Genomic DNA, 144,179 nt, shown 5'->3' on the forward strand with positions numbered 1-144,179 from the left:
ACATAATTTCTTCTATACTATTTACAAATATCATATAGTATACGCAAAGACAAACAAACAAACACAAATCCATATACCCTATACCCAAAACCCAAACCGTAGAACTTAAACCCAAACCCTAAACTCTCTTAAACCCAAACCGTAAACCCTTAACCCAAACCCTAAACCCAAATTGTAAAACCAAACCATCGCCCATAACAGAGCTACCTAGACCCTAAACTTGAAGGTCTAAACCTTAAACCCAAACCGTATACCCTAAACCCGAACCCTAAACCCAAATTCATAATCCAAATTGTAGATCCTAACGGAGTTACCTAAACCTTAAACTCTAAACCCTAAATCCAAATCCTAAACCCTAAACTCAAATCCTAAACCATAAACCCAAACCATATACCCTAAACCCAAACTCTAAACCCAAATCTTAAACCCTAAACCCATACTATAGTTTGTTCTATACTATTTACAAATGTTATATAGTATAGGTAAAGACAAACAAACAAACAAAAATCCATATACCCTAAACCCAAAATTGAAACCCTAAACTCAAATCCTAAACCCTAAACCCAAACCATATATTCTAAACCCAACCTCTAAACCCAAATTCTAGACCATAAACCCTAAATCCAAACATTACTGAAAATGAAAATGTATGAGACCACGTAGGCATTAGTTATCTAAACTAAAATTCCGCCAACATCTCTTGTTGAGAATCTGAGAGTTGTACTTTTACAATCTCAATCACATGGAACATTAGACTAAACAAAAATAAGTCGTTCATTTTGTACTGAACCATACATAACTTTAGAAATAGTACACAAATTGATGAAATAGGGTTGACGAGTGTGTTATCTGCTGGTAGAAAAACCACATGAAACTACATCGAACCATAAGGGGATCCAAATTGGCACACCTGTATATAGCACAAGCATTGCCACGAAAGATAACTCTGCATATAAATCATTTATCATTTTATCCCCTTCTTATACTATATACATTTTATTATATAGTATATAAACCTCAGTTACATCATACATCAATTTATCCTCTTTCTTCCCACACGGACTCAGAAAATTGTGTAGTGAAATAAACGCCTAAAACGTAGACACATACACTGGCATTGACAGAATATATAACAAACATGCAAGTCTAAAGGTAAACAGATCCAAGGAAGGGAGGGGAAGGGGAAGGAGGAGGAAACTCTAAAAAATTATTTCTATTCTATGTTATCAAATAGAATAGTACAACAAAACGTGTACTGTTTATCTTCTCCGATGGTTCTGTGTATTCTCTGTTTCTTAATCTACATGGAGGGATGACTTAGAAAATGATGGGATAAACTACTGCTCTTCATCTAACATGACTTAATTTGATTCCTTAGTTTTGATAGGAAATTGGGATGGAAGCATTTGCAAAGTTCGTCGTGAAACTAACGATTACGTGATTAAAAGAAAAAAAATAATAGAAAAAAGAAGCGCGTGTGTAAGTTGGTGATATATGAGGGTACTTCTGTATATACTGTAGAAAATATATGGTATATCATAGCATATGCCTTGTAATGGTTATAGTTAATTTTTTTTCAATAATGGTTATGTCTCCAAATTTCCCGTAAAAGATCCTAAAGGGATTAATACACGTGTGTGTTACATTTACTAATAAATCAACATATGGTAGTAACGGTAAATGCATTGTTTGTTTCTTTAGAAAGTTCCATTCATCAAGGTATAATATTTTCTAGGGCTGGGTAAAAAATCCGAACCCGAAAAACCAAACCGAATCCGATCCGAAAAAGTAACACCGAACCCGAACCAAAATTGATTAAATATCCGAACGGGTTTAAAATTTTGGTATTTAAAGAACCGAAACCGAACCCGATCCGAACCGAAATATTTTGGATACCCGAATGTATCCGAAATAAATTTATATACTTAAATATATATATTATTTTTATATATATGTATATTAAAAATATTAAAAATATATAAGATACCTTTAAGTTTTCCAAAATATTCGGAAAATATATGCAAATAGTCAAAACTAAATGTTTAAAATAGCTAAAGTATACTGAAAACACCAAAATAGTTAAATATCTATTGATTCTTTATCCAAATATTCAAAGAAAACCAATTTATAAGTTAAATTAAGGTATTTTGACATATATGTTATGAAAATTTATATGTAATATATTATCTTTCTTATAGATTTTAAAAATTTAAAGTATATAATGAATTTTGAAAATTTAAAAACATTTTAAATGGGTTATCCGAACCCGAACCGAATCCGTAAAGATCCAAACCGAACATGAACCGAAATTTAGAAATATCCGAATGGGGCTGAAATCTTTGACCCCGAATACCCGAAACCCGAATGGACTGAACCGAAACCCGAATGGGTACCCGAACGCCCAGCCCTAATATTTTCATTTAAACAATAGTATTATATAACGATAGCATATTGTTTTATTCCACTTTACCAATGAATAAATATAATGTAATCAAATACAAAATCCACTTCACCAAAATAATCTATACTATTAAAAGAGAATCATTCTGGAAAAATCTACTTATAAAAGTTGTTGCACCTATTCATTTTATATCTAACTCATTATATACAACCAAATATTAATAATTTAAGCCTATTATTTTAACCAAAATTTATATCCGATTAGAATTGGTCAACACATCCACTTAAATATACGTGTTATACTGTTATGTTATGATTATTATTTTCTACATTACCTAAGACTAAGATATTCCTCTAATAAAAACATGAGTCTGTTGGTATATATTTTTAGACTTTTTCTTGGGTTCACCTCCTAGGGTGAACCTTTAGGTTCACCAACCAATAGAAAATTGTTATTTTAAATCTAGTATCTTTTAATTAAAGAAACAAAAATAACTTGCCAAATTATATTATGCTTTTAAAATAAATAAAAATGATTAAATAAATAAAAATAACAATAGTTCTCAATAAAGATTATTTTTAAAAAATATTTATTTATAAGATTTGAAGTTTAGTGTTTAAAATTTATAGTTTAGAATTTATCCAAATGTTTAGTGTTTTTCCAAGGGTTAGGGTTTACCCAAGGGTTTAGGGTTTACCCAAGGGTTTAGGATTAGAGTTTAGGGTTTAGTGTTTTGTTGACAATATGTTTAGTGTTTTTCCAAGGGTTTATGGTTTACCCAAGGGTTTAGGGTTTAGGATTAGAGTTTAGGGTTTAGTATTAGAGTTTAGTGTTTAGTGTTTTGTTGACAACATTAATTTTTTTAGTTAGTTTTTATATACTATTTTTTATTTATTTTTAAATTTTATTTTGAAAAAATAATATAATTTGACAAATTATTTGTTTCCTTAATTAAAAGATACTGAATCTAAAATGACAAGTTTCTATTGGTTGATGAACCTAAAGGTTCACCCTAGGAGGTGAACCCAAGAATAACTCATATTTTTAAGAGAAATACTTGGGTTTATCCCTAGACTGAACCTTTAGGTTCACCCAACCAATAGGATTTCGTTATTTCATATTCGGTATCTTTTAAAAAAGGAAACAAAATATTGTCAACTTTTATTATGGTTTTAAAATAAAAATAAATAGAAAATAATAGTAGTTGCAAAAAAAAATTATATTTAAAATACCGTCAGCAAAACAATAAACCCTAAATTCTAAATCATAAACCCTAAATCCATAGTAAACTTTTGGATAAATACTTAATTTTTAGATTTTTTTTAAAATATATATTTTTAACACAGTCACCAAAACACTAAACCCTAAACTCTAAATACTAACCTTTATTCCGGTTTATCAGCTTAACCTTACAAAAGCTTTGATTTAATGTAAAATCTTCAGAAATCAAAAAGCTTTTACGAATCATATGGTCAAAATAAAAAACCCATTTTCAAAAATAATAATCATATATACTCAATAATAGACCTACAATATTTAGATCAACTATTTACGAAACCAAGATTCATAAAAACACTTTAGAAAAGTATATGTTACAAAATTTATATATATATATATATATATTACATTAACTTAAATTTTATTATTTAATATGTTTAAAAATTATTAAAAATCATATAAATTTATATTATTAAATTAACCAAAAATCTGTTAAGGAAATCCTAAATTTCACAACCTCAACAAAAGTAACTCTTATAAAATGCAGAAAAATCAGGCTTAGACATTCGGGTTTTCGGATCAAGTACAAATCGGTTCTTTTTTGGTTTGGATGTTACAAGTCCATGCATTTGGACATAACTAGGTCTAATAATTTTAGATTTGGATTCTGATAGGTTTCTTTCAGGTATGGGTGGGTCCGGGTCCATAATCCATATACATGTAAATCTTTGGTACATAAGGAATCTGGATCATTCAAGATATTTAAGACCGAAAAAGATTCGAAGTACCCGAAAAATATTAGAAACGCGAAAAATATCTGAAAACAAAAAAAAAGTTAAAGTATTCAAATACCCAAAAATCCAAGAATTTACCGCAGTCCGAAAAACTGAAAAATACCTAAAACTTTATCCACATACCCAAAATACATTTTAAAGTTTGAAATTTATTCGAAACTCAAAACTATAACCGAAAATCTGAACCCGGAATTTATAAATATGTGTGATACCAAAAATATCAAATATACCTAATAACACAAAATATTTCGCATACTTTGGTTACCCAATCGAGTCTTGGATAGGACATGTACTCGAATAGAGACTCACATATCCAAAAATACACTATAGGTACTTTTTCTTCGATCCAGACCCGAACTTGGATTTCGGGTTGGGTTCAAATTGTTTTTGGATCTGGATAAAAGTACTAAAGGTTTAAGAGAGAATTAGGTTAGAGTCTACATACTAAATCTTAAATAAACTAATTCATAAATTATAATTTGCCTAAATATTTAAACACTAATTGTTAATAATGAAACATATGTCTCAAAATGTAAATTTTGTTCTTTTATCTCCATGAAATTTGTGTGTAGATTTATAATATATTTATTTATAAAACATTTTAGTTTTATAATAAAAACATATTAAAATATATTTGTGTAGCTTGATAGTTAATATTATATATATCAATGTGACAAGAATCATTTCTAATAGTATTAGATTTATCTCATTTCACATTTCTATTCTACTAAACATACGAATTTCATCTTTAAATGGATATGAAAAATTCCGAAAAAGCAAATTCTTGATCAAATCCGCATAAAGCAATAGATTTTATGCAAGCAAAATATCTTTTTATGTATTGCAAATACATATATCTATTGAATCAAAACAACCCGCGCTTTCGAAGCGCGGATCAAAATCTAGTCTAATCTATTAAAACAAAAGTAAAAATTTAGAATAACCTATAAATTGACTTATTCTTAGGTTCACCCCTAGAGTGAACCTAAAGGTTCACCCAACCAATAGGAATCATCCATTTCACAATCGATATCTTTTAAAAAAGGAAACAAAATATTATCAAGTTATATTATATTTTTAAAATAAAAAATGTTAAAATAAATAAAAATAGTAATATATGCAACAAAAAAATTCAAAATATTTTAATTCCGTCGTCAAAACACTAAACATTAAACTCTAAACTCTAAACTAAAAACATTAAACACTAAATCTTAAAAATACCAAACCCTTAATCCTAAAAAGAGTTTAGGGATTAAGATTAAGGTTTTAGTATTTTTAAGATTTATTGTTTTAGTGTTTAGTTTTTTTAGTTAAAATTTAGGATTATCCAAGTATTTATGATTTACCTAAGGGTTTAAGGTTTAGAGTTTAGGGTTTAGTATTTCGATGATGGCATTAAAATATCTAATTTTTTTGCATATACTAGAGTTTAGGGTTTAGAGTTTAAGATTATACACGAGTTTAGCGTATACCCAAGGGTTTAGCGTATACCCAAGGGTTTAGGGTATACTTAACGGTTTAGGGTTTATGATTTAGGGTTTAGGGTTTATGATTTAGGGTTTAGATTTTATTTTTTTCTAAGATGTTAAAAATATATTTTTAAATCATTTTCTTAACTACTATTATTTTTATTTGTTATCATTTTATTTATTTTAAAAACATAATATAACTTGACAATACTTTGTTTCCTTTTTTAAAAGATATCAATTGTGAAATGAGTGATTCCTATTGGTTGGGTGAATCTCTAGGTTCACTCTAGGGGTGAACCCAAGAATAACTCCTATAAATTTGCACAATATTTACAATAGAATGACACTGAAGTAATTAATAAACTTACCTTTTATTATTTTTGTTTTTTTTTCTGTTTATTAAGGAAATTTTCTAAATCTAATTTTACCCTATGAAAACTAACCAAATATCACCATAACTTTGAAATAAAGTTGTTTCCCTCCTAAAATCACGTCATACAAATTGTGTTTCCTAAATCACAAAGATACTAATTATTTTTTGAGAAAAAATCTAGGCACCCAAAATATTTTATAGGCAAAGGAAAAAAAAATTAGTAACACAAGAATCATGTTAGTTAAACGTTACATCTCATGTAATTTGACATGCCACTACCTATTAATGAAATACAATGTGTGAAAAAGATTAAGTTTACACATATATAAACATGTTCTAACAGAAAACAATTTATCCGCACGGATGCGCGAATCAAAGTCTAGTTATCATGTTTACAAACGGTTCCTCTGTTCAAAATGGAATGTTCAAAATGATATAGTAACATTCATATTCACATATTGGATTCTAGATATTTTGTCTATCTTATTAAAACAGAAACATTATGACTTTTTCTAGGTGGATTTTTAAATTGGACCTACTATTAGATATGATATATTTTCTGATCCTATTAACTAACAATTAATGTTAGTAAATTATTTCCTTATTCTATGCTACCTTATATACATTCATTTTATCAGTTGGCCCATTTTCTTTCTATTCAAAAAAAATATTTTCTTTCCCAATTGATTTCATAACCAACATGCAGTAATGTTAAATTTGAGATTTCATAATCACCATCCAATAAGTCCATGCGATGATCACCATGCAATACATTACTCCTTAACCAATTAATTTTATATAATAGTCGTATTATATGATATATTCAAAGTGTATTCAAATCAAACTTATTAACCCATTACTTTTTAACCAATTCAAACATGATTATATATCGGATTACCGGGTTTACTGGCTCGACGATCTAAATTAGATTTAAAAATATTGACTCAAACGCAGTTTTTTAAATAGACAAAATTCTTACATATTAAATATTTGTAACATTGTTAACAAAATTTTGAATCATAAAATATTCCGCGCTTCCGAAGCGCGGATCATGATCTAGTATTTATTATAAATCTTAGTTATGTAAATTTTAAAAGGATTTGCGTCAAAAAAAGGGATTTGCGTCACAGATCTTGTTTAATAGTAAACCGAATAGTATAACTATAAGATTTGGGGTTCTTGGTTTAATTGTTAAATTACGGAGGATAGACAATAGGGTGAATCTATATTTAGTTCTTGGTTTTATAGGTTCACCCACCAATAGGATTTCACTATTTCATATTTAGTATTTTTAAAAAAGAAAATAAAATATTGTCAATTTAAATTATGTTTTTAAAATTAAAAGATAAAAAAAAATAAAAAAATAATACTAGATGCAAACAAAAAAATTTTAAAAAATAATTTTAATATCGTCAACAAAATATTAAACCCTAAACCCTTGGTAAATCCTAAACCCTTGTTGACGGTATTAAAATTTATCCAAAGGTTTAGGATTTACGGATTTAACCAAGGGTTTAAGGTTTAGTATTTAGGGTTTAGGGTTTAGTATTTAGGGTTTAATGATTTGTTGACAGTATTAAAATTATTTTTTAAAGTTTTTTGTTGCAACTAATATTATTTTTTATTTATTTTTATCTTTTAATTCTAAAAACATAATTTAATTTGACAATATTTTATTTCTTTTCTTAAAACATATTGAATATGAAATAGTGAAATCCTATTGCTGGGTTCACCCTACAGGTTCACCCTAAGGAGTGAACCCAAGAATTACTCTTCTTGGTTTAATTGTGAAATTACGGAGGAGAAACCTCTAGGTTCACCAACCAATAGGATTTCGTTATTTTATATTCAGTATCTTAAGAAAAAAGAAATAAAATATTGTCAGTTATACTATATTTTTAAACTAAAAAAAATATTAATTGCAAACAAAACACGTTATGAATTAGGGTTTAGTGTTTAAAAACATAATTTAATTTGACAATATTTTATTTTCTTTTTTAAAAGATACTGAATATGAAATAACAAAATCCTATTGGTTGGTGATCCTAAAAGTTCACTCTATGTATGAACCCAAGTATTTCTCATTACGGAGGATAGACAATAGTTACATTTCCCCATTTTGTGAATATGCTCCATAAAGAAACATGTTAATGCACTAGTAAATACTACGATAAGATCTGCGATTTACACATGACGAACTTATATAAAAAAAATTAAAAATATATAGTATTGACAAATTAAATATATATAAATGTATTTGAATCTTTTTATGTAGATACAATTATGTTTTCTTTATATAATCATCTATATGTTTGGCTGAGCATTTATGATGAGCCTCATCGATTTGGAATTAAATTTTTTTATCATCCTGTTTATACCTATAAAAACCGTAATGTGGTAATCAACTGATTTTTTTTTTTAAAAAACAGGTTCTACAATTTTTTTAATACTTTACTTTAACATCATGAGAACCATTTTAATAGTTTTAGAATCAGCAGCTTAGTATTGTTTCCAAAATCAAATTATTTTGACCTTAGTCTTCCACATAGTTTTAAAAGGTTTCAACTCGAAGACTAAATTGATGTGACATATTTTCTTATTTTAAGTTGTTAGCTGAATATATATATATATATATATATATATATATTATTTAATTTGAATTTTTTAAATAAAAATCTAAATTAATACAAATTTTTGTTCATTTGTATCTTGTTAAACAAAACAAATTAAGCCATTGATCACAAAATTTTTAAAGTGGAATTTTCAAAATTTCTAATAATTTATAGTCGTTTTAAAAGTATAACACATTAAGAAAAAATCTAAACTTTTTATTATATGATTAATGTGATTGTTTAATATTTTTAATAATATAAAATTAAACAAAAGGAGCTAAGATACAAACTTGTTATCAAATATTTATTATTCATAATCATTAATTGTCATATATATGTTAATCATATTAGGTAATTCCGTAACTTTTATTTAAGAAAAATGTTAGAATATTATTTTGTACAATATTTATCAATTTGATAGTTAGTTTAATAAAAATATAATATAACTTTAGATGGACCGACCTATTTTCTAAAAATTCTGAATTTCATTCTCATAGTGACAGTAACTACAAAAAACTGATGTAATATTTCTCAATTAATATTTAAGGGATTACTGATCTCAAGTAATATACATGTTCTTGACAATAATAATTTACTTGTTCTTTCAATAAAATATATTTAACAAAACAATTTAAAAAGCCGCTATGTGCAAGTCGTTCTAGCAACAATTATAAATCGATCTAGAAACACATCTTACTGTACGGTTGGGGCTTCGAAATATATTCAAAATGAACATATGATAAAAAAAAATTAAATGTTAAACGTTTGAACTTGATAGATATATAAGGCTTTACAGTTGAATAATAGCAAAACTATGAGAACATAGTTTGACAATGGTCGTTGTAATGTTAGATAATTGTTGGCATTTAAAGCCAACCTATATTGTTAGAGAGAAATCATTTGGTGTTTAGAAAATATAGTTTTTGATATCAGTTTTAATATACTTTTTGTCATTTTATGTTTTATGCGGAGTGTACATTAAAGAAAATAGTTAGATTTAATACATTAATAGAGAAAAACATCAAAGAGGAATCCTAATTATGAAGATGATGTTGTGAAATGGAAATTGAAAAGAGGAGATGTGGAGTATAAGACGGAATTAATTCTCTGCGTACAGCACTTGAGACATGATACACACCCGCAACAATAAGGTACCCTGGTTTAAGTTGATTTGGTTTCAACAAGGAGTGCTTCGATATGCATTTGTAGTTTAGCTAGCCGTCAAGGATAGGCTCTCGACCAGAATGAGAGCATGGGGGATAGTGCAGGGATGTCCGTTCTGTGGAGAACCAGAGGAATCAAGAGACCATTTGTTCTTTGCTTGCCTATACACTTATGGTTTATGGATGGATATCATTGTCTCCATACTCCGTCCAGCGCCTTCACCTGGCTGGGCTAAGATTCTGGCTCGTATTCTTCACACAGAACATGATAGGCTTGCTTCTGTTCTCCTGAGGTTAGGTCTTCAAGTCACTGTCTATTATATCTTGCATGAGCGGAATGAAAGATGACATACACAACGAAGTCGACCAGCAAATCAGCTAGCAAAAGTGATAGAGAAGACAATTAAGCAAAGGATTATATCTATTCGATACCATGAAAAGAAGGGGTTTGCAGGGCTGTTGCAGCGTTGGTTTGGTACCCATATTTGGTAAGGATAGTAGTTAAGGAAAAAAATTGTTTGGATTTCTATATTTATTATGTAAATAACTATTCTTTTCCATGATGATCAATAAATTTAACATTTCATCAAAAAAAAGAAAAGAGTTAAATAGTTATTTCTTTCCATTTTCGGATTTGGTGATATATAAGAAAGTATTGAATTCTAATGTTAAACGTCACTCTTCTACGATCCTAATAAGGTCCATCGAATTTAAAAAAGACTGAGAAGCGCTCTCAGCTTGACACGTCAGCATGCTCCTCAGGGTTGTCATTTAATCAATGCTTCAAGATAATATATAGGGACTAGAAACTAAGAGGAATGTTGCATGTCTGAGGAGCTAGTTCTTCAAATATATATCTTTCTTGTTTTATCATTAAATTCGTGTATATTTTCAATCCCTTTGATTTTGTAACGTTTATAGTGACAAAAAATATTTATAATCTATAATTAAACTACGATACCAAGATAACAATTTTATATAGGGAAATTGCCAAAAATAACATTTTCCTTATACCACTTTTCAATAATACCTTAACCAACTTTACCACTAAAATTTTAATAGACAAAATACGATTATACCCCTCATTTTATTAATTTAACCTAGATCTATTTCTCTTCCAAATATGTATCTATTACGAAATTAAACTGAAACAAGATATCAGGCGGCGATCTCCGGCGAACTCTGTAATCTACAGTGAACTCGACGATTCCCGGCGAATCGGTTATCTCCGGCGAACTCGGCGACAACCATCACTATTGTACTTCTTTTGATACACTGTCTAACGAGAAAGACTGAGAGAACGACAGTCATGGAGATTAACGAGGGAGAAGACGACTTCACATCTATTGAAACCATAGTCTTTTGCATAACTTTTATTTCGCACCCTCCATGATTCTATAAATTACAAAATCTCCCCTTTCACAAGAATTTAAGAATGGACTCGTCCGAGAAAAGTTCAGGTATTGTAGTAATGGTGCATATTACGATTTGTCTCAGCTTATTGTAAGATTCTTCTGACTGCTGGATACTCTGTTCTTGTGTCTAGTTTCAGCTCAGAGGATCGTGATTCCGAACAGACACAGAGAAGCTCGTTGGTCTGCTTCACGAAACTGGGCTAGGTCAAGAGAAGTTCTTGTGTCATGGGTTTCAACCCAACAAGGTCAGTCTGCTCTGAAACTTGGTCAATGAGTGAATCATGATAGACTCATCAATATGAATGTTCATATCTTGATGATATGCAGGATAACCAAACAATGAACAATATAGCTGCTACTATAGAGAAAGAAGGCATCAGTGCTTTCCGTTTGATTTCTCTGGGAATGGGTATATGTTTCTCTCTTTCTTGCTTATTAATGAATGAGAGTTTATGGATCTTGATTTGATGTTTTGGGGATGTGGCTGCGCCTTCACGGTTGTTGTTGCTGCAGAGAGAGTGAAGGCAGTTTCTATTACGGCAACTATAACCATGAAGCTGATGATCTACGTTCTGTTATCCAACACTTCTCTAACATGGACTGTGTGGTTCCTATTGTTCTCGGCCACAGTAAAGGTAACTAGAAGCCTTTTCCATCTTTTGCCTCGACCAACATGGATACTCTTTCAACTTATTTTGAATGCATAGGAGGTGATGTGGTCCTCCTCTATGCGCCCAAGTATCACGATATCCGCAGTGTTATCAATCTCTCTGGACGTTATAATTTGAAGAATGGCATTAGAGAGTGTCTTGGGGGAAGACTTTTTGGAAAGAATTAAGCAACAAGGGTTCATTGATGTTAAAGATGGTATTGTTATTCAGCTTTTGGTTTTACTGCACTGTTTCTGATCAAAACACTCTAGTGTCTCTATCAATGTGTTGGTGCTTTACAGGAAAATCAGGGAACCGTGTTACTGAGGAGAGCTTAATGGAGAGGTTGTACACTGAAATGCATGAAGCTTGCCTCAAGATTGACAAAGAATGCAGGTTCACTACTCTTACTCGTATTGGACAATGTTGGTATATAACTACAAACCATCATTGTTTGGTTGCAATGGCAGGGTTGATGATGAGGTAATACCTGTGGAAGATGCCAGGGAGTTTGCCAAGATCATACCGAACCACAAGCTGGAGATTGTGGAGGGAGCTGATCATTGTTATACCAAACATCAAAGCCAGTTCGTTGCAACAGTAACTGAGTTCAAAAAGACGGTCATTGTGAAGAACAACTAGTCCTTTTTACATACTCAATATTCTACACTCGGTTGGCTGTTTGGTTTGGGTTTAAGAAATAATAGTAATCAGAATACATTTCTTAACTGATACGGTAAAACAATAAAAGTCATCTATAATATTTCTGAAAGTTACTTTTTAGAGTTGGAACAATAGCATAAGCCAAGTAGTAACCGTTGCTTTTTTATATCAAACCCTGTTAAATTGTTATTAGAATCCCACATTCAACCGGTAAGGTGAGAGTTAAAATCTCATTAGTATCAGAAGATCAAAGAAACATGACTTGAAAGATCAGCAATAGAAACTCTTACAGGTTTCACTGCTCACTACTAGTCTCTTATATGCAAAGTTACACAAAAAGATCCAAAATGTTCAGCCAAGAAAAGACGATGCTTCTTATGTCCAAAGCTACTATTTCTTTGGACACAACAACTATGGACGCACACCAATCAAGTTCAGAAACCCTAAGTATCTCTCAATGCTAATCACTTCAATGCTCAACTATAAATTTTTATAAGGCCTTATAAAAGAAACGGAAAGAGAATGATGTTCTTTAATAAGCAAAGAAATGGTGGAAAATTGGTTAATTTGGTGATTTATAAACTCTTATAAATAAATTTATAAACCTTGTAAATTAATTTATAAATAATTATAAATAAATGTATAAACTCTTATAAATAGCTTATAAGTTCTTGTAAATAGTTTTATAAAACCCTTTTAAATAGTTTTATAAACCTTTATAAATAGTTATATAAATATTTATATGGTTTTATAAACCTTTATAAATATTTTATAAACCCTATATAAACTCTTCAAAACCCATTAAAACCTTTTATAAACCCTTACAAATCTTGTATAAAGGTTTTATAAACTTATTTAAACCCTTTATAAACTTTATAAACCATTATAAATTCTATATAATTTCTTTATAAACACCTGTAAGTGATTTTGAACCCTTTATAAATTCTTATAAACAATTATAAACATTATAAACATTTTGTGATGACTTAAAAACAAAACTTATGGGAGTTACAAAGCAATTTCAAGATATTCTTACTGTGAGATCAGATGTCAGATTTGTACCTGAGCTTGTTCTTTGGAGATGAAGTGTTTAAATCCTTATCGGAGTTATAATAGTTAGAGGTGATCTTGCAGTAGAATATGGATGGGGGAGATTAGCTAATATACAAGAAGAGATTATAGCTGTTTGCAAAGTTGCTAGTGTTCGTGATTTAGGCAACTCAGGTTATTTGAATTGCTTGTCAATGGCCTTCCAGCTCGAGCTGAGTTCACAAATGGCAGAAGGTCAAAAAAATTTCACCAAAAGTAAACATGATCATGCTAAACATTTCTTTAAACCATTTATAAACCTTCTGATATTTTTTCTATCAGAATAGATATTTTTCTAACAGCTCAAGAAGAGCCTCTAAACCGTTTATAAACCTTTAATAAATTTTATAAAGCCTTTATAATTTTTTATAGAACTTTATAAACCCTTTGTAAACCCTATATAAACTCTTCAAAATCCCTTATAAACCTTTTATATATAAACCATTACAAATCTTATATAAACTTTTTAGAAACCTTTATAAACCTATATTAACCCTTATAAATAATTTATAACCCTTATAAATTCTGTATAAAATCTTCATAAACACCTATAACTTGTTTGTAAACCATTTATAAATTATTATAAACCCTTAGTAAACATTTTTAAACTTTTGTGATTGAGATTTGTTTCGATAGACTAGATGCTGACAGTATCTTTGAATGCTTAGCATGATGCATCCTGCTCCATGAGGTGGATGTTCCTTTCATTTTATATCTGCTTGTAATCTTAGTACCAATATTTGAGGCCACGATTATATTCCTGTCAGATCTTAAACTTCTTAAATCTTTCATCCACTTTCTACATTTGTTTCTCAAATAATAGATTGTTGGCCGTGATGATTAATCACCCATAGGCTCACTCCTCCAACTCTCCACTGGCCTAAACATGAAAATGGAACAAACCAAAAGTGATTAACTATCAAAATGACTCACTTATGATTCTCATAATCCACTAAAACAAGTTATATGTGAAAGAAGTTCTTATAGATTCTTCCGTTTTGACACAAAGGTGATTGTTCCATCCTGGAAAAAAATCATTTTACAACACCACATAAAGCAATCGCTAATCATAAATTTGGACATCAAGATCGATGCATACACATGTCCAACCAATACCCAGAGTCTCAATTCACTAACTCAAAAACCCAATTCCTAAATCTCAAAACACAAATCACATTGCATACTCATCTCTTATCAATTGTTTACCCTCTCTAGATTGATACATACTTTGCATCTCAAAGTTGCAACGAATCGTAATCCCTAAACTAAAATAGATTCAAATGAAAAAAACTGATATTACAATCTCCTCAAACCTGTGAAATGACCAAAACCCCAGATCCGATACCATAGAAAGAGAATCAATAGCTTCTTATGATAATTGATTCTTCGTAATTCCGCAGATAAGCCCCACCACAAATCAATTTTTTACAGTAGAAGAAAATCATCGTCATCGAAATAAGTTCGAAATTGACAAAGTTTAATACAAAATTGAGCAGATTAACTCGAATCTCTAGCTTCTTCAAGACAAGATCAAATTTTCATCTGAGAGCTCTATGATAGTTCAATGTTTTCTCAGCCGCCGACGAAGTCATCGTCGTTATCTTTGATGTCATGTTCTTTATTCAAAATATGCAGTAAGGCTATTTTGGTCTTTTAGTTAGCAGAAAAAAGGTAAAGTTAAAAATGAACAATGTTTAGTGGTATTATTGAATAGTGGTACGTGAAATGTGGTATTGTTAAAATTTCCCCTTTTATATATCATTTATTTAATTTGAATTGCTAAATTGCTAATCAATCAAACCAGAATATAATTTTGTTTTACTAACATTATTATTTCATGAGCTACACAGGTTGATGAATACAATTTTTTCGTCGCCAAAGATGCATATTACTCAGTTGTATAAGCAGTATATATATGAGATATATTTTAATCGATTTATACTGCAATACAAGTACATTCTCCATGAAGACAAGAGTAATAGAAGTCTTTAGGGCATTTACTAGAACTAGGACAGTCACGGTCCTTCTTGCAAAGCATCGTCTTGGTCAGCTCAGTCTTGAGATTTGGGGACAGACAAGAACATTTTCCACCCTGACATATACCAGGTCCTCTCCTTGTTCCTCTATAACACACCGAATCACAATCTTTCGATGTCCTGCATGATCCAATGGCCTGTGATCCAGAGACGCTCACCAACAATGTGCCTATTAAGTGAAAATATATATTAAGGCAAAGTAGTTTTAGTTAATCTGTTCAATCAATGTATAAGAAAATTTAAATAAGAGAGTAATTAACATAAGAGACAAATAACAAAAACGATGAAGATTGTTTTTGATTCCGCCATTTTTTTGCGTTTAAAGTTTCGTGATATTAGGATTGGTTTATGGCTTGTAAATATATTTTGAGAAAATTTGAATAATTTATACATGGCTGCTCAAATTCTTATATAATGAATTTCTGGAGTACGCTTGAAATTGGCAATTTAGTTCTTGCATAATATCATTTAAATATTTTTACTAAAAAGGTAATATATCTTAAGTTGATAAAAATATATTTTGATAAAAGTGACATATGTTAAAGTCATAAAAATATATTTCACACAAAAAATTCATGAGTTTGATTTCTTTCTTTTCATAATGAACTTAGCATTTACAATTATATTCATTTACCATTATAATATACATTCATTAAAACTAAGATATTCTTCCGTTTTGTCAACAAAATGTAAATATTATTAAATTTTATTATTATAACTTCTCGTGTACAATGAAGATATAATTTATGTCCATTTTCAAAATAATGTATTTTATTAATATTTTTGTATATAAAAATTAATTATAAGTATCATTGTGGAGTTTTCGTATACAATTGCCTCGGCTACTAAGGACATCAAATCTAGTGGCAGAGGCGAGAAACGCAGAGCCAAAAAAACTTTCATTATATCGGGTTTCTTTGAAATGCCCGTAGCTTTGATAAATCCATTAAGCATTTCTTAGTCGACATAATGAAAGTTTTTTTGATATGAATGCTCCAAAACATGGTGAGGCCCCGTCAACGCAGGAAATCATCATCAAGCTAATCGACAACACTGTTAAGAACAGGCTGATGTCATTACAAAGGAACCAAACCAGGGATTTAGGTGCCACTTACAAATCAGGGATTGGTGATGTCCAATACCAAAGTACCCTTTCTATGCGATATGCATGTGATATGTGATCTGTTTCTATTTCTGAAAAAGCTATTGAACAGGTAGAAAAATGCTGTTAAAAGTGTATTTTCTTCTGAATTAAAATTTAACATTTTATTCAAAGACAAGTTATGGATAATGTGATAGTAATCATGATAAATTATTTGGTCTAAGATATGAATAATACTTCGGTGTGGATAGATTAATTGAAGGTATCTATGCAAATCCCATATACATTATTTGAGAAGTGATTTTTTCACATGTCCTCTGTATAATCATTTTCACAAAAATAATATGACATGACTACTAAAATTGATGACATATCTTATAATTTAATATGACATCTCTACAAGAAAACATAAATTTAACAAGGACAGATTTTGACCCTTTACGAGGAAATAACGAGGAAAGTCAAAACGTCGTGTGACGTTCTTCGTACCGTTTAGTTTCTTTCTAATTCCTTGTAAGTTTACGAGGAAATTATTTGTCGTAAAAAATCTGCTTAGCATCTCGTAAAAAACACGCAAGAGTTTCCTCACACTGTAACATTTTGTTGTTCAAGTCACGTAAACGTTTCCTCGTAAAAGACACGCTCCACTTAGTCGTAAAAGACACGTAAATGTTTCCTTGTAAATTCCACGCTACTTTTCGTCGTGAAAGACATGTTATATTTACGAGGAAACTGTATGTCTTTCGGAGTAAATTCCAAGTAAACTTAACAAGGAATTTACGTCGATTTCCTCGTTACATCGACGTAATATAGCTTGTTTTACTTTGATTCTTTTTTGTACATTAAAAATTAATAATCAAAAAATCTAAGTTAATTATTTTTAAGAAGTTAAAAATTTAAATAATTGACGAAAACAAAAATATTTTATAAATATTAATTAAGTTTCAAATTTATAATACAAAAAAGTAGCTAGCTACTGGGGTTGTTCTGCAATTCCTGGAAGAAGTCTTGACTCCTTCTCTCCATCTCTTCATCCTACTCCTGTGCGGAGCATGGCTGTGGAATGCCTAATTGTTCCCGTTTCAACTGCAACATCTTCTCCAAGTGTGGATTTCTAGCCACTACATTTTCCAGAAAACTCTCGAGTGAACCCAGATGAGTTTGCGTCGCATTCAACTCCGAACGCAGGTGGGCAGTCTCATCTTCCCGTTGCTGAGCATAAGACAATATCGCTCTTGGGACATTATTAACGGAACCAATCCCCAACGTAAGTCCCTTTTTCTAAGGGACAACCTTTAAATACTACAAGAAAACATAGCTATAACGACTAAGCATTACAACAAATTTATTTTGTCGTAAGTTTACGTCACCGTTACGTCGTTTTTACGACTAAAACTTCAATCGTCGTAATGTCGACGTAAATTTTCAACAAAATTAATTTTTCATAAAATAGATGTTATATTACGATAACTGTGACGTTTGGTCGTAATGTCGTTGTTATATTATGACGAAATAACTTCCAAGATTTAGCATCTAATTAACGACTAAATTGCGATTATTATAGAAGGTATGTGAAAAAACGTGTTTAATGTTTGAATAATGATCGTTTAATTAGTAGTAAATTTCTGGAGTACAAATGCGTTTTACCTACCAGATTTTAAAAGTTCCTTTAAATATGGTTTTTCTCTCTCATTCTAAAGGTGCAGAAAAAAACCAGTAAAAAAATGTCTCATGATAGCAATATCTACGAGGTCCGAAATTGGATGTATGCTCAAAAAAAAACTGCGGGAGCAAGTGACAAACGATTTTCTCAATGAAGCAGAGATATTCATGTATCAGGCCGAAAAACACCTCTCACGCAGGAAACGGGTAAAATATTATGTCCATGTCGTAAATACAAAAATACCCAGTTTGCTTATAGTGAAACGGTTTGGGAACATATAGTAAATAGAGGATTTACCCTACATTACTAAATTTGGTTCCACCATTGAAAGGGTTCTAGTAGGAATGATGAAGCTAGTAATAGTACTCAGTTTGAAGATGGTGGTAATAGGGAAGAATCAAGTCATCCGCATCTTGAAAGTAGTTACCCTCAGGAAGATTAGGTGGTAGATTATGATAGGATGCATGATATGGTTACAGATGCATTTCGTGAAACAATCTCAATAGTTGCTGTAGAAGTAGAAAATATAGAGGAACCTAACTTGGATGCGAAAAAATTTTATGAAATGCTAGATGCAGATAATCAGCCAATTTATGAAGGTTGTAGAGAAGGTTTTTTTTAATTGTCGTTGACAACTAGGATGATGAATATCAAAATTGATCATACCTTACCTGATGTTTGTATAAATGCATGGGCTGAGTTGTTTAAAGAGTATTTGCCTAAAGATAATCAGTCTGCTGAATCATACCTTACCTGATAATGAGTTGTTTAAAAATTATGGAGGCTTGATCAGAGACCTGGAAATACAGATTGGTAATGCACTTGTCCCTGTGGATTTCATGTCTTAGACATCAAGTTAAATTGGAACTCTTTCCTCTTACTTGGAAGAGCATTTATAGCTACAGTAGGAGCTATATGTGACATGAACACCAACATGATGTGCTTGTCTATGATTGATCCAGATATCCACTACGACTCTGTCAAACTACCAGCCAAAACCGTGGTAAAAGAAGATGATCTTGGTATCATTGCAGTTTGTCATTGTGAAGTCAAGTATGAGACAGAGTACTCGGGATCAATTGACAGCACCTCAACATCATCGATCGACACCAGCAAATCAGAAGAGATCGACACCAACCATGGATTATCAATCGACAGAAGCACACCAGATGATGAACTCAATCTACCAGATCATTGCTACCCAAATTTCGCCATCCCACCCAACAGAAAAGAAGATGATTACTCAGTAAGAAGTTGGGTAGATAGCGGATTTCATGAAAGTTTTACAGTAGATATAGCCAGATCTTCCCACAGAAGAAACCACATTGAGGAACATGATGAAGATTATTGGGAAGAAAGAGCTTGGGAAAACTACATGGAGAATGATAGATTTGCAAATCGTTTCCCCGAATCGATCGACATCCAGCGTCCACCATCGTTCGATTATCTACTTCATCTAGCAAAACGACATCGTCCATCGATCGACATCGCCAGCATAACATCGATCGATATTGACCCAAACGACTTAAAGGACAAAATCGGAATTTCACCGACTAGGACAACACATGGGTATATAAGGTTGTCAACACCAGCCACGAAATTTCAAACTTCAACAACTTATACCCAACAGCTTCCAGCAACTAGCAACTTAACCATGGAGGATTGCAACACCAAGAACAATCGATCCAACCCTGCAGCTAGACGATCACCATCGATCGCCACCACCACTGCACCATCGATCAATGCCCTAACCAGAGCTCAATCTCGATTTCATGATCCATATGATATCAGGAATGTTTCACTAACACCTGATGAATTTGGTATTTTCAGGGACACAGATGGCTTTGCAAGAGCAATAGATGGAAGAGTTCTGCACATAACCAGAGAAGACATAGCAGACATCCTTCAAGTTGCCAATGGACCAGAGAACATGTTCACACAGCAACGTGGCCATCCAGACATCCTAGATCACGTCCAAGACAACCAGCACGTCACCATGAGAGAGGATACAGTTCCTCAAAGTTTCGGTCAATCTAGGAGTTCACCATCGATCGATATCATTTCATCACCATCGATCGACGACGAGTTACCCAGATCGATCGACAGAGCAAGAGTCAGATCGCCCGACAGACGTTTGGAGTTTGGACGACGTGCCTTTAATACCGACGGATCCAGAAGATTCAAATGGAATCAAAGGATGAATATGGTGTCCACAGAGATGAGTTTGGACATGCTAGAGGAGTTGATGGTGAAATCATCTCTGTTACCAAGGAGCACATAAGGAGAATCCTGGAGAGAGCATCTCTTTTTGACAGAGGTTGTTTACGCCTTCCAGAACACACACGCCCTTACCATGCATACAGACCACCACCAGTACCCTACAATAGAGAGGAGATAGATGATATGGTGACTGATGTATGGAGAGCTCAGGCACACCTTTAGGCAGACTTTCGCACATTGGTGGAAGATACTTTCCTGCTTTTGGATATCAGCTATAAAGATTTCCAAAGTGACATGGCAGTGCTAAGAATGGAGATTGGGAACATTATAACCATGCTTGAGAAGGAAGCTACGCCACCTGTATCGATCGACACAGCACCAGCATCATCGATCGACATCGGCAAGACTACATCCAAGGACCGACCAGAATGTTTATCACCTAAGAGAGATGAATGAGAGATTGCTTACATCAATACACGGATTGGAGACGTCTACAGCCCTCTCAACAACAATGTCGAATGGTTAAGCAAGAGGATCGATCTTCTACAAAAAGAGTTGGAATCAATTCACGAGAAAGATCAGGCTCAGAATGCTACTTTCCCGTCGATCAACACACGGTCTTCACCATCGATCGACACAAGGTTCGCAGCAATGGAGGATAGGATGAAATCTTACAAGGAAAAGTACGATCACTTCAGTTCACCTATCATGCGATACCTGGATACACTGTCACAACAGTTGAACGAGTTGCAACGAGACATTGGCATAGTTCAAGATCATATTGGTCTTCGTGACAGAAACACGACATCGATCGACATGCCTAGACCTACATCAATCGACATCGAGCCACCACCAGCGAAGAGAGCATGCACAGCAGCAGAAGTTGATCAGATCAAACATGAGCTATATGAAGCTATGAATGATATGGAAAGGAGATTCAACGGGAGCTGTGATGACATTGACGACACTGTCAACGAACGAGTAAACAGCCTATGCAGAACTACTCGCCAAATGAAGAGCGATACACGTGCTCTGCAGTACCAAGGACAACCCTCAGAATCGATCGACACAGTTAACACTGGATCGACCGACATAATTCCCAGTGAAACGACCGATGCACATGTTGTAGCATCGATCGACACCGAGTCCTTGGCTGACCGAGATCAGCTGATTCATGACAAGATCGATGCAATACAGAATGAGCTGAGGGAGTTGTCAGAATACACCTACAACACCATCGATAGTAAGGTTGGCAGCATCGAATATATTGAGAATACTGTGAGGAAGCTCACAGATACAGTCCTCAAGATAGATAAGAAACAGCTACGAAGTGTTTGATACTAGGAGACACGAAATTGATGCTTGTTGTCCGATAAGCAGCAGTCTCTGCACCCCCTGAGTCACACAACCACCAAAGTCAAGCTAAATGACTATAACAAAGCGCTGAGTGGGAGGCAACCCACTATTAGGTTTTCTTTTATTTTCTTTTAAAGTTATTTTTACATTTTTTACTTTTATTTTTTGCATTGATTTTTGCAGTTTTTAAGGATCCAAGTAGAATGATGATTCCGTCGACACATTCCATTCACATCGCTCGACGCCACACAACCATCACTAATGATCGACGTACATCCCTACGAATCGATCGACACCATGTCGGTCAGGTTTAGTCGTTCTATCTTGTTATATTCAGTTTTTATTATTTATTTATTTACCTCACTCCGGCTGTGTTACACTGGGACAGTGTAATTTAAGTCTGGGGGGGAGTTTACTAATATGTGTTTTTATTTTGGTTTTTATTTAAAATGTTTTTCAAATTTATTTTTCACAGTAGTATTAAATATGGACATTGATATAGATTTATATTTGATTGTCTAACCACTCTTTAGCACCATTCTAGATTTACTGATTGCAGATAATACTAAAGATGCTAAAGTGGATCAACCTGTCACCTATATACACTAGCTGAGATTGTTTGAAGGAACCAAAGATGACCTCCAACACTAATACTGACTTTATTTGCTGGTCTTGGGGCTTGGAAATCACTGGATCAGAATCCTTTTACAAGTCTGGAAGGTAAAAAGTCTGTGTGTTTCTGGTTCCCTTCCTTCTCTCTCTTCGGCATCTCAAACGATCTAAGTTTTATGTTCCAAAAGATTGAAATGAACTTGAGAGGCAGAGGGGTAGGAGTGTCTCCTGCGACTCCAGTATTCTTAATCTCAGGAATGATCACACATTGTGGAAACGAGGGATAGGTAAATTACCTGCGACCCCAGTATTCGCTACACTTTGTCAAAATGTATGAGTTACAAATGCAAATGTCAATGAGATAGACTAGATGACCTTTGTGGCATCGAAACCTGTTGAAATTGAAACTAATAAGAGATTCAGAGAAGAGAGATGAGGGGAGAAAGGGATCAGAGAAGACTACCTGTGTGTTGTTCAGATACTTGTTTGAGTTGAATACATGTGTCCTTTGATCGATACTCCCAAGGTAAAGCCTGCACTTTTATTTATGTTAAGAAATGAGGTTAATAGAGGGGAATGTCAGATAAGATTTGCTAAGTTGTTGACTAGATGAATTTGGTTGCTAAGCTAGGATAAGGCATAATGAACTTCTGTGATTAGGATATTTAGATATGAATTGCAAACCCATAGAGTGATGACTTCAATATTTTGAATCTTTGAGTTCCTACTGTTTTCAAACTTTTTCCAAAGACTACTGGTTTTTACTTGAGGACAAGCAAATGAGTAAGTCTGGGGGAGTTGATATACCATGGATTTCACCCATTTTCTACCATGGTATACTAGTATTTTATTATATAATTAATGTGTTTTCTAGCATGTTAGGTATGTTTTCAGGTTCAGGAGCGTTTCGTGATAAAGTGATATTTTGGAGCATTTTGGAGTACAAGAGATAATACACCTGAGTTGACCATTCAAGACCAAGTCGGAAGTCAACATTATGATAAGAATCGATCGATACTCATCCAGAGTTGTCGATCGATATAGCTGAGAAGATCCGAGTACTAGAACATTATAATCGATCGATATACATCTAGTGTTGTCGATCGATATCGAGGACGAAATGTTTTAGCCGACTACTTCACCAAGACTTCACCAAATTACGAGATTACCCCAGACGAGTTTTTAACCTAATGGAAATGCTTAAATATTCCTGCTAAGTGTTTTTGACGGCAACTTCGAGAGAAGCAAGCCTTACACAAGTCTTGAGAGGCAACGCAGAGAGTGTGAGAGAGACTAGAGTTTTACATGTTTTGAGAGATTGGAGAGATTTGTGAACTTCATTTGTTATTCTACTCCTTATCTATCTATGCAATTCTTTCATTTATCTATTGTTATGAATTGCTTAGCTATGTCTGAGTAGTCTACTTGTTAGATCTAGAGTTTAAATAGGTTTATGGGATTAGCCCCAAACTATAATTGCTAAGTTGTGATATTCATCAAATAGATTGCACCCTAAGCTTGTTCTAGAGTAGCTAACTAGAGCATATATCACTAGGATTTTTGATATTTTGAATTATCTGTTTGAACTAGTATTCCCTTGGAGAAGAGCTAACCGCCCTCCTTGAGATCTAGTGTTCATTATCGGCTCGCGCCTAGGCATATCTAGAAGCCGTCGATCGATACCCCGACAGGTGAATCGATCGCCGAGCGAAAGGTGTATCGCTCGATATCTCTAAATGATATCGATCGACTCTTTTTCTGTGTCAACATACGACAGTTGAGGCCAGAGATCTAGATTATTTAACCAGTGAGACATCACTGAGAGTTAAGCGGCTGAGTTCTATGGTATCATGCAAGCAACTTGTTAGGCATTTATAGAAATTATAATCTCCATTCGTGAATAAAAGTCCTAAGTCTAGCACTCTTCATTTCATTTAAACACCCATCATATTGTTAGTTAGAGCAACTACCTTACTCATTTTAGGAATTTGTTATTTACATTTCATCATTAAAACCAACTTCACCTATGATTGATTAATTGATTAGATTTAATTGGTTCCCTAGCTCCTCGTGATTCGATCCCTAAGTACTACAGTTGTACCTCTTATTTGAGAGAGTAAGCTCTACTAGGTAATTTGAGCACTATCATTTATCTTGGATTGTGCACAAATGGATTTAGTCCTTTCAGAATGTCTAGAAGACAATATTCACTTTGGCCAGTCATCCTAACGCCAAACAACCTTCCACCAGATATGTGTATGAAAAGGTATTCCTTTTCATGAGTATATTGATACCTGGACCTAAGCATCTGAAGCGGTCCCTCGCTGTTTTCCTACAGCCTCTAATAGAAGAATTGAAGGAATTGTGGTCAATAGGGGTACATACATGATTGCTCAACCAGAGCAAACTTTATAATACGAGCAGTTCTTCTGTGGACCATCAGTGACTTTCCTGCATATGTAAAGTTATCAGGTTGGACTACGCATGAGATACTAACTTTTTCGTATTGTATGGGAAACACAGACGCATTTCAGTTGAAGAATGGTAGGAAAACATCTTGGTTTGATTATCATCGGAGATTTCTTCTAATTAACCATTTGTACAGAAGAAAGAAGACATTGTTTAGGTCAAAAAGAGTTGTACGAGACACCGTCCTACCATATTTAGCTGCAGAGGAAATCGAGGAGGATATTGATTATTATGGTGCACTCGAAACACCCGCAAAGGTGGTTATTGGCATACTCCAGCAAACATGGCTAATGGTTACGGGACACAGCATAATTGGCACAAGAAGAGTATTTTTTGGAAACTTCCATACTGGAAGGATCTACTTTTGCGATGCAATCTTGCACTACAGGAATTATGGATAGTAATAGTAGACGAAAAAACGCTATGAGTTCTGTATTATAGCATTTCTTTAGCCGCTCTGACAACACCCGTATTCGACACTTTTAATAGCAGCTTTTTCTTATGCTATAGTTAACTAGACAGCGTTAGTTTCTATGCAATTGTTAAAGTTTATAATAACATGATACCAATGTTATTAAAACTAAAATCAATAGCATTTTTCATTCGTTTTACAAATTTAGCTTTTTAATTGTACCTTTTATGAAATTGCAAATTTTACATTAGAAATGAAAAGTTTATAAATGTATTTCCATAAATGATTTAACTTCAGAGATAAAACAATCAAACCAGGAAAAAACCTATTGTTATCGGTTTACACTAAACCTAAACCTAAAAACAAATATGCTTAGCCGTGTTGCCTCCTCCGGTCGCCATGCTTGATCGTGCCTCCATGGCTCCACCACCACTGCAACAATGGTTGGTTTGCCTCCTCCACCTTCAAGCTTCTTCTGCATTTATTACCTATCTCCTCCCTTCTCTGTCGCTCGACTCCAACTTCATATAATGTCCCCGTGGCTAACTGATCCAACTTCCACTAGACTTGAGTCTTAAACTCTTGAAAATAAAACAATATGGCCTACTGTAACAAGAACAACAGAAAATTTATGATATAAATTTGTATTTTTTTGATTTTGTATCTACATTTAAATGTTACACATGAAACATTATATTTAGTGTTCTTAAATTCTACCTGACCCGCGGTTAAACCGGTAACCCTATATGTGATTTGGTTTGGTTTAAAAAATTATTATTTAAAAGTTTTATAAAACCTCAAAAAAGGCTAAAAATTGGCCTCGTCCACCGGTTGAATCGATGTATAACCCATTATGTAATACAATTTGACTTAAATTGTCATATTTAAAGTATTCTAACTCATGAATGATTAGATGAGATGTATACATTATGAATGTTTAGATGAGATGAATATATTATGAATGTGATTGTCCAGTTTTACAAATGTTAGCTATACAAAATTTTAATCAAACTAATTTATCATTTTGTTGTACAAGTAATGAATCAATATTTGAGAAGACGCATAATAATGTAGAACTAGATTTGAGCATCAATGATTCGTATACGGTTATCATAGTTTGTGATTTAAGTTTGAAATAGATATAATTTCTAATTTATTTGTTTAGTTTAATTTTATTGTATGTTACTATAATTCTTTGATGTTTTTTTCGTTTATTTTAAATTTTCAAATTTGACTTCATTATTCATATTATACTTATTTATAAAGATTTTTATGAAAATTCAGAAATCTTATACATATGTTCATCTTATGTAAACATTTTTTTAAAGTATATATAGTTAAATTATAATTTTTATTTATATATTTTCTGAAAATAAGATAATTCATTTATATAACCCGCCTCGTATCAATTTTACTTATATATTTTTATTATAGTAATTTATTTTAATTTTCATATTGGTCAAAGTTTTTTAATCATTATTATATAGATTAATTATTGCCATTTATCCGTCTCATACTTGATAAATATATTAAACTATTTTTAATATTCTAATTTGAATATATATATATATATATATATATATTATTAAATTATTTATTAGTTTATATATCTTACTTTATTATTTGTTTTAATAAATGGAGGTATGTTATAAAATTCATGAATATATTTTATTCTGTCATTTTATAATTTATAAAATATCTAATAAATGGTTAAGTTCCTTAATATTTATTAATTGATGTAGTAATTTAATTATTAATATAATTTATATATATAGAAATGTTATAGAAATTTTATTTCTTATTATATAAAGAAAAAAATGAATCAATATTCTTTTTAATTATAGTTAATATTAATTATGACTTTTATTATTTAAAATTAAATATGAAAAAGAAATGTATATTTACATTTTAAATAAAAGATATTAAAAGATGTTATCAAATGTAATCTTAGAAAAAGATACTTAAGAATATATTTTTGGATATCTTATTTTGAAAATATTAAAATAATTGGTTAGATATAATATATATTTAATAATAACTAAGTTGGTTATAGGAGAAATAATAACAAATTAAATTAATGTTATGGTCTAACATAGACTATTTGTAAATAGATAAAAATTTCTCTTGTTTTAATAGTATTGACTAGATCTTGATCCGCCCAACCGCGAATGTGTTATTCTTAGTTTTAGATCCGTATATATTTATTTAGAAAATTAGTGGTATAAAATTTTAATTTTAATCATATACTAGATCTTGACACGTCCAACCGCGCATGTTTTCATTTATTATTATTATATATATATATATATATATATATATATATATTGGATCTTTAATATTATATACTTTTAACATTAATTATATACTTAATTGCTTATATAAACATTTCAAATACAATAACTTTATAATTTACATGTTATAATTAATCACTTGTTTAAAACCATCACATGTATTTTTCTTTTTTATTATTTATTTATCTTATTTTATTTGCATTTAGTTATTAAACAATTTATATATACATGAAGAAATATATTTTAAAATTATTTTGTATTAAAGTTATGCTAAATTCTCATCCACCTTCAAAAATTAATTTATTTTTACCAATATTTTTTATGCTTATACATTTTAGATAATATATATATATATATATATATATATATATTATATAATTTTCCTAACATGATTATGATTATAAAGTAGAGAAAAATATGATTTAATTTTACTTTTTCATTTATAAACAATAAATTAATATATTAATGTATAATATTATTTCAAATTCGAAATTAATGAAAATATTTATATATAATACAAAATTAATTAGTTAAATAAATATTAATAGGAAAGAAGTTAGTATTACGTAGATTCTAGGAATAATTTAAAATTTAATGGTAATTTAGGTAATATACACATAAACAAAATTTATGATTAGGATATTTTAAAGTAATAACAAAAATATATTTATAAACATTTAAATGATTGGTCAAACTTAAAAAGTTACACATGAAAAGAGTTGTGACTTCTGTTTTGATATATAAGATTTAATGGTAATTTAGGTAATATACACATAAACAAAATTTATGGTTAGGATATTTATAAAGTAATAACAAAAATATATTTATAAACATTTAAATGAATGGTTAAACTTAAAATATTTTACACGAATAGCAATATTTTTTTATGTTTATTTATTTTACATAATATATTATTGTTTATACAAAAGTTAAAGATATGTTAATTTTTATACATGTATTAAATAGTATACTAATGTTAAGCCGTTCTGTTATCTATAATATTTTTAACATAAATATTTTATATTTATGAAAACAAAATTTATAAATTTATAAATTTAATATAATTTTATCATATTTAGTTCAATATAATATTTTTAACATGAACGATTATGATTATAAAATAGATAAAAATTTCATATAATTTTATATTTATTTTTATAAAGAATAACTCAATATACATTAATCCATAATATTAGTTCATTGCTAATTACAAAATTAGAGAAAATATTTACATAAACGTTTTGGAAATTAAGATATTGTTAAAATATTTAGATAAAATAATATAATGTATTGTGATTATATAATAGATAAAATAAGATCGAATATTTATTTTTCATTTTATAACAGACAACTGAATTTATTAATGTATAATAATATTTAAAATTAATTATGAAATTAGTGAAAATATTTACATATAATTTTTGAAAATTAAGATCTTCTTAAGATCTTTTTAACAGATTTTAATATATATATATATATATTTCAAAAAATCCGACCTGACCCGAAGACCCGACCTGGAACCGACCCGAAAATATTTTAACCGGAACCGACGTGGACGTTTAGAAGTACCTGTTGGGTCTAAAAAATTTCTATCCGAATAGATCCGGACCCGAAAAGGACTGACCTGAAAGAACCGGACACGAAAAGAACCCGACCAGAATAGATACGACCCGATAAGAACCGATTCATACCCGACTTAAAAACACGAATATCCAAAACTATGTTTTGTTATGTTCTATTTTCTATATTTTATTTTATGATTTAGTTGAAATATATTTTTTGACAATCTTTGTTATTATTTTTGTAACATTTTCAAGTAATATGAAGTTTTAAATGTAAAATTCAAATTTTTTCTTTTAATTTTTAATATTTTATTTTAAGTTATTTTGTAAGGTTTTAGATATACATGGCATATTTTGACTAAATTTTATGAAATTTGTGTATTTTGTGTGTTTTAGATCTTAAATATCCGAACCCGACCCGGACCTGATATCAACATGAAATATTATGGGTATTTTACAAGTATTTTAATTAGAACAAAACTTGGGTTCACCCCCTGTGGTGAACTCTCGAGTTTACCTCAAATGTTAGCACCAATCAAAATGTCACGTAGGTTAGTAAAAAATGAAACAAAATTTAAATTAAAAAGGGAAAGAAGTGAAAAAGACGCTGACTAATTTTTTTTAACGTCATCCATGGCTTCTTCTTCATCACCCACACATAATATTGAAAGTTTTGTTTGTCAAATTAGTAAACCCAAAACACTAAACCATAGGTCCTTAGGTAAACACTAAACACTAACCCTAAAACGATCTTGGGTAAACTCTAAACTTTTGGAATATCTTTTTATCCAAGGGTTTAGGGTTTACCCACGGGTTTAGGGTCTAGTGTTTTGGGTTTAGGGTTTAGTGTTTTAGGTTTTGATTTATGGTATAAGGGCGGAGGATTGTAGATATCAATTTAACAAATAAAACTTTCAATATTCTGTGTGGAAGATGAAAAAGCTTTCAATAATCTGTGTGGGTGATGAAGAAGAAGCCGGATTTAAACAAAATTAGTTGACGTCTTTTTCACCTCTTTCTCTTTTTTTTTTCTTTTTATTACCCACACATAATATTGAAAGTTTTGTTTGTCAAATTAGTAAACCCAAAACACTAAACCATAGGTCCTTGGGTAAACACTAAACACTAACCCTAAAACTCTTGGGTAAACTCTAAACTTTTGGAATATCTTTTTATCCAAGGGTTTAGGGTTTACCCAAGGGTTTAGTGTCTAGTGTTTTGGGTTTAGGGTTTAGTGTTTTAGGTTTTGATTTATGGTATAAGGGCGGAGGATTGTAGATATCAATTTAACAAATAAACCTTTCAATATTCTGTGTGGAAGATGAAAAAGCTTTCAATATTCTGTGTGGGTGATGAAGAAGAAGCCGGATTTAAACAAAATTAGTTGACGTCTTTTTCACCTCTTTCTCTTTTTTTTTCTTTTTAATTTTGTTTCTTTTTTCTAATCTTACATGGCACTTTGATTGGTGCTAACATTTGAGGTGAATTTGAGAGTTCACCCACAGAGGGTGAACCCAAATTTTGTTCTTTTAGTTATAGACCCGAACCGACCCGGACCCGAGAAGAACCGACCTGAACCCGGACCAAAAATTAGAAGTACATGTTGGGTCCAAATGTTTAGGACCCGAAAGGAACCGACCTGAACCCGCCCCGAAGACCCGAATGCCCATAACTAATATATATTTAAATTTTAATGAAAAGATATGAAAAGACATCTATATTATTAAAACTGAAGTACACAATAAGATTGTTTGGAAACATGATTAGTAAACTTAAAAGTGTTTAGACATAAGGATACCAAACTCGAAATCATTATTTTCAATTAATTATCTGTTAACTTATCCCGTTTGTGCTCTAACCAACTTGTAGAAGTAACTGAAATATTAAATACGAACTCATAACTCGCTTGATTCCTAAAAATATCATACAAATCTAAAGTGTTTGAATTAACTAGTGATTTTCCGGCGCTACGCGCCGGATCTGTATATTTTATTTTTACATGAATTTATAATTTATTATATGATCTTAGTAAAAAAAATATGTTAAAAATATGAAAATGAAAATATGTTAAAAGAAAATGATATTTTTCTAATATTTTTGATAGTGGTTAATGAATGTAGTATATTAATTTGTTTGAAATTGTTTAGTTCAAAGAGAAATAACATAAGTGGCTATTACTAATTGATTTAATAAAAATAGAATAAAAAGCTGATAGTCGTAACAAAGTTAATTTAGTTAGAAATAAAGCAAAGTTGACATTTTATTTAGAGAACATACTTATATTATTAATTATTAGAATACTTATGACCTATTAAACGTGTACTAATATATGTAGTTCAAAGAATAGAAAGATAGAATAAGTTTCATATTTTATAAATTTTATAAAAAAAATAAGGGTGAAGTATCAATTTTTGGTAAACTAATTGATGAGTATTAATATATACTTTTCAGATTACCACGTTTATTTTTTAAATATGGAGGTGCGAGTTGTATGTGTTAGTTTAGTTTGAAGGCCTCTAAAATATGTATTTTAAAATAGAAAACATAAATTTATTTTCTATATTAATTTTATTATAATGGAAGATTATTTCCGTCTGTTAACGGAATTCTTGTTTGTCTACCCTTATTTGCAAATATCAACGAATCTTGATAAATTTAAATATATTTTTTTAGCTAAAAAATATAAATGTTTGGTAAACTCCTCTATTTAATGGACAAATTCTGTTTTAACCGGAGTGGAACATTTCACCAATCTTCTTACCTTTCCATCAAGCAACAACATATCAACCCCAACAGCTTGTCTCTTTCTTAACATTTCAGGCTTGCCAAAATTGTTATATCCTAGTCTTAACAACATCTCTATACCGGTTTGTCTTTAACTCTGAACAATGAAACTGGGACTTCGACATGATCTAAAATAGAAAAAGTAAAGGGATTTCCACCCGAGCTCTCACACCGTCTATACATAGGCAATGAAGCTAAGGAAGCATGAATTAAATAAATATTCAATATGAGAGAGTGGGATGAGTGGGATTTCTGGATTCATGAACGGTTACGTCGATTGTGTTAAAGAAGAAGAATCGTAGATGTCCTATTCTCCATCGTCAATATAAAATTCTAAGAAACCCTGTGAAACAATGTTTTGAAATTTGATTCGGATACTAAACCAGACGATTTACCGGGTCGTTGGGTCAAATGATCAACCGCTGATTAATATGAATTAAATTTATTATATAATAATATATTAGCAATAAAGATAAATATATAAAAACTAAAGTTAATATTTTAAAATATTTTTTAAACATCAAAATAATATTTTTATAAAATACTACAATTCCATCAAATATTTTTTCTTTGGTTCTTAAATTTTGGATTTTTTACAAAACCTAAATCCGATTAATATGAATTAAATTTTACTGACAAAAAAAAATCTGATTTACATTGGGTCACCAAATCTACCGGTTCAACCGTGGATCCGGATCGGATTCAAAACACTGTTATAAACTCGTGGACATTTATGAAAGAAAGTTTAAAAATTCAATGTCTTTCACAATTAACACCAATTTAAACCCATTAAATATAAATTAAGAAAATATTTTAATGGTTAAAAGAGAATGCCACATGGCATTTTCCCCCCCCCAAGAGATAAAAAAGTCTACTTTATATATAAAGACTAGCTATAATCTCGGCTGCAATCTATACAAAAATATTATTACCTTAATTTTCTGAGCTCAACTTCCTTCCCACGTCTTTTTCTTCTCCAAGAAATATATCTCCAAGCCTCCATAAATAATTACATAAATCATTGCACACAAATATAACAAAAAAGATATTACAATCTAAAATATTTTTAAAAGATATGATATTCCATAAATGTTTCACCTGCGAGAATATCAGCATAATATCATAACACACAATAGTTTTGAATAACCTAGATTATTCACCTCTCTATATATACCGATAGTTAAGAGGAATCTAACAACCATTTACAACTTCCAAAACAAACATGACTACCCCAAGAAAGATGGTTTTCATCGACGATCTCAAGCCTTACAAAGACGAATGGCGAGTTCGTGTCAAAGCTCTTCATTCGTGGAAACCGAAAACCAGTCACTTTACTGTATTTTCTTGATCTACTTTTCATATTAAAGTGACTTTGTTATGTTATTGTAACAGATATTCTTGGACAAGTGGTCGATCTTGGAAAAGTCATATCAGCTCAAGTTTAGATATTCTTGGACAACTGATCCATGATTTTGATGTTTTCTATAATTTTTTCTGTGAATCCCACATTGCAGAATCCGGAGATGACACTATTATCTGCTTGCTCCGCTTTGCCAAAATCAGCCAATTGAGAGGTAATAATATTTTGATTTAAAAGGTTCAAAGTAAGGTGGTATATATGTAGAACACTTAACTCTAAAACCTTGCATAACGAAACCCTGAGTCCTTAGAAATACTTTAATATAATTTTTATGTATTACTTATATGGCAAGTTAAATATATGACCAACACATTGCCTACGTTATGAACACCTTATTTTTCGGTAAGATTGCATTCATGTAATTTAATGTTAATTATTTAAAATTTAAATATATTCTATTTCTATTAAAACAAAAGAATAGCTGAAAAAAAACTAAAACAAAATAATTCTTAAAATTTTAAATATTATTTAATCATGTTGATATAGTTAATGCTATTTTTAATATTTTATGAGTATAGGTTTACGGGTTTTCCAAAAACATGTAAAATATTTATCAATCTAACTTCTTTACTAAAAGTTACTCAAAACATATTTTAAAAACATAACTAAAAACTAAAATTGAAAGTAGAAGTTATCTATTGGTTCAACCAGTGGTTCAGATATACGGGTACCAAGTTTTAGTAATTTTTCGGCTTTTAATTTATTAGTTTTTTTACAAAATTAAACCAGATTTATCATGGGTCACTGGATTTACTGGTTCAATCGCGGATCTGGGTCCGATTTGAAAACACTGAGTATGAGACTTTAATTTTCGGGTCAATTCTGGGTCGGTTTTTTTAGTAGGAATATTATTGACTAATTATGTTTTTAACAACTAAAAATATATAATATGTTGAAAACTTTAGGAATAAAGTTTTAAATAATGTTTGAAATGCATATGGCATAATTGTATATAGTTATGCATTTGACATATTTAATATAGTTACCAAAAATTATATTATATTAAATTAATGTTGGTTACAAATATATTTACACTTAATTTAGTCAAACACATAGAAAGAGTTTTTTTTATTAATTTATAAAATCAGTTAGACATAAACATTATCTATCCATTTAAGTACATGTTGTTCTTTTCGGGTATCGTTTTTTTTTGTTTTGAAACCAAGTCCCAGTTGAATATCATAAACTTATGTGTGGATTTTGAGTTGGATCATTCTGGATCTGGATGAATTCGGTTCTGATGTATAAGAACCTAAAAAAATCTAAATAACCAATGTATCTAAAATGGGTTCGAATATTTGTAACAAAATAGCCATATAACATTATTCGGTCCAGGTTTTTGAATATTGTTAGTTATATTATGATACATCTAAAATATATAACACTAATTATTAAAAATAAATATCAATGTGTAAAAATATATTTCAGGGGCCAATTTATCAAAATATTAGTTGGTTCAGTTAAAATATATAATTTAACAAAATATAAGTTGGTTCAGTTGAAATATATATATTTAAAATATTTATATGAACTGAAAAAAATCAATATAAAAATACTGTACATTTGGATTCAAAATAATTTCTTTTAACAAAAAACTACACAAATATATTGATTTATATACAAATTTAAATTACAATGTATATATTTAATTAATATATAAATATTTCACATTGTTTAAACAAAATATCAATGTAAATGTATTGTACAGTTGCGTTCTAAAATCATTTATTTTAACAACAAACTAAATAAATATTTTGATTGGAGAGGGAATAAAACAAGCCAGAGAAACACATAGTTTACCATAGACACTTTATGTGTCGAATTTATTATAAAGAAAGTTTTATTAAGATAAATACATTCAATAATTGCAAACAATTAATATATTTCATAAAAGTAAAAAATAATACCCGCGCTTTCGAAGCGCGGATCAAAATCTAGTTCAATCTATTAAAACTGAAGTACAAATAATAATTAACCCTTAGTTTTACACAAATACTACAAATCTATGCCATTATCTTAAAACTACATCGTTTTATACATTACTAAACCAGCCTATTTTTTCCCACTAAATCTTAACTAAAAATTCTAATCTCGCGGGATGGCCTTTAATATCTATAAAGCATGTTACCAATATAATGATTAACTAGATTTTGACCCGCACGCCCGTGTGGGTGTATATTTTAAAAATACAATATCAAACTAGATAAAAAATTCAAATCTGAAGAACCAAACCGATCACGATCCGAAAGAGTAATACAAAACCCGAACCAAAATTGATTAAATATCTAAATTATTCAAAATTTTGATATTTAGAGTAAAAAAGTTTCAAAACTATGTAAAGTGAAGTAGATGAAAGATTGTTTTACTGAATAACTTGTTTCATTCAACTTGAGGAACATCTATTACAAAGGTCTTGTATTTATACTAGAAGGCAAAACCCTAGAGTTCCTGTACAGATGGCATGATCTTATGTTGCTTCACAATCAAGGGTGGAGAACCGATTTGCCAGCTTCACACCATTACTCTCTTTGCACTTCACCAACGTCATCTGTACTTTGCTTTTGCAGAGTTTGTCTTCATTCAAACTCAAACTCAACTCCTTCGCGGGTTTCTCTCTCGGTTGGGCTGAGTTGCTCAGGCCCATCTTCGAACCTGGGTCGTTTTGGCCCATACGTTCAATAGTCCCCCTCAAACTCGGTGTGGGTGGCAAGCAAACGCCGAGTTTGAACCGAAGCTCATCAAAGGCGTTGTACGGCAATGATTTCGTGAAAATGTCCGCTAGCGCTGGAATGTGACGAACAACCAGAGCTCTCAATGCCACTCGTTCCCGTACATAATGATAATCCAGCTCGAAGTGCTTCGATCTCTTATGATAAGCTGGATTTGCCGTCAAATATACAGAGGACAAATTATCACAGTACAGCTCAGGAGTTACCTTGATCGGGATGCCAATCTCTCGCATGATAGAACACAACCAACTCAACTCCGATGCTGTCTCAGATAAGGATCGGTACTCTGCTTCTGTAGAGCTTCTTGACACAGTGGGTTGTTTTCGTGAAGACCAGGATATGATGTTAGAGCCGAGAAAAACGCAGAACCCTCATGTGGATCGTCGTGTATGAGGACACCCTGCCCAGTCACTATCGCTATAGGCGCGAATCGTGAAGTCGGTGTCTCTGTTCAGGGTGATCCCCCAACCAGTTGTTCCTTTGACGTAGCGCAGAATTCTCTTAAGCAGTTGATAGTCTGAGACAGAGGGTTCGTGCATCTTTTGGCACACGTAATTAACCGCAAACTGAAGGTCCGGACGCGTTAGTGTGAGGTACTGAAGCTTTCCTGCCAGACTTCGAAAGTAAGAGGGATTATCGAACAACCTGTTCTGATTAGGCACCTTGTTGAGTTGGATAGGCAGCGGCGTCGCGGCTTCAGAGCAATTACTCATTCCTGCAGCAGCTAGGAGATCGAGTGCATATCTTTCTTGAGTCAGGAACATACCATCGTCATTAAACTGCGCTTGTATTCCAAGAAACTATTCCATTCTGCCCATGTCTTTCATCCTGAACTCATTATTGATGTCATTGATAAACTTCTTCATAGCTGTAGACTGGTTTCCTGTTATTAGCATGTCGTCGACATACAAGAGAAGCATGATCACATCTTTTCCCTTTGAGTAGACGAACAGAGATGGGTCTTTGATGCTGCATTTGAAACCAAATTCCAGTAGAAACCCGGAAAATTTGTCAAACCATGCTCTAGGGGATTGTTTAAGCCCATAGAGTGATTTGTGCAGCAAGCAAACGTGATCAGGCTTCGACTTGTCCACAAAACCGGCTGGCTGACGCATGTAAACGATTTCAGTCAAGTCTCCGTGTAAAAAGGCGTTGGTTACATCCATCTGTTTGATGTCCCACTGTAGCACCGTTGCTAGATGCAGGACCATTCGCACTGTTGCTGTCCTTACAACTGGGCTATACGTCTCCAAGTAATCTACTCCTTCTTCCTGAGTGTTACCTTGAACCACAAGACGCGATCTGAGCTTCTTTATACTTCCATCTGCGTTCAACTTTATTCTGTGTATCCATCTGTTTCCCAACACCTTCGTATCAGGCTTGTATGGAACCAGTGACCAGGTTTCGGCTTCCATGCAATTATCATACTCCTCGTGCACAGATTTGTTCCAACCCGGATGAGATAACGCTTCTTCTATAGTCTTTGGTTCTCTGCAAACCACCCCTTCAGTTAGTAGACCGTACTTGGGATTTGGTTTAGTGATGCCTGACTGGGACCTGGTGATCATCCCATGTCTTGCTAGTCGAGAAGACTCTGCAACAACTGGAACCTCATGTGACACTTCTCTGTTAGTGTCTGCAGTCTCAGCTGATGCAGAGATTGGAGGTTCACTCCTTCGGTTACTCGTTTGTGGCTCATCAACACTCGGTGTTTCAGAGCTCCTCGTAGGCAACCGCACGACAGCTTGTATTGTTGTTTGCATTGTTGAAGATGAATCAGAGGGGCTTGTCGTGTTTTGTTGTTTCTCTGTCACTGGATGGCTTTTATGCCAAGCTTCCATGAGTGGAGTTGTTGCTTTACCTCTCAGGTGACTGTAATCGTTTGAAAAAGGGAAGTCATCCTCATCAAAGGTGACGTGCCTGCTAATGTAGACCCGTCCTGTAGAAGGCATCAGACATCGATATCCTTTGAACTTCTCACTGTAGCCCAAGAATACGCACTTCAATGACCTTGGATCAAACTTGTTTCTCGAGTAATCTCGTAATGTTGGGAAACAAGCACACCCAAAAGCCTTTAGAGAACTGTATTGACCTCTTCTGTTGTGAAGGATCTCAAACGGAGTTTTCTGATCTGCTAACGCACTGTGAGGAAGCAGATTACTCAGATAATTGGCTGTAAAGAAGGCCTCCACCCAGTATCTGTGAGGCACTTGACTGTGAAACATCAAAGACAGAGCCATTTCTGTAACTTGTCTGTGTTTCCTCTCCGCCAATCCATTTTGTTGCGGTGTGTGAGGGCAAGATATTAGCTGTTTGATCCCACTTTGTTGTAAGTGTGTCAGAAACAGATTACTCACAAACTCTCCCCCTCCATCACATTGAAAAGAACCAATAGAAGCATTATATTGATTCTCAACATAGGTTTGAAAAGCAACAAATACAGAGTAGAAGTCAGACTTCTTCTTTAACGGAAACAGCCAACTATGTCTAGAAAAGTTATCAATGAAAACTACGTAATAGATAAATCCTTGCACCGATGTGACTGGTGCTGGTCCCCAGAGGTCACAGTGAATACGCTCGAGAGGACGAGACGTTCTGAATGAAGACGCTTCAAACGGAAGACGTGTGCTCTTGCCCATCTTACACGCTTCACAATGCCCCTTAGAACTCTTATTGATAGATATCGCCTTAGATGATGATAGATACTGCAGTATATGAGGATTGGGATGTCCCAGACGCTTGTGCCAAATCTCATCACTCGTAGCAACTTGACCGACTGTGTAGAACGCCTGAAACTGACTCCCTCTCAACTTATACAACCCATTAGTGTTTCTTCCCCGCAACAGAACCTTCTTGGTTGCCTTATCATACACAAACACGTTATTGCAGTCAAAGTCAAAAGCACACGGATAATCCTTAGTGAATTTTGACACTGACAGTAAGGGTTTAGCAATGTTTGGACAAACCAATACGTCTTTCAATGGAAGGTTACCTGAGGAGGAGCAGATACTCGCCGAGCCTGTGTGAGTTATGGGTAGAAACTCCCCATTTCCCACCATCACTGAGTCTGAACCCAGATAAGCTTGTGCATTTTGGAGATGGCTTGGAGAGTTGGTGATATGAGCTGAGGCTCCTGTGTCTGGGAACCACTCGTGTCCTTGAGTGTCCTGAATCTCACCGATACGCATCGCAGCGAGTGCATTGTGAACGTCTTCATAAGGATTGAACCTATGCCAGCATTTCAGTGCTATGTGTCCAGTCTTACCACATATCTGGCAGACGGGTCTGGACTCAGCTTCAGAGGACACGGAGGATCTGGAGGATGAGGTCGCTGAAGATAGATGTTGCGGAAAGCCTCGACCTTTCGTAGAGAAAAAGTCTCTGCCACCGCGTCCTCGTCCTCTGTTTCTTGAGAAGTAGGGTCTTCCTCTCGTCGAGTTGAAAGCTAGGTGAGGTGTGACTCCAGTCGTGACTCCAGTATCTGCGCTGTAACCCTTTAGTCTATCTTCGAAGGATTTTAGACGAGGTACCACGTCATCAAACGTTGGATCTCGGATGCCATCCATGGTTCCCTCAATGCTTGTCTTGATGGGTTCATACTCTCTTCCAAGACCCAAGAGCGCTGCAAATATCTTCATTCTGTCTGGTACTGGACTTCCTATCGATGTGAGCTGGTCACAGATGGATTTTATCTCACGCAAATAGTCCTGCATCAGCTTTTCTCCTTTTGAAATGGTCTGCAGCTTTCGTTGAAGTTCAAACAAGCGAGATGATGACGCTCTGTTGAAGTGATTGGCTAGGGTCATCCAGATCTGTTGAGATGTTGTACACTGCAGCACCACGCTTTGTATTTCTTCAGAGAACGAACCAAGTAGCCAAGACTGGATGACCTGGTCTGTCTGGAACCAGAGAGGATGGTCTGGGTTCGGCACCGGCGTCGTTGTCCCGTTGATGTTTGGGATGTCCAATGTCTGTACTGGTTGGGGTGTAGAGCCTGTGACGAAACCAAGCATGTTTTGAGCACTCAGGAACGCTTCGAACTGTCTCTTCCATAGAATGTAGTTTGATTCCGTAAGCTTAACGGTCACTGAGTGTATCACGTTAAGCCTCGGAGGAGTGTATGGATCTAATTCCATAGCTCTGATACCATAAAAAAGTTTCAAAACTATGTAAAGTGAAGTAGATGAAAGATTGTTTTACTGAATAACTTGTTTCATTCAACTTGAGGAACATCTATTACAAAGGTCTTGTATTTATACTAGAAGGCAAAACCCTAGAGTTCCTGTACAGATGGCATGATCTTATGTTGCTTCACAATCAAGGGTGGAGAACCGATTTGCCAGCTTCACACCATTACTCTCTTTGCACTTCACCAACGTCATCTGTACTTTGCTTTTGCAGAGTTTGTCTTCATTCAAACTCAAACTCAACTCCTTCGCGGGTTTCTCTCTCGGTTGGGCTGAGTTGCTCAGGCCCATCTTCGAACCTGGGTCGTTTTGGCCCATACGTTCAATATAGAGAACTGAAACCATAACTAATTCGAATCGAAGTATTTTGGATATCAAAATGTATCGAAAAAGGATTTATATACGTATATATATTAATTATTTTTAGTTTTAATGTATATAAAAATATCCAGAATATATATGATACTTTTAGGTTGGTTTAAATACTTGAAAATATATAAAAATAGTCAAATATAAATATCTAACATAGTAGAAATACACTCAAAACACCAAAAAATATTTAAAATAATTTTTGATTTTTGATCCAAAATTTAAGCCAAACCAATTTATATGCTAAGTTTAGGTATTTAGACATATGTTATTCAGATTTATATACAATATATTATATTATTTATAGATTTTAAGAAAATCAAAATATATAATGAATTGTTAAAAAATAATTTAAATGGGTTATTCGAACACGAACTAAACTCGCAAAGATCCGAATATAATTCGAACTTTAGAAATATGTGAATGGAGCTGAAATCTTTAACCCCGGAAACCCAAAACCCAAATAGATCCGAAACGAACCCGAATGGATACCTTAATGCCCAGCCCTAATCATAATTTGAACTGAAATTTAGAAATATATGAATGAGGCTGAAATTTTTGACCCCGGAAATCCGAAATCCAAAAAGATCCTAAACGTGGATACCTAAGCGCCCAACCCTAGTCACTATTATGTATCATATATATCGTCATATAATTAATTGTACAGGTCCATCATATAAATAATCATATAATTAATAGTATTTTATATATCATTTTATAAATAATCACATATATTATATTCTTAAAGTTTAATGTGAAATATAAAAACTATAATTTAATTTGGTATATGAAATTAATCTTTTTGTTGTATTTTTCTTATATATTTTGAAAACATTTTTTAATAATGGTTGTTAGAAATATTTTAGAAAAAATATTTTTTTGAATATATGCATATTTTGAATCAATTTTTGATATAAATCAACTTTAAATTATTATTTTGATTTTAAATATTGGTATAAATTTTAAATTTTATTTTATGATTATTTTATATAAAACAATGTTTTTAGGTAATTAGATTAGTCTATTTTGTATATTTTAAAACTGATATAATGGATTTCCAATTTTTATTAATAACATAAGCCATTACTTTTTCTTCTTACTTTTATCCATGTTTCAAAATTTTAATTTTTTGTATTAGTTTTCTATGAATTATTATTAATTTTATGATTTTTTTTTTTGAAAATTGAACTCTTGATTTTTTTATATTTGACTAAACTAAAATAAGTTAATAATACTGTTTTTAAAAATTGTTTTATATAATATATAATAGTGAAATGTAAATATCTATAATATTTAAGGTATACTCAAAACACCAAATATACTTAAAATAATTATTGATTATCTATCCAAATATTTAAACCAAACCAATTTATATGTTAAGTTCAGGTATTCTAACATATGTTATTCAAATTTATATGTAATATATTTTTTTGTTTATATACTTGAGAAATTTAAAGTATATAATAAATTTTAAAATAATTTAAATGGGTTAGCCGAACCAGAAAAAACCCGAGAGATCCGAATCGAATCCGAATCAAAATTTAGAAATATCCAAATGTGACTAAAATCTTTGACCTTAGAAACCTGAAACCAAAACAAACCCAAACAGAACCGATTGGATATCCGAACACCCATCTCTAACTCACAATGTATTTTTTCCTTTAAAAACATAGTAAACATATAATTAATAGTATTTTATATGTACTATCATATATATAATCACATATATTATATTTAAAAAACTAATTTGAAATAAAAAAAAATCATAATTTAAGTTGGTATATGAAATTTGACTTTGTATTATATTTTTTATATGGTTATTTTTTAGCGGAAAAGTAGGAAACTTTTTTATAACTATATTATAACTATATTATCTTATATATTGATTTTGTGAGCAAATAATAACAAATTATTCTAATTATAATATCTCTTGTTATTGTAACCTAAATACGTTATAAATATATAATAATACGATTTTATCTATATTAGAGAATTGTTAAAACAGCTATGTGACAAAACATACAATTGATCATACAAAATTAGAGAGTAAAAATAATAATACATACATGAAATTATCGTTTAGAAAGAAAGATAAGTTACATGAATCAATTATAATAATACTGACAACTATAAGTTACGTGGTTAAATATTTATATATTTAGTTTTCATTTTGCAGGGAAGGTCAAACGAAGATTGATGGGGAGAAGGAAATTAATTTTGGTCACTCGGTTTAGGAATAATAGATTTACAATAGGATACATACGGTTTGGATAAAAAAAAATCGAGAATGTTGACTTTTGATAGATAAATGAAACGACAGTGTATAAGGTAGTGGCAATTCATTGTAAATAATAAGAAAAAGTCAGGGTAAGTACTTATTTGTACTTCATTTTTAATAGGATAGACTAGATTTTGACCCGCATGCCCGTGCGGATATATTTTTTATAAAATATGTCACTATTTGTTTTCCATGTCAATATTAGCAATGGAAAAAAAATCTGAATCCAAAAGATTGAACCGATCCGGATCCAAAAAGAAGTACCAAACTCGAACCAAAATTAATTAAATATCCAAATTATTCAAAATTTGGTATTTTGAAAACTGAAACCGAATTCGATCTGAACCAAAGTATTTCGGATACCCGAATATATTCGAAATAGATTTATATACTATTTTTTAGATTTAGTATATATAAAAGCATCCAGAATATATATGGTACTTTTAAGTTGATTTAAATAATTGATGATATATAAATAGTCAAACGTAAATATCTAAAATAGTTAAAGTATACTCAAAACACTAAAAATATTTAAAATAATTATTGATTTTATATCCAAATATTTAAATCACACCAATTTATATGCTAAATTTAGATATCCTGACATATTTTATTCAAATTTTAATGTAATATATTATTTTCTTTATATATTTTGAGAAATTTAAAGTATATAATAAATTTGTAAAATAAATTAAATCGAGTATTCGAATCCGCAAAGATACAAATCGAATCCAAACCAAAATTTTGAAATATCTGAATGGGACTAAAATCTTTGACTCAGGAAACCCGGAACCCAAACATACCCGAACCGAACCCAAATGGGTAACCCTAATATATGTAGTAACTAATAATATTTTATATGTACTATCATGTATAAATTACATGTATTATATTTTAAAATTTTAATGTGAAATATAAAAATCATAATTTAAGTTGGCATATGAAATTTGAATGTTATTGTATTTTTCTTATATAAATTGAATTTTTTTTAATAATTGTTATTGGAAAATATTTTAGCAAAAATAAAATTTTGAATATATGTATTTGTTGAATCAATTATTGATATAACTTTAAATTATATTTTGATTTGAAATATATATATATAAAGTTTTGTGTGTATAATATCCGCACATGTATTCTATTTTTGATGGTTTAGAAATGATTATATGTATAAACACGTAATTTTTGTGTTTTGATTCTGTGTATACCTGGTCATTGGTTTAAAAATGATTGTGTGTATACCTGACCGAGTCAAGATAAAATATAATCTATGCCGGTTTAAATTTTGGAAAAGAATGAATGACTAAAGCCTTGAAATGGTTCTGTAATTATCACAACAATTGAATGGTTTAAGTTCAACGTGTCGGTTTAGTAACATCGACGTCGGTTCAATTTAAATACAAAACACAGTGTTTTAACACCAATGACATTCTTTTGTAATATTTGTGCAACTTTAAGGGATAAATACAATTTGTACTTCCCCTTTAATAGTTTAGATAGTAATTAATTTGGTGATGTTATATCATATGTTATATTTACCTATATAATGATGAAGGTAGCTGGTCCTATATATTTCTTACCTAAACGAAAGTTCAAAGTAAATAAAAATATTAACTATGCGGCTATGCCGCCAAAAATCTTGCGTATATGTTTTTTTAATTAAAAAATAGTAAACATCATAAATTAGCACAACCAAATATGTAAACATCGTAAATCACGTATGTTATTTTCAAAATATGGATATCAATAATGATTATTTAAACGAATATCCTGGTTATTATATTATTTAACAGCAAACTCTTTTTCAAACCAATGATTATTATTTTAGTTATCAATATTATTTAAACGATCCAGCTCAAGTCATAATTATCATTTCATATTCTTTTTTTTTTTTTAATAATCATGGGGTTCCCCATTTCGTGGGTCATTCCCCAGGATCCGGTCAGACAGCGGTCCACTTCACCCGAAAGGGTATTACCTGGGCTGAGGACAAGGTCCAACACCCAGTACCGCTAGTGACAAGGAAGAGTAGTTCCCCCCGCCTGGCGTCGAACCTGGGAGCATGACAATTGACCCCCAAGGCCCTTACCATACGGGCTATCTCATCCGGTCATATTCTTTTTGTTTGATGGAGGGGTAGACGCTCCGAAGGTTTTGGATTTCAGGGTTAAAGATTCCAAAACTGATACCAATGTAACATCAGTCATATACGTTAGAATTGGATACTTGAGATAATTTGAAATGTAAGTAAATCCTAATCATAGAATTATTTAAAAACTTAGAAGAAAAGAGAATCAACCTTGTTCTTCATGATCATAGGATTCGTCTCGAAACATAGACGCAAAGGGAACTTCAACTTTAAATGATGTACCTTGCATTAATTACCATTGAAGCACATTATTACTATAGTTTATAGATACACATTCGTGGCCATGGGTCTTTCCTGTTGAGGATAACAGAACTAAGCCCACAAGCTCAGGCCCATCATCAATACCCAACTCCAATCTTCAAGTCACGACAACTCAGTCTTCTCCTAGCTCCGTACCTGTTCAAAGAAACAAAGAAGACGTTAAGGGAAAAGCAAGTCACGCCACTGATCCTAACAGATTCAAGATATTACAGACTGTCATGGAGGTTTAAAGTTACTTTACAGCTATTGCTTAAGGATAAGATTAGGCACAACCTAGATCCTTCTATCATCGTGTATATAAACATTGTGTAACTCATTTGTAAAAGATAAGGAAAATAATAATCGATTCAAAGAAAACTCAACTTTCCCTAAACATTCATATGGTATCAGAGCCATTGTTGCCTTAACAGGTTTTCACAATGGCCGATCCAGCAAATCCCTATCCTTTTCCTTCTAATGTCCATGTCCTAAGTTGTGTTACACTCAAACTTACAGATAGTAATTACCTGCTATGGAAGACGCAGATAGAGTCCCTGCTCTCCAGTCAGAAGCTCCTCGGCTTCATTAACGGTGCTACAACTCAGCCGCCGCAAACCCGCACCGTCGTCGTCAATGAAGTCCCCGTTGAAGAACCAAACCCACAGTATGAGCTTTGGTTCTGTTCTGACCAACTGGTCCGGTCGTGGATCTTTGGTACTTTGTCGGAAGAGGTCCTTGGTTCAGTTCACACTCTCACCAACTCTCGTGACGTGTGGCTCTACCTTGCAGACCACTTCAACAAGAGCTCTCTCGCAAGAGAGTTCTCCCTCCGTCGTAGCCTGCAGCTCCTAACGAAGAAAGACAAAACCCTATCAGTCTACTACAGAGAGTTCAAGGCGATATGTGACTCTCTGAGCGCCATTGGGAAACCCGTGGATGAGTCCATGAAGATCTTTGGGTTCCTCAACGGGCTCAGCAGAGAGTATGACCCTATCTCGACAGTCATACAGAGCTCCCTAACCAAGTTCCCAGCTCCTACCTTTAACGATGTAGTCACTGAAGTTCAGGGGTTTGACGCCAAGCTACTCTCGTATGAAGACACCTCTGCCGTCTCTCCTCACACAGCCTTCAACGTTCAACCTCAACAGGGGTATAACCAGAACAACAGAGGCCGTGGTCGTGGCTATCAGCAAAACAGAGGCAGAGGTGGCTACTCCTCACGGGGTCGTGGGTTCTCTCAGCATCAGACTGCTCCTGCCAACACAGGAAACCGTCCTACATGTCAGATATGTGGAAGAGTGGGTCATACAGCACTAAAATGCTATAACCGGTTCGATAACAATTACCAGAGCCAAGATGCTACTCAGGCCTACTCCGCTCTTCAAGTCTCTGATGGAAAGGAATGGTATCCTGACTCTGGCGCCACTGCTCACATCACTGCGAACCCCAATCACCTCCAGTCAGCTGCACCTTATGAAGGTAACGACACGGTGATGGTAGCTGACGGTACCTATCTCCCGGTCACACACACTGGATCTACAACCCTTGCATCACCCGCAGGTATTATCCCTCTAACTGATGTCTTGGTCTGCCCTGCGATACAAAAATCTCTATTGTCAGTATCCAAGTTGTGTGATGACTACCCTTGTGGAGTCTTTTTTGATGCTAAGAAAGTTTGTGTGATTGATCTCACCACTCAGAAGGTGGTGTCCAAGGGAAACAGGCGTAAGAACCTGTATGTGTTGGAGTCTACTGGTGATGAAGCGTTCTTCTCAAATCGACAGCGAGCTACCTCAGACAGTATTTGGCATCATCGGTTGGGTCACGCAAACTCCAGCATTCTCCGACTCCTACAAAACAGCAAGGAAATCTCTATCAATAAGAAGACAACCCCCTCCGTCTGTGAGCCTTGCCAGATGGGGAAGAGCTCAAGGCTACAGTTTTTTCATTCTAGTTCTATAGTTTCAAGTCCCCTAGATCGAATCCATTGTGATCTTTGGGGACCTTCACCAGTTGTATCCAATCAAGGTTTCAAATACTACGCAGTGTTTATCGATGAATTTTCTCGCTACACATGGTTCTACCCGTTAAAAGCCAAGTCGGAGTTCTGTTCAGTATTTATTGGATTCCAAAAACTGGTGGAGAATCAACTATCTAGAAAAATAAAAGTGTTCCAGAGCGATGGTGGGGGAGAATTCGTTAATAAAGCGTTTGCAACTCACCTCAGTCAACATGGCATTCGTCACATCCTAAGCTGCCCGCACACCCCTCAGCAAAATGGCACAGCTGAAAGGAAACATCGGCATCTAGTAGAACTGGGGCTATCTATGTTGTTCCATAGCAGGGTTCCTCTCAAGCATTGGGTTGAAGCGTTCAGCACTGCGAACTACGTCGTCAACATGTTACCTTCAACTCCCCTGCATAATAAGAGCCCTCATGAGATCCTATTCCACAGCAAACCTGACTACTCTATGCTAAGAGTCTTCGGGTCTGCTTGCTATCCCTGCCTTCGAGATGTATCTACTCACAAACTGGAACCAAGATCTCTACAGTGTGTCTTTCTAGGCTATGGAAGTCAGTATAAAGGGTACAGATGTCTACATCCTACAACTGGGAGAGTCTACATATCTAGGCATGTTGTGTTTGATGAAGAAGCCTTACCTTTCACAGGTCAGTATAAACACTTGGTGCCTAGTTATGATTCGCCATTGCTCAGAGCATGGCAGTTGTCATCCCCTCAGCTACAGCCACCCGTATCTCCACCAACGCAGATATCGCGAGCCTTGGTACCTCCTCTTGTCCCACCGCTTGCCCCTCTACAACCTCCTCAACCTCCGCAAGTCATACCGGTTCCCCAACAAGCGCCTCCGGCCCCCGCAGCACCTGAGAACAATAACCACCCGATGACAACGCGATCAAAGGCAGGAATACACAAGCCTAACACACGTTATGCATTACTTGCCTCTCGGTATGATACTGAAGAACCTAAAACCATTGCTGCTGCCTTAAAACACCCGCATTGGAATGCTTCAGTCTCAGATGAGATGACTAATATTCATCTGCTGCGCACCTGGACTTTGGTGGAACCAACTGCAGAGATGAATATCTTGGGCTGCCGTTGGATCTTCAAAATTCAGTTTAATCCGGATGGCACTATAAAGAAATTCAAGTCGAGGTTAGTAGCTAAAGGATATGATCAAGAGGAAGGTTGGGATTACCTCGAGACGTTCAGTCCAGTTGTGCGCACTGCTACTATAAGGATGGTTCTTGATGTTGCGGTTGCTAAGGGTTGGAAAATCCGACAGTTAGATGTCTCCAACGCGTTTCTTCATGGTGAACTAGACGAGCCAGTGTTCATGACACAACCGCCTGGCTTTGTTGACCCCAAGAGACCTCACCACGTTTGTAAACTAACCAAGGCTCTATACGGCCTTAAACAGGCCCCTAGAGCTTGGTTCAACACCTTTAGCAACTTCCTTCTTGAACAAGGCTTCACCTGCAGCAAATCAGACCCATCACTCTTTACTTATCACCGAGATAACAAGACTATGGTTCTCCTCCTCTACGTTGATGACATACTACTTACCGGAAGTGATGATACCCTCATCACTGAGCTGTTGTCTGCTCTCAACGCGAGGTTCCTCATGAAAGACCTTGGCACCCCGAAGTACTTCTTGGGCATCGAGATCATCACTCGGGATGACTCTCTGTTTCTTCACCAATCAGCGTATGCTGCAGACATACTGCATCAGGCGCATATGTCTCAGTGTAACCCGATGCCTACTCCTCTTCCTCAACGGATTGATAACGTCGATCTTACTCTGTTTCCTGAGCCCACCTACTTCCGGAGCCTTGCCGGGAAGCTCCAGTACCTCACCATCACGCGACCCGACATTCAATATGCAGTCAACTTCATCTGTCAGCGTATGCATGCTCCGACGATGACTGATTTTGGCCTTCTGAAACGTATCCTGCGATACATCAAAGGAACGATTAATCTGGGTCTTCACATCAGAAAAGATCAATTGTTGGTTCTGAATGCTTACAGTGATAGCGATTGGGCGGGTTGCAAGGAAACACGGCGATCGACGACTGGACTCTGTACATTTCTCGGTCAGAATCTGATTTCTTGGTCGGCAAAGCGTCAGCCCACGGTTGCGAAATCGTCGACCGAAGCTGAGTATCGAGCTCTCACTTCCGCTGCTCAGGAGCTTGCATGGCTGTCTGCGCTCCTCCGCGATCTCAACATCCCTCAGTATCGTCCGACGATTCTCCACTGTGACAACCTCTCCGCCGTGTATCTCAGTGCTAATCCTGCACTCCACAGCCGATCGAAGCACTTTGATACGGACTTCCACTACATCCGCGAGCAAGTTGCCCTGGGTCTTGTCGAAACTCAGCACATCCCGGCGTCGCAACAGATCGCCGATATCTTCACGAAACCACTACCTCGCGTTCCTTTCATTGAGCTTCGAAGCAAACTCGGCGTCGATGGGCCACCCACTCCGAGTTTGAGGGGGATTGTTGAGGATAACAGAACTAAGCCCACAAGCTCAGGCCCATCATCAATACCCAACTCCAATCTTCAAGTCACGACAACTCAGTCTTCTCCTAGCTCCGTACCTGTTCAAAGAAACAAAGAAGACGTTAAGGGAAAAGCAAGTCACGCCACTGATCCTAACAGATTCAAGATATTACAGACTGTCATGGAGGTTTAAAGTTACTTTACAGCTATTGCTTAAGGATAAGATTAGGCACAACCTAGATCCTTCTATCATCGTGTATATAAACATTGTGTAACTCATTTGTAAAAAGATAAGGAAAATAATAATCGATTCAAAGAAAACTCAACTTTCCCTAAACATTCATATTTCCTATATCTCTTTAAAATGGTACTAATGTAACGAATGTCATATCTATACTATACTAAAAGGTGAATATAATCAAAGGAGAAGGCATCCATGTAGACAGATTAATTCAGGTCAATAAGAAAAGAGTGAAACGCCACGTCAGATTAAATCAGTTGGGCTTCAATCGCGTTTCACGTCACAATTATGTTCTCCAACTCTCCTCTTTGTCTTCTTCAATCTCAGAGTTCATGCTTTACCTAAACAATCAATGATGGTCTTAACTCTCATACTGAATGTTTCGTTCCACCTTCTCTCAATCCTTCTTCTATACCGATATCTATGTTTATAACCACCTGTCTCTTGCTTGCTGTGCTGAAACTCTGTTCCTCAGAGAAAAAGGTTGAACAAGTTTTTCGATTTTGAAGATTCGCTATCTTCGAGAGAGAGAGAGAGAGAGAGAGAGAGAGAGAGAGAGAGAGGAGAGAGAGAGAGAGAGAGAGAGAGAGAGAGAGAGAGAGAGAGAGAGAGAGAGAGAGAGAGAGAGAGAGAGAGAGAGAGAGAGAGAGAGAGAGAGAGAGATTCGAATCTGAATTTCTGAATCTGTTAATTCGATTTTTTTATCAGGGGAAAATTAAGGTTTCGAGTTGGTTTGGGGGAAGAAGCGAAGATGAATGTGATGTGTCGTCTCAAGAGCATTGCTTCGGGTCGGACCTCCATCTCTTCGGATCCTGTAAGTATGCATTTGGTTGAAGAATAAAAAGATCAATTTAATTATTTTTCTAAATTGAGATTGGAATTTTTATAGAAATGTAAAAAGTCAAAATTAGGGGTTTTGAGATCTTAATCTTAGAGATGGCAATCATAGTGAAGTTAGATGTTTTATCTATACAATATGTTGACCTGACCAGACCGGACCAAAAGTTAAGATCTTTTTTTTATAGGGTGGAGACTATGGCCCAAGAGAGCAAAGCTGGATCAAGACAACGATAACTTATGTACTGGCGGTGATGATCCGATGCAGACGAGCGTAATTCCAACCGCGAGGACAAAGTGAGTTGCTTGCTATCTTTGTTATATAAATCATCTTTCATATCCATTAGCTAACTGCTCAAATCTCAATTGTCCTTGGAACAGGATATGGAACCATCTGTTGTAAATGGCAGTGGTACTGAAACGGGTCAAGTTATTACAACCACTGTCGGAGGTCGAGATTAAAGATCATGTAAGTAGCATTCTGCAATCAACTGATAGTTCACTCAGTGTTATCAGAACATTTTAAACTAAGTTTCATCACCATGGTTTTGATATTTCTATTACAGCTATCTATATGGTCACGAGGAGCTTGCTATATGTGAAGATATATATAGATGTGGAATGTCTCAAAGATATACTCTGGTTTCTATGGATGGTGCATACTGGAGATGACGTCTTTCCTCATATAAAGAAAGATGACTATCTGAATTTATGTTATTTTTTTTGTTCCATTCAGTTTTAACTACAATCTGTGGTGGTGCAATAGTTTTAATGCCTATTAATTCTTTTGCAAAGACAGGTCATATGGCCGATACCGGATTGATTCTGAGGCAACACCAACAATATTGAGTTGTCTATCGTACAACCTCTGCTACTAGAGATACTAAGCTTTCCTGTAAGTGTAAACTTTGAACACTGTTTCCAGGCTCAGTGTTTATGTTTTCTGCTCCAGGTTTCTAAAAAAATGGTGAAGGCTGTGAGCGGGTCAGGTAGACAGAGATAGGGAACAAAACATTTCAAGCTCGCATGTTGTTGTTGAAGGAGGAAACAGAAGACTTGGTAGCAACCAGGGAGATCTCATTGCGGGACAAGTCCCATTCAGATATGCAAGCAGAGCTTCTTTTTTGAAGAAGTCAATGTGAATATCAAGACCATTATCTGAAGTTAAATGCTTAAAGGTAGAATCGTCTTCCTTGAGATTGGAACTTGAGAAAGAAAAATCAGTACTTGACTCAATCAAACAAAGAGAAGGAATGGAATCTATAGAGGATGCTACTTTTGAAGATGAGAACGAATCTATAAACATCTCCGCTCTTTTGACTCCTCTGAAGAGACTACAAAATCATAAAAAAACACACACACATTGGTTGCCACAAAACAGAGATAATAGGCTAATTTCTAATGACATGGAACTAAAACTACAGAGAACTTTGGTTACATATTTGATTTGATTCACACGTGGTCTAAGCAAGGGCCCTGAATCTTCTTAGCAGTACAATGCAAACACTTTTTGTTTTCACTTTTTGTTTTCAAATCAAAATTTGGATAATTAAGATTTTATATTTTTGGATAAAAAGGTACAGGTAATTCAGTTTTATTTCGGTTTATAAATGTTATTTCAAATGTTTTTGATTATTATAAAACTAAATATAGTTAATATTTGTAAGTATGTAAATTCTATTATAGCAATTATCATACCCATTTGTTTTTTTTTTTGTTTGGTTCCAATTCTATTTTGGATTTGTAATTCTAAAGATATATGATCCGTTTGGTAGGATCCAAACCGAACTCAACCTATTTTTTGGTTCGGCTCTTCGGTTCAAAATAAAATTTGCTCATGTCTAATTCAGATTATTTTATACAATTTTCAAATTTATGGTTTGTATATATTATATAGCATCTATGTAAGATATTTTCCTAACATGTATCAAATTTATTTGTATTTTAATAAATTTATTGATATTTTCTTAACATATATCATATTTTTATCATATAAATTTATTGTATTTGATTTTCAAATGATTTTTATTTATATGAAAATATGTGCTAATAATGCATTAACAAAATATATATATATATATATATATATATATATATATATATATATATATATATATATATTATACAGATAATATTTTATGTGGTTTAAGAAAATTTGTTACAAAGTAAAAGTTTGGGAAAGTATGTGATTATAAAACATATTTATTACTATATATGTTAAAAAAATTTGTAATATTTTTTGTTATGAGACTTACCAATTACTAAGATCCTAAATATATGGAATTTGAATTGTGAGATTAGTTAAATTTAAGATTTATATGAATTTGTTGTGAATTGAGTTTAGATAACTATGTATTAAATTAAGAAAAGAACATTAATGCTTAAAGTTAGGATCATTTATTAAGCCAGTGGCATTGAGATGTAAATAAATTGAAATTCTAAGGGGTAATTTATAAGTGTACTTCTATTTTAATAATATAGATATCGTACACGTAGCTTTTGTACATTTTTTCATAAGAAGTGTCCGGAAAATAATTTTAGAAATTTCAAAGCATATAAGAGTAGAAATAAATTATCTTGATAACAATCACTAATCCAACATATATAAATGTTAATGGAAAATAAATTTATTTTATAATTTTTGATAATTGACTTCTTAAACTGTAAAGAAAATTATTATTTACCTCAATATCGGTTCTTACTTTTTATGAGTCACATTAATCCGTTCAGAAGCTAATAAAGACATTATTTTGGTCAAAAAGCTAATAAAGACATTTATTATATAGAAACTAATGTCTTATTCTCTCTTTTTTTGGACAACAACTAATGTCATATTCAAAAAGCAACAATATGTAACTTAGAAAAAAAAAAACTCAACCTATATACATTAGTTTTACTGTTTTAGACATTTTCTGATTGATGAATTCTAAATTCATTAAATTGTTTTAAAAATACACAAGAATTATAAATAATATAGAGAAGCAATTTTGGTTCTATTAATTTAACAAAATAATATATAAAAGCATTTTCCGCGCGTAGCGCGGACAAAGAATCTAGTACATTCTAATTAGATACTTGAATTGAATTTGAATTGTGAGAAGCTAATAATAGATTTTTTTAGAAACATAGAAAACAACTAGGATAAGATATGCGCTTTACACAGAATGAGCTTATATTATAAAAAATATATATATATAGTTTGACAAATTAAATATGTATATGCGTTTCAATTTTTTTAATATGCATACGATTATGTTTTCTTTATGTAATCATCTATATGTTGGACTGAACATTGTAATTGTAATTGTGGACCAAAATCTATTTTGAATTTATGATGAGTCTGATCGATTTGGGCTTGAAATTTTAGTCACTCTGTTTATACCTATAAAAACCGAAATTTAACATATTCTACTTTTTTAATACTTTACTATAACATCATTGAGAATTTTTTTAATGGTTTTAAAACCAAAAACGTAGTACTCTTTCCAAAATATTGAATTAGTTTTACCTTAGTCTTCCACATAGTTTGAAGGATTTCAACTGGATGAATAAATTGATGCATCTCATCCCCTAGACTATATTTGAGAAGTGATTTTGCCACATGTCATCTCTACAATCGTTTTCAGAAAAAATAATATGACATGGCTACTAATATTGATGACATGGCTTATAGATTAATATGACAAGGACAATAACATTTAATGTTGATTTTATAATTTTTGGGTAAAAATTTTAAAATATGGTAACAACTCATATATTACACTTACATTTAATGTTAATTTATATTTTTGTAAATTTTTTTAAAATATGGTAACAACTCATATATTACACTTATTGTCGATTTATATTTTGGAATTTTTTTAGAATATGGTAATAACACATAAATCATCATTAAAATAAATATATTAAACTATGGCATCTAAAATTTCGAAATATCATTTAATTGTTTATTTTAAAATTATCAATTTTCAAAAAATGTATGCAATTTTTTAAAAAATTATAAAATTAAATCGTAAATCATTAGTTTCTTATATATATCTACAAATTTTATAAGTATTGTTTAATTTTAATTTTTTTGAAAATTATGCAATTTTTACATATTTATTTAATATATTTAATTAAAATAAATAGATAGAAAAATCTATCTAAGATTAGAATTTAAATATATACATGCATATTCTTAATTATAATTTAAAATAAACAAAATTGTTTTTATCTTTATTTTATGTTTAGTTAAATCAAATTTATACTAAAATATTGATAATAAAAACAAAATTTACAATATTAATAAAGTTTTAAATATAATTTATATTTATCTGTTAAAAATATTTTAAAAATTTCGAAATATCATTTATTTATTTATTTTAAAATAATAAAATTTTCAAAAAAATGTATACAATTTTTTTAAAAAATTATAAAATTAAATCGTAAATCATTAGTTTCTTATATATATCTACAAATTTTATAAGTATTGTTTAATTTTAATTTTTTGAAAATTATGCAATTTTTACATATTTATTTAATATATTTAATTAAAATAAATAGATAGAAAATCTATCTAAGATTAGAATTTTAAATATATATTTTCATATTCTTAATTATAATTTAAAATAAACAATTTATTTTTATCTTTATTTTTATGTTTAGTTAAATAAAATTTATACTAAAATATTGATAAGAAAAATAAAATTTATAAAATTAATAAAAAATTTAAATATAATTTATATTTATCTGTTAAAAACATATTTTAAAATTGTTTTACTGCACATGGTGTAGGAAGACACCTAGTATATATATATATATATATATATATATATATATATATTAAATAAACATCTACATTAGTACAATTTTATGATAATTTATATCTTGTTATAACACAAATTAAGCCATTGATCAGAAAATACACACAATTGGACAACAACTGACAGAATGTGTCTTTCATGTTCTTTTAGCATTACATCTAAGTTTCCTCCTGTAGGAATTAATGGCCTTGAGATGTTTATTCTATCTGTTTTTTCAGTGTCACCCTAATACATGGCAAAAAAAAAAAAAAGAGATTAGCCCACAAAAATTTCGCTGCAAAACAAAGACAGTTATGGTTAAGATGTTCTTAACTGGTTATTCTAGTGGTTATGATTGAACTTTCACTCATCTTGTCTGGTTATTCTCCTCTTGACGTTTCTTTTATTAAAAAGAGTATAAACCAAAAAGTCAAGATTTCATGAATATGAACATACAGTATATCTATTATGCTAGAATGATTATACATATTTTGTATTGATGCTAGTAACTCGACATTGGCAGCTGGAACAGGCACAACTTTGGATTCTCTAGATACTTGTTTTGACTCATTCTGTTTACTGCCTTTTCTTCTGGTTAATAAAGAGGAAAATTGATGCATTAATGTTCTTTTTTTGTGCACATGTTCATTAAGACATAAAAGAGCCATGTTTATATAACATCTGGAACCGTCTTTCTTCCTCTTTTCGAAGCTTCACATAAATTTCCTTTTTTGTTGGTTCGTGTCTGAAAACAAAGAGAAGTAGGATAAAAACGAGATTAGAAACTAAAAATTGATGATTTACGATGAAGAAACAAGGATTCTCCACTTACCCTAAATTGCTATTGATACAGGTTGAAGATAGAGAGGAGAAGAGGAATAAAGTGAAAAAAGAATTAGGATAAAACGAGAATAAGAAATAGAAAAGAAGAAACATAGATATGATACTATGGATTTTAGTTGATGAAAAAGATGAAATCGCCATTGAAGAGAGGAAGGAGATCGGCGGAGATGAGAAGAACGTAATTAGGTCTACGATGTGTATTTACCTTTTATCTATTTTAGCTTTTATTTTATAAAAATATATTAAGAAATATAATTAAACTATCTAAATATAATTAGATTAATTTGAGGGTATAATGGTATTTACGAAATTAAAATCTTAATATGATAAAAATGTAGATAAAGTTTTAGAGAGACAAATTCCAATTGAGAGTGTCCAATTTTTCCAATTTTCGAATGTTTTTTGACTTGTAACACGATGACTAATGTAACCATATTTTTTACAGGAAATATTTTTTTTTAGTTTAAGGTTTGTCCAAATTCATTGTGAAGCTACCAAGTAAGTAACAAATGATATAAGGTGATGACACCTCATCAATTCTAAAATGTAATTAGTATAAAATTAAGGTTACATATTTTAAAATAATTATCAATTAATATATAGGGGATACTTGGTTGTGATATAAAATTAAACTAACCTATATCATTTTCTATATTTATGTTTTTAAAATTTTGAATAAAAAATGAAAATTAGTTTGTATCAAAAGTAGTAAATACATTCAGAGAGAAAAATGATATATAGTTAGATTTTTAGTATATCTATACTTCTATACTATTAAAACAGAAGGCTTTTTTTTTAGGTAACCTTCTGTTTTAAACAATATTTACAAGATTTTGCCACCGGAATATTTTTAAGCTATGATTTTAATTAAATGTTTTTTTATATTTTTCAGAAATAAAACAATTTGAAAATAAAATATTGCGAAACAGTTACGATAAGGAATATTCCAAAAAAAAATCAATTAACCAAATCTTTTTGAGACTCGCCCTATAGTAACCTACAATCTCTTGAATTATATATACTACCATCTAAGCTATTGTGTACCATCACGAAAATCTTAATAATATCATATGGCATACAAAATATCGGCTAAAGAGGTGAGGTTTGAATCAAAAGGGTGATTATCATTTTGTAAAATTGGTGGATATGAATGGGATGTGGGGATGATGGGGGAAAAGCCGAAGGACATTATTGTTCAAAGAAGACTGAGAATATTTGTGGTGCTTTTTGAAGTTAGATTTGTTCTGCGATCTCTTATTTTTTTCTTTTAGAATTGATCAAGATGTGTGTGATGTTATTATAGAGAAACAAGGTTTCACTTTTGTTTTCTGGTAACTCCAAAAAGTAATATTCGAGTTTCTTTTTTGTTAAAAACGTTTATTTTTTTTATGGACGTCAATAATGATATCAACTATCAAGTTATATAAACCATTCCTATGCTATGGTTAATTTTAGATACATGATCCGTAGTCTCATAACTTCAAACAAGTGTGATATATTAATCATATGTTTTGTTTCCTTACTTTTTTTAACATCTTTTTTGTTTCAAAAAACATATGTTTGTTTCCTTTCTTACTTGTGGTTTCACCTTATGTTTTACGTCTTACAAATGTCTAATAGAGTTTAGTTAACATATACTAAAATACATATTTAATATTCTTTGTAAGCATCAATACTATTAAAACACGGCTTTTTTAAAGGAGAAAATTGGGAAATAGATCCACTTTTTTCTCTCATTTGTCACATTAGGATTTTAGTTAGATTGTTTAGAAAAATATGATTTTGAAACCTTATAAATACCCTAATGCTCTTTAATTATTGATTAAGTAGATTTATAATATATTATTAAAATTTTCGTAATTAATTTAATAAACTAAAAAGTAAAATTGGAAAAGTAAAAAAAAGAATAAAATAGTTAAAAGGTAAAATAAAATTGGGAAATCCCTAATCTCTCTTTTCACGATCTTCTTTCTCCTTCTCTTTCTCCGCCGTAAGCTTTTCTCCCCTTTCCATGGCGATCTAGAAATCGACAGAGAGAAGCCTTGTTCGTCGTCAGAGTTCATCTAGAAGTCTCTACTCTCGTTTCGTCATCTTCCTCTTACGATCTCATAGCCTTCTCGTCGTCGTTGAGCTTTCTCTCTGTTCTTCCTCTCCGTCGGATGGGTGAAATCGAAGGCTTCTTTCATTAATACCGACGAGACAGTCACATCTCTTCACACAAGGTAATCAATTTCTTCTATATTCTCTCATCTAACACAAAATCGATGTGTTGTTCCATTTAACCTAGTTTTGTGTAAACCGATTTGTAATGTTTCTTAAGGTAAATTTGTTTTGTGGGTTGGTTAATCATCTTACAAACCACGATTAAGTACACATCATGTAGATAATTTTGATTTGCTTTTTTTGTTATCGTTTAAGGTTATAGAAAGGGAGAACATTTGGTCCGATTGAAACAATGGTGTCCGATTGGATGTAGATTAGTTGTAAAAATTGGTCTTCAAATGTAGAGTAGTTGTTCCTTCTATTGTGTTTGCATTCTTAGTTAGTTCTTGTCCGATTGAAACAATGGTTGTAGAATATGTTCTTCCTTTGTTTATTCTCTCATAGCCCACAATTTCCTATTTCAATCTAGACATGCTTGTTGTTAATATTCAAGATCGATTTTTCTCTTATTAAATTTTGGAATAAGGACAAGGACTCTATCATGAAGTGGAAGAATGCAGATCGCATACGGCTGATCTACCTTGCCTTCATTCTTTGTGTCGTTTTAGCGAGAGATGAGAAGCAGAATATCCCTCTCAAATACATCAAGGTGGTCATGGATCTTGAGAAGGTTCGAAAGTATCTTTGGGGAGTTGCTTCTTATGATCTTCTCTGCGAGTCAATAGCCAAGAACCGCTACAAACTGAAGGAGAAGACAAGTAGTTATGTCTTAGATGGATTCTCCTACGCCTTGCAGATTTGGGCAATGGAAGCTGTACCAAAGATTGGAAAGCTTTGTGGTAAAAAACTGGACAAATCTTTTGCGGATGGTCCTAGATGCATCGACTGGATGGGAGCTGGAAAGGTGTCATATCAAGAGATCAATCGGTTGGAGGATATTTTTACAGCCGAGGTAAGTATCGCTTGTTTTTATGACTCCATCTGGTTTGAAATAAATTTGTAGGATCTAACTTTCATTATTTTTCTTGTGTAGGATGACATGTATCCATTCATCTCATGGACAGGGAATATGGATATTATCCAGAGTGTTGATTTCCGCAGAGATGATGTGGAGGATGAAAGAATCAAGGGTCTGATGGAGCTGATTTCCGCAAAGAATGACTTCACTCAGCATGTTTGGGATTTCGAAGAAGCTGTAGAGGAATCTCTAGATCAGCCTGATGAAGAAAATGTGAATGGTGAAGAGGGAGTGAATGATGAAGCAGCTGAGACAGATGAGAGTGATGAAACTTTTCAGACTCCAAGAGGATCAACGAGCCTAGGCGATACATCAAAGAAGAGTAAGAAAAGGCTTCCAGATCGTGGTATGGAAAGAAGGAAGCATAAGGTTCTCAATGGTGGATCGAAGCAACCATCTTTTAATGAAGACATGAAGGCTTTTATGGCGCAGTTGTTTGAGCAGAGTATCTATGCAATGGAGCAAAGGATGGAGAAGAAGATGGATGATAAATTAGAGCGATTGGAACATCGGCTAAAAGCTCCAAATAAGGAACCCCGCGTTGAAGTTGAGGATGGAGAGACGCCTTCTCCGAGCAAGACAACGACGACCCAGCAGCCATCGTTGAGGAGGTCCACACGCGGGGTAAAGAAAAACTAGTCTTCATCACTCCTTTAAATGTTATTTTCTCTTCTTTGTTTGTGTCTGCACTTGTTAGTCATCGCTAAGGTCTCGGTTTGGTTTAGTGTCTTGTTTGTCTTATGGTTTTGTTATGTATTTTGTTATGTGTAATATTGGAACTATGTATTTCATCAGTTCTTTATGTATTTTGTTAGTGTAATATTGGAACTATGTAATGGTTGTCTTATGGTTTTGTAATGGAATGGTTGTGAAACTTTTTTAAAAATATGCTACTTGGTTATGAGCTTGGTATGTATAATAATTGTGTAAATTTTGGTTTAAATTTTTGTATTTTCACAGAGTCCAGTGGATCTTAATTTCACTCAAGAAGAGGCTAGCTTTCGTGGAATCAGTACGCAAGGCGTCGAAGGGCTTTCTCAGGCATCTCATGTAACCGACTTTGATCCATCTCAGACAGCAAAGGCAGATGACTGGTGGACTCCAATGACTTCAATCCGAGGTTCGAGCAAGGCTAAAGCTCGTAAAGACAATACAGTTCAACCCTCACAGTGGAAGAAGTGGTCTAGACTTGAGCTTACCGATGAAGATTTGCCCCAAGATGGTTTTCCGCAGTCGTTGCTGTATTATTTCTCTGAAGAATCATGGCAAGGATTCTACGAATAGTCTATGAAGCCCATACCTTTACAAATAGGTCCTTTGTGTTTCAATATGACTGTCGCACAAAGGATAGTATGCGCAGGAAAATGGCTTGAAAACGAGGTAATCTAAACAAGGATGAAGTAGTATAAACTAATAAATAAACTGATCCATAATGTATTGATTCAGGACATCCTTGGCAAAAGATATTTAATATTAAAAAGATATTCCGGGCTTTTCAAATGCAAATCTTTTTTCAAAAGATTTTTTTTAAATATATTAATCTAAACAAAACACTGCTATAAAATCTCAACTACATTAACATATCTTTTTCGGATGTTTTTTTAAATATATATTAATCTAAATAAACATTGGTATAATATCCAACTAAATTTAGCAACTTAAATCATCGAAAATTATAAATAATATATGGTTGTAACTTAAAAGATCTACAATAAGGTATAGACCTAAAATACATTTCCAAATGTAACTTAATTTTTTATATTTTTGTGATTTCAGAAATTTACTAGCAATTACAACTATATAAATAACACAATCAAACACGGCAAATATAACCATACAAATTCTCCAAACTTTCTACCGTTATCTATTATTATAAATTCCATAATCAAAATCAGCAACAAAACAATCCTAAAGAAATCCTAAGAAATCTATTTAATCCAACACTATATTAAATTTATAACCAAATATATTTAATCCTAAGGAAATATATTTAATTCAACAATATTTAGTATTTAGCTTCTTAAATAACAATAGAATCTCATATTTAAACTAGCCCTTAGTTTTAGGATTGATTTGCTTGTTGTATAATTGTTTTGATCTATTTTCCAAACTTAAAATTATTTTATCATATGAAATTAAATTATAATTAAAAACAACGTGAAGAAAATTTCAATATTTTAATATTTATATGTGTTGGAATTATCATTTAAATAACCACATAAAATGTTTATTTAAATTTTAAATAAAAAATACAAATATCACATTTAATAAATAAATTATAAACTTTAAACAAACTATTTTAAAAAAAATGTTACAACTACTCATAATATTGACACATATTATAGATCATAGAAATAATTATTTTCTAAATCAATATTAAATATATTTACTAAATATATACGCTTAAATTATAATTTTACATACAATTTTAATTATTTAAAAATAATATTTAACATTTTAAAGAAATTTGACTTTCCAAAATGAATCTATATTAATGAGTAGATTTTTTTTCTTTTTTTTTGTCAGCAACTTATTTATCAAGTACATACGGGTCTTACAAATACATTTTTCATTTATATTGTGATCTAACAAATGGGTTAATAATTTTATCAAAGAAAAAACAATTCCGTACTTTCATATTATAGATAGATATATGCTTATATATGATACCAAGTAGTCCTTAAATAAATAAAAAATATAAGTGATATATATTATTTTTGACAGCCCAATTTTTTTGTTCAATGTATTATTAAAATGAAATGGGCTTGAAAATTTCGAATCAATGGGCTTGAAATTTTTGATTCTGTTTAGTAACCCATTTAAAATTTATTTTCGACTTGCTATTTCAAATTTTTGAAATTTTCGATTCTATAATATTACAGCATAATACTTCTTATGGATATGTCTCTGACTTTCAAATTAATTACAAAAATTGTCTTAATCTTTTTGCCAGCAGTATTTGCAACCACTCAAAAATTATTATTTTGCAATTACATGAAAAAGTATTTAATATAATTTAATTCTTACCTTTTTTGAAAATTTTGTTTCCTAAATATTTGCACCATATCTTTCCAATTTTTTTCACATTATTAATTATTTGAAAGTATTTATTAAATGAAACCTCAAAAAAATTGAAATAACAAATGATTAAATCAACAAAATCATAATACGGATTTAAATTATCTCACCTCTTTAAAAAAACAGTTCCATTTAAAATAAAAACTAAATCACATAAACTTAAATTAATAAAATATATAAATTTTTTCTGAAACTCACAAATGAATTTTTCAATACAGAGAAAGTTGAAAATATAAAATATTTTTATTTAAATTAGAAAAAAATCAGTGTAAAATAAGTTTAACTTCGGGTTAAATCAATAAAATCATATTACGGGTTAAATTATTTAGAGACTTCAAAAATTTAGTCATATTTAAAATAACAAAAGTCATATAAGTAAACTTAAGATAAAGTTCATAAAAAGTTAAAATATATAATATATCAAAAATCATAATTTTATTACGTAAAATAAGTTTTCTAACCAAAAATATACCCGCCACTTTTAAGCGCGGGTCAAAATCTAGATTTGTAGGAGTTCTCACAATGGGTATTAGACATTTTGAATATATTATATTTTTCAGTATCCATTTAAAAGCTTGATTATGAATATAGTGGATCATGAGCAGTTTGTAAACGCTTAATTAGGGGCTGTCTCGGTGAGAAAGAACTCTCCCAGGCACATCTCTCAAGGCAAGAAGCGCAACTAGCATCAACGGTCAATAGGAAGAAAGCGACAACTCAAGCAGGTTACCGAAACTGGAAAGGAACCAACGGGCCCTCAACAGTTCTAGTTTGGAAGCCCTATTCTTTTACTAGAACTAGCACCCTCCAAGACGTTTCTCTTCTCGGTTTCAAACTTCAGCTCTACCAAAGTCTCAGATCTGCAACTTTGAAGCCTTCATCCATCTCGTTTTGAATTGGATCCCCTCTTACTTCCACCCAGAAATCGGTTTACTTCTTCTACAAGTCTCTCAAGCTCCACACAACAACCATCACCAATGGCTCGTCGCTTCTCAAGAGAAGAAAAAGGAAAGTCTCACCTGGTGGAAAGGAACGAACATGGTGTCATACGTATAAAAGCCCCATGTGTAGACAACTCAGCCCTCATCAAGGAAAACGCACTTACGCTGATAGGAAGAGTCACAAACCCGCAAGAACAAAAAATGTGGGCTCTCATTCCAGCTCTACCTCGCAAGTGGCGCCTACAGGGAAGAACTTCCGGGTCAGATCTAGGCAACGGATGCTTCCTCTTCAGATTTGAAAGCGAAGAAGACCTCCAAGGAGTCCTGGCTAACAGGCCCTACCACTACGCCTACTGGATGGTGATAATCCAACGTTGGGAACCGGTCATCTCTGCATCCTTCCCCTCACAAATACCTTTCTGGATCCGCATCAAAGGGCTTCCTCTCCATTTCTGGCATGAGGACATGCTCTACGACATTGGTAAGGAGCTGGGAACAGTCCTAAACCATGAACTTACAAAAACAACAGCCAGAGTTAAAATCCTTCTTGACGGTCTGAAACCTCTAACAAAGAAGGCTATCATCGAATTCGAGTCAGGAGAGGAGAGTTGGGTTTACCTGGACTACGAAAGGTTAGAAAACCATTGCTCCTTCTGCAACTCCCTCTCTCACTTGAAGAAGGACTGCGTTTTGTTCAGGGACGAGATCCTGCTGGCTGACTCCAACAATGGGAAGGATCTACAGAGACAAGAGGAAGAACCTGTCAGACGATCACCCTCTCATAGAGTCAGACAGGATCCTAGCTACAGACTCCAAGAACGGGAGATTAACCTCCCATATAGTAACAGCTATGTGGAGAAAAATTCAAGAGAGGGAGAACCTTTCCAAGCTAGAGTTGACAGACATGGAAATAGCTTTGGAGAGCGCATAAGCACGAAGCAGACAAGGAACCCTCCCCCCGCAAGAATTTGGGAGGTAGCAAAACCAAACACTGCACTCAGCGGAGCAAGAACTCAAGAGGTGGAGAAGCAGACCTCTTTCACCTCCCCCCAATTTAACCATCATCGAGATTCTGTCACTCGGCCTCGCTCACAGGGTAGAGCTCTGTTCCCTCCAAAAGAAAAGCACTGGAGACAAGTTCAGCCTCCTACACGAAAGGACTCCCTCCCAATAGAGGGTCCTCCAGCTGCCCTCGAGACTCAAATTTTTCCCCTTCCAGAGCTGCAAAACATAATACGAACTACAGCAGTGATCCCTTCTAGAGAAGAAGTCATGGAAGAATTACATGAAGTCACGAGGCAGTACCTTAGCTGCTCTGACCCTAAGGAGGCAGCGGCAAGGAGACAACGAGTCCTCAATGGAGATGCACGAGGAGAAACGGAGGAAGCGGCAGATGCTATCATTGCAGCAGCGATAAAAACAAAGCGCAGTGGGACCTCTACCTCAGTTTTCTAACAGTAACCCAGCAACTCCACCTCCATACGAAGATAACTCTTTCCAAGTTCTCCCATTCCCTGATCCCTCAGCTCTCATCAGCCTCCAACAGGAGACCACTACAGAACCAGAATGGGGCCAAAAAGCAACAGAGGTCTTCACACCAAGGGGAGACCTCCCACAACTAAAGAAAAGAGGCAGACCTGCAAAGATAAAATCCACGATTGTTACACATGGGATCCTAAGAGGAGCTAGCTCAAAAAAAGAGAAATCTCTCAGTGCTCAACAACTCACCAGGAAGGGGTCGCATCTCTCCAAGCAATAACCAGTCCAGAGACAAAACAAAGAAACCCAAAAAGCAAGGAAATGGAGAGACAGAACCATCAACTGGAACCTCTAGGCCTCCCACCCAGTTAATCCCGGCAATCACGAAAAGGAGTTCGGATTTTCGGGCTCCGTTTCCTCCGGCTCCTTAGTCATCCTTAGCTGGAACTGTTGTGGGCTGGAAAACCCCACCACAGTCCAGCGTCTGAAGGAGCTCCATAAGCGCAACGCTCCTAACATTACTTTCCTGATGGAAACCAAAAACACAGATGAAAAGGTTAAATCAGAACTAAACTGGCTCACTGAAGAAAACAATTTCTTTGTTTCCCCACACAGCCCCGGAGGAGGGGGCTTGTTCCTTAGTTGGAAGAAAGACATTGACCTAACTATCAAACAGTCTTCTCATAACTTCATTGACACAGTCATCGTATCTAAAGGGAAGTCTTTCCACGCAACCTTTGTCTATGGTGAACCGGATCAATCCAAAAGAAATACTTTCTGGCCTACCCTAGCAGCTCTACAGATCTCTCCCCAAGAACCCTGGTTTCTTACGGGAGATTTCAACGAACTTACCGAGAATAGCGAGAAGAAAGGGGGCCCAGAAAGAGCAGAAGGCTCCTTTGGTTCATTCAGAACTTTCCTATCAGCAAATGACCTCTTCGATCTCAAACACTCAGGGTACTCCTTTTCTTGGCGAGGCAAGAGAGGTATACACTTGGTCCAGTGCAGATTAGACAGATCTCTCAGTAACCCAGAATGGTCAGAACAATTCCCCTCAGCACGAGTGCAGTACCTACGTTATGAAGGCTCGGATCATCGCCCGGTTATCTCTTACCTGAACACAAAGACAAAGAAAGGTCACAACATCTTCAGGTACGACAGACGATTGAAAGATAACATGGAGGTCAAAGAACTTATCTCTGAGATATGAAGAAGTTGCTCCTACCTTGGAGTGGAAGCACGCCTGTCCCTCTGTAGGAAGGCCATCTGTAAATGGAGCAAGCTCTTCTACCAAAACAGCAGGAAAACGATAGAAGATCTACGAGATGAGCTGGACTCCCAAATGTCAACTCAACAACCTGATGAACCAAGAATACAAGAGTTAAATCAAGCACTTCTGAAGGCGTATAATGCAGAGGAGGCATAGTGGAAGCAACGTAGTCGTCAACTTTGGCTAGCATTAGGAGATTCAAACTCGGGGTATTTCCATGTTGTAACAAAGGCAAGAAAGGCTCGAAATAGACTACAAGTACTGGAAAGTGAAAGTGGAGTACCTTATTACGAGGAAGAGCAGATCTCGACGCTCATCTGCTCTTACTATGACAAGCTGTTCACAGCAAACCAAAACAGTGACAACTCAATAGTCTTGGAAGCTCTAAATCCGTGTGTATCTCAAGCCTGGAACGAGCATCTCATCAAAGACCCCTCGGCCCAGGAAATCAAAGAAGCTCTCTTCGCTATCCATGCTGACAAAGCCCCAGGCCCGGATGGCTTTTCAGCAAGCTTCTTCCACACCAATTGGGAGGTCATCGGCTCATCAGTAATAAAGGAAATCCAAGACTTCCTCTCGTCAGGGATCCTGCCTGCCACTCTACACGAAACATATATTAGGCTGATATCAAAGAAACAGGGTGCAAAGAGAGTTGATGATTACCGGCCCATAGCGCTCTGCAATGTCTATTATAAGGTGATCTCCAAACTCCTTTCCCTTCGCCTCAAACCGGTCCTGAGCTCCATCATATCAGAGAACCAATCAGCCTTTATACCTGGAAGATCAATATCCGACAATGTGTTAATTACTCACGAAGTTCTACACTACCTAAAAAACTCTCAAGCTCAACAACAATGCGCAATGGCAGTTAAAATGGATATGTCAGAGGCGTATGACAGGGTAGAATGGGATTTTGTGGAACAAGTTCTCAAACGACTAGGATTTCATGACAGATGGATCAACTGGATAATGCAGTGTATAACTTCGGTCTCCTACTCCTATCTAGTCAATGATGCAGTGTATGGGAAAGTAAAACCTCACCGTGGCATCAGACAAGGAGACCCCATCTCGCCCTACTTGTTTATCCTCTGTGGAGAGGTTCTGTCAGGCCTATGCAGGAAGGCAGAACGTGATGGATCTCTCAGAGGAGTTCGAGTGGCTAGAGAAAGCCCCAGAGTCAACCACCTGTTGTTTGCAGACGATACGATGATGTTCTGCAACTCCTCTGAGGATAGCTGCCTAGCACTCAAGCGCATCCTGCAAGCATATGAACAGGTCTCTGGTCAAAAGGTTAATATTCAAAAATCCTCTATAACATTCTCCAAAAATACTCCACAAGAAAAGAAAGATAAAGCTAAGGCAATACTCGGGATTTCAAAGGAAGGTGGAGTGGGAAAATACCTAGGGCTACCAGAACATTTTGGAAGGAGGAAGAAAGATCTGTTTACCTCAATAGTAGACCGGATAAGGCAGCGAGCATCCAGCTGGTCCTCGCGTTTCCTCTCCAGAGCCGGGAAGCTAACCATGCTCAAAGCTGTCCTAACAGCCATCCCCACATACACTATGTCCTGCTTCCAGCTCTCTGCAAGCCTGTGTAAGAGGATTCAATCAGCACTCACACGTTTCTGGTGGGATAAAGCAGATGGAACAAAGAAATTGTGCTGGGTCTCTTGGGACAAATTGACTAAACCAAAGGCAGTAGGAGGTCTAGGACTTAGAGATATTCAAGTTTTCAACCAGGCCCTCCTAGCTAAACTAGCTTGGAGAATCCTTACTGCTCCTAATTGCCTACTAGCCCGAGTACTCAAAGGGAAATATTGTCACAAAAAAAGCTTTCTAGACGTGCAGTTACCTTCGGGTTGCTCTCATGGATGGCGGAGCATCCTTCATGGACGAGACCTACTGCAGCAACACCTGGGAAAGGCAATTGGAAACGGTCAAGACACCAAGATTTGGAAAGACTCTTGGATAAATCCAGGAGAAAAGATGCAGCCAATGGGACCTATTCATGAAGCTAACCTAGACCTCAGAGTGTCTGATCTCCTAACTGATGATCTACAATGGAACAGCAGAAGAATAGCAGAGATCTTACCGGATTTTAGCCAATAGATTCAATGCCTCAAGCCAAGCACTACAGGAGCGGCAGATATTTATATCTGGCATCCTTCAGAGTCAGGACTATACTCCACCAAATCAGGTTACAACTCTGCTACGTCCTCACGGGTTTTCAAAAGACCCCAACTGACAACCGGAGCAGGAGATAACCTGGATTTCGATTGGATCACAGACGTTTGGTCAACTAAGACATCACCAAAACTCAGAGTCTTCCTCTGGTCAATACTACAAGGAGCGTTACCGATTGGGGAAAACTTACAGACTCGAGGAATTGGAGCAGAAGTCCTTTGCCCTCACTGCAAAGCGCCGGAGACCCTAATGCATTTGTTCTTCCGCTGCCCTTTCGCACAACAAGTTTGGCGCCTGATACCACTACTCCGACAGATTCACATAGCTGACGACTCCTCCTTCCAGCAGACTCTAGTTCTCTTCAGGAAGAGTATATGTCTCCCGCCTACAGAAATCAAGGACCCTATCCTCCCGTGGGTGCTCTGGTACCTCTGGATGGCAAGGAACAGGTTGATCTTTGAAAATATTTCTACGCCAGCTACTGATACAGCCACAAAGAGCTTATCTTTCGCTAGGGAATGGAGTCAGGCCCAACCAAACTCGCAATCAACGGTCTCCAAGCCTACAGGCAATCACATCGCCCCGCTTCAATCGAATCGGAGCCAACCCTCGACGCAGTGTTGGATCGATGCAGCCTGGGACGCCTCTACTTCTAGATCTGGGGTCGCGTGGACCTTAGGGGACCTCCACCCCTTTGCTACTCGATCGGGATCGAGGGTAATCGAAAACGTCTCCTCCTCCCTGGTGGCTGAAACCCTAGCGCTCAAACAGGGAATCTCCAGCACACTAGCGATGGGAATCTCCAACATAACCTTCCTATCCGACTGCCAAAAGCTCACCAGAGCGATCAACAGCAACTCGCCGATAAGGGAAGCGTACGGTGTTTTTCAAGACATCGCTTTTGCTTCCTCGTCGTTTGCATCTTTTTCTTTAAAGTTTATTCCTCGTTCAGAAAACAAAGAGGCTGATCTGCTTGCTAAACAGGCCCTTAAAGCCTTCTCGAGTATTTCTAGATCTTCTCTTGATGTAATTCGGCCCACGGGCTAAACTCCTCCTTTTGGTTTAATGAGTATTTTCAGTTGTTCAAAAAAAAAAGAATATAGTGGATCATATCAATAGCCATTATTAATCTAAATAATATTACAATTCATTTAGACTTTTGTATAATTTTAAAAGTAAATGTACAAATTAATTTTACTGAAAATAATTTTAAGTTTAATTTTTAATTTAGTTTCCAATAAAAATTATTATTTCACAATACTAACATTTTGTATAGATGAAAACGAACATAAATCTAAAAACAATTCCTAACCAAAATCATTAAAACACTTGATATATATTGTATGTTGAAACACATTTGTTACAAAAATAAATTTATCAAAGGAAACATACCCGCCCTTTAAAAGGGCGGGTCAAGATCTAGTATATATTATTTAGTTAAAGGGCATGTTTATCTTTTTAGAAAATGAACAGTAAAAAATATATTATTTAGTTAAAAAGATATATTTATCTTTTTTTAATTAACAGTAAGAAGTGATTTTTCTTGTTGAAGTGTCTGTTTCTTTGGCTAAAGTGTCATATTTTGTAATTAACAAAAAAAAAAAAAACAAAGACATATGTGTTGTGACTTCTAAGAATATCTCAAATGTGTATCTTTATATTTTCCTATGAAATAGGAATCTCAATCATAGATGTGATTTTGCTCTAATTTATGACTTTATGACAAAGTTCTTTAATTTTCGGAGAAAATATATAAAAATTCTACTTTTTTCTCTATATTTAAAGATACTATCAATTCTTTATATTTTCCACCAAAAATAGAAGAATTTTATTATAAAAATATATTGGAATAAATTTACTTCTATAATAGAGCTTTTTCTAATTAAAAAATATATAGATAAAAATAGAAATGTATTGGAAATGGTTTAGCAAAGAAATATGATCAAAGATATAACTTTGATTAACGGGTTAGCCCTTTTTGTTTTATTTTGTTTCGACAACCCAAGTGAGAGATAAGCTCACTTCGATCCCAGTTCGGGCGGATCGACTTTTCGCCCTCTGAAACCGACTCTATTTTATGCTCTACGACTTCAAAAACATAACACCGAACTTTTAATAATAACTTCAATTTAGTAAAATTGCCCGTAGGATGTAGAAAGAACATTCGAATTTTAGACCTCTGCAAGGACATATTCGCCATCAAATTTATGGACCTTGCTCTTGAACAGCTCCAGATTCTTTGTCACCCTCAAATCCTTCATCTCTAGCTTCCCCAGCCTACCTGCCATCTCCGTCACCCTCTCTCTGCACTCCTTCGTTTCTTTCTCCCTCCTCCTCAACTCCTCCCTCAGCTCCTCCATCTCTTCCTTCCCCTCTCTCATACCCCTATTGCACTCCTCTTTCTCCATCTTAGCCGCGTCGTACCGTCCAAAACACTCCACCGCCTCAACCAGTTCTTTGACTGCTGTTTTGAGCCAAGACACGTCGATTTTGACTAAATCCATGTCCTTCACCACTGCCTCGATCTCGGCTACACGGTACTTCGTCAGATCTCTCAGTGCCGTCGATTTCAACTCCATCACTGCTGTGGCTAGGGATTCGAGGTAAAACGACCTTGTTGAGCTGGATTGAAGCTTTGAGGAGGAGGCGATATCTCCTTGTTTGTCCAGAATTGTCTGGAGCGTGGTGGAGACACTCTCACGCACCTTGTAACTGGCTACGGAGACGTATGCCTCAGAGATCACAAACTGTTTTTCTTCCATGCTTGCCTCGTAGCTTCTATCAATTCCTCGCATTTTGGTGATCTCCCGCATAGTGAAGCTTTCAGACTCGTCAGGCAGATCGGGCGTCTCAAACTGTCTATCTTGCTCGTAGGTTTCAGATGCAGTGATCTGGTATCCGTAGTTGTAGTGAACCGGCTGCACAAGATAAAGAAATCACGTTTTATTTCATACACCTAAATCAACATATGTTCAAGAGTAAAGTCGCACCGTGCTGCTTCCTGAGACTCTCCTGGAACGATGTCCAGGGGCAATCTCTGGAAAGAGGTAGGTGGAATTGTTGTCTTCGTCGTCACTGGAAGAGTAGAATGGTGGTGGTGGAGACCGGCTTGTGGCTCCATGAACAGGACTCATGGGTGGGCTGCCACGAGGTGTAACATCTTCTCCATCCGCCTCGTACATCCCCTCAAAATCATCTTTCCCTCTGTAGTATCTCACAGGCTGCAAGAAGAGAAAAAATCAGAGAATTGAGTTTAATTAACAATGGATTTAAAAGAGTTTGGTGTAACCACCATTGTTCTTGTGTGTGGAGGGCTTTGGGAGGGATGAAATGGACTTGAAGGAGCGCTCTTCCGTGAAGTAACATGGCCCTCTGCCCCGTACCTCTCTCTGCTGTAGTCTCTCCCTCGATCATGCTGCAATAACGAAGAGAACAACGACTAAGTTTGGTTCTGAGTGGGAAGAAGAGGAATGATAAACACACGAGATTCCGGATCAGTACCGTGTTGTAGGGAGCTGGAGAGCGGCTTCTGGAGGGGTGAAAGGGGCTCACATTGGCCTTTGCCTCATACATTCTCTCGTAGAGCTCTCTGCTAAAGTCCATAGACCTCCTACGGCGATCAGGCTGCAAAGCACAGACCAGACAACCCCCAAACGTTTTAGTTTCAGTTGTTTCTCATATAGGGAAAAATGCAAAAGAGAGCATAAACGAGTGAGAACTGTGCGGGTTCTTGCAGAGCGAAAGGGGCTCATAGAAGGGTTGCTCCTTGGGGTCACGTCAGCATCAGGGTCATAAGACATGTCCTCCCCTCGTTCTTTACCATTATCTCTTGGACGATCGGGCTGGAGTTTTAAGACAAAGGATCAAACCATGACAAGTGAAAGAAAAGTGTAACTCGAACACATTAAACAGTAATGTATTAGTAGTAGTACCGTGCTGTGTCTGTAGATAGGAGGACGATGGCGGGAATTAGGGACACGTTCAGAAGCATGCTGTTGTTGTTTCCAGTGAGTGGTGTGGTCATCAGAGACTGGGAAGGCATACTCTGACTCTGATCTTTTTATGCCGAAATGAGTCACTGGCGGAGATGATAGAGCCTCTGTGGGATGAGGAGGGCTTGAGGGGTTGCTCTTGCTAGCACTTTTCTGACCGAACAATCCTGGACACACACTAACACTTGAGTGTTTGTTGCCAGACATCTGATCTAAACTAAGAAAGAAAGAAAACTGACCTGCTCTTTTCCCATACTTGTTCTCTCTGTTTGAATTGAAGAAATCCATCCTCGGAGTACCTGAGATCAAGAGAAGACGTAGAGAGAGGTCTTTAAATCTCTACATGGGCAATAAATTAGCTGACAATGACAGTCGGACGACATAAATATATAATTGATGTCTATCCAACTGTAGCAGCCACTCGCACTGACTTGGTCAGTGCTGGCAACACTCCTTATTTTTGAAAATTCTGATTCACAGATTATTCAACATACACGACCAAACGAATCAATCATTCCTCTATTGTAATCGTTACCAACTTTTTCTTTGCCGGCACATTTTATTAATTATTACTGGGTGATTACGTGATTTAATATTCACACACTCATAATTTTAGAGATATTTTGTTGATTGATATGAATAAAGTCTGAATGAATTACTCATTTATGACCCAATACGAAATGGGCTTTTTTCACATTCCATTACTCAAAACGCTGGCGATATACTTCGAGTTCGGATCAGATATTTTGGATTTTCGGGTATAGAGATATATAGGTATAAAATTATTTCGGGTATTTCTATACTTCGGATCGGGTTCGGGTATTTTTAATTTGGGTAGTTATTTCAGGACGGCTCGGATATTTAGATTTTGAAAGAAAAAATATTTTCATTGTTCAAATTTTTGTATTTAAAAATATACATTTAACTTAATTGGTTTTTTAAATTTTCAACAGACTAAATGATTATGGATTTTAAGATAAAATCTAAAACTAAAAAGACACTAATTTGGTTGATATTTTGCAATTTTGAATACAATTTTTGCTAATGCACTAAACAAAAGACTTGCCATGTTTTTCAAGTGAGTAACAATCCATAATTATATGTATATATTATCTAATCTTAAGCTATATATAGTACTAATATAAATATTTTGAATAAAATGAAAGAACTAAATTAGAAATATAAGGTAAACTAGAAATATAAAGTCAAGTATGCATATGTTTGGTTATTTTCGGATATCCATTCGGATTTGAATATTATCCGTTCGGATTCGGATATCAAATCTCTCATAATTCACTTCGGTTAGGATTTCTGTTCGGATTTTGAAATGATCTATGGATATCGGGTAAAGTGTCCAGTACTAACTTAAAGATGTCTATGTAGTCTACACACACGTTGGAAATAAATTTGGGACATGAGAGGTGGTTGTTTGAAATGATCTCCTGTGCCAATATATCATCTGCCTTATAAGCACCAAAGTGGAGAATATGCTTGTTGAGAATGTCAATACTCTTTTTGCAAGTCCCCTCGGAAGATAACTAATATGCGACTCAATTGTTGCTTTCAAAAGATCATAGCACACACGGATGCATATACACAACTGGGATGTCAATGGGAGGGCAAGTTATTTCAAATCGGCTGCTGAAAAGTTTGCTACCAGAAACAGCAAAGAATCGAGAGATCTCAAAGATTGGCGGAAGGGTGCAGAATGACAAAACAGTACGTAATTGTTGTTTTCTTCTATACAAACCTTGTGACCTGAGCCAGAGCCTGCTGTATCGGTATCAGTGCTTTGTTGATTATTGCATGGGAACGAAGCAAAGAGCAAATGCCAGTTTTGATTGTTAACTGTGTTCGTAAGTGTGAACTGTGGAAAAGAATGATCACCAGAGTAGTTACTTTATTTGTCTCTGTTTGTTAATTTTTACAATTCTGCTCTTTGATTTGGTTTACACAATAAAGATTTCAAAATTCCAAGGAAACGATGAGGTGTTGTTTTGCTTTGGGTGTTCTGTACAAAATACATATAAAGACGTACATATACCAATGTCACAGGGTTTGAGCTAAAGCCAATGTCTAAAATAGTTCTACCTTAAGCATAGAGACACCAAGAACTGAGAGAAGACTATAAATTCACTCACGACTGCAGCTGGAGAGTGGATACCCAAAAAGGGGACCACGTCAACATGGAGCCAGCTCTCAATGGTCGATCCCACCACTGCACCTACCACTAATCCTCCTGCCGTTATTGCAGCTGCTTTCCCTGCACCAAACCAAACCAAACCAAACCAAACAAACTTCAAAGCTGCACAAGAGAGGAGAGAGGTGAGTTCAATATTTACCTAGCTTGACGTTTCGTTTGGTCATAAAGTAGAGGGAAGCTCCAAAGCTGGTGGCCAATATAAGTCCTGGCACATCAGCACGGGCATAAGAGTCTATGGAACTGCCGTTAACATAAGTCAGTGCCATCATTGCTCCATAAACTCCGGCTTGAATTCCCAAATTGCTAGTGGACGGCATATCAACAGATACAGGTGGATTCTTCATCCACTGAGACACCCTCCCTGTACCCAGAGGGCTGGTGGATTTAACGTCGGCGTAGCGGATGTTGTTGCTCACAACTTTGCCTGCTCGGCGTTGGTTGAGGCTCTGCATCAGCAGCATGTCATATGCAGCCTCCGCCTGTGACAAATGGACAATATTATTCATGGTTCATGGAGAGTATATAGAGATGGTCTAATATGGGAAGTTTCGAGTCACCTGGGAGATGGCGTTGGGGTCGTCCTTACGGGAAGCAAGAATCGACTTCTTGGCACGAAGTATTTCGTCGAAGGAAGCTCCTTCAGAGACACCGAGAACCTTCATAGCCGCCTCCACAGACATGTCGAACGGCGGGGAATCGTCAGCTCGAGAACTGGCTCTAGGAGGCGCAGGCGCCGCGCATCGCCGCCGCCGCGTAGGCAGGAGAATCGCCGAGGAGCGCCACAGCTGCTTCTGAGTCTTTCCGGAAGGAAAGAAGAAAGAATTGAATTTGGTCGGGAGATGGAGAGGGACATCGCTGATAAGGCGGTTTGGTCCGGCGGAGATAGCTGCGGCTGCCATTGCTCTGTTCGTTTCGTCTTCACACACAACACAAGTGTTAGATTTGAGGGGATTGTGCGATCTTTACTTCTTTTCCACCGTCAGATTGAGTCTATATTGTACGGCGCACACCACAGCCGTCAGATTGGAACGGACAGACGGTAGATGCACCTACTGTATATAGTTCTCTTTGCTTTTTATTTAATTTTAAAGGCTTATAATTCTCTATGCTAATTAATCATCATCAATTTTTATTGTCGAATCGGGTCCAGTTTTGCAACACACAATTAGAATCGTGGAAGCAAAGGAAATCCCCATATACATTTGTACCGACCTACATAAATAATAATTTCATTCTTTGTTTTGATAAGTATGTTAAATGGATAAAATCTTTTTATTTTGTTTTTTGGGCAAATAACTTATGTGTGGTCCATGATGTCTTTCTATCAATACAATTAAAACAGCAGAGTGATTTTTGAGATACCCATAATTTTTTAAAATATTTACAGGATTGCCACTACTATTTAATATTTATAATCATTATTATTTTAAATGAAAAATGAATATTCCGATTGTATATAAACCTATGCATAACTAAAGACCACTTGACAAAAAAAAAACAAAAGACCACTTAATAATTTGTTACTCATCCTCTATAATTTAACTAACGATATAAAACATAGTTTTATAATGTTATCATACACATAAAATTGTATCGTGAACTCATAGGTCCAAAACGTGCGTTCAGTCCGATAACACACTATATATATTTACAACATAATAAAATATTCATTATGAACAAATAATTTATGTTAAAAAAAACAAATAAATTTGACATGAAAAAAAATAATTTTGACTTGCGCATATATTAATCAAAAACCTTTAAGTCTATGTTAATGTTAAAAAAAACATAACGGCTGGTGCAATCAAATAACAATATAGGACAACAATATTTAGCAAATTCGTAATCTATATTAGGCTAACAATATTTAGTATATTCATCCGAACAAAATGGTAACAAACTAAAGTATTATAAGTATATTTGGTTACCATATTGGAATTATAGATTTAATTTTAAAATGATTTGTATACACAATACATATTAAATCCATAACTTATACAAAGATATTTTTAAAAATAACATGTACAATATATATATTTTTTTCCACAAAATTGGGATATTCTAACTTACTAAGATATTTTTAAAAGTAACTTGTGCAATATAGTAAATTCATAACTTATACTAAGATATATCTATACTATTAAAGTACAAGCACATTTGGATTTTTACTCTCTTTGCCCCTATTAAAGAGGTTTTCTTTTGTATTCATTAATGACATTTTGGACATTTTGCATTGGTTTCTTTTTAATTGTTTTTGGTTTGTCATTAACCACCGGTTTCCTAATTCAATTTTGGTATGTGATTATTCCGTGTTTGATACTGCATTATTTTAATATTTTTCCAACCGGACATGTTTGAAACTGCATCGTTTTTTCTCAAACTATTTAATGGTTTGGTTTTAAACCGCTTTTTCCTAAATATAATCTCAACTATCTAACAAAAATTATTTATAAAAAATAAAAATTGTTTATTGGTTCAACCAGTGGTTTAGTAGTTTCGATTTTAGTAGTTTTTATTGGATTTTTAAATTTTGTTTTTTTTTCAAACCCGAACTGAATTTATTTTTGATCAACCGGTAATCCGTTCAACCGCAGGTCTCAATCGAATTTCAAAACACCGATCAAAACTATAAAACTGTTATATTGATTTATATTTAAAATATCTAATTCAAAATTAAAAACCTAAAAATACATGTATAATATAGTTTTACCGAACATAAATCTGGATATAAAATACATATATGAGACGGATTATATAAATACATATACAAGACGGATTATATAAATGTGATTATATAAAATTTTCACCAAACATAAACCCGCGCTTTGAAAGCGCGGATCAAAATCTAGTTTCTTTTATAGCGTGTTTCTTTCTTGTATCTAATCGGACAAATTATGTATCCGTGATTTATATCGAAAAACCATAGTATGAAAATTGTGTGCATGATTAAGGGAAAACTGCTAACGATAATTCAGGAAGAAATTACAAAATTTGGTTTTCATTTGATTTGATGTCAATATTTTGGCCTTGTCATCACACCAATAATCAACAAGTTCAAATCACAAAGAAGGCAACACAAGATGCCTGTGGGAGTTCGAATTCAATAATAATACAAGGTTTCTGCTTAATTTTCTCTGGCGTAGATGATAGGGTCTGAACTAGATTTCTCAACACAAACTCAATCACAATCAAACAATTTCTCGTATATTTGAATCAACGAAATGTATTTGCACTTTATGTCAAAGAACAATTGAGTATCGTTGGCTTAACCCAAGCGAGTACTCCTCAAGTCTCTCCACTCATTCCAATATACAAAGCTAACCTTTTGAGAACCACGACTCAGTTGATTTATACATTTTCCCTTTTTCAACTGCAAAGATTCTGGCTTCGAATGGTAAAATCGGTTCAATCAGTGTAGATCAAGCGGATCAAGTAGGAGAAGTGCAGATCAAGTAGATCAAGCAGGAGAAATGCGGATCAATCAGAAAAACAGTTATTAAATAGTTTTAAATGATAAAAATCCAAATAAAATAGATTAAATGTTTAAAAGATTATCATAAAATATATCAAAATATATAATATATATATATATAGTACATAAATAAAAAAAATTATTGCACTAAGTCCATGATATCACAATTTTAAAATAAAGATTTAATGAAATATATCTCTTCCATTATTGTTCATATTTAAATTATATTACTATATATTTGCATAATACATACCATAATTAAATATATAAATAATATATATATCTCTCTCTTCATAAGTATACATATTTAAATTATATTACTATATATTTGCGTAATACAAAATATACATCTCTTATATTAGTATACATATTTAAGCTATATTACTATAGATATACATAATATATTATAATTGAAATATGCATTATATTAATATAATTATTAAAAAGTAAAAATTATATGACAAAAAATAATAAGTAAAAAATGATAATTTTGTATTGTTAAAATTATAAATAAAATAAAATAAAAATATTATATTCATAAAACTAGACAAATATATTTTAAAGTTATTTATTGTAACAAAGTTATTTATTAACCAAATAAAAAAAACAGATCAACACCACCAAATGTTAGCGGGTGAGATCTGCATACAGATCTCCTGTTTTTTCCACAAAAAGATAGAAAATATTGATCTGCATGTAGATCTTCTGCTTGAACTGTTTTTACAAACATAAAAGGGTGAATGGTGAATGCAGTGCGGGAGAACTGCATGTGCAGGAGAATTACATGTGCAGGAGAACCGCACTTGTCCCGCTACTCCATTGGCACATTCTATGGGTTTGAATGTGTAACAGGAGAAACACAAGAGGAATGCAGAACAAATTGTGATGCAGAACAAACTGCATATAACATTCATTCGGTAAATAAAATGCAGAACTAAATAAATTAATAAACTATTGTTGTACTGCATGCAGATTATGAATGTATTGAATTTTTGCACCTCAAAGAAAGGAGAGAGAGAGAAGTGCAGACCATGGCAGGGGCCCAATGACATCACAGCTTTTTTTTTTTAGTCTATTGTCTATAAATATATTATATTAGATTTCTTTTGATAAGAGTATGTTAGAAAATTTACTTATTATTTAATCAATTAATTTAATAAATCATAAAAATCTAATATTATTTCATTGGTCACACAATATCCAATAAATGAAAAAGTACATTGAAATATGTAAATTACTTATATTGTGAAACAAACATTTTTCTCTATAACTATCTACAATTAGAAACAAAGGGAGTAATAAATAAAAGATTCACTTGTTCTCTAAAAATATCATAAAATATACATTTATTTTCAAATTTTATTTAATTAATTTTTATTAACATTTACTTAATTAATTTTATCAACATTTATAAATTAATTTATTATTTTAATAAATCAGTATTTTATCTTCTTTATATATGCACATGCATGCAAATCATGTAAGTTTTATATATCAAGATATTTAGGGATCCGGATCTCTTGATTTTAATCTAGATATCTGGATCCGTATTTTTAAAATATAATATTTCTTATTTTATTAATAATTATATTTGATATATTAATATTTATACATAAAGTTAGTTTTACAATCGAATATTCTAATCTTTTAATATTATATAAATCTAAATATTTATAAATCTTGTATGAATATTTAATTTATGTTCTATCTTTAGAATTTTAATATTTTTTAAACTAATTTTTTTTTAAATTATTTTTAAGATCGGATCCGAATATCGCGAATAGTATGATATTTAGATGGATATCTGAAAGCCAGAAATCCGAATCCGAAAACTAAATTCACCGATCCGACGAATCAGGATCCCGATTCGGTTACGCTAAATTTCCTGGATATCCGGATCTGGATTCGTAAAAAAATTCATATAATTTTAAATTTCATTATATATATTAAATGATGATATTTATTGTTAAATATAATAAGTTGCGTTTTGTTCAAATATTTAATTTCAATTAAAATAATTTCAACATTTATTTTAAATATATTATTTTATTAATTTAGCTTGATCTGCATTTATTCTGCTTGATCTGCATTTATTCTGCTTGATCTGCATGTTCTGCATTTGTTCTGCGTGATCTGCTTGATCTGCATAATCTGCATTTTTTTATCTGCTTTACCCATTCGAAGCCTATGACATAGTATCTTTCGATCTGCCAGCTCGGAAAATATATCTATTTTTCGGTAGCAGCAATATTGTAAAGCCTTTTCTTAAATATTTTATCAACAACTCATAAACTTCCAGTATTTAGTCTTCCAACGTTGCCACACCGCAAAACAAACCTTCATCTTTTCCCTTCATCCCATGCATATGTTGCCTCCAAGATAGATATGTGTGTTAATTCTCCATTGGTGCAACTGATCAGCTTCATTCAAAAGCACACACTGATTCATTGATAGAGTTAAAGTTCTCCTTTGCATCAATTCAATGAAAAAAAACTGAAAGAATTAACCATGCCACTGATCACTACAAACGCATCCCTTTGTAGACTAGCACCATGCATCTTCTCTTAACTCCAATTCTGAGACATCTGGAAATGCTTTATATTCCACATATGTTTCACTTGAAATATCGCAGCACCATGCACAATCTGTAAGCCTCTTTTCAAGATATGTGGCAACACTTTTAGAGCCTGTGCAAGCTCCCTTGACAAATCCAGTAGAACTCGGAAGGCATCTTTTCCCTGCCACGTTGTTTCTTGCGCAACAATTGTATTTTTGATGCAAGTTACATACTCCTGAAACACTAGTCCATCTATACTTTGTAACTGCAACGCCTTCACCTCTGTATAAACCTCCCAAACAATGTACTCAATTGCCACGGTGAATACAGTTGAATCGTTTGACGCTATTTTTTTTACTTCACCCTCAATTTCTGCATAGCTCTTTGTTCTTGAAAGCGGCAATCCCATATTGTATACTCAACCAGCATAGCAAACAATAAACATTGAACCAACACATACGCTCCTGCTTCCAAACATAACCACGACAATGATGTAGAAGAAAATGCTTTTGTTTGTACTTGAAATTCCAAGTCTTGTGATACTTCATATGGATGATCTTTTGTGTAACTAGTTTCTGTTCTGGAGTCAACAAACTAACCTTCGCTTTCAATCTCAACGCAAACTCATTCTCTATCTTTCTCACGCGAACATCCAACCTCTTATTCACAACAGCGCCATTTTTTCTAATAATACTCCAAAAGGCACCTAATGTCTCCAAAGACGCATAACCCATTCCCTTGTTCTTCTCCACGTTTTGGAAATCCTTTTCCTCATATTTGTATTTGAAATGCCAATTCTTAGGATACCTCTTGTTCTTCTTATTACTTGTGACACTTAGAGAATTTTGATCACACACATTTGATGTACACAAAAAAAGCTTCAACGTAGATGGCTCATTCTCTGTCTATCTGAGACTAACATCCGCATTCTCAATCTCACTGTTACTGGTAATACGCACAAAAGCATCAAACCTTGTAACATCATTGGCAACATAAACCATTACATTAATCTTCTCCCCACGTATGTCATCCATTCTCAGATTGTGCTTCAACAACAAAAGTTTCTTTCTTTTCTGCAGCCAACCAACTCTCATTTCATTCACCATTGCTAAACCTAGAAGCTCATTGTTTACCCTCAACATCATCATCTTATTATATTTAAACTGCCAAGATTTTGGAAATAACTGTTGCTTACTAATCTTCTTTCTTGTTTTATCTGGAAGAAGCTCTTTGTTTACCAGCTTGGATACATAATCTTTCTCAAGCGTTGTACTTTCTACTGGGGCAAAGTGGCAGAACACAAGCAGGTAAATGTGATCCAGTCCCAAAGGTGTCAGATGACACTTTCTCACAACTCAATTCTGTCTCTTTAGCACTCATATAAGTTATAACTTCACCTTCCATGAAATTTTTGAGCGAAATTCTGTTTATCATCATCATCCGTGAAAACTTCTCGCACAAAGAACTTCTCCAACTACGAAATCCATGATCGCAAGTCATCGCCAGTGAAGATTGGAATCTCAATGAATCCAGTCGCAATTGCTTCTGATCGAGACGTCACTATGCGATTCTTTGATTCTCTCACCGTAGGATATATCAACTTCACACGATCGTCGGAATCAGCTACAACACCACCGCAATTATCTGATTTCTCGCGTTAGATTCGATCCGAGCTCACCACCGCACCAATTGATAGAGTTTGAACTCGATTTCTCAACACAAATTCAAACACAATGTTGGCTTAAACCCAAGCGAGTACTTCTCAAGCCTCTCGACTCGTTCCAAGATACAAAGCTAACCTCTCGCGGACGACGACGACTCTGTTGATTTATACTCTTTCCCTACAAAGACTCTAAATGAAACAGAGTATCTCTCAATCTGCCAGCACAGCAAATAAAGACTTCACCAGCCATCTCTCTTACTCTGCTTGTAAACTTATCTTCTTCTCACAGTAATAAGCTGCTACAAGCTTATCAGGAGACTGAACAAAATCCAAATTGATGGATAAACTGTCTTCGACGAAATATTGTTTCATCTTCTCTATTAAAAAATACTATTTTTATCTACTATAAAATTGTCATACTAGGTTCATATATTAAATTGTTAGATAATATCAAAATAGGATAATGATTATTCATAGTCTCCTTGGGAAAAAAGAAACACGGGGTGAAAGTAACTTGGACCAAAAGTTACTTGAGGTGAAAGTACTTTATCTATTTCTTATTTTATGTTTATTTCTTTACTATAAATAGACCTCCATCTTTCTCATTTGTAATACATCGAAAACAACAATAAAAGATCAGAATAGTAGACTTTTTCTTATCCCACTCTCATAAATCTCTCTCTCTCTCCATCGATCACATACATATATATATTTAGTAATTACAAAATCAGTCCCTCATCTTTATTCTCAACACGTTATCAGCACGACGAGCTCTTCTATATGGATCGTTCTTAGACCAAGCAAGCGAGGTGATGTTTAAATTTATGTCTTTAAATATATTTAATTTATTTAAATTTTTATTTATTATTCCGGAGTGAGAGGCTAGACCTTCTCCATTTATTTTCCGGGATGATTTGTGTTGCCTTTCCCGACTAATCGTTATGGTAGGCTAGGCCTTCACGATCAGAGAAACACGTGGTAGGTTTTACCTCCGTGAATAAAAAAAGGTCAAAAATGGTAGGCTTGGTCTCCTGGACCTTGAAATAAGAAAATATCAAAATGGTAAGTTAGGCCTCCTGGATCTTGAAAATAAAGTCAACATGGCAGGCTAGGCCTCCTCTGACTTTGAAAAATGATCGCTATGGTAGTCCATGACTCCTCGGATCATTTGGTAGGCAGGGCCTCCAATTTTAATTATGTTATTTAAATTTCTGCAATTTAAGTTTACGCTATTTAATTTTTGCATTTATTTTATGCATTTAATCTCTGCATTTAATTTTTTCGTCTATATTTATATTACTATTTTATGAATACAGTAATCATGTCGAATTTGACAAAGCTCCAAATTAATACCCTGAATATTATGGGAAATAATTATATGACCTGGGCAGTAGGTGCAAAAATGCACCTAAGAGGTAGGGGCTTTTGGAAACCATCGATAATACTAAAACGGTGTCGGATGAGAAAAAGGCTAAAGCTATGATATTTTTACGATACCATATATATGATGGTTTAAAAGATGAATATATTACGAAAGAGGATCCTGGGGACCTCTGGCAATCTCTGAAAGAGAGGTTTGATCACCAGAAATTTGTGATCTTACCAAAATCCAAACACGAGTGGATCCATCTCCGGTTCCAGGACTACAAAAGTGTAAGTGAGTTTCATTCCGCTATGTTCAGAATTACTTCAAGGATGATCTTATGTGGAGAGAAAATAAGCGATTATGATATGATCGAGAAAACTCTCTCCACATTCCATCCTAAAAATGTAGTCATGCAGCAACAGTACCAGGTGAATGGATTTAAGTGTTACTCGGAGTTGATGCAAATCCTCCTTGTAGCGGAACAAAATAACCAACTCGTGTTGTTAAACCATCAGGCTCGTCCCACTGGATCTGCTCCATTCCTCGAAGTGAATGTTGCATCATCCAGTTATGATAATTGGAGAGGACGAGGACGTAGATGTGGTCAAGATCGAAATCATGGTCGTGGGAGAGGACGAGGAAGAAGATTTCGTCCGTATGATGAGAGAAATAAAAAGGACTTCCACGAGAATGAGAGGGACCGGGATGATAAAAGGAAAACAAAAAGGTTTGCTACATATGTGGCATGAAAGGTCATTGGGTACGTACTTGTCGTACGCCAAGACACTTAGCCGATCTGTATAGAGAATTCCAAAAGGGAAAAGAGAAAAGTAGAGGTGAAATGAATTTCATCTCTGATGAACCCGGGCCATCCTTTCATGGTTTAAATGATGATACTCATCTCGACGTATCAGATTTTCTGGTTGAGCCAGAAAACATCGATGTGTGATATAAGATTGATGTGATATAAGTTTACTGTATTATAGTATCGTTTTCTTTTGTTTGTAAAATAGATGTTATATTTACATGTTTTTAATGTTTAATAGTATATGTTTTATAAATATTTTAAATTCAGAAAGAATGTCAGACTTTGAGACTTTGGATGGAGATATGTGCTTGACGGATAGTGCGTCAACGCACACGATAATTAAAGATAAAAAATATTTCTCCAGTCTCAAAATGAATGATTACGCTGGAAGCATAAGTACAATATCTGGTAATGCAAATATTATTATGGGCTCTGGAAGAGCGAAATTTTCAATGCCAGGGGGAACGATATTTGAAATAAATGATGCATTGTATTCTCCCAAGTCTCATAGAAACTTGTTAAGTTTCAAGGATATCCGAAAGAATGGATATCATATTGAGACTATGAGTAGAGATGGCATTGAATTTCTTTGCATTAAGTCAAAGGAAAAACATGTCTTGGAAGAGTTAAGAATGTTATCCTCTGGACTTTATTGTACAAAAATAAACATGACTGAGTCCTATGCCGTGGTAAACATGAAGTTTACTGATACATTTAAAATCTGGCATGAGAGGCTAGGACATCCTGGTTCAGTCATGATGAGAAAGATATTACAAAACTCGAATGACCATCCGTTGAAAAACGGAAAAGTTTTGCAATCGGGCGAGTTTACATGTAATGCATGTTCTCAAGAAAATTTTATAACTCGGCCATCACCAGCAAAAGTAGGTAATAAATCACCAATGTTTTTAGAAAGAATACATGGTGATATATGTGGGCCGATTCACCCACCATGCGGGCCATTTAAGTATTTCATGGTATTGATTGACGTATCTACTAGATGGTCAAGTGTGTGTCTTTTGACAACACGAAATATGACTTTCGCAAAGTTCATTGCCGAGATAATAAAGCTGAGAACGCAGTTCTCAGAGTATGACATTAAGAAAGTAAGGCTTGATAATGCTGGTGAGTTTACATCGCAAGCCTTTGATGTTATTGTATGTCAATGGGGATTGATGTAGAGCATCAAGTTCCCCATGTGCATACACAAAATGGCATGGCCGAGTCATTGGTAAAACGGTTGCAGTTGATTGCAAGATCATTAGTCTTGAGAAAAAACTTCCAATTTATGTATGAGGTCATGCTATATTGCATGCGGCTGCACTGATTCGGTTGAGACCGAGTGCATATCATAAGTACTCCCCATCACAATTGGCATCTGGGCAAGAGCCAGATGTATCACATCTCCGTGTCTTTGGGTGTGCGGTCTATGTTCCGATAGCTCCGCCACAAAGAACAAAAATGGACCCACAAAGGAGATTGGGAATATATTTTGGTTATACGTCACCAAGTATTATAAGATATCTGGAACCAGTAACTGGTGATATGTTTACGGCAAGATTTTCCGATTGCCATTTTAATGAGGATGAATTTACAGCGTTAGGGAAGGAATTAGAGAAATTCCTAAAGAGATTACATGGTGTACACAGTCGTTGTTACACCTTGATCCCCCTACGAATCAAAGAGAGCTGGAAGTTCAGAAAATTGTGCATTTGCATAAATTAGCAAACCAATTCCAGATGCGTTCACAGATATGAGAAGTTTGACGAAATCATATATACCCGCTGAAAATGTTCCATCAAGAGTGGTTGTTCCTGGGGAACAAACTGATGGAAACAAAATAAATGAACCTGAGGTTCAGTTAAAGAGGGGGAGACCAGCGGGTTCGAAAGATAAAAATCCCCGAAAGAAAAAGAAATTGGTTGAGCAAAGTGAAAAGGTTCCAGAAGAACCTGATATTGAAAGATGTCTGAAAGAAGGCATAAGTGAAAATGTTCAAGAAGAACCAAATAAAGATAGGGATCCAGATGACGAGGAGGGAACAGAAAAGTATGAGATTTCCATCAACTACGCCCGTGATCAAAAGTTATTGATCAGAAATAAAATAAAAGATGTAGAATGTTCTCATTTTTTGTGTCCAAAGAAATCGATCACGAACGTGATGATCCCGATCCAAGGTCCATTTTAGATTGTCAGAAAAGACATGATTGGGAATAGTGGAAGAAGGCCATTCAAATTGAATTACTCTCCCTGAATAAAAAAATGTCTTTGGATCTATTGTCATAACGCCTGAGAATATAAATCATGTTGGGTATAAGTGGGTATTCGTGAGAAAAAGAAATGAAAAGAATGAAGTAACACGATATAAAGCCCGATTAGTAGCCCAAGGTTTTTCTCAGAGAACGGGAGTTGATTTTGAGGAAACGTATTCCCCGGTAATTGATGCAATTACGTTTAGATTTTTGATGAGCCTTACGGCGTCAAAAAATCTTGAAATGCATCTCATGGACGTTGTGACAGCTTATTTGTATGGATCGTTGGATAATGATATATATATATATATATATATGAGACTCCCTGAAAGATTGAAAATGCCAGGGGCATTGAAAGAAAAATCTAGGGAGGTATGTTCGGTCAAGTTACAGCGATCACTCTACGGATTAAAGCAATCCGGACGCATGTGGTACAATCGCTTAAGTGACTATCTCTTGAGTAAAGGATATGTGAACAATGCGATATGTCCATGTGTTTTTGTTAAGAAATCGTCATCTGGCTTTGTGATCATTGCTGTATATGTAGATGACCTGAACATGATTGGAACTCAAAAGGAGGTTGATGATGCTCGAACTCATATGAAAGAGGAGTTCGAAATGAAAGATCTCGGCAAGAAAAAGTTTTGTCTTGGGCTCCAAATAGAGCATCTCCGAGAAGGAATATTTGTGCATCAATCAAACTATACGAAAAGGTTATTGAAACGCTTTCGTATGGACCAAGCGACTCCTTTGAGTACTCCAATGGTTGGTAGATCTCTCAATGTTGAGAATGATCCTTTTAGGCCTTGTGATGATAGCGAGAAGATATTAGGTCCTGAAGTACCTTATATGAGTGCTATCGGTGAGCTTTTATACCTAGCAAACTGTACCAGGCCTGATATTGGTTTTGCAACTAACTTGCTAGCAAGATATAGCTCTGCTCCTACTCACAGGCATTGGAACGGAATAAAGCATTTATTCCGTTATTTACAAGGTACAGTTGATTTAGGGTTTATGTATTTTAGAAAACTCGAGTTTGGTATGGTTGGTTTTGCAGATGCATGATACTTATCAGATCCTCATAAGGCTCGATCGCAAACCGGCTATGTTTTTACAATTAATGGAACCGCGATCTCTTGGCGTTCCCAGAAACAAACTCTGGTTGCAACTTCTTCAAACCATGCAGAGACTATTGCGCTTCACGAAACATGTCGAGAATGTGTGTGGCTAGGGTCAATGAGTCACCACATATAAGATTCATGCGGAATAGTTAACAAAAAAGAGCGTACAAAAGTTTTTGAAGATAACTCGGCTTATGTCGCTCAACTAAAAGAATGTTATATCAAGAGCGACAGAACGAAGCACATCCCTCCAAGATTTTTCTCGTACATTCGGGAACTCGAGAAAAATAAAAAAGTGGACATCGAATATGTACAATCATGCGATAATCCGGCCGACTTATTTACCAAGGCTCTTACTACTACAATATTCCGAAAACACGTCTATGGTATCGGAATGCGACATTTGCGTAACCTGTGAAGAGAAATCTATGTCCATTATTTTTAGGGGGAGATTAGGTCAGTGTACTCTTTTTCTCTTGTCATGGTTTTTATCCCATCGGATTTTTCCATGACTAGGTTTTTTACGAGGCACTACGAAATACAGAAATGGATAATCAAGGGGGAGTGTTAGATAATATCAAAATAGAATAATGATTATCCATAGTCTCCTTAGGAAGAAAGAAACTTGGGGTGAAAGTAACTTGGACTGAAAGTTACTTGAGGTGAAAGTACCTTATATATTTCTTATTTTATGTTTATTTCTTTACTATAAATAGACCCCCATGTTTCTCATTTGTAATACATCGACAACAACAATAAAAGACCAGAATAGTACACTTTGTCTTATTCCACTCTCCAGGGACAGATCTACAGTACCACGAACGGGGGCACGTGCCCCCGACTACTTTTTAAATTTCGGTCAGTTAGTTAGGCTGCTATTGATTTTTGTGGAACAATTGGTAAATATGCTCACTGTCACGTTGAGCTCTTACAGGGTTCAAAACCATAGTGTTTTGCTTTTTCCCCTGGTTTGACTTTTTATCTATCGGTGTACTTTATACAATTAATGTTTTGTTTGACATGTCTGCTAGTACAACATCTTTCTTCACAGCAATTATTTAGTGGGATTTTTCCTATCTTTTGTTTAATTGTTCATATTTTTTGTGTAGCATATATTTTCCTTTTTATTTTTGTTTTAATAATTCTTTCTATTATAATATTTCAGTTTTTATCACATTTTTAAGTCCATTCTTTTGATGATATACATTAGCAATTGCTAACTAAAAAGTAATTAATCCATTCGTTTTATTCATATTTCAGAGTTTAGTTCCTTATGTATGATGATTAATTGATTAAACAAGTTCTATAAGATATTGATATGCTGTTATATATGTGTAACTTTGAAGACTACTTATATATTCAAATTAATTTTAATTGTCACAGAGTGTTATATGATTAGTTACATTTGTAGTAAAATAATTATTATAAAATTATTTTATAAAATCTGTTCTGAATTGAACAAAAATAAGTCTATTATTTTTTGCATTTTTATTTTATTATTAATGATTAACATTTTAATAATTTCTAAATATGATTTTATTTAATTTATTTGAATTAATTTAATATTATTTAATATATATATTGATTATGTGCCCCCATCAAATAATTAGTTTGGATCCGCCACTGCCACTCTCATAACTCTCTCTCTCTCTCCATCGATTACACACATAGAAATTTTCACTCAGAGTCACTTTATGACTTTTTAGTACACCACAAGTCACTTATTGCTCCTAGAACACTTATTTCTAACTTTTACTTCATTTCTCCTAACTAAACGTAACTATAGTAAAGATTCTGGTTTCTTTTAGTTTTAATTATTTTCATTTAAAATTACTTGATTTTTTTTCTTTCCTTTCTTTTTTATTCACCATAAGTTTTTTCTCCCTCAAAACCACATATGTGGTTCCCAATCTTCTTTTTATCCACTTCGATCTACACGCTTCGCCGCCAAAAAAATCAGAAATCGATCTCAGTAGATGTAGCTCCGCCGTCGGCTCAATCCCCGACTCTGTTTCCAATATCTTTCTTCGTGACGAGTCTTCAATCCGTCATCACCGGATGGTCACTGTCCGCGCCGCCGCGTCTCGTTTTTCTATACGTCTTTAAATCGGTGGCTCGTCAAGCTCTGTCGTGCCTTCCTATGTGACCTCTCCTCTTCTCCAACCGTCGGTGAGCCAAACGGGAGGTCGATCCTCGAAGAGATCCATTCCCAAACTAAGTTTCATATATTTACATCATTAGTCCTTTTCCTTTCAACTTTTTACAATTTGGCTCCACACTTGTAATGGTGCAATACAACTCTTATTTTTGGAAGATTACTATGCAAATGCAATATAATCTAAAATGAAAATTCAAACCATGAAATACATTATTATCATTCAAAGATTCTTGAATGTTCATATGTACATGAATCAATATAACAAAATTGGTAGTATCCACGTGTAAAAGAATCCACATGTACACTAATTAACTTGTGCAAGGATTCACATGTACACCTAATAAATTTGTTAGACATAATTGCAATTTACAACATAAAATAGTTAAGGTGTACACATATTTTTTTTACTCATCGTGTACAATCACCTGATATGTCTATCATGAAACATGTGTACATATTCTTTCGTGTACAACAATCTCATTTTCAAATGGAATATGTGTACATGGACATTGTTTATAGAAAAATGTGTACATGAACATTAGTGTATATGAGAAACACGTGTATAGGTGGATAGTAATTTTATTGTACATCTTGTAAATACATTTATAATGGTGGTGAACATGGCAACTAGGAAGTGAGAGAGAGATCTAAAGTAAGAAGTGGAAACAAATTCTTTTGAGTACGTGACGGTGGTGGACGGAGTCAATACATCTTCTTCAGTTCGGTGACTATGGTTTTACAAGAGAAATTTCAGTTTATTTTCTATTAAATGATAAAGAAGAAGAAAAGTATAAGAAAGTGAATGGAGATCACATGGTTTTGTTTTAGTTAGAAAGAGTAACGAAATTGAACAAAAAGTTATGAAAAAGTGTGTTGGTAGAACAAAGTGACCTATAGTGTAATTACTAAGTGTAAATGTGACCTATTATGTAATTGTTTCTATATATATTTAGTAATTACAAAATCAGTCCCTCATCTTTATTCTTAACATAAATTACATTTTTGATTATTTACATTAGTGTATTTGATATATAACATTTCTAAATAAAATTTAAATTTTAGTTTTAATAACAACAAAATCTGCTGAAAAAATCTAACAAAATCTTTTTTAAAATTTAAATACTTTTTAATTAATGCATTAATTAATTTCGTAATTAAATGGAAGTAATAAATGAATTATAGTATTAAAATTATATTAAATTGGTAAACCAACATATTTTGAAAAAAAACTTTCATTTAGATAAATAAATAAAATATAATTCATCGTTTAAAGTGATTAAATCATCATTTACCGTTTAAAATGATTAAAATTCGTAACTTATCTAATGATTTTCCCAAAAATTAAAGTTTTTAACATATGTTAAATTTTTATATTTAGAACTATAAATTATTTATTTATTTATAAATGACAGCAATTATCATCTAAATATGATTATATACAAAATTTTATAAAAAAATATATTTATAAACGAAAGGTTATCCGCACGGATGTGCGGAATCAAAATCTAGTTGTTGTTAATTGTAATGTTTTGGATGATAAAATTATGTGGTCATCTTTATTTGTTAAGATCATTATTTGGTATTTTATTGTGTTATATGATAGTAGGTGATAGGTTAACATATTTTATGTTTTACTTTTCAATCATGTGTTATTGCATGTATAATAATACTTGTCAGTGATGAAATGAGTCTCAGATGTAGCATATTGAATTTCAATAACTTTGCATTTATGCATTTTTTGATTCTAAGATTAATGATTTAAGTGTCAACATTGTATTTTATTTTTTGACAATTATTATTTGGGAAAATTACCAAAAACATAACAAAAATTTACATAGTTGTCCCTTTGGTATAAAATCATCTTTTTCCATTTTGTTTTATTTAACCTTTCCAGTTCTGAAATTTAATAAAATAAATAATTTTATCAGTTAAAAATATTAAAAATATAAACGATTAATAAAACACACATATACACAAACACATATACTATTTTTGTTGAAAAAACTTGATAAACAACATTTTCAAATTTTGTTATACTAAAAGTATAATTCGTCTTCTACAGAAAATGAGTTAGTAGAAAACGAAATCCGAAATAAACAAGTCCATCTACTTTTTTAGAACTATCTATCTATCTACGATGATACAGGGTCATGTACCCATAATTCTCCAAAATAAACGAAATCCAAAATAAACGAAAATAGATCTATGTGCGACGATACGGGGTCATGTACCCCCTAACAACTTAGTCTAATTTGTTTAATTATTCTTAGTTACTTTCGGAAAAATAGTAAAACGCCCCCAGTCCAAAAAAAGTTTTTGGTACTTTTAATAGTATATTCCCAACTAAAACATAGTCTAGATTTGCCCCCAAACCCTACTCTATTATTTTTTCTAAAATGAAACATGGAGTTAAAGATACTCAACCCCACTTCATTTTTCACTACACAATGAAATTTATTCAATAAATAGAATAATATATTTTTGTTTGTTCATTACTTCATTATGAAACAAAAATTGAGTAGTATCATAATCGGATCTGAAATTTTCAAGGCCATATTCAAAATAATATAATCTCTTTATAAAAACATAATTTTAAGATGAAAATTGAAATTATTATTTACTTATATAAAACAAGTTTTATTTTATTATTGAATTTATTTCTATTTAAATCTTAATAACATAACTTCTTATAATTTTTTCTATGAACTAAATGTTTTTTATTTTCCAAATTTTAATTAATAATACTTTTTACATTTTCTATATAATTTTATGAATATATCAATTTTAAAAATATTACTAAGAAAAATGGAATTTAATTCAAATGTTTGGAATTTCTCCTTTGAAAATCGGTTCCCCCGGCTCTAAGTAGGGTTTGAACATTATTTCTATATATTCTATTTTATTCTATTTTGCAGAAAAAAATTGAAATTTTACATTGGAAATGATTTTAACATTTGTGATTCCAAAACCAAAAAGAAGATAGAATAAAAGAGATTTCAATAAATAAAACTAGGTTAGCATGTTGAAATTGATAGGGACAGCAATTAATATGATTGTTTGCTTTCACCTACAGCTTGAATTGGAGCTCTCATGCTGTGATTCAATTGAATATGAAAGATGATCTTTACAAATAACTCATGAGTGTTAAGTGTAACAACCAAGTTATCAGCCACATTTGCCGAGCTGTATCCCCGATTTACTAATTTAACTCCGTTCTATAAAGGGGATTAGAAAGGATGAAAACGTCACGTTCTTTTGGAAATGCTATTTCTTTTTTTACTAAAAGTCCCAAGTTTTTAAAGTTTTGGAGAAAGGCCTTTTTCCCTCCAAAATAAGGAAGTAAAAAGAAAATAAATGTAGTGTTACAAAAAAAAATGCATCAATTTATTTATTGAGGAGTTTTCAGTTCTTCAAAGACATTCTGGGTTTCTGTCAGTACAGTTGACCGCAGTTTCCACCTTCATAATTCCACGCACTAATTTTCTAGCTTGAGACACACCTCCCGCCATCAAAAAATATCAGCCGTGTGGTGGGTTTTGTTACGCGTTGAAGCGCGTGGGTAGGAACGTCATTAAATGGGACCAACTTGCTTGAAAAGAAGTTATGAAAGACCCCATACGGCTTTAGCTTTTATTGCACAACCTCCAAAACCATTTCGCGTTTAACGTCTATCGAAGCTTTTGTTATATTAAAGACATAGACGGGACAAAAGATAGAGCCAAACAAGACACTAGCGTCTCTGTTTCATTGCTGCTTCCCTCTATTACTGTCACAAAGGAAAAACCAAGGAGAGAAAGCCCAATTGAGAGACATGCATGCAAAGACGGACTCGGAGGCCACTAGCATTGACGCGGCTTTGTCATGGCCGCCGCGCTCTCCGCCACGTTCGGCGACTAGACCTCTTTACTATGTTCAGAGTCCCTCCAACCACGACGTCGAGAAGATGTCATTTGGGTCGGGTTGCAGCCCGATGGGTTCTCCGTCACACCCACATTACTACCACTGCTCACCCATCCATCACTCCCGTGAATCCTCCACCTCTCGCTTCTCCGACCGTGCACTTTTCTCATACAAGTCAATCCGCGAAGCAAGCGGACGCCGCCGTTACATCAACAGCGCCATCGACGAAGAAATGACGGCGGAGGATGGACGCCCTTTCGAAACGTGCGTCTCTATGGCTGCTTTGCTACTCTCCTTGTTCCTCTTGTTCACAGTCTTCTCTCTCATACTGTGGGGTGCTAGCAAAATCCTACCCTCCTAAAGTTGTGGTAAAGGTAATAATAACTATAGCTCTTTTCTTCACTCGGTGACTCGGCTGAGTTAAGAGTAGAGTCGACTCGTCTAGTGGATAGGTGTTCGGTTTCACTTTCCTTAAAAGAAACACTCTGGAAAAGGCCAACAATGAAAAATAGTAGTATAATATTTCTTCTATGTTTAAAAAAGAAGTAAAATAGAAATTGACAAGTAACTAATTTTTTTTTTATATTGACAAGCAAACAGTGTGAACTGAGGGACAAGTGTGGATTTGATTTGGTTTGAATTAATGTGATTGTTAGACTGAATATAGATACTTGCAGGGGATGCTGGTGAGGAACTTTAACGTGCAGGCTGGGAACGATCCTAGCGGAGTGCCCACTGACATGCTGTCTCTTAATTCGACGGTCAGGATCTTCTACCGGAACCCCTCCACGTTCTTCGCCGTCCATGTCACTGCTTCCCCTTTTCTCCTCCACTACTCCAACCTCCTCCTCTCCTCCGGTGAGATGGAGAAGTTCACGGTAGGTAGGAAAAGCCGAAGGAATATAGCCACGGTGGTGCACGGCCATCAGATTCCCCTATACGGCAGTGTATCTCCCCATCTCGACACACTGTCCCTGCCCCTCAATCTCACTCTTGTCCTCCGTTCCAGGGCTTACATTTTAGGCAGACTCGTTACCTCCAACTTCCATACAAGGATCATTTGCTCCTTCACTCTTAATGCCAACCGCCTTCCCAAACCCATGTCTCTTATCCACTCATGTACTCATCACCACTGACCCACATTGCACACCTTTGTGTGTTCTTTGGATATATATTTTTTTATATTTTGCAATCAATCAACAAATTCTTCCTTGGTACAACTCATCACATATTGGTAAATGCAGAAAAGGTTTCAGTTCCACCGAGTTTATTAACATTCAAGAGTGAAGAACAATGGGCCAAGATTCTACTTTAAAAAAAAATCAATGCCTAAAATCAAACATTATCGGTAACTATGTACAAATATACTATGAGTAGCCTTGGAAGTTGGAATGAAGAGAACCTCCTGCAATCATCATGAGAGTGGTTTTGTCTAACAATATAGTTTCAGCTACAGGGTGATCCATACTTGTTATTGTGTTTGTATCCATTATTCTACATATGGAACGGGAAATTTTGAAATTTATGAAACGTATTGTTGTGTGATACTGTTATCTTGCACATAAGGAAATTTTAATTCGTTTTAGGCAGTCATCCCGATTTCTTTCGTTGATAACCCTATCTGAAGTTGTCTTTCAACACAAAATTTAAATCTATGTTTGACTCCACAATTATATGCAAAGAATTTGATAGAATTCATCACACATATGTTACTGTAAAAGAAGGAAAAAGAGAGTGGAGGCAGAGGAAAGTCAAAAGGAAACAGAGGAAAAGAAGATTGATATGATCTGTAAGCTGAGCTGGTGGATTTATGTATATATGATTTACTGATTCCCTGTGCGTTTTATGTTTATGTATTTTTTTGTAAACAAGCTACACTGATCTGTTTGTAAACAAGCTCCGAATTCCATGTTCTATTGTCGGAGTTGCTCTGACGGATGTGAAAGGGCAGGATTTCACTTCCTTGTTTGATTAATCCAAGACTTGCTACTGTCTTCAGTTGCTGTAAAATTCAGGTTAATGGTTTCATATTTTAGCAGAATCTGTGGAGTTGGGTTGGGCTGGACTGGTGATTCCATGTCAACCTTTGGTACACCAGATCACAAACAAAGCTTTTCATATTTAATAGGTTCCTGCAGGCGATTTGGTCTTAGTAGGAGAGTTTCTCACTGTTTAGAATGGTCACGGATATTCTGTTCAATTTCGTAGATCTTTTATATTCCATTTGTAATGTGAAGTTCGGAATATCACTAAAATGTTCATTTTTCAAAACTATCACGTACAAGCTTTCGTTTCCAGCTGGTTACATGCATTTCACCAGCTTTCATTTCGAGTTTGGGGCTTCTTTTATGATTCAGTTAGTGGACTACCTTTACAAGTGAAGTTATTTGGAAGACTGATATGGAGAAAGTGGCCCTGGTGGTTCATGCGTTCTTGGTACTCACGTCACCAATTCCCAAGGTATATTTACTTGGTCTTCTAATTAGACTTTAGATCCAAGCGCTTTCAGTGCAAGAGCAGAGCATAAACGATAGCTATGATTGTATTTGGACCTAGTAAACACAGTTTTATTCCAGAGACTGGGACCTAATCGACTAGCTCGTACCTATTATACAAGTATGCTATAAGCATGGTCTAAGCGGCGCAAGTTGCGCAGGTGCAACCCTCTCCACAGGTGCAAAAGGCCTTGCCGCTCTTAGCGGAGGTCTGGGTCTTGGAGCAGGTGCAAGGGTTGCAGCCGCAGTGCTCCCCACACGGGCACATGTTGTGTTCTTGGTCCCCACCAGATGCTGCGGTCATCCTGCACCTACATGGACTCCAACAACGTTCTTTTTTAAGTTGAACAAAACACATCAATTCTAGAGAGCATATAGACGAGTAGAAACCTGCAGGATTCTCCACCTGGACAGGGAGATGGGCAGCCACAGCGATCGTTGCAGCCAGCGGCTGAGGTTCCTTTGCCTATGTCTGCCATTTCTTTTACCTCGCTCTCTCTTTTTTTTTCTTCTTTGTTTTCCTCTCTTCACATGATCTATATAGATATAGACGATGGGCCGTGCACGTGGCCTCTATGTTGGGTAGCATGTGCCATGTGGTAGCTTCTCGTCTACTTGATTGGTGACGAAGCCTCTTGAGTTCAATTGTGCTACGTAACCAACACCATTACGGGGAGAGTTGAATTTTTTTTGGTTTAAGTAGAGATGTAAAAATTTATTCAGCTGCTAATGCTGCTCGCTAACAACTTTTTTGATCTTATCACTACGTAGTTGTTTTTGAATTCGTCAGTATAAATAATTTTTAAAGTTTTAATATATATTAGGTAGTTGTCCGCAAATTTATTGGTACAAATTTTGATATAATATAATATTTTGTGTTTTCGACATATGATATATATTTGAATATTAAAATTGAAAGTGAATTTTTGGTAATTAATTTTAAACATATTTTATTTATTAGTAATTTTTAAAATTTTAAATAGAATTTATATAGTGTTTAGTTAATTTTTTTACATCTTTTACAAATCAATATTTCATTAAATTGTTATAACATTTTTGTTAGAACATATATATAATTTAATTGGTTTCTAAATCAAATTTTAGTCCAAAAATTATTAAAATCCAAAACATCAACTAATGTGACAAATAGATTCACACTTGTAACTAAAGTATAAACACACACAAAATTATTAAGAAAAAACAAAACAATATATATGTGAATTCTGTTCATTTAATAAAAAGTTAAGAATATAATTTTTTTATAAATTTAGAGATATACTTTTATTCATAATATTCTTTGGATTTTTATGATTGATTTAATTTTTCTGCTTACTTTCTTTCAGATAAAATCAATTTTTTTTTGTTTTTGAGATTTTTAAAATGATGAACTTATAAAAAAATAATATTTGCTATTGATTCTGATTTGATAACATTTAAAACATCTTAAAAAGGAAACTATATAATTATAAATAATACATAAAATATTTTGCAAATTTTAAATTTTATGAATTATTTCTCAGAAGTTTTAGAATCCTTATAAATAGTTTCCTAAATCTTTATAAATAGTTTCATAAATCCTAATAAATGGTTTTATAACTCAAGAAAATAATTTGTTATCAATGATCAATAATTTAAAATCTTAACTTTAAATAATCTTATAAATATTTTGTAAACTCCTATAAATAATTTTATAAAGATTTTTAAAACTTTTGTGATAATTTAAAACCTATTAATCATCATAAACATTTTGCAAACTCCTATAAATAACGAGAAATTCTTCTTTATAAATGGTTTTATAAATATTTATAACATTTTGTATAGATCTTTATATATTGATTTGTAAACTCTTATTAGTGATATACTAATCATTATAATTTTATATTGAGTACATTTGGATTTTTTTTTAAAACAAATATAATTAAATTGGTATCCAAACTCAAATCTAAACCGAAAACTATGATTTGAACCAAATCCAAATAAAATTTGTAAATACCCAAATACAGTTTAAAATTTTAACCCTAAAAATCTGAAATCCAAATAAATTAACCGAATCCAAACGGAGATATAAATGCTCATATCCAGAAAACACTATACAACAAATCTCTTAGTACACCATATAATAAAAATCTAATAAACTACTACACTTCGCGCATAACACTGATTATATATATATATATATCTTTACAATTACAGCTTTTACGTGTTATTTCATGGAATATGTAAAATATTTATAAAGTATTAAATGGGTAAAACAAATAGATTTCTTATTTTTATTATAAAATAACAAATGAATTAAAATAATATATATCAACAGTTGTATTATTTTACAATTACAGTTTTATGGGTTATTCCAATGTAAAATATTTATTAGATAAAAAACGGGTTGAAAAAGATATTTGTCATTTGTAATATTAATTAACAAAATGGATTAACAATTTTATATGTAAAAATTAATCATTTGTTTTAAAAAGTGAGGATTTAAACCGGATGGGATTTATTTGATACATGGCTGGACTGGACCAAAATGCTTCTTTTACCATCCCTAAATATAAGTCCTGCTGGCGAAATGAAACGAGCTATCTTAGAATGTTGGAAATAGTTACCTCTGAAGGGTTGAACAAGAACACCGTAAAAGTTATATAAAAAAAACAATGGTAACAGTTGAATCGGATGGTTACCAATATAATTATATAACAAATAGTATTCTGGAAATCTTGGTTGCAAAGTAGAAACAGATTCCAACAAAAGAAGTCAAAATGGGCAGAAAAGAAACAGCAGTGTCAAGTCTCTTTTCACCTACCTACAAACTCTAGTTCCAGTTGAATATCTCGCTCAGGGACATCCAAGTACCTGAGACAGCTAGAACGATGCCCAGTAGCACAATTCCAGAGTTGAAAATCTGTTGCTTCCACCCTATTTCTTCTTTGAAGACCATCAGATAAAACAAAGCAGGCAACACGAAGCCCAACGCACAGCAGACGCTGCTTCCCACCAATGACAAAAAATCTGCAAAGTTTGGTACCAAGAGAGCCACCAGTGTCACTGCTAAGACGAGTAGCCATCTGAGCCACACGCAGTACATACCACTCCAAAAACGTCTCTCAACGATCTCAAACACTGGGTTCATCATCAGTGGGAAGGTGAAAAAGAGATTGATGCAGAGTCCCAGCTTCACCAGGCTGCTCACCAGTCCTTCCCCCAAGTTGGCTGTGATTATGTCCATTGTTTCATCCCCAAAGGCCATGTAACCCAACACACCGAAAGCTCCGAAAATCAACGCTATGAATCCCATGCTGAGCGCCAACACTTTGCCAAACTTTTCCTTATCCTTCATCTCCGATTCGAGGGGTAAAACCATCCCCACCCCTTCAAAGGCGTAAACCGCCACTCCCATCCCATAGAAAAAGACTGACGTGCCACCAAAGGCAACCATGTCAGGCCTTTGCTCCACTGCAATCTTCACATCCTCCACAATCACCACCGCCATTGCCCCAAAATCAACCACGTCGGCAAATATGCTCAGAGGTGCCAAATGAGTGAGCGTCTTGATGGAGTTCAAGCCCAGCTGAAAAGGAAAACATCCCCATATGTATAGACTCTTAAGGGACACGTGTCTCAGGGTCATACTGGTTGTTGGGTTGAAGAGATTAGCTAAAGTAGTACCGATAAAGATGAGATATCCTACACAGAAGCCAGCCTGGGACAAGATAATAAGAACGTCAACGAGGAACCTCCCGTGTGGGCCGCAGACTGCGAAACCAAGGTCTCCGAAAGAGCCGATGTTGGCGGCACCAAGCTTGCGGCGGATGCGAACGAGAAGCATCATGCAGTGGGTGATCAAAGCGGCTACCGAGAAGAGCGTGATTACACCCATGAGCCATCCGGTACGCTTGAAGGCGTAAGGAAGACCCAAAACTCCAGCCCCGACGATGGCAATGAAGACATTGGCGAAGGTCTTGAACTGGCTCGACAAAGGTCTTTCCTTCCCGAGAAGGGGTGTGTCCTCTCTCGCCGGTCCCATGTTTTCGCCAAAATGCCACAGATTGGGGCTCTCACGAAATCAGATTGATCGAAATAAGATTAGATGGATGAATGAGAGCGGTATTCGCTCGCTTTTAGTTACCACCTTAATACAATCTTCTATTAAAAGCAGCCTCCCTCTCCATCGTAGCTTCAATTTTGGTATAATATCTCTCTCTTCATTTTGAGATATTACTTTTTATGTAGGAAGAGAGATGGCGAGAATTTCTTGTCTGCTTTCATGATCGTCTACAACATATTCCTTCATCTCAGTCATTTCACTGTTTCTACTCCTTTTTGTTATTTTGTTAATGCCAAATCTATCAAGTTTAAGATTATTACCAGCTCTTTTCTGGGTCTTGTCTTATAGTTCCTCTCGCATATACTTACTATGCAACATAGATTTGACATGTGATGGTCTTGAGCACCAAACCAAAAAACTCTTACGATGATACACTAAAACCAGATGATGATATATAGGATGATATGATAGATAAGAAAACCTAGTTTGGGATGGCAATCACCTTGGCGGCTGTTTCCACGGATCAAAAACTTCATTAAAATTTTGTTTCTCATTTTGAACTTCACATCCTTTAATCTGGTGCATTATCAGCATCCTCACTCACATTCTTCTACTATTGTGTGGTCACTGTGTCTGTTTACATGTTACGTCTCTGTTCAAGGTTTCTGCTCCCGGATTAAAGGTATCTTCAGTGCTACGTCTCCCTCCGATCTACGTTATGATCTCACTGGAGATTTTGACTTTAACTCGGTTGCACTATTCTTTGACGGTGAGATTGACAGAGAATATACAGTAGCTATCATAGCAGGCCGACAAGACAATCGCTCTACTCAACGTTTCTTTCTTGTCCTCAACCCTCATCAGGCGTTGAATCTGGATTGATCCTATATCATCACAATTGTATCGTCTGATCTTCTACCTGATCATCTCATCATTTGTCACATGGTTTGCTTAATAATCGGATTCACGCGATATAACAAAGCATAACCGTATTGCGTTTGATATGGACAAAGCATGGATGCATCTAAGGATATAATCCATTAAATCGTATATGTTAGGTTTCACTTGGTGTTTAGAGACTTAACTTGTTTATTTTTTTTCTTTTGGTTGTGAATTAAAGAGTTTATCCAGCTTATGATAGAGGGGATTCAAAGTTTGTACGGGATGTGGCTTCAGTTTTGGGAGGAATTGATATTATATGTCTTTGCATTGATTGCTATAATATAGATCGTCACTCAGGAAGTGTAGTAGTTGACCATCTTGTCACTTGGGGAATGGAGTAGGGTTATAAGATGCGGGTTGATTGTTATCTACATGGAGAATTGAACTCAGGGTTGCAGCTGAAAGCAGAGTAACTTAATGGAATGATGAGATCTTTGGATTATACATAGCTGCTGAGCCTTTTGATGAAGTGTTAGTTGGTACATGGGATATATCTGAGATGGCAAAGGGAGACGACAAGAAAGAAGATAAATTCTTGACAAAGCTAGCTGATGCTGAAGTACCATTATATTCGAACTGTGTAAACCATATCAAGTTATTTGCAATTGTTTCATTATTTAGATTGAAGACTCATAATGGATGGTCTGACAAGAGCTTTAATGATTTGCTAAAAATATTGCCGGAAATGTTTTCTGAGGAAAATGTGTTGCATACATCACTTTATGATGTGAAGAAATTTTTGAAATCCTTTGACATGGGGTACGAGAAGATCCATGCATGTGCCAATGACTACTACCTATTCAAAAAGAGGTTCAAGATATTTGAGAAGTGTTCAAAATGCAAGGCTTCAAAGATGGAAGACTAAATTGCACACTGGTGGGAAGAAGAAAGGAGTCTAGTATTATGTTACTTTCCCATAATGCAGTTGCTGACCTGTTTTGTTAGTAAACCATAACTTGCCACTGATATGCTCAAATTAACCTTCAAACTATTCTCTCAAATAAGAGGTTCACTGTAGTACTTGAGGATCAAATCCACAAGAAGCATGGGCACACAATAGACTATAGATATTAAAATTAAGCTAGGCAAACAATTTATAAAGCAATAAATAAATATGAAAGCAATGTGAACAAAGCAATTGTTCGATTGGTTGAGGTTGTAAGAAATAAGAATAAATAGCTAGATTTAGGGATCTATCATTCAAGAGATTCAAAACTACAATCAAGGATGCTAAAGGTTTATATATATAATTCTAGAACTCAAATTCAATAAGCAAGTAATCCAGCTCTCGCATGCAATTACAAATCAGATGTCTAAGTCCTATGTTCCAGCTCTCGCGTGCGAACAAGGATTGAGTGTCGATCGATACTATTGACTAGTTATCGGTCAATACAAATGTCTGGGTGCCGATCGACACTTCCGTAGACAAGCATTAACGCACATTCGATAATGTTCAACTAAACCCTAGACCAACTCTCGTATGCGCCTAGGTATCTAATCTAGCAGGGATTCAGGTTCCGTTAATCGATGGTACTTTCGTGCCTCTCGATTGTCCTATGATTCTAGGTTCAAGCAATCAGTCACACTGTCGTGCTATTCCAACTACTCTAGATCCTAATATTACAAATCACCCTGGTGTAGATATCTATAGATATCCTAGCAATCCTAATTGATTATCAATTTGACATTAAGCTCATGAATCCCTAAACCTAACAAGATGATTACTCAGACATGAAAGCACTAACATAAATCATAGTCTGAATAATATAATAGATAAGAAATCAATCATAAAACCAACGGAGTTCCAATCAATCTCTGAAAGAGAAATCTTCTCTCCAACTCCAAAACAATAATAATGAAATAATAAAGGCATAGAAAGCATAGTCATCAACAATGGCTTAGAAATCACATAAATATGGTTTCAGGTCGTGCATGGGCATCTTGGTAATTTGTGATAACTTATGAGCTTCAATTGGTCATAAAATTTATTGGCCCATGTTATGGCATCACCGCCGATCGATATCAAGGCTGTGCCTTCGATCGACGGTCCTTCATCTCCTCGACAACTTCCTCTCGTAAGGCAGACTAACTACTCTTATAAAATGGGCATAACTTTAGATCTAACCGTTGTATTGACCTCAAACCGGTGGCATTAGAAAGATAACTCAAAGCTATATCTTGTGTCTAAAGATCAGCTCAGTCTCAGCATGGGAAGATCTCCATCCATATCAAAACGTCTGATGCGTCTGTGAAGCTCTGCACTTCAAAAGGCTCCAAAAAGTATCAAAATCACCACTTTACTCCAAATCACTCAAGAACCTGTAAATATACTAAATAGACTCCAAAACATAATAATTATATCTTAAAACACTTATATACCATGGTTGAAAATATGTAAATTTCTTGGTATATCAGCCACCTGACTTATGCATGAAGAAGGAGAACATGCTTTCATTGTTGATTCCTGGTGCACAGCAGCCTGGTGATAGTATATATGTGTACTTAGAACCCCTCAGTGACGATCTAAATAATCTGTGGAGAATTGGAGAGTTAACCTACAACACTTTAACTCAATCAACTTTTACTCTTAAGGTGATGCTGCTTCCGACGATCTGTGGTTTCCCAGCTTATGGGAATCTTGCAGGCTGCAAAGTAAATCGTAAAATGGGATGTCCGCTATGTTGGAAAAATACAGACAGCGTGTGTCTAAAATTCAGCAGAAAACATGTCTACACGTGCCATAGAAAGGGTCTGCCACCAACTTATAGTTTTCGGTGAAAAAACAAATGGTTCGATGGAAAAGCTGAACAAAGGAGAAGGGGAAGAATACTAACTGGGAGTGACATTTCTCATAACCTAAGAAATTTCAAGATTGATTTTGACAATTTTATACGATCTGCAAGTAAGAGAAAAAAGATTCAGTGTTTTGTTGATTTAGGCTCTGATAGTAAGTGTTTATCGAGGGAATCAGAGGAAGAGGAAGATGTACAAGTAGATGAGGATGAGTTATCTAGATGGAAAGAAAATGTCAATCTTGTTCAAACTACCTTACTGGGAGGTAAGATGCTTGTTTCATTTGCTTAAGTAGTTTTCATTGTCACATGTGTTTTGTTTAACTTTTATTTTTTGTTTTGTTTGTGTTATGAGTAGCATCTCCCGGTGAGGCACAACTTAGATGTAATGCATGTGGAGACAAATGTGGCTGCGAGTTTAGTGTTTGTTAAGTTGTTGCATTGTGGGAAATCAAATGATGGTCTTGCGGCTTGTAAAGATATGGAGGAGCTTTGTATTTGTCTGGATTTGCACCTTAAAGTCCATGGTAAACGAATATCTCTTCCTCCAGCACTGTGGTCTTTGTCCAAGGCAGAGAAGAAAATCTTTTGCATGCGTCTATTTGACTTAAATGGACCAGATGGATATTGTACTAACATATCAAGAGGTGTCTCATTAGATGATTGTAAAGTCACAGGTCTGGAATCACATGAATACCATGTCTTAATGCAACAACTTATGCCGGTTGCACTTAAAGGGTTGTTACCTAAAGGACTGGGGCTTGTAATTTTTAGGTTATGCATTTTTTTCAATCTGTTGTGTCAGAGAGTGATTGACAGGGAGAAGATTTTGGTTATGGAAGCTGAGATTGTTGAGACTTTGTGCTTGTTTGAAAGATTTTCTCTCCAAGGTTCTTTGATATCATGCTCCATTTGATTATGCATCTAGGAAGAGAAGCCCAGCTTGGTGGACCAGTCCACTTTAGATGGATGTACCCATTTGAAAGGTAGGATAGATATAACTATTTTTAATTTTACCATTCTTTTGCTAACCTATCTACACTGACATTTGTTTCAGGTACATGAAATTCCTCAAAGACTGTGAGACATAGTGCAAGACCAGAGGGGTGCATTGCTGAGTCATATCTAGCTGAGGAATGTATCCGGTTTTGCAGTGAATTTCTGAAGAAGACTACTAATTTTCAAGAGAAAATAGATAGAAACATAGAGCATGAGAACAATTTTATCTTAGAGGGTCGTCCAATATCCACTAGCACTTCAGTTACTCTCACTGAAATGGAAAAAAGTTGCGCATCTTCCTATCATCCAAAACATGGCTCTTATCAAACATTATGTAGAGTAAGTATCATATTACTCTTTCATTAACTCGTTCATATTTTATGTTTAACAATCTGATATAATTCTTTTGATTTTCATATGTTACAAGTGAGCATCTTCAATATCTACAAGACACAGATGATAGATGTTGGCGAGATGCATAAATGTTATGGAATATGCATACTAAGAATTTTGCATGTTGGCTAAAAGAACATGTACTGATTTGTTTTCCAAACTTCTCTTGTTATGTTATGCCTACTGTATTGGTGTTTGACTTGTTTTTACTTTATCAGGGGCCTCATGATTCTACAGAACATGAAGAAACACTTAAGTGGATAGCTTATGGTCCACGTTTTTCTGCAAGGTCATATACATGATTTGTAGTTAATGGGAAGGTGTTTCACACATTAGTTGAGAGAAAAAGTCAGAATATTGGGGTTTAGTATGAGGCTACGACAGTTTGTAGATCTAGTGCCAAAGATACATCACATGTGGTAGATTTGGTATCTTACTAGGACAGAGTAACTGACATCATTTTATGGATTATAATGTCTTCTATGTTCTTCTGTTCCGGTGTCAATGGGCAGTAAAGGGTAATGGAGTGAAGATTGAAGATGGTTTTACATTTGTTAACATGAATCATTGTCAAGGCTCCTTTGCAAGTGACCCATACATACTAGCATCTAAAGCGAAGCAAGTCTTGTACTCTTGGGAAGATGAATCTTCAAATTGGTATATAGTCATGCGAGGTCATTCTAGAAGATACAATAAGGAAGATATTCAAGAGGGAACTGCAGACATTGGGACATTGCCATCAAATATTGACATGGATGTTGACATTGATGAAGCTGAGAATGCCATAAGTGATTGTGAAGGCATTTATGTGTGAAGTATATCTTTATTGACTATTCTCATTGTTCGTGTTGTGATGTTTGCTTGGTCATTGTCTTATTGTTGGTGTGTCATGTTTGCTTGGTCATTGTGTGCTTGTTTTGATTTTAATTGTTTTGATATCTTGTTATGTGATTGTTTAATTGTTCTGTTTTGCATGGAGTTAACTCAGTTTTTCATATTTTATTTCAGGTAAATTGATATGGGACGTGCAAAGCAAAACAAACGCAGAAGGAAACCATCAAAGAAACAAAAAAAAAGTAGATGACAAAGTTGAGTTCGTGTGTACTGTAGAATCACATGAAGCAAGACAAACTGAGGAACATGACAAAAGCAAGGGAATTTCCTTGGAACCAATCTTAGAAAAACCCGAACCTACAAACACTTACCCAAAAATAGAACCCTGGATCTTAGTTACAAAAAAAAGAGTGCTAAAAAGGAAGAAATACCAAACACCCCAAAATCTCTCCAATCTCCAAAAGGTATCATGAATCAAATGTTACAATTGGAAAAATATTTCGAGCTTAGTTATTCAAAGCAAGAGTCGGGAGAATCTTCCAAAAACTTTGCTTCTCAAACTATTTCATAATATAACGAGGTCCCTTCAAAAATGATTTTACGAGAAAACCAGACCTCAAAATTGTTTCCAAACATTCAAGTAATTCACAGATTATTCTGAATGAAATTTCCCAAACCACTTCGTCGGAGTATTTTGAAAAACATACATACCAAAATATTATAAGTATCGAAAAAATGATTTTTTGTAATCAATGATCCGTTTTTAACAATTGAAAAATATTTTGGCAAAAACAATTTCTTCAAACCACATATTTTGGAAATTACAGATTCAGTGTCCTTCAATCAGTTTTATCTAAACGAAAAATCACACTGATGCTACTTATTCCACCTTCAAAACTCATAAAATCTTTACGCCATGTGATCGGAGATACGGTCTAAATGACAATCTAAATTTTCCAGAAGATCTTAAAAATCTCCCTTGTTACAATGTCCCTTTTAACTATTGGAATTATTTCCAGGCATGGTACAATTATTTTTTTAATCCAATATCCTAAACACAAACATACGTGATGGATCTTTTTTGACACCACATGTAACATATTCAAATTTCCCTACTGGTTGATTCTATGGTAGAACTACTTTGGTTCTGTCACAGAAATATTTAAACCCAATGTCCAAAAATAATTTCTAATTTTCAAGACAAATTTCATTTTGTCCGATTAAGAAAATAAATTTTCCCCAATAGCCCTCTTCCACTCAATTTTTTTTCTTGGATATTTTCATGCACCCTTGAATTTACTTCTGATCCAGTCCTTTTTTTATCCGAAGAAAATTCATAGTCAAGTGGTGGGATAAATACAAAATTCTCTCAAACCTTTATTCGTCAAATATTCTTACCTGGATAAAGGAACAAAACTAAAAAAACCAAACACTTAACCAAACACTAGAGACAACCTTTTTCTTGGCTTAAAAATCCAAAATCTTAAAAATGTAGGCAGGAAAAAATCTGAAGAAGAAATTAAGGCAAGCGTCAATGTCAAATCAAATCTCTCGTTCTTCAGAGAGTGATCCAGGATTCCAAGTGCTAGATATCGATGAAAACTTTCCGGCAACAGTGGAGTTTAATCTCTCTCCACAAGAAATGCAAATCTCCTCAAGATCCAAAACCTATCTTTGTTACAAATATGTCGGATACTGTTACATTGTTATAAATATTTTCGGGAGAATTGCCAAGTGTGACTCAAAACTTGGAGTCAAACCCAAAAGAATACCCCAACTTGGGTCAAAGGCAAAAGTAACCTAAAAGGCTATTGAAATTTCAACTATCTCCTTGTGAACAAACAAAAAAACGGAATTTTTTTTACGTTTCTACCCCTCGCAAGTCGTCTGTTTAGACGACTTGAAAATAAGTCGTCCAGACGACTTAACTTAAAGTCGTCTGGACAGTTATTCTTAAACATAATTTAAAATTTTTGTAAAAAATATTTTGATAAGTGAAAAATTGGAATTATGTAATTAACATATGTCTTAAGAGATATAAATTAATATATAACAAATTTCAATTGTTTTCAGCCCAGATGAGTGAAAGTAGTGAGTCATGATATTCTTTAGTTTATGTTTCATCAACATATGTTGTAGTATTGTATGTGTTCTTAGGGTTAGATTTTGGAAAGCATTAAAACCGTTTTTGAAAATTTTTAAAATTACCTAAGCGTGTTCATTTCTGTGTATAGTAAACACTATTGAAGTATAATTTGATTTTATAACGTGGTTAGTAAGTTAATTTAGTCATTTTAGTTTAGGGGTTCATTTTAGGGTCTGGGACGACTTAATATTTAGTCTTCTGTGCACAGACGACTAAATATTAGGTCGTCTGGTGTACATTATCAGCCAGAATAAGTCGTCTAAACCGGACCAAACCTTAAAGTTTACCAATGTACTTTTAAAGCTAACCGGATTATTTACCCAATATATAAGGTGATTTTTTTTTTTGTTTCATTTTCCGCGAAATTCAGAAACCCTAACAGTTCTCTCTCACCGGCGATATCAAAGGCGATTCGAATTCCCACTATTTCCGAACAAACCATCGTTCTCAACGTCGGCTATCTATCTCACTTCATTCTCACCGTTGTCGCCGCAGCTTCTTCTAACCCTAGCGCCGCCGATTCCTCTAAACCCTAGCGCCCCCGCTTCCACTGTTTCCGAACAAACCGTCGCCCTCGCCACCGTGCTCACCAACGTTCTCACCGCCGCTTCCTCTAAACACTAGCTAGCACCGCCGCTTCTTCTAAACCCTAGCGCCGCCGCTTCTTCTCTGTAAACCGTAGCGCCGTTTCTCTGTAAACCCTAACGCCGGTAAGTCATCAATCTCGAGGAAAAGATGAACATAAAACGTTGTCTCTATCAATTTACTCATTCTCACCGTTTCACGTTTATTTTTTCAGATCTATAACCACAATGACGAGTACTCCAACTCCTTCTGCGACTAATCAGGTCCGCTTGAAATTTTTCTACTGGAAGACTTGTAAGTAAGTCGTCTGGAAAGTCTTCCAACTGGACGACTTAGTAGACGACTTAAATATAAGTCGTCCATTTGGAAGACTTTTCAGACGACTTAAATATAAGTCGTCAACTAAGTCGTCCAGTTGGACGACTTTCCAGACGACTTATATTAAAGTCGTCTACTAAGTCGTCTGGAGTAACAATTAAGGCGTGATTGATTTAGCTTGTGTTCTGACTTCTATTGTTGTCTTTGATTATTTTGCAGACAAAAAGGATGGATATTCCAGAACTCCCCGTAGGTTATACACATTAGGGGAAGAGCCAGAACCCCAGCATAGCATTTCGTATCATTCGGATAACAACAGGTTGCATGCTGCTCTTAAGGGAGCTCTCACTGAGAAAGAATTTGAAGAGCTCAAGGAGTCGAGATTGGGAGTTTTCATCAAGTTCAAGGAGCAGGGATTTGGTTGGGCTTCAAGGCTGGTTCACCACATGCTCTGTTTAAAGCTGGACATTAAGAAGAAGTACGAGATGTGGTGTCTCGTTGGTCCAGAACCTTTGAGGTTTTCACTGTTAGAGTTTGAAATGATCACTGGTCTAAACTGCGAGTACATCGAGGACCTTGACACACCAAAATGTGATGTTACCCCAGAGATGGTTTCTTTCTGGGGGAAGATGGGAGTTTATCTGGAAGCTGGGCCAACTACTGATCAGATAATAGATGCACTGAAGAGATGCGGGGATTGGTCCACGGAAGATCGCAAGCGGCTCGCGTACCTTTCCATCTTCACTGGATTCATTGAAGGGAGAAAGTTTTCAACCGCTACACGAGCTACTCTGGCAAGGCTAGTGATGGATTTAGAACGGTTTGAGAATTATCCATGGGGGAGAGTCTCGTTTAAGGTGCTGATGGACTCTTTGTGGAACAAAGAGATTACTGGCTGTTACACCGTGGATGGGTTTATACAAGTTCTTCAGGTCTGGGCGTACACAGCTCTGCCGGGAATGGGTGCTAGTATTGGTAGTCCCAGATTAAACAGTTCGCTTCCACCGCCTCCACCGATTCTGGCTTACGATGGCAGCAGAGGCCGCAGATTCATGAAAGCTGCTATCTTGAGTCAGGTACCTTTCCATCTTCACTTAATTAAGTCGTCTGGAAGGTCTTCCAGCTGGACGACTTAGTAGACGACTTATAATAAGTCGTCTGGAATGTCTTCCAGTTGGACGACTTAGTAGACGACTTATTATAAGTCGTCTGGAAGGTCGTCCAGCTGGACGACTTAGCAGACGACTTATAATAAGTCGTCTGGAAGGTCGTCCAGCTGGACGACTTAGTAGATGACTTATAATTAAGTCGTCTATTTAGTATTTTGTTTCAAATATCTAACTCGATTCTTCTTCTATTTACTGCAGACCCGCGTGATCAACTTTGTTGAGAAGGACATTAGTGAAATGTGGCCAAAATGGGACTCTGAGGTTGAGGACGTGCCCGCGGAGAACATCATTAAAGTCATGTATGATCGGAGACCGTGGAAGTGGACCATGGATTGCTGGGAAGTCACTGGTACAAAAACTAAGTTTGTGACTCCATCGAAAAGAGCCAAAGAGATGGTTGTGGTGGAGGTGGAGGAGGAGGAGGAAGACAATCAGAGACCTCGGAAGAAAGCTCGTAAAGAGGCTCGTAAAGAGGCTCGTAAAGAGGCTCCTAAAGAGGCTAGAGAAGAGGCTAGAGAAGAGGCTAGCGAAGAGGCTAGAGAAGAGGCTAGAGAAGAGGCTAGTTGGGTGACCAGAGAGGAGTTGGAAAATATGTTCAAGGACTTAAGAAGTGGCTTAGGTGACATGATGAAAGATGGGTTTAAGAAGTGCATCAGGGAGATTAAGAAGTTGTCCGATAGATTAGAAGCTGTGGAGAAGAAGGTTGGTATCACCAATCAGGCTACCCCTACCCCTCAAGCCAAAGAAACCGGGGTTAGTAACAAACAGCCTACCCCTCAAGCCAAAGAAACCGGGGTTAGTAACAAACAGCCTACCCCTACTCCTCAAACCCAGCCTACTCCTCAAAAGGATCAGCCTACACTTCAAACCAATCATCCTACTCCTCAAACCAGACAGCGTACTCCTCAAAAGGCAAAGCCTACTCCTCAAAAGGCAAAGCCTACTCCTCAAAAGAAACAGCCTTCTCCTCAAACGAAACAGCCTTCTCCTCTGCCCAAAGAGGTTAGTATCAACTAGTCGTCCAGACAACTTTTATTTAAGTCGTCCAGGGTTAACTTGTGTGCAACTTTTATTGCAGAGATTGTTGCCGGAGGATACAGCAGATGAGGCGATCTCGGTATATAAGATCTTGCCGGAGGATAAAGCAGATGGTGTCACCTCCAAAGAGATTGTTCCTCTCACTTCCACTGACCAACCGAGCTTCGCTTCCAACGATCAACAACCGAGCTTCGCTTCCAACGATCAACAACCGAGCTTCGCTTCCACCGATCCAAGCGTTCCAGTTTCAGAACCGAGCCTGGTTGTATTGGACAAAACAGCTCCCACTGCTTCTGTGCGTGCAAGGAGTGAACGAACGAAGAAACCTGCTCCCACGCAGATATCTCCTTATACGGCAGAGAGAAAGAAACTCCTTAGAGTGGGAAAGTATAATCCATTTCCCTCACTAAACAGACCTAAGTTGAAGGAGCTCGCTGATTGGTTGAAAACTGATCCGTAAGTGATTGCTTTACCCATAATAGCTTGATTTAGTCTACCAAAACTGATTGCTTTTTTGTTTGCAGTGATTATTACACTAAGCTTGAGGACAAACCACGTACATCACCAACTTGGTGGTATCATAAACTCCGGACACCCAAAGCATGGCTGGAAGACGTAGTAAGTCTTCTGCTTATCTTTAAGTCGTCTGGTAACTTGTCTTTGTATAGATTTGTAAATATATAAGTCGTCTGGAAGGTTTTCCAGCTGGACGACTTACAAATAAGTCGTCTGGAAGGTTTTCCAGCTGGACGACTTACAAATAAGTCGTCTGGTAGGTTTTCCAGCTGGACGACTTACAAATAAGTCGTCTGGAAGGTTTTCCAGCTGGACGACTTACAAATAAGTCGTCTGGTAGGTTTTCCAGCTGGACGACTTACAAATAAGTCGTCTGGGAGGTTCTAACTTGTATTATTTTATATGCAGCATATGGATGCTTGGATGAATGTGCTGAGGCAGAGGTATCAGGAGAACCCACAAGCTTTTCGGAGCGAGCGAATGTGCTTCCTGGATCACAACTTTTCTCATTCTTGGAGAGACCAGTATCTGTTCTTCAAAGCATCGGCACCTGATCACAAAGGTTTAGGAAGAATGCTACCTAGTGGGGCGTCGTTGTTTTATGACGGATCAATGCCTTCATTTTGCCAATCAAACAAGAAGTGGGGGGAGGACATTGATGATATCTATGCGCCAGTGAACTTGAACAACAAACATTGGGTTGCTATCTGGATATCGATCCCTAAGAGGCACATAGTCGTCTGGGACAGCATACCTTCATCTAGCGTACCAGAAGCATGGGATGAGATAATGGAGCCTTTTCTCGAGATGGTCCCTTATATGCTTGTTGAGTGCGCAGCCACCGAGGAAGAACGGGTCAAATACGGGTTGGAGCGATACACATATGAGAGACTTCTGAAAGATGTACCCACGGCCAACAATGGTGATTGTAGCGTGTACGCTCTAAAGTACATTGAATGTCATGCTCTTGGGGTCCCCTTTAGCCCTAAAGACTTTGCTAGGTCCAATGCGAAGACTATGAGGGATAATATGGCTGTGGTTATATGGACGGAGCTTGTTGATCAGCATTTGAAAGATAATGAGGATGGTGGTATGTTCGTGGGCATGTATGATTAGATACACAAATCTAACTTGTATAGATTTTCTAACTTGTGTATGGCTTTGAACTTGTCGTTGTATTTGTATTTGTATATTTGTGTATTAAAAGTTGAACTTGTGTATGATTTATGACTTGTGTATGATTTATTTGTGTATTTGAACTTGTGTATAATTTATTGTGTATGATTTATTTGTGTATTTGTGTATGATTTATTTGTGTATTTGAACTTGTCGACTAACAAATAAGTCGTCTGGAAGGTTTTCCAGTTGGACGACTTACAAATAAATCGTCTGGAAGGTTTTCCAGCTGGACGACTTACAAATAAGTCGTCTGGAAGGTTTGGACGACTTACAAGTAAGGTAGTCTAAAAATAGTAGAAGGTAGTCTAAAAATAAAATATACTGGACGACTTCGTTAAAGGTCGTCTAAAAAAATACACTCGAAGGGATAGTAGAAGGTAGTCTAAAAATAAAATACACTTGAAGGGATAGTAGAAGGTAGACGAAACACTGGACGACTTAAAAATAAGTCGTCTGGACGACTTAACAATAAGTCGTCTGGACGGGTAATCAAGACTGGACGACTTAAATTTAGGTCGTCTGGACAACTAGTCAACTGGTTGTGTACATTGTGGTTTCGTATGGCCAGTTTCCTTGCAGTTTGAGCATCTCCGTGCCCTGTGTTTCTTCCTGGGTTTGTGTCCTCTCATCCTAGATAGCTCCAACCAAGATTGCCATCTTGATTTCTTCTGTCTCCCCGGACCACGCTTTACGTTTGGAGGAAAGCATTCTTGTTCCTCAATATGTTGTGACACGATAAGATATATATTCTCTGAGTATCCTGCATACAGATGATTCTTTGAGTAAAGTGGACATACAAGTGTGTCGATATGCACACCAGCATGTGTTCCAGCTGCTATAGCATGAGAGCAAGGTATTTTCTCCACTCCATAGACACCACAATCACACTTTACATGTTCCAAATCAACCACACAGTCCATTGTGCCACCTTTGACAAAGAAACGCCATCCATCAATTGGTTCGACCGTCATCGTATCCGCTATCTCTGATCGAACAGCAAGCAAGTATTCAACACCCCGGCTATGTTCAGTTGGGAGACTCAAAGCATCTTGTCTCCTTTTCCAATACCATTTTCCTAACTTCTGCCTTATGAACTCCAGCAGGAACGGAATCGGAAATCCTCTTGCTCGCTTCAGTGCGGAATTAATAGATTCAGCGATGTTGCTTGTTTTTATGTTGAACATGTTCCCCTTACAATAAAACCTTGACCATAGCCTGGCGTCGGCCTTCTCCAAATACGTTGCAAGTTCCGGGTTTGCACTCCGTATCTCAGCCATGTACCGGTCAAAATCGTAAACCGTGTGCGCATAAGCAGCCCCTTTCACCAAGTACATGAGATGTTTCCCTTTAAACTTTTTGACAATGTTATCTTGAAGGTGATAGTAACATATTCCTCGGGTTGCCCAAGGAAACACCTTCTCACACGCACTTTTAATGGCCGCGTGCCGGTCAGAGACTATCACCAGAGGCTTGTCATGAGATATACAACTAGCCAATTTTGTGAAAAACCATTCCCAAGAAGGTTCATCTTCAGCATCCACGATCCCAAAAGCCAATGGGAATATCTGAAAATTGCCATCTTGTGCGGCTGCAACTAACATAACACCTCCATACTTTCCACTTAGGTGAGTTCCATCCACCACAATGACCCTTCTCTGATACTTAAAACCTTTGATAGAAGCTCCAAAAGAGAGAAATAGATACTTAAATCTTTTCTTAGAATCAAGTTCTATAGCCGTGATAGAATCAGGATTTGCAATGGAGATTTGCTCGAGATATGAAGGCAGACGCGAATACCCTTCTTCTGCTGATCCTCTCACCAATTTTGTGCATATAACAGTGCTCTGTATGAAGTGGTGTAATCAAGCGTCATGCCAAACATGTTCTTCATTGCATCAGTGATATGCTGTGGAGTTATCCCATCAATGATCCCAACACGATCAATGAAAAGACTACCAACATACTTTGGAGTACAGTGTCTCCGCTGAGCGATTCGGTCTCCAATTGAGCATAAATGTTTTTCCACATACTTTGTTACCCAAAACGTGTTTGGCCCATGTTTCACACTCGCTCTGATCTTCCATCCACAACCGCTAACCCGACATATTGCCACAAGGAGAGTTTTTGTTGATTTGTATATTCTGAAAGAAAATTTACCCCTCACTGCTGTCAACCGCAGCTCTGAAAGCAGTGCATCCTTGCTAACAAAACTCTGGTTGACATAGATGCTGGTACAATCCGATTTTCCTCCTTCAATAGCATTTGTCTTAGCATATGTCTTTTCAATTTCTTCAAAACAAATATTATCATCATCTTCCTCGTCCTCATCTAGAACCTTTCCATAAAGACTGTAATCCCCACCATTCTGATCCGTTTCACCAACAATAGTGTTATCAGCATCCTCCTCCCCATTTTCCTCCTCCCCATTTTCCTCCTCCCCATCTTGATTTTCATCTTCAACAGACTCATTATCACCAACATCTTCAGAACATTCATCAGCTTCATCATTATCACCAACATCTTCTTCCCATTCACCAGCTTCATTATTATCACCAACATCTTCTTCCCATTCACCAGCTTCTTCTCTTTTCTCTGAAACCGTTTCCACCTTGCTGCGGCTTGATACACAAAGACATACTCTATGCGTTTTGAGTATCTCGAGCAAGTTTCGAACTTGTCTATCACTTGTAACATGAATGGGAGGACTGCCTGGAGTCATCATCATTTCTGCTGGTAATGAGTAGCTAATCACCACAGTCACTGATCTCATGTCCAGGTTATAATCTTCTTGAGCCATTGCAACAAGTTCAGCATGTGTTGAATCTTCATTCAATAAAAACAATCTTGCTCCTTTGAGATCATCAACCACAAAATCCCAACGGAAATCTCTCAACAACCATTGTCCATACACTGCATGTAACTTAAAAATCATCTGCAAATATTCAAAATAAAACACATTAGTAAACATAGAGAAAATGAAGAAGTTCAATAAACATTATCGCAGACGACTTATAATTAAGTCGTCCAGAAGACTTAAAGGTAAGTCGTCTAAAGAGGTCACTTTTGCAATTGAAAATTAAAAGGGACGACTTAATTCTAAGTCGTCCGGCTTTGTTTGTTAAAAAAAAAATTTCAGACGACTTATATATAAGTCGTCTACGAGAAACGGGCTAGTTTTGCATTTGACCAAATCGTGTCAGATCTTTGACTATTTCTGGACGACTTATAATTCAGTCGTCTCTGGAAAGTAAAAATTTCAATATTTTATTCAAACTAGACGACTTACATGTAAGTCGTCCTAGGTTAGTTTTGTAATTGAAAAATAAAACTTGAAATTTAACTTTCTCCAGACGACTTAACTAAAAGTCGTCCAGCTAGACGACTTAATTTAAGGTCGTCCGGGATAAGCAAGGTTTGACCAGAAAATTGGGAAAAATTCTGGACGACTTTGCTTTTCCCGGACGACTTTAAATTAAGTCTTCTGACGGGACGACTTTATATTATGTCGTCTGGTAAAAGTTAAATTATGAAGTTTTATTTTTCAACTACAAAACTAACCTAAGACGACTTACACGTAAGTCGTCTAGTTTAATAAAATATTGAAATTTTAACTTTCCCAGAGACGACTGAATTATAAGTCGTCCAGAAATAGTCAAAGATCTGACACGATTCGGTCAAATGCAAAACTAGCCTGTTTCTCGTAGACGACTTATATATAAGTCGTCTGGAGTGTTTATTTTCAACAAACAAAGCTGGACGACTTAGTTTAAGTCGTCCGTTTGACCAGAAGACTCAGCAGTAAGTCTTCTACATACAGAAGACTTACAAGTAAGTCTTCTACGCGAACAGGTTTTGAAGAAAATTCAAATTCGTACCTTAAACTAGGTGAGATGACTTCGTTTGCACACAGGGTCTTCTCCAACCACCCAAAACCTCAAACGAAAGCAACCATAAGTCAAAACGAAAGAAATATGGCTCTGTCAACCATCGCCCATATTTTGAATCAAAAGCTTGAGTTTTTTGGATGAATATGGAGAGAAAGTGAAAGAAATGTTGTTTTTAGTTCATAACAATTGAAACAGAGAGAGTGTTAAGAGATTTACGTGCATTAAAGGGCATTAAAAGCTCCAAACAGTTCGTACAAGGTTGTTCCCACTATTCATGGCAGTGGCAATATTGTAAATACTTGAAGAAAATGTGGTTGAGACAGTAAAGAAGCCATTTTCGAAAAAAATAAAATAAAAGGTTAATGGCATTTTCGTAGATAAAATGCAGATGTGGGGTTAAAAACTCAAAAAAAAAATGAGTCAAAAGAAAATGTTAGTTTTGTGTTTGACTTCAAGTTTTGAGTCACTTTTGCAATAAGCCCAATATTTTCACTATATCTTGTCAGAATATACGATAAAAATCCAAAACATCAAATAAGTGCTATCTCTTATAGCTATGAAGACCAAGGTCCACTTCCAGTAGACAACAAACAGTTATAGAGTTTAATAGAGCAAGCTTTTGCTGGAATTATCTATATGTGCCACTTTTATTTTTATTCTAAATTTTAATATATAATTACACCTTTGTAAAGTCCTATATAAAGGAGTTTTACTTCAGTTGCAAAGCATGTTCTTATTCTCCCATTCTCCTACCATTTTGGTTTATTTGACTTTTTTTGCTTCGAAATATTTGATTATTGAATTTTAAGTGTTTTCTTTCATATTTGTTTTCTTAAAAGTTGGCATTTTACTTTTCTGTTAATACAGTTATTTGGATAATTGGTAGAAGACTGATTAAGTGTAGGAAATTAACTAATATTAGTAAATATTATAAGTTACTAAGCCGTTATTGAGAGGGAGAGAGGGATGGTACAGAACTCTTTTTTTGAAAATAATAAGAAACGAAACAAACCTGAACCAGAACAAGAGTTAGGGGAAAAAAAACGGTTGTTTATGTTACAAAGAGCTAACTAGATTTTGATCTGTACTTAGAAAGCACCAGTTTGTTTTTTTCATTTGTTAAAAACCAAATAATTTAAAAGTTGTTCTATAATAATGTTTGAGTTTTAAGGGATATTTTCATACCCGGCTCAGATCTATGGTTAAACCGTTAGACCTAATATCTTATATGAAAAAATCGTTAATTAAAAGTTTGATAGAATCCGGTAAAAACCAAAACTCACTATTAATCCACGATCTGATACTATTGATCCGATTACTATTAAGATATTTTCTCTTCCTTTAAAATTTACTTGATATTAAATTACAAGTACGAGTAAATCAAGGTAACAACCAATATTAATGGTAGCCATACGTACCATATCAAATGTACATAATCAATGTAATTCTTTTTTTTAGAAATTAGTATCAATACCATAAAAAGATCTGCATAAATATCCACTGATATTATAACCTAATGGGATTAACCCAATAAACTTGATTTGATTTGTACGGCCATAACCCGGATTTGATTTTTTCTTTGGAAACTGCAAAAATAATTAGACGAAGATTAAAATCATAAGCTCAATTTTATTTGTACTCATTTATATAGATTTTAGTTATATAACCCCAAAAGTAAGTTATATAAGCCCAAAAGAATAATGATTTTTTTGTCATTAATGAATGTTTAATTCTCTTTAAATTAGTAATGGCATATTTGGAAAATTTTAGTATTTCATTAAGGGTATAATTTTGGAATGATCCTATTTTAATGATATTGCTGGTAATTTTATTTCTGAGTTTTTCTTTATTTCTGTGCTAGGTGGGAAACAAAACCAAAAAAATTAGTTTTACCAAAAATAAACTAGGGACACATAACAACATATCAAAACATGCAAATTCTGACATTCACAAGGCATTTCAAGTATGAAATCAATTACAAAATATATTAAAATAACACAATCGATCATTGGGGTTCGAGCTTTGAAGGTGGGAAATTCCCACTGTACTGAAACGAGTCCTGTCCATAAGGATCACCGGATCCTTTGATTGATTCCTCGTACGTTCTCGAAGAAGATGCTGAATCAGCGTTCGGGTTTAAACCCGCAAGCTGCATTATATTCTCAATCTCTTTCACAACCTCACCCATAGATGGCCTATTCACTCCTTCCTCTTCCACGCATCTCAAAGCCAAATCTACATACTTCTCAAACCCTTTAAGATTGCTGCTGCTTGCGATGATCGAAGGGTCCAACAGTTCTTGGAGATCATACAAACTTCTGGACTTATTCATCTTTGTCTTCACCTCTCTCACCACATATTTACCTCTCTCTATTGGACTTTTACCAGTTAATAGTTCAAGCATCACAACACCAAACCCATACACGTCACTCTTCTCAGTCAATTGATTTGTCGTGTAATACTCAGGATCCAAGTAGCCCTAATTACAGAGAGATACATGCATTAATATATATGAAAGAGAGAGAGAGAGTGTGAAATATTATGGGTGATTCTCTACTCACCATAGTTCCTTTCACCTGTGTTGTCACATGTGTTTTCTCAGGGTCTCCCATAATTTTCGAGAGGCCGAAATCAGCAACTTTAGCAGTAAGATTTTCATCAAGTAATATATTGTTTGATTTGATGTCTCTGTGTATAATTGGAGGATCAGCAAGCTCATGAAGATAAGCCAGACCCTTCCCTGAACCAAGTGCTATTTTAAGCCTTCTTGTCCAATCAAGTCTAATTCCACTCTTACCTGCATTATTACAATATTCAGCATCCAATACTAGCAAAGAGAGAGGTTAGGTATATAACCTGATAGACTGTCTCTAAGAGATCCATTTGGAATGTACTCGTATACAAGCATTTGTTCACTTCTATCGAAACAGAAGCCCAAGAGTCTGACAACATTCTTATGATGGACTCTTGAAAGAAGTTCAATCTCAGTTTTGAACTCCAAACCTCCTTGCAAAGATTCTTGTTGGGCTCTTTTGATCGCTATGAGTTGTCCAGAGGGAAGAATCCCTCGGTACACCTGTTTCACCATAAGAATTTCAAGGAAGACCATGTATCATTTCAATTTATTCCATAGCAAAGACACAAACCTTGCCAAAACCTCCACCCCCAACATCATTTGCCTCTGAAAATTTCTCTGTACATTTCTTCAACTCTTCAAAAGTAAAAGCTTTTGCTCCCATTAGTTGTGGAGCATCGGTACTACTCTTACTTGTATTCCACTTGGCTGAAACATACAAAAAGAAGATTTCAGCATTTTAAGTAGGGCAGTTCTTTCAAATAGCACTTTTTAAGTTTTTGTCACAAAATAGTACTAAAAAAATGATCAAAATAGCACATTTTTGTTTTGAAAATTTTAATATTTTTTTTTGTTTTTAAATATTTGAACACATTCCTAAAACCCCACCCCTTAACTCTAAACCCTAAGTTTTAAATAAATTAACTCAATGGTTATAAATACATATTTACCTTTCAATAAAACTTATTTTTGTCATTTTTCTCCTTGTGATGATATTTTTAGGACAAAAATTTGGTTTGCTGATCTTTAAGCAAGGGACAAATCTTTTGTTATAAACCTTTATTCATCTTACCAAAAGGATTGTTTTGATCAGTCGCTCTGTCTGCTCTCTTCCTTTGCTTGAGAGCGTAAACCCCAGCTAAAATTAACAACAACAGAAGAACCACAGCACCAACTGCTGCTACGGTTATAGTGCCCATGTTTGATGAGCTGGAACCTCCTCCATCTGTGGCAAAAAATGGCAGAGAAACTAAGCCATATTGATCAATACAGATTCTGTTTGATTGTGTGTGTTGATCATACCAGAGAATTGATTGTAAGGATTGGCTCTGAAAATGTAAGGGCCAAATCTAGGAGGAGGTTTATAAGTCTGATTGCTTAAGGCAAAATTAACAAGTGACGTTCCTCTCTCATCAAAACTCTCTCTGCCTAACGGAAAGACTAAGAGATCTATTAGAAGCTGATGATCGGTAGTGTTCTCTCTTATGTTTCTGACGGCTATGGAGTCCACATGATAATTCGAATCCTTAAAGAAATCTGATATAGCCTTCTGGAGAATTTCGAAGTTTGTGGAGTTGACCAACCCTGAGAAGGAAGGAGAACCGAAGTAGAGTGTTCCTCTGATTGGATAGGCGCAACGGCACGTGGGACTTGCTTCCCTTCCCTGATCACACGGAGTGCATGTTGGTGGGATTGTAGAATATGAGGTATTGGGTGGGATTGCTGAGCAGTAACTTGGCCTGTTACCCAACTCCTGGCACACTGGATTATCTGCCAACCTGTGTATATAAACAGACATAAGCGGACGATTGATAAAATAAAAATTTTTGATTTCTGATTAGGATACATACATTACTTGGATGCGAGAAGTTGGTTGTTTATAAAAATCTATGTTGTTGTATTGTAAATCAACAAACTCCAACTGGTTGCTAAAGCTGCTACCAAAGTCTAACGTTGAATCTATCTGATTTGTCTTTAGGATACTGCAAGTCAAAAAGAAAAATAAGTACTTATATCAAAACATGAGTTGATTTTCTGTTTCATGTATTTTCTGACTTACACAGTTTGCAACTGAGCAGGGCTGAAAAATGAGTTTGGTATCGAACCATTAAGTTTGATCCCTTCCATCCTTCTGCAAAGGAGAAGATCATTTGTTCTTTCACATGGAGATTAAGAAGAAGAAAAGAGATAAGTGAAATTATCATACAATGTTGCCAGGGAGCCTAATGAAGAGATCCATGATGGAATAGGTGAGGATTCTAAAGTGTTATTGCTCACATCTCTGATAAAAAAAAAATCACATGATGGCATTAGATTGATTGATAATGAAGGCTTGATAAGAGTAGTAGTAAACAGATATTGAAAAAAACTTTCAGTGTGTAGAGATTGGTCAAGCTGGTTAAATTTGGAAGAGTGCCAGTAAATTCGTTGTTGGCCAAGTACCTGAAAATGAATTCAACTCAAACTCTACCATTTTTCGGTTTATATCTAGAAACACAAACACAACTTTAAATTCTCACTCACAGTTCTTGAAGACTTGTGAGATTATTAAGACTTGTAGGAATATTGCCAGTTAGTTTATTCCTATCCAGGCGTCTGTATCGGAGAGCAAATAAAAAATAAAAAATTAGGGATAAATAGAAAAAATTAACAAAGCTTCACTACTTACAACACTGTCAACGTTTTAACGAGGCTGAGGGTGTCGGGGATTTTGCCCGTGAATTGGTTCCCATCGAATAGCCTATGGATAAAACAACAAACGATGACTTATTTTGTTAGTTACAAGTCTCAGATTGTGCAAACTCTCAACTTTCATAAGTAATATGAAGCTTACACATGTATCAAAGTCATGTTTGAACTGAAAAGGTTTTCTGGGATATGGCCCGAAAGCTTGTTTTTTCCAAAATGGCTGAACGAGAAAGCGAAGGACAGTCAGACTAATTAGTATACTAAAAGTCTAAAACGAGTGATTACTCACCAAAAAAATTTAAAGATAGAAAGATTTGAGTGTTACAAAAATAATGAAAAATTTTGGTATATATACAAATGCTTAGTTTGAAGAAGCATATCAAGTCCAGGTGAAGAAGTCCCATTCGAAACTGGAAGCGTTCCTTCAATCTGATTGTCAGCTATATCAAACCAATATAACTTTGATAACCGTCCAATGGAAGCCGGAATTTTTCCACTGAATTGATTTAAATTTAGGGAGCTGTATTTGAGGAAACACACAGATTAATACTGGTGTCTTAAGACAGGCTTGAAGAGTGAAAACTGAAAAAGAGACAAACAAAATCTTACAGATATAAAAGTTGTTCCAATTGTCCAATGGACTCAGGGATTTGACCAGTGAAACTACATCCCACAAGGATCCTGGAGAGTAAGAAAGAGTTAGCTAAAATAGGAAATAAGACTGGAGCTATATAAGTTGTGCTACAAGTTTATGTTTGCCTACAAGTTCTTCAACTTCTTAAGTTCACCAATATTTGGTGGAAGTGGTCCAGTCAATCCAGTGTTGTATGACAAATCCCTACAAACATTAGATCATAAGACTATAAGAATTAATCCATTTGTAAGTAAATAAAGAACAGAAAGAAGAAGAAATGCATACAAGATCTGCAATTCAGACAAAGCTGCAATATCCCCCGAAATCTTTCCTTCCACGTTAAGGTTACCTAGTGATCTGCAACATGCAACAACACTGTAAAATCTGCAGAGGGTTATTGGAAGAAGCAGAAACAAATTACAAACAACAAACAAGTCTTTACATTGAAACAACGCGGTCACTGCTACATTTAATTCCAACCCAGCTGGTTCCACAAGGATCAGCGCCTTCCCAACTACTAGGAGGCTTGGTCCATTCAGCCTTCAGGGCTTGTAAAGCAGAACCTGCACCAAAATCTCAAACTATTCAGATATTCTTAAAATTTTATATCTAAAACCAGTGACCAGCATCTATCTGATTATACTTACTGTCAAAACCATTTGTGAGAGCAGAAACAGAAGAAAATTTGAAGAAAAGGAAGATCAGGAGCATAACGGCTCCAATTCTTGAACTCATCTTCAGTCCGACAATGTAGCTATTTTCTGTTTCTACTGCTTCTAATTGTATCTCAAAGAAAAAATGCATGTGGTCTACACAATTTATGAAAGAACCTTTTTAATAAAAATTTACAGCCTCGCTTTCAAAGATTATTATGTTTACAAAACGACTCGAGGGATTTAATTAAAAACATACAAAAATAGGAGTGGACCATAAGAACTTGGTCAACTTGAAATAGCCGATAATAGAACTTGAGAAAAGTTTCAATTCGGTAGGGTAACGGGAAGGAACAAATCATGAACAACACACTAAAGAAAACAAATGAATTGTCGTGCTGCAAACGGCAAACCTATTGTGGGACCTCTTTGTATTTTTATATTAACCACACTAATTTTGATTTTAAAGATTACAAAATTAAATATTTCCAACGTATAATTTGTGGTGTGATCTGGATCTGCATAACTTCAGAGGGGACAAAGGTACAAGACTTGGGTTCACCCTCCTATGGTGAACCTTCAAATTCACCATCTCTCTAATAACCAATTAAAGTGCCAACTAAACTAATGATAAAATAATTTAAAAAATAAATAATATCACATTTAATAATGCTAATGTCACTATTTAATCCCTAAATTCAAACTATACATCCTAAATCCAAATTATAAACCATAAATTTTAGATTATAAATCCAAACTCTATACCCTAAACCCAAACTCTATACCCTAAACTCAAATCTTAAACCCTAAACCCAAACCATAAATCATAAATCAAGAAATCTAAACTTTAAACCCAAAATTATACCCTAAACTCAAACCATAGACCCTAAACCCAAATCCTATACTCCAAAACCAAACCCTAAACCCTAAACCCAAACCGTAGACCCTAAACCCAAACCCTATACCGTAACCCAAACCATGAACTCTAAATCCAAAATTTAATTCTTAACCTTAAATTTCAAAAGAACATCAATATTAATCCAAATATTTAGAGTATAGGGTTGGATTTTGTATTTACGTTTTGGGTTTAGAGTCTAGGATTTGGGTTTAGGATATAAGTTTGGGTTTAGAGTTCAGGTTTTTGGGTTTATGATTTATGGTTTGGGTTTAGGGTATAGAATTTGGGTTTAGGGTATAGAGTTTGGGTTTATAATTTAGAATTTAGGGTTTAGAATTTGGATTTAGGGTATAGAGTTTGAGTTTATGGATTAGATAGTGATATTAGCATTATTAAAATTGACACTATTTATTTTTTTTAATTATTTTGATTTTTGAAAAAATTATTTAATATTTTTAATCATTAATCTAGTTGACACTTTGATTGGTTATTAAGGAGGTGGTGAATTTGAAGGTTCACCATAGGGGGTGAACCCAAGTCTTGTCCCTTCAGAGGTATATGATGACTATGGAAGAATTAGACAGACAATGGGCCAATACCCGACCTAGTGGACTTTGTGGAAACCTACCATGTTTTTATTTTAATGAGTTTTTGGTCGAGAGAAAAGTATGGACTTTGGTGCAACCTCTATCAAACCAAGATGGACTATGAATCAACAACTTATTTGATCAAGACATGGACTGACTGAACCTGGATGGACATGAAATGGCTTGGACGAACTTGGTGGGACAGAAAATGGACTAGGCGATCAGGTATGATTGAGAAATAAACTGGTCAAACTGATATGGGCATGAAATGAGCTGGAAGTAATTTGTAAAATATAGAAGATTTAGGGTGATCATATTGGGTCCTTCACGGGATTGTTCTTTTTTGCTTTTTTTTGCTTGTATTCTATATTATCTATTGGAGATAAGGTCCAGTCTAAGGCTCATACGACATCAATGGACTCAGATCAAGCAAAGCCCACAGCGCTTCTGATTCAACGGTCATCTCCCTCACCTTTGTCGTATTGCAGAACAGAGCAACTCGGTACGGCTTCACAGCTGGTTCATACGCACAACACCTTTGGTCCTCTTCTAACGTGTAGTGATGTAGGATAAGGTTGTTGTGTGATGCTTTATCTTTACAGCTGTAAATAGGGTTTGTGTAGATCATTCGGAGTGTCTCTATATAATGAGCCTCCACTCCATTGATGTAAGTTTGTATAGTCTTAATAAAAGTATTACTTTCACATTATCTACCTAGAAACATTGATCATAGGATAATCGGCAACTAGAGTGAATTCAATTCTTGAAACTAATACTGCTGAGCTAGGTTGACAAATACAACAAGAGTTCGTTTAATAAAATTAGTGAACATATCGAATTTGATCATTAATTCATGTCTTGAATAATTGAATTCACATATGAGAGTTGGAATTCTAGGCTTTAGACATCTGAGACTCGCAGCGAGAACTGGATATTTTACTAATTGAATTCGAGTTCTAGGATGATTTTTACTACATGATATGTCATGGATTTTACACACTTTTACCCATGATTTATACATGTTTTTAGGGTCTTTTAAATGCATTTGGAATCTTTTTAGAGTAATTGTTAGTTCAAGTACTATTGGAGTAAAATAGTGATTTTGGGGAATTTTGGAGCTTTTATGAAAGCTTTGCTGAAAACATGAAGCCCAAGTCGATTTAAGAAAAATAGATCGACGGATTACTATCAACGTCGATCGACGGCAAGCCATCCGCGAGTTTAATGATGATTTAAGGAAATTACAAGTTTTACCTAGAAGTTTCAAGATTTGCACCATGAGTCCATGGCCGCCTGTTAGGTAGTTTATTAGGGTTTCCTATGTATTTTAGAGAGAGAGAATCAACTATTATTCTAACGTTTGTTGAGTGAGAGGCAGACTTGATACCTTAGAAGAGAGAAGAACTTAGGATTGGAGAGAGAGATCTGAACATCATACTATAGAAGATCTTGAACTCACTTGTTTTCTTACTCTTATTTGTTTGCTTTTCATATTTATTAAAGAATTACTCAGACCATCTTAATGTTTCTTATGAATATGTCTGAGTAGTCTTGTTAGATTTAGGGTTCTTCAAAGGTTGATCTATGTATTGCTAATATGAACTGTTGTTAGGGTAATTTAAATAGTTATTCATCTAGATGTTCTTACTGCTAAGTCTAGGATTGATCACCCTGAACTTAGATCTAAAGATTGATTCGTGCAAGTGAAAGCTTGGTGTAAGTGAAAGTTTGGTATGTTGCCTGAAAATAAGCTAGTATGATCTAATCTACTAGATACACACGGAACTTGGTCTAGGAGATTAGAGAACATAATAAAACCTATTCGCTAAAGCTTTCTAAAAGAAACATTGATTGAGACATTGGAAGATGTATCCATCGACGTTTTGAAAGGTGTATCATCGACATTCCTTAACCGACATAGATCGACACTTTCTCAAGATTAACGAACGAAAGTTGAAATCTTAGATCTAGACATTAGATAATCTAAGCAAACAAAAGTTTATAGATTATAACTTAAGTTTGAGTTGGAGAACATATAATATTTATGAATCTGTAATATCCTAATAAGTTTGCATACTTGTCATACCTGAGAATATACATGAATCTAGTTGTTTTCCTAAATTTCTTACAATCTCAAATCAATCAACTAAGCAACTACCTTGTTCACCTAGTCTTCACTTTATTTATTGCTTACATCTTACTTCTCAATTTTTACTAGAGGGGATAAACACTTACTTGTAAGGATATTTGTTCTCGGGATGTTTTTACTAGTGTTGAGGAAGGTAATTATATAGAGGTGATGTAACAGTACAACTAAACAACTTATTTTTAATTCAATTCAACTAAACAAGTTGACACACAACCAGTTCATACTTGACTCATTAACTTCTTCGTAATACCAATCAGAAGGATGGTGATCCTCCGTTAGATAATGAAGGGGATGAGATCGAAGTAAGTCAGAAGGATGGGGGTGCTCCAGAAAATCCAGATGTTCTCGGTATTGCTCAGGAAATCCATAGAGGACATGGTATGGGTAAGGATGATGTTTTTGGTAAGGGTAAGGATGATGAGGAAGATGGTGGTGCTAAGGATGCTGAGATGGATGATAGTGGATTGGCTGAGATGTCTGCGGTGGCTGAGAATTTTGGGATGTCTGAGAAGGAAGAGAATTTTGTCGCTAAGGATGGTGCCAAAGAAAAGGAAAGTGGGGATGTTCAAATAGAGATGAAGAAATACAAGAGGGAAAGGAAACATATATAATGCTAAAGAAGGAAGTCCTCCGAAAAGGGCAAAGACAATGGATAGTGTGAGGAGTCGCATTGTGACACAAGCCAGTCAGATTGTGATGGAGGCAGGTGAGAAGAAGGAGAAGAAGGAGAAGAAGGAGAAGAAGGAGAATGAGGCAGGTGAGAAGAAGGAGAAGGAGAAGGAAAAGAAGGAGAACAAGGACAAGAAGGGAGGTAAGAAGAAGGTCAAGAAGACTTGAAAACCCCTATGTCGTTGTTTTTATTTTAATTATGAGACAACTATGTTGGTTTGTATGACTTATGTTATTTCGTTAACTTTATACAACTCCGCAAACCTTTGTATAACTTGTTGTTCATCATTGTGCAAGTAGTTGAAATTTACAATAGTTTCACTTTGTCATTGTGCAAGTAGTTGAAATTTACAATGGTTTCACTTTGTCATTGTACACATCTGTAAAACATTGTGAAACCTGTGGTTCGTGATTTTGCCAGTAGTTGAAAATTTCGGAAAGTTTCACTTTGTCATTGTACACATCTGTAATTCGTGAAACTTTTACAATGCTTCAATTTGTCACTGTACAACTCCATAATACTTCGTGAAACTTTTAATAGCTTGACTTCGTGAAACTTGTAATAGATTGACTTGAAGAACATAAGATAGAAGCTTAGAAGGAGCTCGGATTCAAATTTAAGTCTTTAACAGAAAAAATGGAGAGTTCCAACGAAGTCTAAGAGTAGCAACGAGATTACAAAGAGACGACTCGTCTCATGGACGGGTAAGCTTATCCTTAAGTTCAGCAATCTCTTCAGACATCTTTTCCACACGCTTAATTAACCTTTCGATCTCTTCCTGGACACCGAAGACCCATGGTTGACGGAAATGGAGACCATCATTCTGCACATACAAACGGAAAGTATCAAAATCTGGACATTAACCCCAAAAGTATCCATAGATTACCTCAAATTTTATGCAAGTGAAGTAATTTTCTCCCTGGAAAAGTATCAAAATCGGTGGCATACTTTGGATCCGGAGACACCTCATTGATGATTCTCCCACCACAAGGGCAGTTGGCCGGAATCCCGTACTCGGTATTCACCACGAACCCAAGCATGTCGTTGTGTCTCGTTAAACCCTTAATGTGCATGTGCTCCTTGTATGGATGAGTCATGATTCTGATTTAACAAGAGGATTCAAAACAAGAGAGAAAGTTTAATGAAAGTTATAGAGAGACAGATAGAGAGAGAGAGATGTGGTGAGATAAATGGCGAAACCTCAAAAAATGGTTTTAATACATGTCTTCTTCGATTTTGCATTGATTTTATCGAGATGGAAAATCCAAAAAAAATCAGAGGCAAAATTCGAAAATCTGGGCGGGAAATATTTTTAACGATTTTCGTCTTTGAAGTTTCACAAAGTTCGTAGTTTTACAAAAACCTTCAAAGTTTTACTTACGTGGTTTTTGCCAAATTCTTAGTTTTACTGCACTTAGATGAATAATTTTATGGTTATACCAGCTATATTGTGTTTCCTATATGAATTTATTGTGTGTCTATATATAAATATCATTGATTCCGTGACTTATAAATGTTTTCTAATCCACAAGGTAAAGTTTGGAAAAAAACTATAAAAGAGTAATGTGTTCCCTTCCCGGCGGTGAATACGATTTGTAATGTATTCCAAATTTTTAAAATTTTAATATATATTATGATAAAGTACAGTGGTGCAAAATTTAACTATGTTTACTCAATAATATATGAATAAGTATCGTGATTCAAAATTTTACTATGTTTACTCAATAACATCAATAACATATTAATAAAAAATCTATAACAAATTTTGTAATGTGTGCCAAATTTTAAAAATTTTAATTTATATCATAAATAACTTATGAATAAGTATTGTGATGCAATTTTTTCTATGTTTCACTCAATAACATCAATAACATATGAATAACACATATTTTATGTCATACGAAGTTTTACTTTGTTCGCCTTACAATAAAAGCAGTACAACAGAAAGTATGAGACAAACATGCACAACCTACTGTGTTCATTGATTGAGTTCCTTCAGTTGATTGAGTTCCTTGAGTTGATTGATTGTCAAAAAGGTTCATTTTTACTTCTTAGACCCAGACATTGTCCTACTCAAGTTGTCATCCAGTGTGTGCACCGTCCTTTTAACACCCTTTCCATTTTTTTGCCTCGACTTCACATCCTCAGGTGAGTCTTCGCATACCCTCTCCACATAAGCTTCCAATTCAGCGACTCTCCGGTATTACCCCTCCACATTGTTCACGTCTTCCTCCAATGCAGCAAATTTCCTGTTTAACCCGTTTAACGTCTCCATCTTGTTCACGTCCTTCTCTTCTAATGCAGCGACTCTCCTGTCTAACACATCCATTTGATTTGTTCACTCTCCCATAATATCAATGAGTTCTTCCAATTCAGTTAATGAGATCTCTGAGCTATTTGTGGGTACGGTTGAATTCCTGCAACATTCATACAGTGGGAATAAGGATACACATCAGACTAGTTTTAGTCAAATTACTCACTAAACATCAATCCATACCATGAGACCAATCAAAAAACGAAGTAGTCATCCTAAGTATACCAATTTATTTCACAAACAAAGAGAATGTCATAGAATTACAAACCCTCGTATCTCCACAATTGCTTAAATTTTGGGTGTCACTTCCCTCATCCTTATCTCCTTTTTCTTCATTTGGCTGAACATCATCAACAACAGGAGTCTTGTGACTCGACCTCTCCTCAGATCCTATCTCTCCGTCATCTTGGTCAGGATTCTTTTCAAGAGTTCATGTTTTCTTGTTCCATTTTTTCAACCGATTCACGTCTTGGTCTTCTTCTTCAGGGTTCTGGTTTATGTTCTCTGTCGCAGCGACCAAGTTCGTACCTCTATCCTCTTCCTTAGGGAGAGTAGGTGACTCTCCCTTTAGTGTTTTAACCATTTTTTCCAAACTTGCAAATCAACAAATCAACCAGTCAGAGCTCGTTTAACATGGACCCAACAAACGAAATCCACGTTATACCTATTATCACGAGAGAACTGTTGGAGACTAGATTCGAAAAACTTCTCCTTTTTCTACGACTTCCTTTCAAAATGCGAGAGCGGTTAAAGTTAGGGATTTCATCGCTGTTTTCTCAGATAATCTGGATTAACGCGATAGACGAGGTTTTAGATGATTTCTCGTTTTGTTTCTGTTTACATTTTTCAACAAAACAATCCGGTGACTTTGGGCCCATTAGAGGAATTCAGCACATTCATGGATTTCCACTGTATTGGGATACATGCTTGAGACGACATTTTGATTGGTTGTCCCTTTAAAGTGTGGCATATAAGGATTTTAAATCTTCTTTTAAATCACGATGGAGTGAACAACCATTCTAGCTCAAATCATCTTTGTTTAAATCTTATTTTCTGTCTCTAATAACCTTGAATATATATGTGTCTACTCACAGATAACCTAGAATACACACAGCAGTAGGCACCAAGATGACCAAAATGAGAGAGCATCATGAACATAAAAGGATTTTCACACGACATATAAAAGGTTTAAAAGAGCAACAAAGTGATGAAAGTGTATTTGAGATCGGAGATGATTAATCATAAGACCAAATTCCTTGTCATTAAAGGGTTAAATGAAAGTTCTGTATCATTGCCATTAGCTTGCCAAATAATCTAATTTGAAGCTGTGCCGTTAACTTGGTAGTTCATAAACTTGCTGTTACCTTGCCAAATAATCCCATTTGAAGCCGTGCCGTTAACTTGCCAGTTCATAAACTTGCCGTTAGCTTGCCAATATGAAGGGTAGCGCTGGTATTTTAGAATAATTGGACTAGTGACAGAAATTTCCTTTCTTGGGGTACAGACTCCACAATGTTCCTTCAAAATGTGGCATATTAGAAAATTGTTTAAAGAAAAAAATTCTGAGAGAAATCCAGAGATATTATTGGGATGAACCATACCTCTACAAGCATTGTTCCGATGGGATATATAGACGGTGCATCGCAGAAATTGAAGTTCCAGATATTTTTTTCCACTGCCACAGATCTGATTACGCTGGACACTTCACAACTTTTAAAACAGTATCCAAAATACTACATGCAGGTTTTTGGTGGGCAACCATGTTTCGCGATACTCATGCATACATAGCACAGTGTGATAGATGCCAACGAAGAGGAAAAATCGGAAAAGACATGAAATGAAGCAAAATTTCATCATAGAGGTAGAAAGTCTTTAACTGCTGGGGCATCGATTTTGTAGGCCCCTTTCCCTCTATACAACAGCCTTTAAAACACCACTAGGAACTACACCATTCCATTGGCTATACGGAAAATATTGTCACCTACCGGTTGAGTTAGAGCACAAAGCAGCATTAGCAGTAAAATTATTTAATTAGCACATTAAGCTTTTTGCTGAAATGAGACTTATTCAGCTAAATGAATTAAACGAGATTAGACATCTCCCTTATGAATTAAAGGAAAGGACGAAAGCCTATCATAATAAGAAGATCATCTCCTGACACTTTGAACCAAATGACCAAGTGCTTATGTATAACTCCCTACTCACTCTATTTTTTTGGAAAACTCCGTTCTCCCTGGTCAGGTCCTTTCACAGTTAAGGAAGTTAAACCCTATGGAGCTATTACTCTGATCAGAAAAGAAGGAAATGAGTTCACGGTAAATGGACAAAGAGTAAAGTACTATTGGGCCAAAGCACTTATACCGAAAGTAAATGAACAAAGAGTAAAGTACCTTCGTTTGAAGGTCAAGCTCAAGACTTAAAATAACCGCTGAGTGGGAGGCAACCCACTAATAGATTTAGGATTTTATATTTAGTTTTAGATCTTTCGCATTTCTCTAAAAATAATAATTATTATTTTTATAATAATAATATATAAATAATAATAAATAATAGATCAAAACATCGATCGACGTCGAGTCCATTACGTCGATCAATGGTGAGTGTCGAGTCACAGGAAACCCCTTCAAAACATCCGCCCCTTGAATTATCTCTCATTTCTCAACCAAATTTGGTGATTCTTGAGCTTAATCCACTCAATTTTAACTTCTCTATCTGTTTAGTTCACTCAATCAACCGTTCTACAAGATGGATGAAAGGAGAAGAAAGTGACGTCTTGATCGTGATGGGATCTCTCGTGCACCACTACCACCTGTTCATGAGCGTGACCCTTGGCCAAGGGAAAGGGACGGAGATCCCATTGAGAAATTTGAGGAGTATGATGATCCTCGAGCTTCTGTCAGATATAGAGAGTGCACCCACCGTGCGATCACAGAGGAGTGGGATGACTATGACATCTATGGGGAAACTAGGACTCAAGGACGACCTGGAGGAAATGTCAAAGAGTTGGGCTTTGGCCACATGGCCACCAAATCGTATGGCCTTTACCCCAAGATGGCCAGACAGTTCATGGCCACGGTACAAATCTATTACACACACAAGAGGGTGAAGAGAACGAATGAAGGCACTCTGGCTTTCTTAACCTGAGTTATCAGATACATGCTCCCCCTCACCACACTCTGCGATATCTACGGGTTCGAGAACCCTGAGTACTCACTATGCGTCGTTCCCTCTTTTCCTGGGCAGTCACACTTCTGGGGACTATTGGCTGCAGGATACTTAGTTTCAGGGACAGCCACCCAGACCGAAATCCACCACCCGACTTTGCGCTATCTGATCAAGGTGCTTGCCAACACACTATTGTGCAAGATAAAGCCGAACAAAGTGCGAGTGCAGGAGCTTACATTGCTTTACTATGCGGTGAGGGATTTGTTTGACTTGGTTTATTTGCAGGTCCCATTGGAGGATCAGATACCCAACCTCGGGTCTTTTTTGCTGAGCATTTGGTTAAGCTGAAGATGAAGCCATTCCTAGGGACGGTCATCTAGAGATTCCTTTGGATCAGGCCACGGTCATTAGGGACCGGAGCTTTATGGATCCAGTGAACCTGACGAGCACACAGTGGCTCGAGGAGGGTTGTTTCTGGAGCATTAGGTACGCCACAGGTGGTACACACTTGCTACAGTTGCCCCAGCGGACAGCTACAGATTTTTGAGGCAAGCTCACCAGGATCGAGTTCCATCCAGACCCGCTACTCCTCTGCAACGAAGCCAACATACCTCACAGACATGCTATGCCCAGTGTCGCCAGATTACTTGTCCTCAAGTGAACTTTCAAGAACTCATAGGAAGAGAGGTTTGAAAGTGGGAGCTCATAGCCAAAAGAAACACCAATAGCACTCAACTTGACATCCTAAAGAAACATAGCAAATAGCATGAGAAACTCTCTTATCACACCCTAGCTTTTCTAGGCCTATCAAGATACTCCTAAGCATTTACACAAGTTGCAATACTCATCAATCAACAAGTTCTTTCAACCAACTCTCACATTGATTCACACACACACACAAGGTGAATTCTCACAAATGGGCACATGATCTCAATCATTTGGCTTGGGGATCAAAAGAAGTTTAATGTGAATGAAGAGAAGGGTTCAAATGCAATCTTTTTAAGGTGACAATCACTCAAGAACAAGAAGCATGATCATTATGCAAAATTTATCTAAGACTAGGAGCAACTCATGCATACATAGATCCATTCTCATCATTCTACCATTTTCCTAAATGATTTCAATTTCTACCCTTTTCATCCCCATCCCATAAACAAAATAACACTCACTTACATCACTCACCCAAAGAACAGCTCTCTTTTTATTTTGACTTAATCAACTAGGGACATTTAATCACTTTTTACAATACTTAGCTCTAACTCTTCCTCTTTCCCATTCCCACCATCTTATTGACTCTTTTTATTTTTGGGAAGGATCATTTAGACACAATCTAGAGCTTTCTTTTCTTTTCTTTGGTCCTCAGGATTTTTCTTTTCAATTTGACACACTTTTCTCATCTTTCTTCTTTCCCAAACCCAAGATTTTAGACTTTAGAATACACAAATCCACTCACCATCCTAGATGCTAGCTCAAATGAGATCTCTATGCTAGCAAGAGATGAGAACAAATCTATGTCGCTCCCAATACTCTCAAAATTTTGCACATGACAAGCTTTCACAAAAAAGCCTCACTCAAGCAAATCAATTTTGGTCTCAAAGAATGGTAAGGTTTTAAGGGTAAGGGATTGCCATTTGGATTAACAAAGGGTAATGAATGGGATGAGAAACCCCAAATGTGTAAGAGATCCATGATCAAGTATGCAAATGTCCATTTACAAGAGAGATTAAGTTCATTTAATCCAAAATTCAGTTTGGAGTTGGTTTTAAGAACAATGCCAAAATCAAGCAAGCAAACAAGTTTCAAGAAGAATTTTCAAGGCTCGAAGCGTGCAAGGCTTTCAAGAGATGCTTAAGGTACTTAATATGTTTAACTAGGGTGTCAATTTGAGTGCAAGACAAGTGCTCTTCTCAAAGCATTTTAAATCATTGATCCCTATGCAAGTGAATGCACCCTATATGCATGCTTCTAGACTTATTATTTTATTTTTTGTTTTTTCTATGCAAGTAAGTATGCTCTAGACTCAATCATAAAGATGCAAATGCAAGTACATGCTTGTTTTTGTGGTTTTCAAAATTTTCAAAATTTTATGGTTATGTTTGTAGTGTAGTGGTAAGTATTCACGTACAAAAAAAATTATCATATATGTTTTTTTTTGGCATCTACGGAAACAGATCAAGCTGACTCTGTAAACCAAATCGGTAGCTCCGCATCCATGTGAACGACGAAAGACAGTTGATTCCTGACACTTCGTGCTAGACTATCCGCCTTCAAATTCTGTGCTCGTGGTACATGAATGATATTTGAACTGAGAAAACTATTTTGCAGGGTCTTGAAAATCATATATGAGTTTGTAAAACATTGATAAAAAAAGAAAAAACAAAGACAAAATTTTCTGGCCAATCAGATTCAGATACATGAATCACACTTTTGAGCTGTTAGATTAACTTAGATCTAAAGGTTCAGATTTATTCTGACATGTCATTACTAGCACCACTATCAAGGTACCACATGTGAACTTCCTTTGGTTTATTCTTTTGTAAGCCATCGATAGTATATCTTCTTCTGCACTCCTTTTTTCAACATAGTTGGTCTTCTCTTCAACTCTACTGTTGTTTGAGATTTTGCATTCAAAAGCGTAATGTCCAAATTTCTCACAATTATAGTATTTGATGCTTGATTTATTGTACCTTGATTTTGGATTTCCTCTTCCACGATTTCTTGAAGAACTCTCTCCTCTTTAGTTGAAGATATATTCATATGGTCTTCAATCTTGTCCATTTACACCACGAGCTCGTCCTCGGAAATAACCACCACATCTTGTATGAGTTAAGCCACTTTCTTCGTTTTGATCAATTCTCATTTTGAAAACTTACTCCACAATATCTTCTTTTTTCTTCTTTTTTTTTGTCATCAGCTTGTAATGATCCAAGAAGTTGCTCCATGTCATAGTCTCCAAATATTTTGTCTCTTCAATCACGGTGACATATGCTAAAATTTTGAATCCAACAATCTAACAATTTTCTCCATGATTCTCACCTCATCTAACTTCTCACCATTTCTTTTTAGGTTATTAGTAACCTTCAAGAATCTTGAAAAATAATCTGGGATGAGTCCTCCTTCCTTCATCTTTAATGCTTCAAATTCTCCTCTTAGAGTTTAAAGTCGTACCTTCTTAACTTGTTTTGCTCTCTTGTAAGAGGTCTGAAGCTTCTCCCATGCTTATTTGGAAGTCTTTGCTCCAACAACTTTCTCAAATATACCTTCATTTAATCCTTGCTAGATTAGACAGAGAGATTTCTTATCTCTCTTTCGTGAGTCTCTCAAACCATCCTTTTGATTTTGAGATAAACCACCATCATTCTCCGGTTCAATAAAGCATTTCTCAACTATCTCCTCTACATCATGTGCTCCTAAGATAGTCATCATATAAGACTCCAATTGTGAAGAAAAACATCATTATTTTGCATTTTTAAAAAGATCTTGTTGCTCTGATACCACATTGTTGGAATGAAAAAAAAATATTGTAAAGATGGAGAAAGTCTTTTAAATGTTTGAAGAGAAAAAACTTTGTGCAGAAGAAATTTTCACTTAAGATGATTTCTTATTATTTGGATTATTTTTATAAATTTGGATCATACAAAAAAAAAAGAGTGGAAGTATTTATAGTTTCCAAAGTACAAAATATCTCACATATTTAATCATAAATATAGAGAATTCTATTAAAATATTTAGACTATTTTATCTTAATTATCTAGATAAAATGAAGTCAATTACAAAGTATTAAAAAACAACACAAACAATCATTGGGGTTCTAGCTTTGAAGCTGGGAAATTCCCACTGTACTGAAACGAGTCCTTTCCATAAGGATCACCGGATCCTTTGATTGCCTCCTCATACGTTCTCGAAGAAGATGCTGAATCAGCGTTCGGGTTTAAACCCGCAAGCTGCATTATATTCTCAATTTCTTTTACAACCTCACCCATAGATGGTCTATTTGCTCCTTCCTCTTCCACGCATCTCAGAGCCAAATCTACATACTTCTCAAACCCTTTAAGATTGCTGCTGCTTGCGATGATCGAAGTGTCCAACAGTTCTTGGAGGTCATACAAACCTCTGGACTTATTCATCTTTGTCTTCACCTCTCTCACCACATATTTACCTCTTTCTATTGGACTTTTACCAGTTAACAGTTCAAGCATCACCACACCAAACCCATACACGTCACTCTTCTCGGTCAATTGATTTGTCATGTAATACTCAGGATCCAAGTAGCCCTAATTACAGATAAGATACTTGAGTTTAAATATATATGAGAAAAAGACTGAAATATTATGATTGATTCTCTACTCACCATAGTTCCTTTCACCTGTGTTGTCACATGTGTTTTCTCAGGGTCTCCCATAATTTTGGAGAGGCCGAAATCAGCAACTTTAGCAGTAAGGTTTTCATCAAGTAATATATTGTTTGATTTGATGTCTCTGTGTATAATTGGAGGATCAGCAAGCTCATGAAGATAAGCCAGACCCTTCCCTGAGCCAAGTGCTATTTTAAGCCTTCTTGTCCAATCAAGTCTAATCCCACTCTTACCTGCATTATTACAATATTCAGCATCCAATACTAGCAAAGAGAGAGGTTAGTTATATAACCTGATAGACTGTCTCTAAGAGATCCATTTGGAATGTACTCGTACACCAGCATTTGTTCACTTCTATCGAAACAGAAGCCCAAGAGTCTGACAACATTCTTATGATGGACTCTTGAAAGAAGTTCAATCTCAGTTTTGAACTCCAACCCTCCTTGCAAAGATCCTTGTTGAGCTCTTTTGATCGCTATGAGTTGTCCAGAGGGAAGAATCCCTCGGTAAACCTGTTTCACAATCAAAATTTGTATCAGAATGTCAACGAAGGCCATGTATCATTTCAACTGATTCAATTGTAAAGACACAAACCTTGCCATAACCTCCACCACCAATATCATTTGCCTCTGAAAAGTTATCTGTACATTTCTTTAACTCTTCAAAAGTAAAAGCTTTTGCACCCATTAGCTGTGGAGCATCGATACTGCTCTTACTCGTATTCCACTTGGCTGACACATACAAAACAGAAACTGTCAGAAAATTTAAGTCCATGGGAAAAATCTTTTGTAGTAACTGTTACCAAAAGGATTGTTTTGATCAGTTGCTCTGTCTGCTCTCTTCCTTTGCCTGAGAGCGTAAACCCCAGCTAAAGTTAACAACAATAAAAGAACTACAGCACCAACTGCTGCTCCGATTATAATGCCCATGTTTGGTGAGCTGGGACCTCCTCTATCTGTGGCAAAACAAAAATTGAGCCATATTGATAAATGCAGATTCTGTTTTGACTCTCTGTGTGTTGATCATACCAGAGAATTCATTGTAAGGGTCGGCTCTGAATACGTAAGGGCCAAATATAGGAGGAGGTTTATAAGTCTGATTGCTAAAGGCAAAATTAACAAGTGACATTCCTGTATCATTAAAACTCTCTCTGCCCAACGGAAAGACTAGGAGATCTATTAGAAGCTGATGATCTGTTGTGTTTTCTCTTATGTTTCTGATGGCTACAGAGTCCACAAGATATCTCGACTTCTTAAAGAAATCTGCTATAGCCTTCTGGAGAATTTCAAAGTTGGTGGAGTTGAACAACCCTGAGAAGGAAGGAGATCTGAAGTAGAGTGTTCCTGTGATTGGATGCGCGCAGCGGCACGAGGGACTTGCTTCCCTGCCCTGATCACACGGAGTGCATGTTGGTGGGATTGTAGAATATGAGGTGTTGGGTGGGATTGCTGAGCAGTAACTTGGCTTGTTACCACCTTCCTGGCACACTGGATTATCAGCCAATCTGTAGATATATAAACAGACATAAGCAAATGATTAATAAAAAAAACTTTTTGATTTCTGATCAGGATACATACATTACTTGGATGAATGTGTTAGAAGATGGTTGTTTATAACCATCTATGTTGTTGTACTGTAAATCCACAAACTCCAACTGGTTGCTAAAGCTGGTACCAAAGTCTAACGTTGAATCTATCTGATTTCTCTTTAGGATACTGCAAGTCAATAAAGCACAATAAGTACATATCTAACAACATGAGTCTTCTTTTTTTTTTTTTTAAACAACATGAGTTTATTTTCTGTTTTATGTTTTGTTTGACTTACACAGTTTGCAACTGAGCAGGGCTGAAAAATGAGTTTGGTATCGAACCATTAAGTTTGATTCCTTCCATCCTTCTGCAAAGGAGAAGACATTTGTTCTTACTCATGGAGATCAAGAAGAAGAAAAGAGATAAGGGAATTATCATACAATGTTGCGAGGGAGCCTAATGAAGAGATCCATGATGGAATAGATGAGGATTCTAAAGTGTTATTACTCACATCTCTGTTACCAAAAAAAAAAAAAACAAATCACATATCAGCATTAGATTGATTGGTAATGAAGGCATGATAAGAGTAGTAATGGTAAATAGAGCATCAAAAGAGGAGATATATAATTTAAAAAGACTTACAGTGTGTAGAGACTGGTCAAGCTGGTTAGATTTGGAAGAGTGCCAGTAAATTCGTTGTTGGCCAAGTACCTGAAAATGAATTCAACTCAAACTCTACCACTTTCTATTTATATCTACAAATACAGAACACAACCTTAGTTGTTCACTTACAGTTCTTGAAGACTTGTGAGATTATTAAGACTTGTGGGAATATTGCCAGTTAGTTTATTCCTATCAAGGCGTCTGTAACCGACAGTAAAGCACAATAAAAAATTTGAGATAAATAAAAACTTTGAACAAAGCTTTACTACTTACAACACTGTCAGCGTTTTAACGAGGCTGAGTGTGTCGGGGATTTTTCCCGTGAATTGATTCCCATCAAATAGCCTATGGATAAAACAACAAACGATGACTTATTTTGTTAGTTACAAGCCTCAGATTGTGCAAACTCTCAACTTTCATAAGTATTATGAAGCTTACACATGTATCAAAGTCATGTTTGAACTGAAAAGGTTTTCTGGGATATGGCCTGTAAGCTTGTTTTTTCCAAAATGGCTGAAAGAGAAAGTGAAGGACAGCCAATTAGTATACTAAAACAAGTGATTACACACCAAAAACAAAACTTAAAATAGAAGATTTGGGATTATATATACAAATGCTTAGTTTCAAGAAGCATATCAAGTCCAGGTGAAGAAGTCCCATTAGAAACTGGAAGTGTTCCTTCAATCTGATTGTCAGCTATATCAAACCAATATAGTTTCGATAACCGTCCAATGGAAGCCGGAATTGTTCCACTGAATTGATTTAAATTTAGGGAGCTGTATTGAGGAAACACAAAATTAATACTGATGGCTTTAGAGAGCCTTGAGAGTGAAAATTGAAAAAGAGTCAAAACAAAATCTTACAGATATATAAGTTCTTCTAATTGTCCAATGGACACAGGGATTTGACCAGTGAAACTACATCCCACAAGGATCCTGGACAGTAAGATAGAGTTAGCGCTAAAATAGGAAATAAGACAAGGAGATATATAAGTTGTGCTACAGATCCAAAGATTATGTTTGCCTACAGGTTCTTCAACTTCTTAAGTTCACCAATATTTGGTGGAAGTGGTCCAGTCAATCCAGTGTTGTATGACAAATCCCTGCAAACATTGGATCATAAAATGAAAAAAAAAATTAATGCATTTCTAAGTGAAGGAACATAAAGAAGAAGAAAGACATACAAGATCTGCAATTCAGACAAGGCTGCAATATCCCCCGAAAGCTTTCCTTCCACATTAAGGTTACCTAGTGATCTGCAGCAACCGACAACACTATTAAAAATCTGCAGAGGGTTCTTGGAAGAAGCAGAAACAACTTACAAATAACAAACAAGACTTTACATTGAAACGACACGATCATTGCTACATGTAATTCCAACCCAACTGGTTCCACAAGGATCAGCGCCTTCCCAACTACTAGGAGGCTTGGTCCATTCAGCCTTCAGGGCTTGTAATGCAGAACCTGCACCAAAATTCAAACTTATTCAGATATTTTGAAAACTTTATACTAGAAACTGTAGTCAGCATCCCAAATTTTAGCAAAAAAAAAACTGTAATCAGCATCTATTTGATTATACTTACCATCAATACCATTTGTGAGAGCAGAAACAGAAAAAAATTGAAATAAAAGGAAGATCAGGAGCATATAGGCTCCAATTCTTGAACTCATCTTCAATCCGTCAATGTGGTCTATGCAATTTATGAAAGGTTTTTGTAAAATAAAACTTACAGCCTCGCTTTCTAAGACTAATGTTTACAAAAGGAAACAATTTTTAAAATATATAAAAGTTAGGGAGTGGACCATTAAGAACTTGGTCAACTTCAAATAGTCCATAATGGGAGTTTAATTAGAGGGTTTCAATTCAGTAGGGCAATGGGAAGGTACAAATCATGAACAATACATTAAAGAAAACATATGAGTTGTCGTGATGCAAACCTCTTGTGGGACCTCTTTATATCTACTATACTTAATACACTCAATTATTGATTTCAAAATTAAATATCTCCAAACGCATAATTTGTTTGCCCAAAACTTTTTACGATCTCACAAAAAAGAGACTTGTGGAGTTCGAGTCGTGCTCAGTTAAGCAGAATACAATGATATAGCTTTTCTAACAACTGTTAGTGGGGTGTATTCAATTAGGAATTTTAAGTGATTTTTTATTAAAATAACAAATCCATTGTTATTCAAACGTGGATTTTAAAAATCACTTTAAAATCCAGTGTTGTTAAACTTGACATTTTATAAAACACTCTGAAATCCAATATTATTGAACAAAATTTAAGTTGGAGATTTTTAGAGTAGTTTAAGTGTTTCTAAAGTGTTTGAGGAGAGTTCTTTAGTTATAAAAATAAAAATCCAAATCACACTATTTTAGATGAGATTCTAGAGTGTTTTAACAAAATCACATCAAATTTTATAATTCTCATGCAATCATCTACAAACTCATTAAAAATCAAATCACTTCAAATTTCAGATTCAATACATTTAAAGATCTACTAGATTTTGACCCGCCCTTAAAAAGGGCGGATATATTTTTTGTTGGAAAAATTATTTATGTAATAAAAACTATGATTTTTGATAAATTATATATTTTAAAATTTTATGACTTATTTTTGTTATTTTAAATATGACTAAATATTTGAAGACTCTAGATAATTCTAATCCGTAATATGATTTTATTTATTGGACCCGAAGTTCAGCTTATTTTACACTGATTTTTTTAATTTAAATAAAATATTTTATATCTTCCAACCTCTCTATATTGAAAAATTTATTTGTGCATTTCAAAATATTTTCTTTAATTTTATTAAATTTAGTTTATGTGATTTAGTTTTTATTTTCAATGAAACTATTTTTTAAAAGTTGAGATAATTCAGACCCGTATTATGATTTTGTTGATTTAATCATTTGTTATTTCAACTTGATTTTATTTTGAGGTTTTATTTATTAAATGCTTTCAAATAATTAATAACGTGAAAGATTTTTTAGAAAAATATGGCGTAAATATTTAAGAAACAAAAATTTTAAGAAAAATGGTAAGAACTGAATTATTAAATACTATTTAATATAATTGCAAAATAATGAATTTTTATTGGTTGCAAATACTGACGGCAAAAAAGTACATACAATATTTGTAATTAATTGGAAAAGTTAGGACCATATTCATAAGAAGTATTATGCTTTAATAGTATAGATGTTCATGCCTAACTGATTTTATAAATTGATAAAAGACTGTTTATTTAGTAAAATAATTATATTAAATGAAAAATTAAGTGACAATAAATGTAACACATTTCTATTTTTATTTAAGTTATTATTTTATTCATAAAAATATGGCTTTGAATAATGTTTTTGATTACGTTATTTTCCACTAGTTGAA

At 34.8% G+C, this 144,179-nt stretch overlaps 9 protein-coding genes, 1 long non-coding RNA gene, 1 other non-coding gene and 1 pseudogene across 15 annotated transcripts; 5 read left to right on the plus strand and 7 right to left on the minus strand.

Moving 5' to 3' along the window:
• The first annotated feature begins 11,465 nt into the window (after positions 1 to 11,465).
• On the plus strand, positions 11,466 to 12,871 carry LOC108831847 (uncharacterized; annotated as a pseudogene).
• A 2,912-nt stretch (positions 12,872 to 15,783) lies between these two features.
• LOC130509815 (defensin-like protein 291) lies at positions 15,784 to 16,192 on the minus strand. Its single transcript, XM_057006008.1, has 3 exons — positions 16,144 to 16,192; positions 15,982 to 16,052; positions 15,784 to 15,903 (listed from the first exon to the last, which is right to left on the minus strand). The coding sequence occupies exons 1-3, from the start codon at positions 16,190 to 16,192 to the stop codon at positions 15,784 to 15,786; spliced, it is 240 nt and encodes a 79-aa protein (XP_056861988.1).
• A 35,323-nt stretch (positions 16,193 to 51,515) lies between these two features.
• Positions 51,516 to 52,621, plus strand: LOC130509265 (uncharacterized). 2 transcript variants are annotated; one of them, XR_008943386.1, is made up of 4 exons: positions 51,516 to 51,626; positions 51,711 to 51,798; positions 51,896 to 52,188; positions 52,282 to 52,621. It is a non-coding gene; the product is annotated as an uncharacterized LOC130509265 (long non-coding RNA). The 2 variants fall into 2 exon arrangements; XR_008943385.1 differs by having other exon boundaries at positions 51,896 to 52,621.
• A 7,039-nt stretch (positions 52,622 to 59,660) lies between these two features.
• Positions 59,661 to 61,421, plus strand: LOC108833750 (uncharacterized). The gene is made up of 3 exons (XM_018607156.1): positions 59,661 to 60,071; positions 60,153 to 60,761; positions 61,098 to 61,421. The coding sequence occupies exons 1-3, from the start codon at positions 59,661 to 59,663 to the stop codon at positions 61,419 to 61,421; spliced, it is 1,344 nt and encodes a 447-aa protein (XP_018462658.1).
• Positions 61,422 to 69,338: 7,917 nt separating this feature from the next.
• LOC108831588 (uncharacterized) lies at positions 69,339 to 70,136 on the plus strand. The gene has a single exon (XM_018605111.1). It carries the CDS (start codon positions 69,339 to 69,341, stop codon positions 70,134 to 70,136), a length of 798 nt encoding a protein of 265 aa, XP_018460613.1.
• A 1,063-nt stretch (positions 70,137 to 71,199) lies between these two features.
• LOC108831586 (uncharacterized) lies at positions 71,200 to 73,522 on the minus strand. 2 transcript variants are annotated; one of them, XM_057005620.1, is made up of 7 exons: positions 73,321 to 73,522; positions 73,022 to 73,248; positions 72,809 to 72,931; positions 72,591 to 72,713; positions 72,382 to 72,504; positions 72,080 to 72,310; positions 71,200 to 71,980 (listed from the first exon to the last, which is right to left on the minus strand). In XM_057005620.1, exons 1-7 carry the CDS (start codon positions 73,367 to 73,369, stop codon positions 71,261 to 71,263), a joined length of 1,596 nt encoding a protein of 531 aa, XP_056861600.1. In that variant the 5' UTR covers positions 73,370 to 73,522; the 3' UTR covers positions 71,200 to 71,260. The 2 variants fall into 2 exon arrangements, with proteins under 2 accessions (XP_056861600.1, XP_018460611.2); XM_018605109.2 differs by having other exon boundaries at positions 71,200 to 72,007; positions 73,321 to 73,514.
• A 1,530-nt stretch (positions 73,523 to 75,052) lies between these two features.
• LOC108831587 (protein CHAPERONE-LIKE PROTEIN OF POR1, chloroplastic-like) lies at positions 75,053 to 76,343 on the minus strand. Its single transcript, XM_018605110.2, has 3 exons — positions 75,842 to 76,343; positions 75,424 to 75,763; positions 75,053 to 75,344 (listed from the first exon to the last, which is right to left on the minus strand). Exons 1-3 carry the CDS (start codon positions 76,181 to 76,183, stop codon positions 75,169 to 75,171), a joined length of 858 nt encoding a protein of 285 aa, XP_018460612.2. The 5' UTR covers positions 76,184 to 76,343; the 3' UTR covers positions 75,053 to 75,168.
• Positions 76,344 to 94,345: 18,002 nt separating this feature from the next.
• LOC108846660 (uncharacterized) lies at positions 94,346 to 96,973 on the plus strand. The gene is made up of 2 exons (XR_008943715.1): positions 94,346 to 94,955; positions 95,259 to 96,973. It is a non-coding gene; the product is annotated as an uncharacterized LOC108846660 (transcript).
• Positions 96,974 to 97,105: 132 nt separating this feature from the next.
• LOC130509749 (metallothionein-like protein 4B) lies at positions 97,106 to 97,607 on the minus strand. Its single transcript, XM_057005931.1, has 2 exons — positions 97,467 to 97,607; positions 97,106 to 97,387 (listed from the first exon to the last, which is right to left on the minus strand). The coding sequence occupies exons 1-2, from the start codon at positions 97,553 to 97,555 to the stop codon at positions 97,216 to 97,218; spliced, it is 261 nt and encodes an 86-aa protein (XP_056861911.1). The 5' UTR covers positions 97,556 to 97,607; the 3' UTR covers positions 97,106 to 97,215.
• A 2,082-nt stretch (positions 97,608 to 99,689) lies between these two features.
• LOC108833233 (amino acid transporter AVT3B) lies at positions 99,690 to 101,223 on the minus strand. Its single transcript, XM_018606664.2, has one exon. It carries the CDS (start codon positions 101,095 to 101,097, stop codon positions 99,886 to 99,888), a length of 1,212 nt encoding a protein of 403 aa, XP_018462166.1. The 5' UTR covers positions 101,098 to 101,223; the 3' UTR covers positions 99,690 to 99,885.
• An 18,564-nt stretch (positions 101,224 to 119,787) lies between these two features.
• Positions 119,788 to 124,695, minus strand: LOC108847447 (leucine-rich repeat receptor protein kinase HPCA1). Of its 3 annotated transcripts, none has more exons than XM_018620690.2 (19): positions 124,461 to 124,693; positions 124,256 to 124,376; positions 124,099 to 124,170; positions 123,943 to 124,017; positions 123,789 to 123,860; positions 123,505 to 123,699; positions 123,325 to 123,399; positions 123,160 to 123,231; positions 123,015 to 123,086; positions 122,865 to 122,933; positions 122,698 to 122,772; positions 122,551 to 122,622; positions 122,342 to 122,473; positions 121,794 to 122,269; positions 121,564 to 121,716; positions 121,063 to 121,199; positions 120,773 to 120,992; positions 120,478 to 120,713; positions 119,788 to 120,395 (listed from the first exon to the last, which is right to left on the minus strand). In XM_018620690.2, exons 1-19 carry the CDS (start codon positions 124,615 to 124,617, stop codon positions 119,922 to 119,924), a joined length of 2,955 nt encoding a protein of 984 aa, XP_018476192.1. In that variant the 5' UTR covers positions 124,618 to 124,693; the 3' UTR covers positions 119,788 to 119,921. The 3 variants fall into 3 exon arrangements, with proteins under 3 accessions (XP_018476192.1, XP_018476193.1, XP_056862510.1); XM_018620691.2 differs by having other exon boundaries at positions 123,535 to 123,699; positions 124,461 to 124,691; XM_057006530.1 differs by lacking the exon at positions 122,865 to 122,933 and having other exon boundaries at positions 124,461 to 124,695.
• Positions 124,696 to 137,895: 13,200 nt separating this feature from the next.
• On the minus strand, positions 137,896 to 142,566 carry LOC108847448 (leucine-rich repeat receptor protein kinase HPCA1). Its single transcript, XM_018620692.2, has 19 exons — positions 142,378 to 142,566; positions 142,138 to 142,258; positions 141,979 to 142,050; positions 141,823 to 141,897; positions 141,659 to 141,730; positions 141,407 to 141,571; positions 141,234 to 141,308; positions 141,069 to 141,140; positions 140,925 to 140,996; positions 140,775 to 140,843; positions 140,573 to 140,647; positions 140,428 to 140,499; positions 140,181 to 140,318; positions 139,632 to 140,107; positions 139,406 to 139,558; positions 139,198 to 139,334; positions 138,896 to 139,115; positions 138,601 to 138,836; positions 137,896 to 138,523 (listed from the first exon to the last, which is right to left on the minus strand). The coding sequence occupies exons 1-19, from the start codon at positions 142,463 to 142,465 to the stop codon at positions 138,050 to 138,052; spliced, it is 2,862 nt and encodes a 953-aa protein (XP_018476194.1). The 5' UTR covers positions 142,466 to 142,566; the 3' UTR covers positions 137,896 to 138,049.
• Between the last annotated feature and the right edge of the window lie 1,613 nt (positions 142,567 to 144,179).

The sequence above is a fragment of the Raphanus sativus genome, chromosome 3 (assembly GCF_000801105.2).
Source record: "Raphanus sativus cultivar WK10039 chromosome 3, ASM80110v3, whole genome shotgun sequence".
Lineage (NCBI taxonomy): Eukaryota > Viridiplantae > Streptophyta > Magnoliopsida > Brassicales > Brassicaceae > Raphanus > Raphanus sativus.

Coding starts and splice junctions, on each gene's coding strand:
- LOC108831587 (XM_018605110.2), bottom strand. CDS start 76,183: ATGGCAGCCGCAGCTATCTCCGCCGGACCAAACCGCCTTATCAGCGAT. Junction 75,764..75,841: donor ACCCCAACGCCATCTCCCAG/GTGACTCGAAAC, acceptor CATTTGTCACAG/GCGGAGGCTGCATATGACAT. Junction 75,345..75,423: donor CAAACGAAACGTCAAGCTAG/GTAAATATTGAA, acceptor GGTTTGGTGCAG/GGAAAGCAGCTGCAATAACG.
- LOC130509815 (XM_057006008.1), bottom strand. CDS start 16,192: ATGGCGGAATCAAAAACAATCTTCATCGTTTTTGTTATTTGTCTCTTA. Junction 16,053..16,143: donor TTTTGTTATTTGTCTCTTAT/GTTAATTACTCT, acceptor TTCACTTAATAG/GCACATTGTTGGTGAGCGTC. Junction 15,904..15,981: donor CATCGAAAGATTGTGATTCG/GTGTGTTATAGA, acceptor CCAAATCTCAAG/ACTGAGCTGACCAAGACGAT.
- LOC108833233 (XM_018606664.2), bottom strand. CDS start 101,097: ATGGGACCGGCGAGAGAGGACACACCCCTTCTCGGGAAGGAAAGACCT.
- LOC108833750 (XM_018607156.1), top strand. CDS start 59,661: ATGAAGTGGAAGAATGCAGATCGCATACGGCTGATCTACCTTGCCTTC. Junction 60,072..60,152: donor AGGATATTTTTACAGCCGAG/GTAAGTATCGCT, acceptor TTTCTTGTGTAG/GATGACATGTATCCATTCAT. Junction 60,762..61,097: donor TGAGGAGGTCCACACGCGGG/GTAAAGAAAAAC, acceptor GTATTTTCACAG/AGTCCAGTGGATCTTAATTT.
- LOC108847448 (XM_018620692.2), bottom strand. CDS start 142,465: ATGAGTTCAAGAATTGGAGCCTATATGCTCCTGATCTTCCTTTTATTT. Junction 141,141..141,233: donor AACATGACTTTGATACATGT/GTAAGCTTCATA, acceptor TTTTATCCATAG/GCTATTTGATGGGAATCAAT. Junction 138,837..138,895: donor TCTTAGAGACAGTCTATCAG/GTTATATAACTA, acceptor GTAATAATGCAG/GTAAGAGTGGGATTAGACTT.
- LOC130509749 (XM_057005931.1), bottom strand. CDS start 97,555: ATGGCAGACATAGGCAAAGGAACCTCAGCCGCTGGCTGCAACGATCGC. Junction 97,388..97,466: donor CCAGGTGGAGAATCCTGCAG/GTTTCTACTCGT, acceptor GAGTCCATGTAG/GTGCAGGATGACCGCAGCAT.
- LOC108847447 (XM_018620690.2), bottom strand. CDS start 124,617: ATGCATTTTTTCTTTGAGATACAATTAGAAGCAGTAGAAACAGAAAAT. Junction 121,717..121,793: donor TCCTTACAATCAATTCTCTG/GTATGATCAACA, acceptor TTTTTGCCACAG/ATGGAGGAGGTTCCAGCTCA. Junction 121,200..121,563: donor TGATCAAAACAATCCTTTTG/GTAAGATGAATA, acceptor TGTATGTTTCAG/CCAAGTGGAATACAAGTAAG.
- LOC108831586 (XM_018605109.2), bottom strand. CDS start 73,369: ATGGATTTCTTCAATTCAAACAGAGAGAACAAGTATGGGAAAAGAGCA. Junction 73,249..73,320: donor CAAGTATGGGAAAAGAGCAG/GTCAGTTTTCTT, acceptor GTGTGTGTCCAG/GATTGTTCGGTCAGAAAAGT. Junction 72,932..73,021: donor CTATCTACAGACACAGCACG/GTACTACTACTA, acceptor TTAAAACTCCAG/CCCGATCGTCCAAGAGATAA.
- LOC108831588 (XM_018605111.1), top strand. CDS start 69,339: ATGCATTTGTTCTTCCGCTGCCCTTTCGCACAACAAGTTTGGCGCCTG.